The sequence below is a fragment of the Panthera pardus genome, unplaced genomic scaffold, assembly GCF_024362965.1.
Source record: "Panthera pardus isolate Hobbes unplaced genomic scaffold, ASM2436296v1 HiC_scaffold_2, whole genome shotgun sequence".
Taxonomy (NCBI): Eukaryota; Metazoa; Chordata; class Mammalia; order Carnivora; family Felidae; genus Panthera; species Panthera pardus.
The window spans coordinates 53,736,843-53,881,021 of record NW_026526765.1 but is presented as its reverse complement, the minus strand read 5'-3'; the positions used below and the strand labels follow the sequence as shown (position 1 = coordinate 53,881,021).

Sequence of the window (144,179 nt, the reverse complement as noted above, 5' to 3'; positions counted from 1 at the left end):
CCTGGAGTCTTCAAAGAGAGCATGGACTTGCTGATACTTTGGTTTCAGACTTGTAGACTCTAGCACTGTGAGAGAATAAATTTCGATTGTTCTAAGCCATCTGGTTTGTTTTAATTTGTTATTGCACTCCTAGGAAACTAATATAACACACAATGGGGGAATTCTGAAATTGTAAAAGGGTCAAGTGGGTGCTGGACAACTGTAGAAATCCAAAGGTTGAGGAAGGAGAGTATATGAGGAGACAGTATTCTGTTCATCTCCAAGAGGCACTCTCTTAGTGGATGAATGAACTCCCAGTTTTGTTATTGGGACAGATCCCGGATCTCTCAGGCATCAAACTATAATGGAAGAGAAATGAAATCTCTTTCTATCTTCCCTCTGGGTTGCTCTGTCTGATGAACCAAAGCATGGGGAAAGGATTTTTTTTTCTTTATCCAGTTTCATAAGCCATAGCATTGTGAGAAGTTCCTCCCAGATTTTGACAGTAATGTATCTATTCATCTTTATTCTAAGTTCTTTTTTGGTTGTTATTATGTGGGAATATACATGAGACTTTTTTTGTGTGTGAGAAGTTAGGAGGATCTACAATGAGACACCTTTTAAAATTCCCCCATTACCTTTTTTATCTTTTAAATAATAAGCTTATGTAAAAAAGTTTAGGGAATAGGGCAAAAATAACACCAAGCAAGACCTCATTCATACTGTGATATCTAAAATCTTGTGAACTTTTTGTTTTCTTTCTCCTATAATATGGGACAGTATGCCTGTTTCTAGAGACTTCTAGATTACTTAGAGTTAATCTTGTCTGGATGCTGCAGTCCTAATTAACAAATTATAGACCTGAAATTTTTCCCTTCTATAATATCTTGGCTTGAATTATGTGATATATAAATAGCATTAAGCTAATTTAAAGAACTCTAAAATTAAAATTATGCATTCAAATAATAACCAACAGAACCAGTTAAGAGTCAGAAGAGTGCAGTTGCTTTTGAATAAGAATTCAAATGATTTATTGGAGATTAACTCTTAAACCAAGTGTAAGAGAATAAAGACATAATCTTGGACTTTGAAATACTTTTGAGAGCATTTTGACCAACAAATTTTTAGCTTGAAGTTTATTTTTTTTTATTTTTATTTTTTTTAAATTTTTTTTTTCAACGTTTTTTATTTATTTTTGGGACAGAGAGAGACAGAGCATGAACGGGGGAGGGGCAGAGAGAGAGGGAGACACAGAATCGGAAACAGGCTCCAGGCTCCGAGCCATCAGCCCAGAGCCTGACGCGGGGCTCGAACTCACGGACCGCGAGATCGTGACCTGGCTGAAGTCCGACGCTTAACCGACTGCGCCACCCAGGCGCCCCTAGCTTGAAGTTTATTTTAAATGTCTGTTCCAGGAATGTAATTGAAGAAAAACTGTCTAGTCTAATTTAGAATTTTATCCTCTATTTTAAGCTTTGAACAAGTTAACAAAAATAAGAATTTTAAGACCTTAAATAAAATTTTTCAAAAATTAGAAATCTTTCTCTATTTTACTTATGTTGAGGATATGTTTTTTGTTTTTTCATTAAAAAGCAGCGAAAGCCACTGTTATCTTTAGCAAATTTCAAGGCATCTGTTCTCATAGATGTGGTATTTACAGACGAAGGCTATCCAAGACAATGTAAAAAGCAGTGAGATTTGATGAAAGGAAATAGGTATTTTATTTTTGTACTGTTACTGCTCTTAATCAACCCTGCAGAGAAAATGGAGAAGAAAGAAACATCAAAAGGACTAAGTCAGGTACCTCTAAATGCTACAGGTGGTGTCTGTGCATTGGTTTGCAAATGAAAAGATTTTTCTTCTTCCTACTCATTTTTTAAAGACTTCCCCGAACAAGGGGAAAAAAGTAATTTAGATAGAAAATTCAGAGTCAATGAAAATTGGTTTGTGGGAGCTTGTAAAATTAATTTTAGTTGCTAGGCCTTTTAATATTAGGGTGTGTCCTATGCCCTGTACCCTTTTAAATAATTCTTTTATGTTGCTCAGGGCAGATATATTTTGAAAGTGGCACCTCTATTAACCTTAGCTGTATACTTCTCAGCAAAAAAAAAAATCACAGGAGCTGTATTTTGAATGCTACCCATGCTGAACAATTGTCACAGAACATTAGTTTGGAATCTAAATGGAGTCTTGACTATTCTTTTTAGGTAGGAGAGAAACAAGACTGTGAAGAAAAACAAAGATGCCTCTCACCATGAATTTCTATTATGGTATTGATATGATTTGTCAGATGGTCTAGAGAGAGTAAGAATTAAAATAATAAATCAAAAATTTTTTAATGTTTTATTTATTTTTGAGAGAGAAGAGAGAGAGTATGAGTGGGGGAGGAACAGAGAGAGGGAGACACAGAATCCAAAGCAGGCTCCAGGCTCTGAGCTGTCAGCACAGAGCCCGACACGGGGCTTGAACCCACGAACCTGTGAGATCATGACCTGAGCTGAAGTCGGACGCTTAACTTACTGAGCCACCTAGGCACCCCCAAATAAGAAATTTTTAAAGGGAGAGAGAATTATGTACAGAAGTCACAGTGCCAGACAACTAGTTGACACTAACTCCTGTTTATTGAGTGCTTACAGGATGCCAGCACGGCCCTAAATGCATCACATGCTTTAAGCTCATATTTCCTCCTGACAGCTCTAACATTATCATCCTAATCTGACACCTTTCTAATATTATCATCCTAAATTTACATATGAAAACTGAGGCACAGAGGAGTTAAGAAACCTGGCTGAATTCTCTCCCTTAGTAAATGGTGGAACTAAGTTTTGATCTGGTAGTTTGCCTCCCTAGATCTTGCTCTTATTCTCTACTCTCCTGTCTGCCTACCTTATAATAAATACCTCTTCCATCTCAACCCATTTAGATGTGTACAGGATGTAAATTTCAGTGAATAAGTGGAATGATTATTTATAAATTTCTAGGTGTGTGATACTATTTGCAGACAAATGGTAATGGACTGTGGTGGGCTTTTATTGATTTTGTCTGCTTAGCATCTTCTCTCTCTGATGTCGCTATCAGCTGATTTTGCTGATTTTGCTTACAGAAACGTCCTTTCCTCAGCATATTTGTTTTGGTGCCCTGCCTTCCATTGGCTAAAGGGTAGATAAGGAGTGAAAGCTGGCTGGATCAGATTCTCTGTCCCTGGATTTTGAATCTTAAAAGGAAAGAGAAAGAGTTAAAATAGTTGGAGTTCTTTCATCCTGATGAGGGCTTCTGGAGGAGACTGATCTAAGTTCTTGCAGTGAATCATGATTCCTGAAGCTGTTCTCACAAGTCTGGCCCTTTAGCTTTTCCTTAATTTCTATGAGCTGTCCCATCTCCCTCCCATACATTTCTTCCTGCCTCAAGACAACCAGATACTGTTTATTTTACTTGCAATGAAAGACAACCACTGATCACTGATCACTGACGACTGTTCCTTTTTCATCAGGTTGACATAGCAGTGTTTTGGGGAGCCTCTATCAGTCACATTGGAATGCCTTGACCAGGGTTTGTATAATAAAGAAAGGGTGTAAGGGAGATTTAGGTCTGTTGTTTTCTTTTTGTCTAAATTGATAGAAACTCTGTTCTTCCTTGCAAACAGCCGTTTGCCATTTTGTGTCAGAAAAATTAAAATTGTTTTGGTAGAAATGAATTTTTGGTAGAAATGGATTCTAGTTTCACTCGGGAGCTCTAGTAGGAAAGGATTGTAGGCAAAAGACGATTACATTCTGGTATCAACTTGCTGTTATAAAAACTCTATTATATTAAATTCTTACCTAATTTAATTTATATTTTAAATGAGGAAAAATAGTCTTGGTTTACAGATGTGAAATAGTTTAAAAACGATCAACATTATTTTGTAGAGCAAGTAGACCTACGGCACCCCTTTCTTCCTTGCCTCTTCTGCTTCCCTCTTGATAACCAACACTACTCATTGCCTCACAGTTTCTTGAATTGACCAGACTGTTTTTCAAGTATCCCAAGTGATTTCTCTTGCTTGGGATGCCCTTCTCAAATTTGTCCGTACAATAAACATCTATTGATCCTCCAAGACCTAACTCCAACATCTTCTCTGTGACACAGACTTCCCTCACTTTCCAAGCTTGGTTAATTTGTCTTTAGATGCTAATCTATGGCATCTTATCTTATTAGAATATGGATTAAACACTATTTCAATTGTTTAACTACATGTTTGTTTTCATCATTTGTGAACTTCCATAGGGCAGCCCCTTGTAGTTTTGCGTATGTGGTATACATTGTGACATCAAAAATGCTTAAATATGGAGCACACCTCGACAAAGTTCCCAAGAAAAATTGTCACTTAAAGGAAGTCTGTCACTGATGCTCTGTACATCTGAAAGCTCTTGGAAAATGCCAAAATCAACCCACAAGTGGTGTGTTTTATAAATAGGTTTTTTTCTTCATTATTATTATTTTTAAATTTTTTTAATGTTTATTTTTGGGGGTGAGAGAGAGAGAAAGAGAGAGAGAGAGGCAGAGAGAGAGAGAGGGAGACACAGAATCCAAAGCAGGCTTCAGGCTCTGAGCTGTCAGCACAGAGCCTGATGTGACACTCAAACTCACGAACCACGAGATCATGACCTGAGCCAAAGTTGGACACAACCCACTGAGCCACCCAGGCGCCCCTTTTCTTCATTATGAATACAGTTTTGGATTATGTTACTAACAGTCATAATCCATTTAGGCTGCTATAACAAAAATACCATAGACTGGGTGGGTGGCTTGTAAACAAAAGAAATTTATTTCTCACAGTTCTGGAGGCTGGAACTCCAAGACGAGGGTGCCACCATGTTGAGCTGCGCTGAGGACCCACTTCTGGGTTGCAAACTGTCATCTTCCCATTGTATCCTCAGATGGCAGAGAGCAGAGAGGGGAAGCCAGCTCCCTTGGGACTCCTATAAGGGCACAAAGGCCATTCATTCACTGGGGCTCCTCTCATGACCTCATCTAATCCTAATCACCTCCTAAAGGCCCTACTTCCTAATATCATCACAATGAGGATTCAACTTGGGAGTTTTTCAGGGATGCACACATTCAGTCTGCAACACTAAGTTTTAAAAATTGCAGCTCAGTCATGGGAAATCACGTCTGCTACCTGCGCAGCTCTTATCTGGAGGACTTGATGACTGTCATTTTTTTCTGTAGGCCTTTCTGTATTTCCTACCTCTAAATCCCCAGAAATGTCATTAGCCATGTGTTTGAAATAGACAATGTCATACCAAGTTAGAGCAGCAAGGGAGAAAAAGAAATTCTCAGCACATTTTGTACAAAGCATCCAAAAAATGGACTAGGAGGTTGCTGGGGGCTATGCATCTATTAAAGATGTGATTGACAACGGAAACTGTATTATTAAAGCAGTTGGAATTTCTAACTTCATATCAAACTAGCTTTATTTCATTTTTAGGGAGGACAGTCAGCCCCTACAGTCCTCCTTATGGACTAACTTGTCTTGATTTTAGGAGACACAGAAATATCTCAGGTAGCAGAATTGAAGGCAGTAATGAGAGTGCTCTACCAGACAGGTTTTACATTTGCATGTGGTTATAGACCTACTAGTATGTATCTCCTCTTGGGATAGATTTTCTCTTTTATCTACTCCCTGTCTCCCACTGCATACACAAGTATTTTCCAAAGGGTATTTTGGGGAATATTACTTTCTTTAAGTATTAACTGGTGTTAAGGGAAGGAGAAAAAAAAATTTTGAGGTTAAACAGTTTGGAAAACACTGTATTAAACAGGTGGAACCAGTTTCTTCATTGTCACACATGTTAACTGCAGAGGAAGATGAGGCATTCAGCCCAAACCTACATGGTCATCCTCACACAGAGAATGTTCCATTGCTTACACATAGACAAACACTCCTGGGATAAAATGGCCTGATTCTTTCTGTTAAAAGAACAAATTTAGGCTCATGGTTGTTAAGTATTTTGTAGCATTGTTAGCACTTATTCACTTATTTTCAGCCCCCAGAGAGTCTTATAATTAATTTGCGGTTTTCTGCTCTTTTGTGATGAATAGGTTTTGTGGAGTTTCTTGCTTGATTTCCTTTTCTAGGTACTTAGGATACTATGCCTTTATGTCTTTTATGTTTTATTTAATGGCTTACATTAATGCCACAGTATTTTCCTTTACAGAATCAACCAAAATCAGACAAAGAAACAAAAATCTAAATGCCAATAATTCTTCCTTAATTAGATAGGATAGATCTATAGATCTGCCATAGATAATTAGCCAAATTTGGGATAAGTTCCATAGTTACAACTCAGACTTGGTGAGTGCTAAATGTCATACTGGTGTAAATTTGCTGATTGGACAGATCTCACTGTCTATAAAATGAACATGAGGCTGATAGGCCTTATGAGCAAGTTTATTTTTCATGAATTCAACACATTGGTTAATTAACCCATATTTATTAAGCATGTTCTATTGGTCCTAGGGGCATTGTAAACTAGATGTGATTCTTTGTGTCTACCTGATAGGTAGAGAAAAGAAAAGAGACAACTACAATATAGGCGGGTAGAGGCAGTGATAAGTAAGGTTTTGAGGAAATACACAGAAAGGCCGTCTATTTATCTGAAAGATAGGTTATTCACAAAGAAAGAAGTGGGAGGGGGACAATATTCCAGGCATGGGAAAAATTTATGAATACAGTTTTTACTGAACATTTAATTTGTGTCCCACTGTTCTGGACACTGGAGATAATACAGTCCCAGTTTACATGGGAACCTACATAAATAAGTGGGTATTTACAGTCAACTTTGTGAAATGTTAAAAGAGGTTTAGGAGCATGTTTCCATGGGAGCACAAAAGAGGGAAGGATTTTGTGGCCAGAAAATTATGAGGTCGACTGACACATGGTGGCTGAGAATTATTTAGTTGTCAGGTGCTGCCTTAAAATGTCCCTAAAATGGGTAGAGATGTATTTACAAAATAGGAACTCTCTGGGACGTAATTATTTTCCCAATATTGCTGTCCGTGTACAGCTCAATTTTGTGCAAGAAACCTGTTTTTCCTGTTCTGTCTAAAGATTCTGTACTCCCTTTTTCACTGGGCCATTGAAAAATTCAGAGACTTGGGAGTGGTTTCTTATTATGCTCCTTCTATGGTTCCATTTCGACCCCTTTGCTATTTATATGTTTAACAGTGACCCTCTTTCCCTTGAGTGTCTTACTTTGGCCTGCCATGCTGTCTCCTGGTCCTCAGATGTGCCCAATCTTTCCCCCTCTGGCCTTCGCACACATAGTTCTTTCCTTTTGAGATGCTTTCTGCTATTTTGGCTTGAATAACTCATTCTACTTATAGTTTAGGTCTCAGCTTGAAGCAACTTTTCCTAGGATTTTCTCTGACCTCCTCTTTGCCTAGAATAGGTTACACTCCCCTCCACTTCTTTGTGCACTTATTACCATAGCATTCACAGCTATGAATTAAGGAGGGCACTGTGTCTGGATCTCTCTGTTGCTCCTTGCTGCATCTCCAGTGCCTCCCACAGAGGCTGACATCTTAGTAGACATCCAGCAAAATACTTTTTGAATGAATGAATGAATGAAGAATAATTCAGATTATTTTTTTACTTAGTTCCACAGAGGATCAAAACTGGCAAAATAGCAGGTTGGAATGAAAGCCAACCTGGAATTCCAGTCAAGCCTGGAATTCAGATAATAATAATAACTGTAATTTTTGAGCAAAGGTGATGTGACAATGAGTCAGGTTTTTAAAACTATTGTAAATCCAGGTGGTGACTCTACAAGGATACAACTGGAGTAGACCCAGATCTGTCTGACTCTAAAATTTCCTTCTACTGTATCATGCTGCATTTCATTGATGGGTGTTGTGAGCCAAGAATACTGGAAGTGGGTTGTAGAGAGGTAACTAATGGCTGAGGGGATGAGGCTGGCACAGTAAATCTGAATAAGTAAGGATAATGTCCAGAGACCAGAAAAGTCTGCAGAGGCAAAGAGAAATATACACTGTGTCCCAAATCCACAGAGATGAAATGTGGAGTCCAAGGTGTTGGGTGAATGAAAACCAATGGACTAAGGAATCAAATAGATGTGTTTTCTTCAGAGAGATCCAGAGGGGGTAGGACTCTCTGGATCATGATCTCGTCAAGGGGCCTGAAGCAGAGGCATCCATAAGAATGTGTGCCTCAGGCCTACCTGACATATATTGTGCCTTGCAAACCACCCTCCCCATCTCCAACTCAGAGACCTATTCTCAGGAGAGAAGCTATGATCCTTCACATGAGCACACATTTATTGTCACTTGTGTGGTTAGATTCTGTTTTTCATCAGGCCTCTCCTCTCTCTTTTTCCACAGAGCTCCAGGATTTTGAATTTGAAATTCCTGGACTCAGTTACTTTATTTTTTACTTTCCATTTGATATGTGCATGTAGGGCCCATCTTTCTTTTCAATCTTAAATTGGCTAAATTTCTTTTCCTGCCAGAGAAATGGCAAGCCCAGTTTTAAACGTCTCACATTGTTTTAATAAGACATATGAGTAATGTGCTTAGTCTTGCTTCTATTTTACAGAGGGTCTTCTTAGAATACTTACATATATATATGTAAGTATATATTAGAGTTCTTAGAAAAAAAAATATATATATATACACATATACAGGCCAGCATCCTATATAAAAACAATTTATATATGTTATATATATTTATAAGTTATACATTATTAAATAAACAATTTTTATTGTATACACTTATAGTATATAAACAATTGATATATTAAACATAAGTAAATATATATTATGTACATATAAATTATTTTTTACATTGGATGTTAGTTGTCTTAAATTGATCTCCATGGAGTCCTTCCAGATGCAAAAGTTTGATTTACTTCAATTTGCCTTTCTACTTCAATTTGCCTTTCTACATTTTTATGTTTTTTAAAAAATAGCTTTCGAATTTTATTGACATTTATCTGAAAATAAAAATCAGTGCAACCTGATTTGTTTGTTTGTTTTTCTCTTTTAGGTCTATTGGTTGCCCTTGGGATATAGCCTTTAGGTTTGTTTTCTGCCATGAAGTATTCAGAACATTACTGCTTGTTTTCCCAGACTTTCCTGCTCTGTTTTTAACTAGGCTCACACTGATAGTGAAGGCTTCCTAAATCATCCGTTACACTTCCCTTCCTTTTCTAGGACTATCAAACTGATAGTCTAAAATAAAGTCTTATTTGATTTGCTCCCAAAGCAGAAGCATTCTAGGATGATGCTTTACAGTGAGAGCGAACCACAAAGTAAGACAAAACAACAATAACAATGAACACCATCCCAAATGAGAAATCATAAAAGAAAACAATTTAGAAAAATTTGTGTTTGCAATGTTCTTTTTGTGAAAGGACAGTTTTATGTCTTGGTTAATTTTTTTCTCAATTAAAAATGGAAATTGGATGATGTTTTAAATTCTGTCAGCACCTTTCTGAGGGATGAAAAAGAAGCAAAATATTATTTTTTTTCATAAATTTGAGAAATATTTTATATTTTGGAAGCCCTATGTGTAAATCTTTGAGGTCAGTTCTTCATCAGCTTTTTTTTCTCTATAGAGAGTGTTTATAGTTAGGCATTATGGCCTTAATATGTCATCATCTTCATCATCATCATCATCATCATCATCATCAATTTTGTACTTTTAACCAAAGGCAGCCTTAGTCTGTCAAAGATTATCATCCCTAAATTTTATATTTAATTTCTTTTTGAAAGAAAAGTAAAATCCCAGTCTTTAACTTAGTTTAAATTTGCAGGAAGCTTCAAAAATAAATTTATAACTCCACAGAGATTGACTCTCAAAAACTGACCATATAATACAGCAAAAAGTACAAAAGACTAATAATTCAGAGACACAGAATATGATCCAATCTCTCACCCTAACTATCTTTTGGTTACTTTGGGTAAATAAATCCTTCCTTCCCTCCTTTCCTCCCTTCTCTCTTTTCCTTCCTTCCTTCCTTCCTTCCTTCCTTCCTTCCTTCCTTCCTTCCTTCTTTCCTTCCTTCCTTCCATCTCTTTCTTGAGTGAGAGTGATAGCTTGACAGACAAAATGGTATTCCCTTCAAGAACAAGACCACTGAGAAAGCCTTCCACCTCTCTGCATTTATCACCCACAACACAAATATTATTGAGCCTCTGTAATATGCCCAGCACTGTGTTAGTAAAAAGGATATATTAAAAGAGCAGTGAGAAGGGAAGTGACTCCACAAGGGTCTTAACATCTACTTGGAGAGAAAGTATATCAACATGAATAAAACTAAATGAATACATCAGCTCATGGTTAACATGCTCCATCACAAAATAAAGCAGTTTCAAAACAACTGCAAAAGATGATCTTAGATGTTTATTGGGTAGGTCTGGTGTTCTGTGCAAAAGGAATTAGGGATTGCTGTGGCTGGAGTCATCAGGGAAGCCTTATGATTTTTCCCTATCTTTCCTATCATCTTTCCTTCATACATTTATCTCTCAAAGCACCAGAGACATCATATATTTATTCAGTGTTTATTGAGCACTTAATGGGTACCAGGAGCTGTAGTAGATGACAGGAATAAAAGGATGGGTGTCTATGACAAATAAATTGTTTTACCAAAACTTTAGCACTTTCTTCTCATTTATTTCTGGAAAACTTTACATTCCTACTTTTCTGAATGTCATTAATGTATTTTACATTAGCTTTAGCCTATGCCCTAGGAAAAAGACCTATGAGAGGGCAATAAACAAGGAACAGCAGTCTTCTAAGAAATAACTTTCCTATCATTGCTGGGCAGTGAAAGTAGCAGAGCTTTATTTAGGAGCATCTTAGGGGAAGTAAGCAGGTTGCAGGAGAGTAGGGAGTTAACAATTGACCTTAAAACTAGGTTTGTGTGGCCAGCATACTAATTTTATCTAGATTCTGTATTTGACTTGGTTTCAGGAAAGAGGGAGAGAAGATGGGGAATAATGGGGAAAACTTAACATATCCCCAGGTCACCCCTTGGTGCTGGTATTGTTGGTAAGACTGTGGTGTTCTACTGTTTCTATAGCTGAGTGTCTTATAAGCTGAGAGAGCCACTTTTCAAACTTAAGGAAAAGCAGTTTCTATAGCAACACTCAAACCAATTGAAGTATGACTAGATAATCTTTTCTTATAACCAAGGAAGCAGAGATGGAAATTTATTAAAGGTATATTTCACATACTCTGAATAATACATATTCAGGGTACGTATATTCCTTTCATGTCCTGTCATGCATCCAGTTTAAATTGTAGAATATTAAGTACAAATGTATCTCAATGGCTTAATTAGTTTTTGAAGACATATTTAGACTGCTAGGATCATTAGCATCATGATTAAAGACATGTATGTGGAGCCTTTCTGCCTAGATTTATATCCTGGCTTGCACACTTATTATTCTCTGAATCCTAGTTTATTGACCTGTTCCACAGTTTCTTATCTTTAAAATGGAAGTTAACATAATATCTATCCATAGGGATTTTGTAAACCTTACATAAATGAATATGTGTAAGTGGCTTAGAACAGTGCCTGGTAATAACAGTTCAATAAATATCAACTATTAAAATTAGCTAGTTTTCCAGAGACCAAGCTGCTTTCTCTTTTCACAGATATAATTGGAATTCATAATACATATAAATAAGTACAGGTAAATTCAATTAATGTTTCTGACCACCTACTTTACACAAAGCATCATACTTGACACTGTAAAGAAAAACAAATACTATATCATTTCTGCCCTTAAGTTGTTTATTATCCAGTGGGCAAAGGGGAAGGAGACATACATTCAACCATTTATAACCTAGATTCCAATGACAGATGGGCTTAATAGAGGATCTTATTCTCACTCTCTTTCCTCGTCTCCATATAATCTAGCCTACTTTTGGTTTCTGGAATATACCAAGCTTATTCCTGCCCCCTAGTTCTTTTGCTGGATTGTTCTTAGTTCTTAGAAGGGCTCGTTCCTTCTGGTTATTCAGGTCTCAGCTCATGTTGCCTCCTCAGAGAAGCCTTCCTTTGAAACCCTTTGAAAAGTTGGTTCCTCCTGGTCATTTTCTTTTCTTCTTTTCTTTTTATTTTTTAGTTTATTTATTTTGAGAAAGAGAGAAAGAGAGAGAGAGAGAGAGAGAGAGAGAGAGAGAGAGAGAGAGAATCCCAATCAGGTTCTGCACTATCAGCACAGAGCCTGATGTGGGGCTCGAACTCACAAACCGTGAGATCATGACCTGAGCAGAAATCAAGAGTTGGATGCTCAACCAACTGAGCCACCCAGGCACCCCTCCTGGTCATTTTCTATCAGAGCATTCTGCTTTTTCCCATTCCTCTCATTTTAACAGTTAAGGTTATTGATTTTAATGAACTTGTTTGATTTACTGTCTCATTGACCAGACCAAAGTTTCATGAAGGAAAGGACTATTTCTGTTTTACTCAGAGGTTTGTCCCCAGTGCCTTTCACAGCATTTGGTGTCCAGCAGGCACTTGAATGAATGAATGAATGAATGAGTGAATGAATATAGTGAATGGGAACGTAGAAGAGGTGTTAGTAGTTTTGACTAGAACTCCACCAAGTTTTTAAGAGAAAGATGGAAAATGTAGGATAGACACTGCAGGGTTCAAGAGCATCATGAGCAAAGACATAGAGGATTTTTATGTCCCGATGTGCTTTTTATGGAGAATCCATCTTCTGACCTTTAATACATAATTGCAAAGGTCAGGTTTCAAGTTTTCTCTGTATCCTCAGAAGCTGCACCTTCTCACCCATCTCCTGATATCGTGTTACTTTTCCCTTCACAGCCTTGTCTTTCCAATCTTGTTACCCATCCACTTAAAGAAACACACAGAAGCAGGAGATTTTGCTAAAACATTCACACCCACGCTCAAATTATGCATTCACCAGGGACTGCATAGATAGTGCAATCATGTTTATGCAGCTGAGAGCAAGAAAAGATCAGGTGACTGGTGAAGATCACTTAGCTAAGAGCTATGGGCTTCCATTAACTGTGATAACCACAGACTAATTTCACTGCTGAACGAGGGCTGTAAAATAATTAGGAAAAATGTGTGCCAGAATGCCAGTGCATATTTCTCCTAAATTAATACAGCCTTGTCAAATAGGTTATATTAAAAACAGACACTGTATGATACAAGATCATTGATTGGCTTAATTAATAAGAATCAACAGGCAGAGTCAGGGCTTGCATTAACCTTGGCAGCAGTTGGGGATTTGGGGAAGGTAACTGAGCAAGAATTATTTGAGGGGGAATAAATCTATGCTTACCAAATAGCTTCTGAAATGGGGTCTGGCTGTGCACCGACGCAGCTGCTGTGATCTCTACATGGGCCTTTCTCCCAAAGGATTTGCCACTAGGGTGGCATTCCAGAACAAGGTAGGGAGCCTGCCCATGGAGAGACAGATGTATGATTCAAAGCCACAAGGATTGACTGGTGGAGATGAATCATAAAATACTAAACTTCAAGATTTTATCATTTCACTAGCAGTAAGGACTCCAGAAATCAAAGCACAGGAATACAGCGATAATGTGCAAAAAGGTGAAGACTTAGAAGTGACATTGTCCAAACTGTTAAGCAATACAGGAATCTGTTTGTAGAATTCCTGATAGGGTGACTTATCTAGCCCTAGTTTAAACTTCTCTAGTGCGCGTTAGCCGGAAAGTTCCGTATTCCATCTGTGGCGGTTTTAGAGACTCTTACTTCCTAGATCAGGGAGAAACTTGCTCTGGTTTGAGTGATATTCTAGGAAATTTTGAGTTATTTCAATTGCATTCATTTTGGGATTGCCAGATTTAGCAAATAAAAATAGGAGATGTTCAATTAAATTTGAATTTTAGAGAAACATGCAGTATTTGGGACAAACTTATTCCTAAGAAATGTTTTTTTTCTAAAATCCAAATTTAACTGGGTGTTCTGCATTTTACCTGGCAACCATCCATTGTTTTAATTCACTTTATTTTTAAGTGGAATATCTTCTGCATTTGCAGTGAGGAAGGAGACCAAAATATGTTAAGAAAAAAAATCAGCATGCCTGTTCTTAGTATCTTTTGGGTTAACTGTACCTGTTACCTAGCATCTTTTGTGACAACTGGTGGGAATATAAAAATGAAGAAGATTCATTTCCTGTCCTTAAAGGGTTCAGTGTATACTGTGAGAGACAGAATCAAAAGAATATAATCCTGTAAATTGTTTCATATGTGCTATGCTGGGAGTACATTTAAGATAAAGTGAGGTCACAAAGGAAGGAGTGACCAAAATAGTTGAGTATTACTGTCCTAGCTAAGGATAAGAACATCCCAGATTAAGATAGGCCCTGTGCTCTTCTCTTACCACCAGTTTGTCTTCACAAAGGTTAGTTCTTTTTTTTTTTTTTAATGTTTGTTTATTTTTGAGAGAGAGAGAGAGAGAGCATGCAAGTGGAGATTAGTTTTTAGAATAATATAGGAGTGGGGCACCAACTGAACCAGGTGAGCTTCTGACTTTGGATCAGGTCATGATCTCAGGGTTTGTGTGTTCCAGCCCCACATTGGGCTCCCTGCTGTCAGCACAGAGCCCGCTTAGGATCCTCTGTCCCCCTCTCTCTGCCCCTCTTCGGCTTGTGCTCTCTCAAAAATAAATAAACCATTAAAAAAGATAAAGAATATAGGAAAATTGGTTAACTTGTTGGGAATCAACTTTTAGGTAATAATAACAATCTATTTTCAATGATCTATAGAACATTTTATTTTTACTATTATTCAAGAAATTTTTTTTATTGTTTATTTATTTTTGAAAAAGAGAGACAGAGCGTGAGTGGGGTAGGGGCCAAGAGAAAGGGAAACACAGAATCCGAAACAGGATCCAGGCTCTGAGCTGTCAGCACAGAGCCTGAAGCGGGGCTTGAACCCAAGGACTGCGAGATCATGACCTAGCCGAAGTAGGACGCTTAACCTACTGAGACACCTAGGTGCCCCTTCTATAGAACATTTTAGAAAGCAATCTGAAAATTTATAAAATTTGGTTGTTTGGCAGAAATGACTAAGTAATTGCAGCCAATTAGATAATTGTAGCACTGATCCAAGATTGAGGCCACTTAATATAGTATATGGATCACCACTGAGAAAATGGGTGGCTCTGACATGAACTGGTTTTGAAGCTGCTAAAAGATATTTCATGTTATTTAAGAAGAAGAATATGCAAGAAAGTGAATCAACATGTTTTTTGTATTCTTGATGTTCAATTATTTGACTCTAGGCTCTTAAAGAATTTTTTGGAGCCTTTACCGTGTACCATCAGTGACCTCTTGAGACCAACTTTAATTGTCCCATAGAAGCCGAAGTGTGCACATTTTAAAATGTTGTCATTCAAGATTGACTAACTGTTGTTGATGATATTTAGAATTGACAAGGCTAGAGACTGCAGTACCTCCACATATGGGCAGTACCTAGTTTATATTAACTACTCAGTAAATGTTTGTTGACTGAATATTGGTTGAATGAATATCTCTTACATAGCAATTTTATTTTTAGGAATATAAGTGAAGAAAACAATGATGTGACAAAGATTTGGCAATAAGGATAAGTGTGGAATCTTTATAATAGTTAAAAAAGAGGGAGAAAACTAAGTAAAAATGGTAAATTATGGCTACATTATCCAATGAGCTATTAATTAGCCATTGAAAATTATTATGCAAATGTACATTTACTGAAATATACTAACACTCATAAAGCATTAAAGGAAAAAAATTTTACTAGGAGCAGTTACTCTAGTACCCTGTGTCTGTGTGTGTCTGTGTGTCTGTGTGTGTGTTTATGTGTATGGAAAAAAGCCTAGAAGAATCTACATCAAATATTAAAATGGATCATCTCTGGTTGAGGATTCTTGGTGATATTTTCTACACCAATTTCTTCTTTCCTTTCTTTCTGGAACTCCAGTACTCCAATAACATGCTAGATCTTTTGATATCGTCCTACAGGTTGGAGGCTCTGTTTATTTATGTTTTCAGTCTTTTTCTTTTTGTGTAGATTGTATACTTTTTATTGCTCTATCTTTAGTTTCTCTGGCTCTTTTCCTCTTTCATCTCCATTCTGTTATTGAACCCATCCAATGACTTCTAATTTAAGTTATTGTATCTCTCAGTTCTAAAATTTCCATTGAGTTCTTTTTTTTTATAGCTTTAATTTGCTTCTGAGAATTTTTATCTTTCCATTAATTTCAGTAATGTTCACCTTTACCTCGTGGAGGATTGTTATAATAGCTTCTTCAAAATCTCTTGTAATTCTAACACCTGGGTATCTCAGGCTTGTTATCTGTTGCTTATTCTCTTGGGTATTGGTTGGATATTTTTGATTCTTTGTGTGTTGAATAATTTTGGATTGTATCCTGGATGTTTTGAATATTATGTTGGTAAACTCTGGGTCCTGTGAAATCCTCTGCAGAATGTTATTTGTTTGTTTAAGCGGGCAATCAACCTTGTTACGTTCAGACCACAAGTGCTGATTCTCTTTCTGAGGGTGAATGTCAGTTCAGTTTTCAAACCTTTTCTATGCTTTTTGGTTCAGTCTGGCACATGAGCCTCTTGGGGGTTAGTTTTGAACCTGGGCAGTGGTTTATATGGTAGTTCACTTCTTGAAGCCTTTGTTATTTTCTTTGAGTCTGTTCTGTGTGTGTGTGTGTGTGTGTGTGTGTGTGTGTGTGTGTGTGTGCGTGTGTGGCTTAGAGGCAGGTCAGGACTTATGTCACTTCATACACAGAGTTAGAGGAATCCCTTTCTCCAGCTCTATCCTCTCTGAGATTTCTTCCATGTTCTCTGAATTACAGGGTCTTTTTTCCCAGTAACTCTGGTCCCAAAGATTTATTTCCCTCAGATTTTAGGTTTTTATGCTGTTACAAAGTTCTTCATGACTGGAGCCTCCCACTTTGCAGACCATGATTTAAATTCTGATTTTAGTCCTCAATCCACCTGCTGTCTATGTCTATATCTGAGTCTATCTATAGATACATAGATACAGATATCGTTTTTTTAAATAAATGTTTTTTTTTAATTTTTTCCTTTTCAGATTCCTCAAGTCATGCATTTTTCATTCTTTTCAGAATTTTTGGTTGTAATCCCTTGGAGAGAGAATCTGTATCTTCTTCTCTCCACCTTAGCTCACACCAGATGTTTTGTTTTTCCTTAACTGTTTATTTATTTTCTAAGTTTTCTACCAGAATATATATTATTTTTAAGGGTGAATTTGTTTTCTTAAAAAAAAAATTAAAGGAATAATTATTGTAGGGAATACCATGATGTTTTGGTAAATATTGTAATGATATAATTGTTTTCAGTGATCACATCATTTAATTAAATGTGAGAATGATTGATAAAAACCAGTTTGGGTGCATGTGTGGGACAATAGGCAATCTCCTAACATGACAATGGTATGCCTATTAGTACATTCTTTTTCATAGTCAATGTGGCTATCTTGATAAATTTAAAACATGCATTTTCTTTGATCTAGACATTCAAATTTCAGGAGTTTATTCTGTAGAAACACACAAATACATCATGCAAGGACATGTGTGTTCTTTGTAGCATCATTGTTTAACTCAAAACTGGAGAGAACTTAAACTCTCATCAATATGATGGCAGTTTAATATATTATAGTAACTCCATACAATAAACTCCTATGTAGCTCCTAAAAAGAACATGACATTTGTGTATATTTATAGAAAAAGGTATCTATAGTTAATGTTTGAGTGAACAAGCAGATTATAGAAGATTACCCATATAGAAATCTCCATTTGCGTTTATATATGTGTTAAGAAAGAAAACACAGAATCATTATGTAAGAATACACATGAAACTTGCAAGAGTAATTTTCTCTGAAGATTGGGCTATTAAGGAACAAGTATGCTATTCATCGTCTCTATTGCTTGAGGTTTTTGGAAATTAATAAATATTAATATATATTTTTTTAAATAAAAAAATTAAAAATGATCTTGGAAAGGGATTTCAGGCCTTTTGAGAAGTTTAAATTTTTCTTTTGTCTACAACTGATAATTAAACAATCTGCTAACCCTGGACAGGTAGTGTGATAGTAGAGATAAGACTTTGCTTTAGGTTGCTGTCCTGGGAATTACATAGTGTTGCTCTGAGCAGTAATGAAGAATACCTCTGGACAAGCAGTTAGACAGAGATGGCATTTCTCAGTAAGGAAGGGTACACTGACTTTGAGACAGTGAACACAGATACATATGTAAAAGCTTGCCTTCTGGCATATTTGAAGATTCAGTTACAGGGCAAGAAAGACTAGAGTGACCAGTCCTGGCTACCCTATGAAAATCAGGAGTAGGGTTTATGTGCAACTGATTCCCACTTGTTGAGTTGACATGTCAGCAGAGTAGCTGTTTCTTATCAAGTACTATGTCTTTGAATCAGGACTTCTGCAGAGTCATGAAGTGATGGGGTTCATAGGTCAAAGTTCAAGGCTAAAGTGAGCCTTTGGGAGAGTATCTCTGAATTCTAGTATACTAAGTGTCCAAACTCACATTGGCACTTAGTCACCTACTCTCTTAAAGGATTTGCAAAATTGTTTCATGCATGTGACACTCATTTCTAAACTGTTTTTTAAGGAGTGACTCCTGACTGTGCTTTATTTTTCTTAAGGACTTAAATTACTTAATGGTTTTCCATGGCACTTTAATTTTATTTTGTTGTTTATCATGTTTCTTCCATTACAATGTTTGCTGTATGACAGATTTGTATGACAAATATTTCTCTTGTTCTGTGCTATAGGCCCAGTATTGAAATGGTGCCTGACCCAGAGTGAGAACTTAATAAATATTACTGATTAAAGAATAATACCTGAAGGTGAGACACAGGGCTCCTACTTTATTTCTCTCTTCCCACCTCACCTTCCTCTATTTCAGTTCCTAGAGTAGTGTTAAGACTTCAACATCAATCAAATGGAGGATGTGAAAATCAAGAGAGTATTTAAAAGTGCCCTTTGTATCCATCTTTGAAGCACTCTGGGCTTGGCTAAGATTCTTCACTGTTGGCAACATGTGTAGAGTGGGTTTTAAAATAGGAATACCATTATATTCATCTTCCTACTTGAAACCTTATGGCAAGTTCTTCCCAAACAGGGATGAAAATTAATATATTTCACCTTACCCTGTTCCAAACTCAGTGATTCCCTTATATTACTATTTTCACTGCATCTCAAGTGAGCATTTTAGTTCACATTTTAATATATTTGAAAAATGAATGTCTCTTACTATCGTTGGCATCTTAGCAATGTGTCATAGTTAATTTGTTTGATATGTCATACAAATGATAGATCTTAGATTCTGTGGAATATGGTATTTGGGTTTCTCATGCTTCCATTCTAGCATTTTTGAGAATTAATGAAATTAGTATTGTAGAAAGAAGATTTATGAACAAAAGAATTGAATTCATTTCTGCTAATTATGTGTGTGAAAATGGGCTGGAACTTTTCCCTTCTGGGTCTCTCTCTGAAGAATGGCATTGGAAGAAAGCATGGGTCTAATATTTTAGAGAGGTTATTTGTTGCTGTAAACAAACATAACTTAAGGGTTAAAGAAATTACCAGAAAGAATCATGAGTAGGCATGGAAATTAAGGGCAGAAAGTGGAGTTTGGCCTCATGAATTTCTAATAACCTGGAACTGGAAAATGGTCAAGATCTGAAGAAGGTATTTTTTTCCACTCTTTTCCCATCCCTTTCTCATTACACATGTGCTCTCTTCTTAAATTTGCTATTTTCTTTTTCTCCAATACCATGAACTCCCGCCTCTGGATTGGTATGCACATGATCAAAGATGGCTAATCTAGCTTCTAGTTCAACTCCAGAGACTAATTAGCATGTTTGAGGCTAAAGTCTAATATGATTTCCCACCTTGGTTCAAGAATATGTACTTTATTAGGGAAGAATCATTTATTACAAACATGACTGAAAGGTCTACTCCAGTGTTTGGTGGGAATAAATTCTCAGAAGAGGGAACAAAAGCTGGGCAGGTTCTATAGTATCTAGGCTCTATGGTAGCTATACAGTCTCTTTTGTGTCTTCTGGCTCTAAAATTGGATGAACTACAGTGTCGGGAGGAATTGCTTTTTTAACATAACCCAGAACTTTTCTGCTAAAGAATGGTCTTGGTGAGGGATTTCAGGAAGGAAAAGCCTTTCCTTAATATTGTCTCAGTAATGAAAATCTTACTGGTAACTCCTGGATTTTTTTCTTATTTAGTAAAAGGTCTTATGTAGGTGTGGCTGTCTTTCAAATTTGACACGAAGCCAAAGAGGAAAGGGCTTTAAAAAAGGCATTATAACTTCTAATTTTTTCAATTGAAATAATTAGCCAAATGAGAATTATTTATCATTGTTAGATATTATTCTATCATCAGAAAAAAAAATAACACTTGAATCAAGCATCTTTCTGTAGAGTTTGTATTTATTGTCTTATTTTTATTGAGTGAAACACTTTAATCTTATTAATGGTTCCACTTACAGGTGGGACACTGTGTGTGTGTGTGTGTGTGTGTGTGTGTGTGTGTGTGTGTGTGTGTATGTGTGTATGTTATAGAGACAGAGAGAGAAAAAAGGAGTGGGGGCAGGAGGTGGAGGAGGGAGAGAAGAAGGAGGAGAAGGGGGAAGAGGAGAGTAGCTAGAGCAAGGGAGGTTAGGCATTTATTGTGTTTCCACATTATTTCTATTAGATACTTGGGAAAAACCATTGTCCATGCTCATTCTTCTAGGATGGTAAATTTCTCATGTTTGGGGCAAGCAGAAAAACCAAGGTCACTAAATGTTGAGATAACTTGGGACAATTTCTCACTGTCCCAAGAGATCCTGGAATGAAAACTAATACTACTTGCTTTTATGCACTACTAGATTCTTTTTATATAGTAGTTTTAACACTCTTAGCAGCTTGGCCAACTATTATTATTCCCCAACTCATTTATAGAGAAAACCACAGCATAGAAATGGATAACTTGAGCTAGTTTACATAGCTAGCATGCAGTGATGCCAGGATTTGAACATGCACATGTCTGATTCCAGAAGATGAGTTCTAGTTTCAGTGCATGAATTGTACTTTCAACACTTGTGAATTGGCTCTGAGATCTTAGGCAAGTCCTTTATCATTTCTGTGCTTCATTTTCATCAGGCATGTCTGTCAAATATAAATGGGTCAAAAATATCTGTTGAATTGAATTGCACACTCATTTACATACAAGGTTATTATGAGTATTGCTGGGAATAATATGTGTATAGAGCAGAGGGATTAAGAGTGGGCTTCTGGTCCATCTACATCACTCTGGATTTGTTTAATTTCTTTAAGGCTTGGTTTTCTCAATGACAGAAGGAAGGATAATTAGAAAACTGAGTCTTTAGATCATTACAATGATTAGAAAACATTTTAAGAATATTTATCAGGAAGGTGTGCACATATCAGTTGCTGTACAAATTTCAACTATTACTATTACAAATGAAATTTTAAGTGGGCAAGGACTTGGACACTTTGAGTTTTGACAAAAGTGACGTTTGGAGTTGGTATCAGTCCTTGCTCTGGTGGGCGGTGGTGGGATTATCCCATTTCAGGGTCTTTAAGACACACAAAACTCACATTTCCCTGTAGCAACTACTGCTTCTAGGCTTGTAAACAGTCTGAAGGCAAAAAGACAAGAATTCCAGCCATCATTAGGAGGCGTGTAGTAGAAACTTTCTAGGATAGCAAATACATTTAATTTTCTGGTTGTCCTTACCTAAACACAATTAAATAACCCTAAATGTCTATGACTTCCTTTCAATGAGACTCAGAAATCTGGAATTTGGTTGATCTGGGAAGAAGAAAATAGGGAGAAAATTAGAAACAAATATACTCTCATAATCGGATTTTGAAAGATTCAGTGTTCAAGTATGTATTTGCTTAAAATTGACATCTACTGATATCTTTTAATGTAGAAAAGTGACTAATTCCCTCCTTTATGCTACAATTTGCAAAGAATTGGACATTTTCTTACTTTTCTTTAATATATTACCACAAAATATGTGATGGAAGAAAGATTTGTCCACTCTTTAGGTAGTTATATATACTGCTTTAGAATTCTACTTAGATTTGGGAGTTTCATCCTATGGAATTATCTTTTGGTCATTTGCTTTTTTTTTTTTTTTATAAACTAATATTCCTTACCACTACTTGTTGGTAGACATAAGTCTTGAAGGCCCAACTAATTCCCCTTCATAGAATTTTATTTTGAAATTCCCTTCCCAAAACTGGCATGTATTTAGGGGGATATTAAAAAATTGCTGGTAATTTATGAATCGCCCTGCTTGGCAGGCGAGAATTAACCTTTTCCTCAATTATAAGACTATAAATCTAATGGAGTGAAAAACAGGAGAATTTGTTGAAAGAGCTTATCAGACTCTGCTGTAACTATAAAGAATATGACATCAAGACATGCATCCTGAAGAATTTAAATAAAACATAATACATTTTTTATCTTGTCTATTTAATATCAGTATAGCTCACCTTGAGACTCTTACTGTTCATTTCGCCTATGGACAGTGGGTAAATATTCTGGACTGCAGTACTTAACAGTGAAAGATTGTGTGGTTTAAATTTTATGAGAAGAGATTATATTTCAGATGTGCTTTCTGAGGACTCAGACAGAAGCAGTTTTGCAAAAGTCCTCTTCGGTCTGAGAGCTGAAGGTGGAGCCGTTGTGCTATGTCCAAGAGGCATTCTCAGCGTTAACTCTTACAAACTTGTCTATGCAATTCTAGAAAGGACATAGTCTAGCAAAAGAAAAAAATTTTTTTTTTCTTTAACTCCTGGACTGCCACCTTGGATGGTTTATGGAGGAGACTGGATTATTGGGATTTCATAGGACATGCAACAACCAGCCAAAAGCTTGTTCAAGTTTGGGCTTTGAAGTTTTTGCAGTGACTGTGGTTTGATGATTTCTGGAGGGTGGGAGGAAACTGTCATCCTTCATCCACATCTTTGTGGGATTCCTCTGGAATTGTTCCTAAGGGCTTCAGTTTTACCATTTGTAAATCGAATGGGTTCTCTTAGCTATTTTCTCTGCTTCTTTTCCCTTAGAACATTGTGGGAGTCTAAGGTGTTTTTAAAGTGCTTTCTTCCCATCCAGATCAGCTTGCCCTCTGAAGAAATGTAGCTGCCCTACGTGTGAGGGCAAGCAAAGGAGAGAGTAAAAAAGGTATTACCTGTCAAATTCCTACTGTGTACTCAGAGCTTCACAGGCTTGTCTCATTTTCTTTCTAACAAGAACCCTGTGAAGTAGATATTACTAGTGCTTTTTCACAGATGGAGGAGCTCAAGCTCAGTAATATTAAGTACAATTATATATTGAAAAAATGGCAGGCAGCGTTTTGGACGCAGCCCACTTTGATTCCAAGTTTGAAGGTATTTTCAATGTAACCAAAGCTTTGTATCCACCTGCAATAGAAAATAAGGAAAGTAGTCTTTTTTTCTTGAAATGAATACAGAGGGTTTAAATTAAAAACACATAGCATGAGCTTAAATTATGTGGAAATATTATTTTTCATCTATCAGAGTGGCAAAGATAATTAGCACATTATTTTGACAAAGGAGTTACAGAAGAGGAACTCATACTATGTCTGGACTTTCCCTATATTTCACACATTTGGGAGATATTTAGACATTATTTATAATACTAGCTGTAAGCATCTTTGCTTAGTTGGTCTTTTATCAAGCTTTTCTTTTAGATGTGTCATTGTTTGACATATCTTCCCCAATTTGACATTCTGGAAGTTTTTGAAGATAGTTTCTTCTAACACTTTTATGTTTCATAAAATCCTTCATTTTTTTTTTTTTAAATTGTTTAAGGGATAAGATGGATCCAGCTTTCCAAATGGCTATCTAGTTGTCATTGCATAAGCCATCTTCTCTTACTGATTTGAGATGCTCTTTAACATATATGAAATTTTTGTATGTATTTGGGTCCATTTTGGTACTTTCTATTCTACTGCATTGATTATATCTTCAGTGTGCTGCTACCACACTACTTTAATTGTAGTGTCTTTATAATGTTTTAATGTCTTTTAATATAATGATTTTTTTTCTCAGATATTTTTTCCCTGGGTATTCTTGCTTGTCTGTTGCTCCATAAAAATTTGGGAATTAATATTGCCCTACATTTATAGATTAATTTAAGGAGAAGTAACATTTCTATGATGTTTAATCTCCCTATCTAAGAACATGGTATGCTTTTATTTGTTCATCTTTTTGGATTTCTCAAGAGCATTTAAAATTTTTCTCTATTTATATCTTGTGAGTTTCTCATAATATTTATTCTTATTTTATATTTTATTGCTATTGATTTTACAGTATTTACTCCATTATTGTAAGTGGTTATTGTTTGCAAATGTGAAAGGCAATGGTTTTGTATATTAAGTTTATTCCAGCCTACTTATTTGTATTTTCTTTATTGTGTACAGTTATTCAGTAGAAATCATTTTTTTCTCTGATATACCATCATATCATCTTCAAATATTAAACAACCTCACATTTTATTTGCACTGAGTAGAATATGAGAACAATAGTAAATAATTGAAGTGAGAGAGAACATCCATCTGTTTTGTCTTAGAATATAAGTAATTTTCTGATGTTCAACCGGCTCTGTATTTCTGGATCCATCCCAATTGGTTATTATTTGAAGTTATTTTAATATATTGCTGAATTCATTTTGCTAATTATTTTTTATCCTCACAGTGAAACTGGTTTATAATTTTCTTTTTTTATTACTCTCTTACTTGGTTTCATATCAAAATGATTATTGCTTCATAAAATGAACTGTGAAATTTTTAATTTTTTTCAGTGCTCTGAAACACTTTTTAACAAAGGAATTGTCTGTTCCTTGAAGGCTTGGGAAAATGTCCCTAAAACATAGATATTTCATTAACAACCTTTTCAATTTCTTGTATTGTAATTAGTCTTACTGATTCAAGACACAATTTCCACAATATATATTCCAAGAGTACGGTCTATTTTATTTAGTGTTGTTGATATATTGGTACGAGGATACACAGAATATTCCCTGACAATTTTTTGATGATGTAATATCACCATTTTCACCCCTAATGAATTCATTGATGTAGGCAATGATTATCAATGGCTGTTATGTCACAAAAACAGAGAATCAGATCTTGACAGAAGTACATGATGTCACCTATGAACTAAGTTGTCTTATCACATAATGGAATCTGACTCTTACGAAACTCTGGATCTGACTGCCAATTTTCAGCAAAATGAAGACTACAGAGGAACATATTAAATTGAGGCTGTAGGATGTTATCAACAAAATCCAGAGTTTGGGCAAACCACAGGACAAAAGACACCATTTCAACAAAAAATTATAGGGAAGAAGGGGGAGATAAAGAGAGAAGGGAAACTATTCATTAAAAGAAACTGAAAGACATTTCAACCAATAACAATGTATGGTTCTTATATGGATTCAAACAAGCTAAAAAAATATAAGATCACTGGGAAATACAAAAACAAATATGAATACTGAAAAGTATGATGATGATATAGTGACCATCTTTAAAAATAGACGCTCTCTTTTAGTGATACATACTATTTACAGATGAAATAATTTGATGTCTGAGCTTTGCTTCAAAATCATCTAGACTTGGGGGAGTGGATGGAGGATAGAGATGAAACAAAATTAGCCATGAGTTAGTAATTACCGAAGCTGGTTGATGGGTACATTCAGATTCATTATTCTATTTTTTCTACTTTTGTACATATTTGAAATTTTCCAAAATAAAAACTAAAAATATCTTTGTATTCTAGTTATGTCCCCATTTCATGACTAATACTGGTTATTTGAAATTTTTTCTTCAAAATTGTGCAATTTTTTGCTTTGGTGCCTTTGTTAAGTATCAGCCATGTAAGCTATGCCAGTACCACCCTTAGCTTTGTAGAAAATTTTGAAAATAGGTAGTGAAAGTCCTCTAACTTTGTTTTCTTTATTTTAAAATTGCTTTGGTTATTCTAGGTTATTGCATTTCTATATAAATTATATTGCCTTGTCAATTATAAAAAAGGAAAAGAAGGAAAAGAAAAAGTATTGAAATTTTGACAATACTTGCATTATACTTATAGCCAGTTTGGGGAAATATGACATTTCAACCATATTGAATCTTCCAATTAATAAGATATATTTACATCTGGCTGTTTTTTGTGTTTAAAAAATTCAGCAATACTTTACAGGTTTTAGCCTACAGATTTTGATGTTCTTTTACTAAAATTATTCCTAATGCTTTTCTAATTACTAATTCTAAATTTATTTTCATTTTTTAATTTAAATTTTAGTTAGCATATAGTGTAATATGGGCTTCAGGAGCTGAATTTAGTGATTCATCACTTACATTTAACACCCAGTGCTCAACATTTGATGCTATTATAAATGGAATAAAAAAAAATTTAAATCATTGAGTGCCAGATATATAAAAATACAAAATATTTTTGTATATTATCCTTGAATTCTGCAGATATTCCAAATTTACTTTTTGGTTTAGAAGGTGTTTTATAGATTCCTTAGAATTTTCTATATAAATAGTAATGTCATTTATGAACACAGGCACTTTTACTTCTTCCTTTATAATCACTATACTTTTTATTTCTTTTGCTTACTTTTTTGCAATAGCTAGGATCACCACTTGAAGAGAAGTAGTGAGAATTGACATTTTGTCTTATTTATTTTTTTAAATATATGAAATTTATTGTCAAATTGGTTTCCATACAACACCCAGTGCTCATCCCAAAAGATGCCATCTTCAATGCCCATCACCTACCCTCCCCTCCCTCCCACCCCCCATCAACCCTCAGTTTGTTCTCAGTTTTTAAGAGTCTCTTATGCTTTGGCTCTCTCCCACTCTAACCTCTTTTTTTTTTTTTTTCCTTCCCCTCCCCCATGGGTTTCTGTTAGTGACGCTAAGTGAAATAAGCCATACAGAGAAAGACAGATACCATATGTTTTCACTCTTATGTGGATTCTTATTCTTTATTTAGTGAGAAAGTACTCAATATTTTACAGTTAAGTATGTCAGTACTGGGTTTTTTTTGTTTTTTGTTTTTGTTTTTGTTTTTGTTTTTTACAGATTCCCTATATCAGATGAAGGAAGATCTTTTCTGTTCTTAGCTGACTGAGGGTTTTAATCATGCATCGGTGTTCTATTGTTCAAATGCTTATTCTTCATCTATTATCATATGAACTTTGATTTTTAGTGTGAATATGGTAAATTATATATGTAGATTTTCAAATGTTAAACCAACCTTGCATACCCTGATAACCTTGTTTACTAATGATGTATTGTTTTTATGTATTGCTGAAAGCAATTTGACATTTAAAAAAGGTTATATTTGTATATATGTTTGTGAGGGATGTTTTTCTTTTTTTTTGTCATATCTTTGTCCAGTTTTGCTATGAATATTATGTTGGCTTCATACAACAACTTGAGAAGTGCTTTTACCTTTTTAATTTTATGGTAGAGTGTGAGATTTATGTCATTTTTTCCTTAAATGTGTGACAAACTGTATCAGTGAAATTATCTGGGCCTATAGTTTGGGAATGATCTTAAATAATTCATTTATTTAAATAGGGGTATTCATATTTTCTGTTTCATCTTGTTTCAGTCATGGAAAGTTGTCATTTTCAGGAACTTTATTCTTTTCTTCTCAGTTGTTAAATTTTTTGGCATAAAATTGCTTATATTGTTCTTTATCTTTTTAATTTCAGGTTTTTATTTTTTTAAATTAAGCTCTACACCCAATGGGGGGCTTGAATTCAAACCTTGAGATCAAGGGTCACATATTCTACTGAATGAGCCAGCCAGGTACCCCCTTATTTCAGTTTTAGTGATAATTTTTACCCAGGATTAAAAAATTCGAACAGGACAAATTTTTTCTGTACTTTTAAACTTATTTTTTGTTTAAATAAGCCTTTAATTTTAGGGTGGTTTTAGATTTACAGAAAAGATACAAAGATATTACAGGGTTTCCATATACCTCTCACTGTTTTTTCCTATTATTTATATCTTATATTCCATGGTATATTTGTCACCACTAAGGAGTGAACACCAGTACATTACTAACTAATCTCTATACTTTATTCAAATTTCAGTAGTTTTTCCATACTATTCCTTTTCTGTTCCAGTATCCCATCTGGGATACCACCATGTCTCTTTAGCTTTCCCTGATTTATGATAATTTCTTCGTCTTTCTTTCTTTCTTTCTTCCTCTTTCATGAGCTTAATAATTTTGAGATCAAAGTTGTTTTTTTTATAGAATGTCTCTCAATTTGGATTTGTTTGAAGTTTTTTCCCTTGACTAACATATAGTTGTGGAAGGAAAATCACAGAGGTGAAATGCCATTCTTATTTTATCATACCAAGAAAATATACTATCAGCATAATTTATGACTCATGATATTAACCTTGGTTATCTGGTCGAGGTAGTATTTATCAGGATCTCCACTGTAAAATTACTTTTTCCCTCCTTCCATACTTCTAGTCTTTGGTAGCAAGTCACAAAGCACAGTTCACATTAATTGGTGGGGAGTGAAGCCCCACCTCCATGAGGGGTAAGTATTTACATAAATTATTTAGAATTCTGAATGGGAGATCAATCTCTTATGGGATTATATTGGTATTATATTGTCATCAAGTAATGTGGCCAAGTGGTCACTACTTCTTGTTTTCTTTCTCTCCCTTTCTCTTTAATAAAGATTAGAAGTTCAGTTATACCAGTGACCAAACTTTCTCTAATTGGTTTTGCTGGCTGATATAAACATTGTGGAATTTCTGAGAACTTGTGCCATTTTGTTTCCTTCTTCACACGAGGCTATAATTACTAAAATAATGGACAATTGATAAGCCTGTGTCTCTGGAGGGACATCAATAGTTCTGAATTCCAATATGAAAGTTATAAGGCTGCATAGTGGACAGAATCATGATGCCTCTTACTCATTCTGAAATGGTGATATTGAGTGTTCATGATGTTTCAAACATTTATTGAGTTTGCATAGTGTTGTGATCATACTGTTTTTGGTGTGGGTGGAAGAGAGTAATTCTACTTTTGAATCATAGCATAACAATGAAGGTTTTTAAAGGGAAGGAATGAGAATAGTAGGTGCTATTTTGGTTCTTAACAAAAATATACAGTGAACTCTGCTACCATTACAAAGGCACATGGTGAGAGCACCTGCTGCTTATCTTTTCTATCATTAAAGAATTTGATGTCAGGAAATAAAACTTTTCCAGTGACACATTCTGAAGAGAAAGGGTACAAAATCTTAAGTTCTTGGGAACTTACATAAATTTTGAGGTGATGACTTATTTCAATTGTGTTCCACCTCAGGATGATAATGGTGTAGATATTTTTAATGACATTGGTTATGAAGTATACTTTTTATTTCTAAAGAATAGCAGGGAGTTCCTATGAAAAAATTCTATTATTTTGGCTGATACTTTTTCAAAATATTTTCCTTACCTACATACAATTACATGTATACTTATACAATGCTGCAGTCATACTAAACATATTCTTTTAGGACATGTAAATATCATGAACATTTCTTTATATTTTTAAATATTCTTCTCCAACATCATCCCTGATGTTTATAGTGTTCCAATGAACAAGTAATGATCTCATATTATTAAATTGTAACAAACAAACAATGCTGTGATGAACACATCTAGATAGTCATCTATGACATATCACTGATTATTTCCTCAGAGCAAAGTTCCTCAAACCTGACACTATCGACATTTTGGGAAAGATAATTATATTTGTTATAGGGGACAATTCTTTGGATTTTAGGATGTTTATGAGAACCCCTGATCCCTACCCACCAGATGCCAGTCACAACTCCCAGTTGTGATAACCAAAACTGTCCCCACACTTTGCCAAATGTCCCCTGCAGCCAAATTTCTCTTCCTTTGAGAACCACTGCCACAGAATACATTCTTTGAAGAAGAATTTGTCACAGATACTGTATGCACAATTTAAGTTTTGAAAAAATGTATGTGGGGTTTTGTTTTCAATTTGAAGGAAGTAATATAAGGATATAAAGAGACAACTTAAATGTGTGAAAAAAATTCTCAAAAATCTTTCCTACTAAGTTGTTAGAGTTTAACATGCCTGGTGATAAATACAATGGGGTCCTATTTCATCTCCAGCTACAGGAAAAACTTTCTGTGTAGCAATAGAGTGCTGGAGGTCAGAGACAATAGGAAGAGAATACCCAACTCTCAAACTGCTTCTCATCTTTTTTACTATATAATATTTCATGATTTCACATTCTGTATATATTTTATACATATATATATAAATTATATATATATATTTATATATATATATAATTTTTATATATATATATATAAATATATATATATTTCACATGTATATATTTTTGACTCCTGATGTTTTCCTTTTCTAAGCAGTAAGGACTGATTAAGGGTTTAGACTTTGGAATCAGCTGAACTAGATTCTGATACTATATCTCATATTTATTATTACTAATTATTATTATTTACTATTTATATTTTAGTTAGTTAATATACATTGCATTATTGGTTTCAGAAGTAGAATTCAGTGATTCATCTCTTATATACAACACCCAGTGCTCATCACAAGCACCCCTTTTTTAAAAAATTAATTAATTAATTATTTTTAAATGTACGTCCAAGTTAGTTAGCATATAGTGCAACAATGATTTCAGGAGTAGATTCCTTAATGCCCCTTTCCCATTTAGCCTATCCCCCCTCCCACAACCCCTCCTGAAACCTTCTGTTCTCTATTTTTAAGAGTCTCTTCTGTTTTGTCCCCCTCCCTGTTTTTATATTATTTTTGTTTCCCTTCCCTTATGTTCAACTGTTTTGTATCTTAAAATCCTCATATGAGTGAACTCACATGATATTTGTCTTTCTCTGACTGACTAATTTCGCATAGCATAATACTCTCCAGTTCCATCCATGTAGTTGTAAATGGCAAGATTTCATTCTTTTTGATTGCCGAGTAATACTCCATTGTATACCACATCTTCTTTATCCATTCATCTATCGATGGACATTTGGTCTTTTTCCATAGTTTACTTTGGCTATTGTTGAGGGTGCTGCTATAAACGTTGGGGTGCGTATGTCCCTTCGAAACAGCACACCTGTATCCCTTGGGTAAATACCTAGTAGTGCAATTCGTGGGTCATAGGGTACTTCTATTTTTAATTTTTTGAGGAACCTCCATACTGTTTTCCAGAGTGGCTTCACCAGTTTGCGTTCCCACCAGCAGTGCAAAAGGGATCCTCTTTCTCTGCATCCTCGCCAACATCTGTTGTTGCCTGAGTTGTTAATGTTAGCCATTCTGACAGGTATGAAGTGATATATCATCATGGTTTTGATTTAATAATGAGTGATGTGGGGCATCTTTTCACGTGTCTGTTAGCCATCTTGATGCTTTTTTGGAAAAGTGTCTCTTCACGTCTTCTGCCCATTTCTTAACTGGGTTGTTGTTTGGGTGTTGAGTTTGATAAGTTCTTTATAGATTTTGGATACTAACCCTTTATCAGATATGTCATTTGCAAATATCCTGTCCTATTCCATTGGCTGCCTTTTAGTTTTGTTGATTGTTTCTTTCACAGAAGCTTTTTATTTTGATGAAGCCCCAATAGTTCATGTTTGCTTTCATTTCCCTTGCCTTCAGTTACTTGTCTAGTAAGAAGTCGCTCCATTTTAATCCTCAGTTCTATCTGTATAAAATGGGAATGATAAGACCTACCAGAGAGAGTTGTGGGGAACATTAAATATGTTTTAGGGCTGTTAGCAATGCTTGGTATGTAGAAGGCACTCATTCAATATTATCTTTCCCCCAATTTAAAGAAGAATAATATATTTTCTCAATTTAATTCTATACATTTTGGCCATCTAAGGAAGCATTTTAGGAACAAGAGTTTTACTGAAACCTTTTCATTGGCATAATAACTCAAGTTATGATATTTTAGGGATGTAAATTTTATAATTGTGAATGAGACACCATCATCGTTATTATTTGATATTTTGGAATGATATCTCATTGGGTGAATGTGGAAAGAGAATCCTAGGAGCTTGATTTTCTATATATTTAAATTTAATCCACTGTAATTTCATTTTTTTTTTAATTTGCTAGTGTTTATATTAGTATAATGGTGTGATGTATATGATTTATAAATAGATGATGATATATGGAGGATGCCTGGTCAAAATTTCTTTACTACTGGGGTGTGAGATCATCTATTTCAAAGACCATTCACCTGAAAGATAGTTTTTTATAGTTTCTGTGATTTGGGATGGAGGAAAGGAATCATAAATCTCACTGCCTGTCAGAACCCACAATTCACTGAATATTATTTCAACATCATTATGCACAAAGTTTCATCATTCTTGTGATTTTCAATAACAGTGTTGGTATATTTAAATGTTCCCACCCCAGTCTTTCTTTTAAGATTGATTGAAATAGGGAGCAAGGTGAAACATTTCCATATTTCACTGATAGTACCTGGGAAGAGTTTTTGTTCCACTGTTTTGGAAATGGAAAATAAAATACAAGATCCTGAATTTTTCTTTTGAAAAACCTAGGCTAAGTAAGATGGTTTCAGAATTCAGAAGGTGCTGAAAGGGAGTGGTGGTGGTGGTGGTGGTGTGTGTGTATGTACGTACTTGCACGCTTACGTTTGAATGGGAGAACCCACATTCATGGGTTCCTGGTGTCTGACAGGGTCTTTACAGTAAACATTTTAGCACCCATTTTTACCCTCATACAAGCAAGATAATGGAGAAGAAAATTTCTTGCCCCTCTCATGGTAAAAAGTTTTGACAAGAAGATAAAGGGGAATTTTAAGGTCCTTTGATCCTTCCCACATTTCATAGACTATCTGTATTTTGTGAGTTCTTCCAGACATTTCTATCCATATGAGGAAAAAAATGTATGTATATAGTCTTTTCACAGGCCAGAATCATAATGTGCAAATAGGAATCATATTAAGGATATTGTTATCCGAAATGCTTTTCCTTACTTTGTAATATAATAGGGATATTTTCCATATCAATGTGTATAGATTTACCTCATTCTTTCTACAGGCATCATGGCATTCTATTGCATGAATTTACTGTAATAAATATAGCTACTTCCTTATTCAACACTGTAATATCTTCTGTATGTATCTTTGAACACTTTTCTAGAGATACATTTATAGAAATGGAATTACTGGTTGAAAATGTATGAATGTTTAAAATTTAGAACCAACAAGAGTGCATCAATTTATTCTCCCACAAGTGAGAAATTTTCCTTTTTTTTAAAATTCAAATTGTTTAAATTTTATGGACAAAAAGGCATTTAATTTTCCTCTTCATTGTGATAGTGAGCATCTCCAAGGGGTCATTTTATAAACAATTACTGAAGTTAGGGCTCTTTACATTATATTGGTTTCATCCTAAACTGTTTCTATACTCAGGGTTGCCAAGGAAGCCAGAGTGGAGGCTGTTGGAAGGATGGGTTTGAATGAACTTTGGCTGCTCCACAAGCAGGCTGATTACTGAGGAAACATCAAAAGCTTCACCCGAATGACTCATCACCCAGATCCAACAGAGGTAATAGAATAACTTACATTGCACAGCCTTTTGGCTATTTAGTCTGCTGTGTGAGATCAATGGTGCCCACGTTCTCTGCTGGATTTTGCTCTGGGAAAGAGATTTATTGGTTAGAGCTTACATTACAATGCAGTCAGGGGCTTTGGGACTGATTGCCAATACTCAGTAGCATAGAGAAAAATTATTTAACATCTTGGCCTCAGGTAACAATATCTGCTTCATGGAGTTGGATCAGGCATCAAATTCTATGGGGATATCCTACTGTCCACTGCATTAACTATCCTTCGTGTTGTTTCATTATTTTCAGAGGCTTTCCTTTGTTTTGGATGGTGAAAAGCTTGTGGCTAGAGATAAACAAAAGTGGCAATTTTAAGACGCATGTGAAATAAAAATGTGACTGATCATGCATGTGGATTATTAGATGTAAAGTGTACAATATAGTTTTATACAGGTAGTGTTACCTGGATTATGCTCAGTGCTATAATTATGATTTTAAAATTTATTACTGTCTTTTCATGAAGTTCAGATGGTCTAATTTATATTCTCTAAACATTTCTTGTTTTACTCTTTCATCAGATTCAGCTCTTAAAATTCACTGCATGGTCTCTACAGACAAGAAGCAAAGGTTCTGCACGGCTACAGCATTTCAGTTAAAAGCCAAGGAATCCACATTTTCTTTTATTTTGCTCTTAGATAGCCAGAATGTTTTATAGTCTCCCACATACTTTTCTCCTCTCAAACACATTTTCAAGTATAATAATATATTTTTTAAAAGTCAGATAATTTTCAGGTAATACAATTTTGGAATCCTTAGACTTTAAAAGAAATGTGAAGAATTAAAAAAAATCTCACATACAAAGCCAATTGCCCTCTCTGAAAATTATAGCTACCCATTTGCTAGTTGCATTATTACAGAATTGCTAATATTTCCTGCTTTTCAAAAGCATTACAATAAACTTGTTTGGAAGTCATGTTATTTACTAAAAATAGGACAGAATAAGGCATATATTTCTTTATGTTGGTTTAAAATTGAAGTATATTTTATGGAAAAGGGAACATTTAAAGGTTAATCTTAACAGGGAAGTATTTTCCTACATAAATATATTATAACTTCAAAGTATGTAATTTTGGAGTTTTTCCTGATGATATATGGTTTTTAGAACTATGGGTCTTAGTTAAAATGTACTGACTTAAAGATTTTTTTTTAGCTTTTACTATGTGGGTACATGAACCAAAAAAATCATGTCTCCTAGTATTCTTTGTACTGCATCTACTCTGGTCAAATGGAATCATCTATTTCAAAAGTTACTGTGAGAGAAAAATTCAAAAAGGATAAATTGCATGTAATTGTGGTAAAGAATAAGCTTTTACTGATCAGTTAGAAAATACCAAAGACACCGTGCCTGTGTAATCAATGGTGGTTTAGTAATATTATTTTGTATAAGAAAGAACATTATTAAAATGTATTAAATTGTTCTGTACTGAAGGGTATAAGAGCATTGTGTAATCTCTAATTCCTGCCAGAGAGAGACTTTTTCACTGGGTAGAACCATTTTTATAGTCTATTCATGTATTCAGCCAGCATTTATTGCAGCTATGGTTTTCTTATGTACCCTACCAGGAACAGAATTTGGGGGTGGTAAAAAAAAATCAATAAAACATACTGCCCAAAGCATTTTCAAGCTTGAGGATGGGAGAGTGTAAAGGAGCAATCGTGTAAACAATAAATGACGATATAAAGAAGAATGAGAAGTAATGATCAAAAGGTAAACAGGGCATAATAATAAGTGCTAATATCAGTATGGTGTTACTAATTGCCCAGTGTTAGCTAAGGACTTGACTCCCCACAGTGGGTGTTAGGTCATCTCCCCAGCATCCATTCTCCTCTCCTCCCCTATGCTCTTACTTACTGCGCAGTTTATGAGTAGAAAGATAGGTTTGCTATAGTGATTGATCTATTTGGGCATATTTGTTCATCTGAACCAATTTAGGAATTCCTCTCCTCTGGGCAATGTTAAAGAATGGGCTTGCTATTCATATCTGGACAATGGGACAGGAGAGGTTTTTTGAAGGTATCTGAAAAAGTTCTTCACTCTTATGGGAGAGCTATTTGAAGTGATCATTTTGTTTACTCCTTTGTTTTGGATGAAGAAGTCCTCCAAATGTTATCATTATCTAAAGGTTATCCAAAGGTTGTCATTATCATAACCTAATGATAGCCTCTTATAACTGTGGGGAAGAACAAGGCTTAGGCTGAATCTGACACTTTAGAATGAAGAGCAGAGGGAGAGAGAAAGAAATTAGATCCTTGATTCTGTGGTTAAACCACTGAATCAAATCAAGCCTGAAGCCTATATTTCTTCTGGACTTTGAGATAAGTGAGCTAATAAAAACACTTTTGCTTTTTATGCCAGGCTGAGTTGGGTTTTCTCTTACCTTCAACCAGTCTAAATTATAGCCAAGAGTTATCTTTTTCAATCTTCATAACAACCCTATGAAATAGATGATACTATTTCCATCATTTTACGGATGAGGAAACTAAGGCCTAGAATGGTTAAATATCTTGCTCTGAATCACAGAAACAGTGCATGGTGAAGCCAGGGCTTTACCTATGTAGTTTCATCCAGAAACCACATTCCTAAGCACTGCATCCTACTGCTCCCATGCTTTGGCGATGCAGAGAGAATGTCAAGTCAATTTGTAGGAAAATTATCACAATGCCAGAAGCATTGGATCTGGGCCTGTAAGTGGAGTTTAAATCAACAAAAGATGGAACTGAAGCAACAGTTTTGGAGTACAGGAGATAAAGTAGCTGTGGCTGGGGTCTAGTTCATGTGTAATCTCTCAGGGGGATAAGAGAAGACAGGGCCAACCAGGAAAGCTGGGGGGTGCCCCCCAGAGATAAGAAGATAAAGGGTGAGATCAGGAGGATGGCCTGACTAGACAGGGGAAGTTAAAAGTAGGGAGGAGTCCTTGAGAGGAAATAATGAAACAATAGAGAAAGCAGAAATATTGAGAATGTGTGACCTACTTTTAGTTCCAAGACATTGGGATGATGAGACTAGGAGTGGGTTAGCAGGGAGAAAAAAGATGACATCACCAGGATCTCTGTACTCTACTATCATGATCAGGGGAAAGCTAGGTTTTGGTTTAGAAAAGAACTTAGAGGAAGTGTTGCTAAAAGGTTTGAGTGAGAATGTGTGTCTAAGGAATGTGTTGACAGAAGAGTAACTAGAGGAATTGAGGGGAGTTGGAGAGGATAACTGAGCTGGAGAGAAAACAAGTGTGAAGGACTAGTGGGCTGGAAGCAGGTGCGTTTCGGTCAATGTATCAAAACGAACAAGGTGGGGAATTGTGGGAAGGGAAGAGGCTGTTTCCAGATTGAACTGCTTCCCAGGTTGTATTTATATAAGTGGGCTCCTTCATAATTCTGACTCCCAGTGCGTCACATCCTGTGGGCAGAAGGGAACCGAGGTGGCCATGGAAACCTGACAAACCTCAGACAATATTAATATTCACAAACATATGGAGCCTGCAGTTCTTTAAAAACAACAATAACATCAGCAGTGGCAGTGGCAATGACAACCACCGTAGTAATTTGTAACTCTCCCCTCTGGAGAACCACAGAGCTGCATATATTATTTTTTAATAATTAGTGACAAATTAACTAATTGCTACAATCCTTAAACCTGTTTTTCCCTTTAGCTTGTCATTATCTGCAGATGTCAAAACAAGTAAAATAAATGGACTGGGTTTCCTTCAGAAGTTTGTTGATAATAACTGTTCTCCTAAAAAAAATAAAAAATGTATGAGGCTGACAAACAAAAGCTCCTTCCTGGGTTGTTACTTTGGAATGTCTTTTTTATCTTTGAATTTCTGGTAGAGATTTTTAGACTCTGCCTTTTTCCTTTTCTGAATCATCAAATCCAATGGTTCACCTGGAGAACTAGTTAAAATTCGCTGTGGGAACACAATTCAAAATGCACTTTGCTTGTCCCTCTCTTAGAGATATGGGTTCATTAGAGGTGGAGTAGGCCCCAGGAATCTGAATTGTAAATGATCTCTGGAGGTGATCCTGATGCAGGGCTACCAAGTAAGGCTGTGAGAAACAGTTCAAGTCTTCTTGGTGGGCTGGGGCCTGGAGCTTAAGATAGGGAGTCGTGTGACTTGCTCTGAAAGTTGCTTTAGTTCCTTTTTTCTAACCCTCATTACTTTCCTCTTCACCAAAAACCTTTGGTCTTTGAGATACAGTGTTATGAAAAACACTCAGGCACTGGAATAAGGTCTGGATTAAGGTGAACTCTTGAAAGAGGCACGTAAATTCATTGTCTCAGTTATTCCATCTGTGAGATTTTTTTTTTCAGAATTCTATAGTTGACATTCAGAGAGTACCTTATTTGACATCTAGTACATAATAAGTCCTTAAACATTACTGTTATTATGAACTTGATTTCTATTTTGCACTAACCTATTGCACCTGCCTGTGGGGTTGCCTGCTATGTTAGCTTATGGAGGATCACATGGGATTGTGCACACACTAGGATGAATTTTCTGTTCTTTTACTACTGTTCTTTTGGCTCTGAATTAAGGCCCTTCAGTGATTTGCTGATCCCAGACACAGGTGAAGAAACAGGAGTGCTACCAGACTGACAACAGAGCAAAGACCAAGCACGCAGGGAGATTCTCAGATACTCTCATCTTATGTGGGGTGCTAAATAGAAAAAGCACAGGGCAGGTTAAAGCTATTGTGTCCGTCTACATTTGTGTTTTCTGGTGGGGCAATAAGAAATTAGACCCAATTATCTGTTTCATAACTACTTTTCCTTCTTGAAAGTTGACAAGGTAGAGTTGGATGGAGACAGAGGTTAGGAAAGGATTTTCTTGTTAGCATTGCCCTGCTGTGTCCCCTCTGTATACTATAGACAGAAAGACTTGAAGAAATGATGGAGTGAAGGCATGCTCTAAGTTCTGTGTGTATTCTGCTGTATATGCCACAAAACCTGTTACCCATCCACTGTCTTGGCACGACAGAGCTTTCTAGTTCCACAATTATCATCGGACAGGGATCTATGGATAGAAGTAGAATTTTTAATTATTTTCTTGTGTTGTAGGAGATCATTAAGAGGATGTAACCTCTAGTTGACCTGAGGGCTGGATCTGGGCAATAGGAACCTCTTCAGCCCCTCCCCTTAGAATGTATGTCCTTCCCACCATTTCCTACAGCTGGAGCTGTTGTCAAGGATGCAACTTTGAAAGAGCAACCTGTTGTTGAGGCCATTGATGGTACATGTGACTGAACTAGGTAAGGCCCTTATATAAACTTTTAAGATTATGGCAGGCCAGTGCAGAGATCGGCTTATCTTGCAACACCCAAGGCAAACCTCATATGTAAGTTCGCTTGCTTATTGAAACAGCCACCTACCAATCTTGAGTGGTTTGTTTCTTTCTTTGCTCTCTCCTTGCCCTTAATGTATAGGGTCCAGTTTGCAAATGAACAGCTTGGATCGTAGATCCCCAAAAAAGAATTTCTTGAAAATTCTTAATGTGTTTCTTTTTTTTTTAATTTAAAACATTTTTACTTTATTAATTTACATCTAAGTTAGTTAGCTTATAGTGCAATAATGATTTCAGGAGGAGAATCCAGTGATTTATCCCCTACATATAACACCCAGTGCTCATCCTAACAAGGGTTGTCCTTAATGCCCCTTGCCCATTTAGCCCATCCCTCCAGCCACAATCCCTCCAGCAACCCTCGGTTTGTTCTCTATATTTAAGAGTCTCTTATGTTTTGTCCCCCTCTCTGTTTTTGTATTATTTTTGTTTCTCTCACTTCTGTGGGAGAAATATATATTTTTTATAAATGTATATATATATTTACTATATTTTAAAATATATTTTTAAAAAATTTATTTTGATGGAGAGAGAATGTGAGTGGGGCAGGGGCAGAGAGAAAAGACAGAATCAAAAGTGGGCTCCAGGTTCTGAGCTGTCAGCACAGAGCCTGAAGTGGGGCTTGAACTCAAGGATCATGAGATAATTACTTGAGTGGGAGTCAGATGGTTAACTGACTCAACCACCCAGGCAGCTCTTAATGTATTTCTTAATGCAGCGATGCCAAGGGGCTTTAATTGTTTTGCTACAAATTGCAAACTGGCTGCTGTGCACAAACCATTTTAATAGGTGTGCTTCTATGTAAAAAAATCAATCAATTAAGAATTTTTTTGACATATGTGTTTGCTTTTGTTTTTGTTTTTAATTTAATTTATTTTTTAAATTTACATCCAAGTTAATTAACATACAGTGCAACAGTGATTTCAGGAGTAGATTCCTTAATCCCCCTTACCCATTTAGCCCATCACCCCTCCCACAACCGCGCCAGTAACCCTTTGTTTGTTCTCTGTGTTTAAGAGTCTCTTATGTTTTGTCCCCCTCCATGTTACAAAACAGATGAACATAAGGGAAGAGAAGCAAAAATAATGTTTGTTTTTGTTTTTACGACATTGACTTTTGAAGAATCCAAGAAAGTTATCTGGTATAACAGTCCACATTCAGGAGCTTTTGAAAGCATTTTAAAGGACACTTATATTGGGCCCTTTTATTTCCCAGACTTTGGTGGGCAGTCACTTGTTAATCTGTAGTTATTAGCTCCAGGTGAAAATGAATATAAGGTCTGAGGCATTTGCCCATGGCATGATACTGGGGATTTGTCTCGTGAATATGTATTTTGGGAAAATCAGTTTTAAATCCTTTTTTGTTCTGATCCTATAGGAAAGTTCAAACTTCATCCAGCTTTAGACTTTAATATAGAAGTAGAATAACTTGACTAGCATGCCACCTTTGCTTGAATTGTATTTTTACATGGTAACCCTTAAGCTAAAATAACAGCAATTAATTTATGAAGCAAAGTGGTTATTGTCTTAAGACTTTTCTTTCCAAAGAAAAAAATAAAAAAGAAAGATATTTAAAAGGGCTGGAGCTTCATTTGCTTAATCCCTTACATTTTGGGTCCTGACTGAGGGGAAAAAAGTGGACTTTAAGATGTTTGACTGGATGAGCATGCCTTCCTACTGACTAGTGCATCCAGTAAGGACGACCATCTATGTGGCATGCATGCACTTTAGAAATATTGCCTCATGTTGTAAGCTATTTCGGATTATACCTCTTCCCATTTTACAAAGGTACTTGGAGTTATAAAAGACATACCTATCAGAAAACTCAGAAACCTCAAACATGAATAAGATCTCCATTTGGTCATTTTTTTGCTCTTTTTTAAAGTTATTAATTGCATAGTTAAAATGAATCCTTGAAGCAAATCAACAGATATTTAGGATTTGATATTTAAAACCTGTTTTTCCAGTCTCTTTAAGCTGCTTAGCATAAAATTTACCCTAGTTTTATTGTAGACTGATGAGCAAGAAATAAGAAACAGCTTTTTTTGCTTATTGGTATGGAATTTTTTTAAATAAGCCAGTGATCTTCATGGATAAGTCACACAGATAACCTTGAAAATTGAAAACTGTCATTCTTTTTGGCATACAAATGTTTACAGCAAAGACTTAAACTAAAATAATGATCATATAATAGTAAGAATAACCCTTTCTATTGTAGGATGAGTCAATTTTTTAGAAGGGCAATAGGTCATCTTATTCTATAGCTAGAATGGATATCAGATATTATGATAATAGAATAGCAAACAATGATTGAGTGCTTTCCTATGTATCAGGAACTACTTTGCATGCCTTATTTCATTTCGTTCTCTCAGCAGCCCTTGCCCTATGTGCTATTATATCCCCCATTTTAATGAGAAATCTAAAAACTGTACAGGTTAAAGAACTTGATCAAGGTCTTATAACTCACTTAACACTCTCATCTTAGAAGTATGGGTTGATTAGGTATCTTTCAAGGTCATGTGTAAGTAGCAATTTATTAGAAATTATTTTTGGACGTTGGATTTAAAAAGCTAAGAATTTCTTGTTGCATAACCTTGTTGCATAAATTGTTGATTTTCAGACTTTTCATGATTCAATCTACCTGCTGAGAAATCCTTTTTCCTGTTACAAATGTTCATAATATGTGCAGATTTCAGAGCCTGGCTTAACTGCCCTGTAAAATGCTTATTGACTGAACCATAGAAAATTCTGTGTTACTAAAGTAAAATTAAATAAGGTCTTATGTGAATATGTCTCATGTTAGTTGCTGAGGTAGGTGCTGATGCTTGTTAGTAGTTTTTAGCTCTTTGTTTAGGTTATGTCTATGTTTGTTCTGGCAGCAGGGAAGAAAAGGGATAATAAGAGAATCTATGGGCAGGACAAATAATTTGTCAAACAACTTCCTCTAAGCATAACAAAGTAATTAATTAAAGTAAATTATATCAAGTGTCCTGAATGTAATATAAGAACTTCATTAAAGGTAATAATTCGTTGATTAGCTTCCCTTCTAAAGAGAATGTTTTGTAGACAAAATTCAGGATGTTTCCTGGCCTTAGTTCATATTGCTTTTAGAGCTTGTTAATAGGTATTAATTCATTCTCTTTAATATAAAAATCCCATAGGCTATGCGGGTTGTTAGGACTAGCACCCATTGATATGCTCAAGATTGAAGAAGCTTCCAAAAATAGCACTATCACAAAAGGATTTTTGGTAAGAGAGTAAAAATAATAATAATTAATGGTAACAGTTTTCTGTGGTTCACTTTGGGCGGTTACTGCAATCCTATAATAGCTGCATTGGTTATAGAGCAAATGATGATGCTCACTTGACAGGAGAGGAACATGAACATTAGAGAGATAACTTGGTAGGTAATTCTGCCACTCTGTGCAGAGACTATCTTTAAACCCCAGATCTGCCTAGCCTTCCAGTCCCCTTGTACGAATAAATATGCCATCTTGTGCCTTAAATAAAACACAAATGATATATTGATTTAAATATTTCTCCTTTTTAAACAATAATTTGTTCTAATTTTATAAGTCATAATTAATCTGTCATGTATATAGGAATTACAAGTTTGTGAGAAATCATAGGTACAAACAAATGAGAATTAAAGGTACATATTTTGCATTAGTAAGGATCTCAGAAGAACAGAGATGGCAAACTCATAGTAGGTAATTTGGGAATTTAATAAAGGGATTCTTATAAGGGTATAGGCTAGTGTGTTTGCCCAGGTTGCCAAAACAGAGTAGCATAGACTGGGTGGTTTAGACAACAGAAATTTTTATTTCTCACAGTTTTGGAGGCTGGAAGTCTGAGGTCAGGTTGTCAGCATGCTTGAGTTGTGTGGTAGGGGCTCTCTTCCTGGCTTGCAGAGGGCTACCTTCTCATTGTGTCCTCACATATGAATCTGAGGGGACACAATTCAGTCTGTGGCAATTAGGGAAACCACAGTGGGTAGTGTAGTTCCCTGGGACTAGAAACATCAGGGAATTACCACTCTTAGGCCCGAAGGAACTGGGGAGGGTGTGGCCACTACTATGGGCAGAGAGGGAATACATCTGACAGGAGTTGTAACCATAGCTGGGGATTACACCCAGCAAGCAGCATCTCCACCATAAAAGGAGGGAAGACTTCATTCTTCTGCCTCTCCCCGATTTCACCCTTCTGCTTCTTAGTGGTGGAAACTAACTGGAAGCCAGAAGGAAAGGAAGCCCATTGATGGAGTCCATACATGTGTAGGGGAATAAAAATATTTTTTTTCCACCCTTTTGAGATCTTAGTTGAGATTTCTATAATAAAAGACAGATTAACAGGAGAAAAACAAACAAGTTTATTAACACATATATTTCATGTATACCCAAGGAAAAAATGAGTGAGTCCCTGAGGTGACTTAGAATTCAGACTTAAACACTATTTTAATTGGGGAAGGGAAGGTGGGGGATGTAGGCCTCTTAAGGGAGAGTACATGATTTTTAGGACAGATGAATGGGCCCTTAGAAGATTAGTGGGGAGGTATGCTATTGTGTGGTAAAGTTGTTCAAGTTTCCTCTCCTGTGATGAGTCAGTCTTCTTTCAGTTTGAGTATGAATGCAGGATAGAACCTATGTCCTAGCTCAAGGCAGTTAGGAAGGAGGAGTTCCCTCTTACTTGCAAAAGGGGCAGGCTTTTTATTCTATTTAGGCCTTCAACTGATTTTATGGGACCCACTTAGACTGTTTTACTCAGTCTACAAATTCTGAGTCTGATTCAAATTCTAATCTTATCCAGAAATATTGTCACAGACATACCAAGAGTAATGTTTGACCAAATGTCTGCGTATTCTGTGATCTGGTCAGTTTGACACATAAAATTACCATCTTATCAGTCTACTCTCTGCCTGAAACTAGTCAGATGAGGTTTCCTGTCTGAGAATCTATTTCTTCTCTAGCAAACTGAAGCTAGCAAGATGTTTACCTGAGGTTACCACTCTGTGTAATTCATGAGGGCAAGCCCTTATCCTAGCACAGATCTACTAAATAGCTTACCCTTCAGGAGGACCCTTCTTTGCATCCTTCTACTCAGACTCTACTCTACCCAGACTCACATCTCTCTTTCCTTCCTTCCTTCCTTCTTCCAGCTGCTAAGAGGGAGGGATCTTCTAGGAAGATCCCTAGAAGTAGGGATCTACTTCTAGATCCCTAACTTCTGACCCTGTGTGCCTTGAATTAGGGACCAATTCTCTGTCAAGGATCCAATAACTCAATTACAAGTTAATCCTAAACATTTGTATTTAAAACTTGGTCTTCATTATTGTATCCCAAAGATACTTTTATCCCAGAACTTTTCAATTCACATAACAGTTATCCCTGTGTCCCCACAACAATGGACTTGTTTTGGGCCCTCCTTTCCAAAATTGGTAGTTCAACAACACCAAAGAAAGAGTCAATCTTCCCCATTTGATACAACTCCTAGAGAGGAGATTTATGACAATTGAGCTCCTTTTGGAGAATCTGTCTTTAGGCAGATAAGGGGAGTTCAGAGATGCCCGTCTCTTCATTTGCTATTTTTTAAGTGACTACAGTTCAAACTAACAGTATATACCAAAGTGGCATATTTTTCTGTCTTTCACATGTCAACCTCTCAAAGCACAGAGTGGAAAAGGAATAAGAGTGGACCTGCGAGGTCAAGGGTAAGATATCAAATGTATCTACTCTTTTGTTTTTGTTTTTGTAACTGACCACATTATCTGAAATGGGCCTTCTTATTCATCTGTTTCCTCTCACATTACTTTCTACCACATCATTGATTATCTCTTCCATGTCAGTTACTACAATAGAGAGTTATCTTCATTTATGTATATATTTTGTACATGTATGATTTCCTTCACTAGTTTCTAAGTTTCTAAGGACAGACCTTTGCTGTTGTTTTTAAAGATTGTACTTCCCCATTGCTGCCAACAAATGCATTCTATGTAGAAGGTAGTTTCAACCAGAAAATAAGTTTTCCTATAATAGTATCCTCTTGCAATATCCAGAATATATTTAGCTGTTCTATGATAAAAAAAAAAAAAGATTGCACTTCCCTTCCCCATTATGGTTGGATGCAGTCATATGGTTTGTTTCAGCCAATAATTTGTAAGAGATGTGAGGGATACTTCTAGGCAGGAACAGTTAATAACTTGTGCAATACAGTCTAGATCTATTTTTTCCCATTGTCAGAGTGGCCAACAGCCTGTGAGATGGTTGTTGCTCTGTCACTCGGCACCAGGGGTAAAAAGACCTGACATGGTAGTTATGTGGTATGAGGGAGAAATAGACTTTTTAAAAAATAAATCAGTGATATTTTAGGCTTGTTATCAGAATATAACATAGCCCTATTCTGACAAATCCTTAGTTGTGGAAAGAATGAACAAACTTGTCTCTTCTAATATGAGCTGATTTGTACAGCCTGTGATTATCCAAGTAGCTAATTTACATAGTTTTGAAACTTTAGCTTGTCAATACGTCCTTGTTGTGACCTTAAAATTCACAAGTTTAATATTATATTCTATCTCCCAGTAGAAGGAATTCTAAATATAACTCTCATTAATGCCAATGCTCCTTTGCATATTGAAATGACACTCTAGCCCTTGAAAGTGTAAGTTTGAGCGAGAACGACACATGAAAGACAGATCAGAATCATGCAGGCTGTCTCTCCTGGGAGGACAGGAACTAATTTGAGTTTTGAATTTATCCTTTTGATGTTCTAATATTCCCAACAATAGTAAGTCATTTTAAAATGGGGAATTGAAGCTGCCTAAGCCTGTTCTATTCTCTTATGTCTAGTCCACTCTTGTTATTCAAATATGACTCTCATTCGTTACTTTTATTTCTTGACAAATAGGTCTGTAGACATGTACACGCTTTGTTCTGAATGTTGAACAGGAAGAAGAAAAGGTTTCCAGCACAGAAAATTTACAAAAAGTGTGAAAATTTTGAAGTCGAGTGCATCTTAAGCCAATACCATGCTTTAATTGACTATTTTACTTTATCTTCCTTTGGGTAAGAATGTTTTTAATATTATAGATTTAAAGTGAGACCTAAGTAATAAAAATATTAGGTAACCACTACTGTTGACCAATGTTTTTTGGAGAGGATATTCTTTTGGGGACATAGTAAAGGTATAACCTTCATTTGTCTGTTTCATTGAAAAACTTGTTAAGTCCACTGCTTATCCCAGAGTAGGAAAAAATGAGATCAGACATGAACGTGGACTGATAATTTCTCTATTTGGTCCAGTGTATCCAAACACCACCATTTAGATACTCAGTTCAAGAATCATATGTGCAAGTGGCCAGAGATTTTCAGAATAAGCTCTAGGATACATGAAATACAAAAAGACTTCTGAGGAAAGTTATTACTGAAAATAATGAATATATGTTTCCAAAAATTTCGGTGTAATTAGAGTCATATGAATTCCTGGAAATAAGTTATTTAAATGAAATTGGGATGGAAGAGTTGTTAACTGTGTAGGGAGAAATCTGGGTGCTGTGTAAAAGCTGGGTTCATGGTCTAATAAAGAGAAAGACTTCATATTTTTTTGTTTGGTGGAGTTAGGGGAAAAGGTCTTTGAAAGATGTTATTCTTGAGGGCTTCATATAAAGGAAACTGAGTCAAATAGATTCCTGTGAATTAACTTCCATTACTTTCAAACCTGACTGATTAGACTTCATATATCCCTATCCCTGGTTCATAGAAATTCACACCAACTGTTTACTCTTCTACTTCAATCCCAGCCATATGTACAGAATGCTCTGTTAGGGAGATGGAGCCAGTTGCTAAATTAACAGAGATGATTGGGCCAGGCTCTAAGAATAAGAATGTAAATGGGATGAACATGAAAGGAATCTGTCACTTCCCAGGTAGCTCTGGATTGAAAGTGAGTAGACAGGTGGGGGGTTTAATACAACATTTAATATTGAAATATCATCAATCAAATCCTCACTTTTGGGAAGTATAAATGCTGGGAAAAGAAATATAACTTAGGTTTTTCAGTTAAAATTTGTCCCATCTTTCAGGACCAAACAACTATTATTGCTAAAGCCTACCAGATGTTCTGTAGCTAGGACCAAAGCACAATGGCTATACTATTACAACTAATTTCATCTGCTTTACGATATTGTGAATATTTGTGACAAGCTTTTGTTATTCTAGGTTAACATATAGGTGTTTCTCTTGCTGACCCTGAAATACTTGATTGATTGGACTTATACATGTTCTTTATCAATATGTATGGCATCCATTTAATGGAGGACTCTAAATTATTTTCCATCTCCTGTTTAGAAGATGAAAAATACACAAATCTACTATGATATGCATAAGACAGACTAATGTTGAACCATCTGCATTTATAGTATAATAGTATTATTTCTGATCAAAGTCTCCTTAAAGCCTTGTAAGATTCTGAGGCACCAAGAAAGATTAACTTAGATATATGTATTTAACTACACAGCCATAGATAGATATAGTGTGTGTGTGTGTATGTGTGTGTGTGTGTGTGTGTGTGTGTGTTTTCAGAAATTGTTGAATTAAGAGATCCTCTACCTTAACATTTAGTTAATCAGGCAATTTAATTAACCATGGTCTCTCAATGCTTGAGCTTTCTGTATAATGCCAAATGTTTAGATTAGCTGATAAAGTAGCTAATTAAAGTACAAAATGAAATTCAAGACTATAGTACAAAAAGTGTTTATCTAACCAGTTATTTATCATTAAAATTATGTTTAAAAATGGTTGTTAAAACATACTTTTGTGACCAATTTTAATTCTTGTATAATAATGCAACTAATGTAGGCATTCCTTTAATGTGCTGAAGAGAGCCTTGAAATATTGAATCTTGAATCTCTTGAATGTGGTAATGTAATAGACTGAATGTATCCTCCCCAAAATTATATGTTGAAGCTCTAACCCCCAATGTGATGACATTTGAAGGTGGGGCTTTTGGGAGGTAGTTAGGTTTAGATGAGTTCATGAAGGTGGGGCCACCGTCATGGGAATAGTGTCCATATAAGAAGAGGAAGAGAGACCAAAGCTCCCTCTCTGCCATGTGGGAACAAAGCAAGAAAGTAGTATCTGAAAACCAGGAAGAAGGTCCTTAAAAGGAACTGAATATGGTGATACCCTTGATCTTGGACTTCTTCACCTCCAGAACTGTGAGAGGTAAATTTTTTTGCTTAAGATCCTTAGCCTATGGTATTTTGTTATGGCATCTTGAGTAGACTCATGCAGTTATGTCATTACCCTAGTGTTAGTAACCTGAACATCAGGATTCTGTAGTGATCTTTTTGGAATGTAAAAGCAGGTGTTATTTCATTTCTGAAGCTCTTTAAAAAGTTGGTGGTTCTATGATATGAATTTCATGGCATGTACTTTGTCAAAGCTTACTCTGGAGGGGTAGTTAGAACCTGTGATTGTGACTTTGTTAGGCACTGTCTGGAGAATGTATAGGATTAGTTCTTGGTGAGTTGTATTTGAAATAGAATTTAAAATAAAACTATTTTTAGGCAGGTAAATGAAACTGTCTGATACATTTGGTTTTTGAGCAGTTCTTTGCTTTTGGATAGATCTGTTACGGATATGGATATGGATATGTTTTGGATAGAGCTATTAACTCTAACAGAGAAGTGCTTCCTTATGAGAGTACTTGAGTTAAATGGAGGTAGAAAGAAATTGTGATCTGGAATTATTTACTTCACATAATGATTATTTGGAAAAAATTCAGACAGACATGTTTTCTCTACATATTAAAAAAATGACTTTGACAGAATTATTATTGGATTGAGTAGACCAATTCTCCCATATGGGTCCAGTGAGAATGAAATAGAAGCATTGAGCTCATGTTGACAATTGAGAGAAATTAGCATTTGGAAAATGGTTTTGTTTGATTTGAAAATGAGTATCAGCTAGATTCTTTGTTTCCTTAACCTTTTCCCTTTTCTCTCTGATGGACTGATATGTCCATCTATCTACCTGATGTAAAAACAAAGCAAAACAAAACAAAACACTATGCATCTATAATAAGTGCATAACCATTTGACAACTATTTAATATAGGGGATCTCTTCTGTCATATTCTTTTGGGAAAAGATGCCAAAAATTTCTACTGAGGTGTATGCTCATTATCATCTTCCCATCCCCCAAGAAAGTGAGGCAGCAGTGGTACTTTGTTGTTGTTGTTATGTAGCTCATGAATCTCTAAGAATAGGAACAGAATTACTTTTTTTTCCTCTTTTCACTTTATATTGCTTTGTGGTAGATCTGTGTTATGCTACCTATATTCCTCACCTGCCCACTTATTTCTTCCCAGCATCTTCTACCATTAGAAGGCATACAATTCACTCACCTCTTGTTTTAGAAGTTAAGGTTTATAGTACACATAGTTGATTTGTCCCAGTCTATCTTACTGACAGCTCACAGCTGAGTGTGTACCTTACTTTAAGCAAAGGAGAGTCTTTTGCTCAAGATTATGTCCCATCTTCAGGAACAGCCCATATGCAAAGATTGGTCAATGTTGGGCATAAGAGCTTGGTCCTCTTGCTTGCTTGAAGTTGGGACATACAACTTCAGATTTCTCTATGGGATCAGCTGAGACCTCTTGGAACTACATCACGTTTTATCTTAAAAATGTTTTCTAATAAGCTAGTTGAATGCAAATAATCTATCTTAGAGTCTGTTTCCTGGTGATACTGACCTAAGATAGTTAGAACCAGAAGACTAAATGAGAAGTAGACTCTAAAATGAGATTTTGGAATTGATTACTTCCTGGTCAGCTGGCAATGAGAACCCCAATCCTAATAGTAGGTGGAGTGTAGATAGCCTGTGACATGATGTGTCAGTAAAATTATTCAAATGTCTAATAGTGTTGAACCAAGATCAGATGTTGGTAGAAGGAAATACACTAGAAGAGTCAATAGCTCAGGTATGAAAGGTTTAGGGGAACTAATAATCATAATATCTGTGAAACTGGTTATCTTTGAGTGCCATGGATGCAATGCAGAAAGATAATGAAAGGCTGTGGGTTATTTGTCACTTATTTAAGTGTGCAAGTCAAAGGATTTCAACAGTAAGATATAAAGAAACCCACATATCTCAAAACCAGGAAATGGGAACACTGGCTATCAGGATCAGAATCAGGTTCCCTAAGAGCAGAGAATTTGAATTCCCAAAGCCATCAATTCTGCTATGAAAATTAAAGATCCTGGTTGGGAGGAAGTGGAATGCTGAATCTTGGGATGGGGATATTTAAGTTAAAATACCTGAGAAACTAATAACTTATTTTCTTGCTGAATCCTCTGGGCCTGCAGAAATGACCCATTATATCCTATCAAAAGTTAGTACAGTCTGTTTACTTGAAGATGATGCCAAAATTAATATACTCAACACAGCTTTCTTTTGATTAGTGTTATCAAAATATATCTTTTTTTCCATCCATTTAATTTTAACCCATTTGTGTCTCTATTTACAATTTATCTTCTTATAAGCAGCAAATAGTTGGGTCTTGGGGTTTTTTCCCCCTCCAGTCTGCCTTATTTGCATGTTTAGACCATTTACATTTAATGTGATTATTGATATGGTTAAGTTTAAGTCTGTCCTCTTGCTATTCATCTTCTATATGCCCATCTGTTTTTTCGTTTTCTTTTCCTCTTTTTATGTCTTCATTTGGATTAATTGTGGCATTTTTTTGCCCAATTTTATCTTTTCTATTAGCTTATTGGCTGTAATTTTTTGTTATTTTAGTTGTTGATTTAGGGTTTAAAGTACACGTGTTTAATGCATCACAATCTACATTCAAGTAGTATACCCCTTCATCTATAATGTTAAACATGTAAGAACCTTATGATAGTAACCTTCCATTTTTCTTCTTCCAACATTATGCTATCATTTCACACTTTTACGTGTTACAAATCCTGGAGTACACTGATAGTCTTTTTGTTTAATCATTTGTTTTAGTTATATTTAAATAATAAGAAAAAAAATCACAAATATTTACCCATGTAGTTACCATTTCTGCTATTCTTAACTACTTTGTGTAGATCCCTGTTTCCATTCAGTATCATTTTATTACTGCCTCAAGGACTCCCTTTTCCACTTTTTTTATAGTGCAGGTCTTCTGTTTGTGAATTCTTTCAGTTTTCATATGTTTGAAAGAGACTTTATTTCATCTTCAGCTTTAAAAGATATTGTTACTGGGTATACAATTTTGATTGACAGTTTCTTTCTTTCTATACTTTAAATATGGACTCTTAGCTGCATCTCCTTAACCCATAGGATCAATGTCATTTGTTGCCTACTCTCTAGAGTGTTGAAACTGTGGTTTCATATATTTTATCACTTTTTATAATTGCTTCAGGTGGGAGTATAAATTTAGTTTCTAATTTCATCTTATCTGAAAGCTTTTATATTATATATTAATGTTTACCAGAGAACATTCATAGAGAAGTGACACTGAACAACTAAGTGAACAATAATGATTTGTCCAGGATATGTCAACCAGTTTCTGTCATTACCAACTCAATTCTGGGAGTAGCCATGGTGGCAAGGATGGAGGCTATCTACGAGTGTTGGGCATTAACTCACCCAGCTTAGTCTCACTCTGTTGCTGTTTAATCTCTAAACTGCCAGTAACAGAGCCAATACTGAGCCCTTGAAATGGCACCATTCCTTGAGAAGACCAACTAGCCATTTGGTAATCATTATTATAAGTTGATTTTATTGAATTCCTTCTACCTTGGAATGAAAAGAAACTAATGTTGACCGGAACTAGAATATGTTTTGGGTATGTTTTTGACTTTCCTGCCCATAAGGATTTAGCTAGCTCTATTATCCAAAAGGTTGGTAGTGTTTGATCCATGGATATAGGATTCCACATAACACTGCATCATACCAAGGGGCCACTTGATAACGTGTGAACACATGGCAATATTACTTATTGCTCTATCCTCTACCACACCACTGAGAAAATGTGGACTGCCAGAGTAATGAAGTGATGAATGAACAGCTTTTTAAGGGCATAGAATACCACATACACTCTTAATCATAATCATTATGTGATGCTGTGTCCGTAGTAAGTAGACTATATAGGTCTGGGAAGCAATAAATGGTAGTAGAGTTGACCTGCTTCCTATTACTCCCAATGAGCCTCTTATGGAATTTGTATTTCTAATTCCTACAACTCTGGGTTCTGTGGGTGTAGAGAATAATGATTCTCAGAGAAAGAATCCTTCTACTAGGGAACACAGCAAGAGTCTCATTAAAATCTAATCTATAGTTAAGAGTCCAGTCACTTTGGTATCCTTGTGCCAAGAAACCATAAGACAGGGAAAGAAGGCACCATTCTGGCATGGATAATTGATCATTATGATCAAGAGAAGATAGGGTTGCTGTTATACAATGAACACACCCAGATGATCCACTGGGTGTCTTTTGGTACAATCCTGCCTGATTTTGAACACAAATTGACAAATGCAGTAACCAGTCTGAGAAAGGTATACTTAACAGGGGCTTAAGCCTTGGGGCTTAGAATGGCAGAGGTGCCAGTTGAGGGTGAGAGGAATCTAGGATTGGTAGCAGAGGAAGGAGGTGATAAATATCTTTTGAGGTGTTGAGAACAGCTGTAGTGGTGGAAGGGCTATAGTTTATCCCACTAACTTTGCACTTGCAAGTCTTTCCAGGAAAAGAGGCCAACCAGAATCTTGGAGAAAGTGTTTCAAATGAAGCCAACTAATTTACTCCCAATGTATCTGGGTAGCACAAGGGGTAAACCCATGAATTTTGTGGTGTGCCCTCTAGATCACCCACCTCAGTATCACACCTCATCTTCGGCTTTTGGTAGAGTTATCTGCTGGCACAGCTGAGTCCCAGCAACTGCCCTCAGTGGAAGGCCAGTTTGCCCCAAGGTTATGTACCCTCCTCAGGAACAGCCTACATCCAATTTATGGACAATGTGGGGGGGAAAAAGTCCTGGTAATCTTCTTTCAATTCAGTATAACTCTGAAGACCAGACTAGCTTAAGAGTTCCATGTGGGATTGGATGAGACCACTTATTGCTTTTTTGCAGTTTAACTTTTTCCAGTGCTCAGTACTGCTTCCTTTACCCACATGGGTGTTGATGAGTACATATCCCAATGAACTTCCTGCATGCAATCTTCCTTTCAGAGTCTGCTTCCCGGGGAACCTGATCTATATAGCACCTTTCCTTGTTCTTATGTAGCTTTATGCTATGAAACCAACTCTCAGTCTTCATTTAATATAAAATTGGGCTTAGGGTTTAATATAAGACCTGTATGGAACTGTCATGAATGACTACTGTTTCTGCCATTCAGAATCCGTTAAGCTTTCTTCTGGCAACTGTATATGAATTTTCCTGTGAGGCTACATGTTGTTTTCCTTCTCATTTTGTGTGCTTTGCCTAACATTGACTCTCTTCCAGTTTAAGGAAATTACTTGAGATTTATACCTAACCATTTGAATTATCACTTTTCTCTGGCCAAAGTTCAGATATAAATATGTTATTCAATAAGAACCAATGAAGCAAAACAAAACTTATTTGAGCTGCTAAGGAAAAGGTAAATGTGCTTTTCCTACTGTATTTCAACCTGGAAGCCTGTGGTCTGGAACTACTGGCAATTATTTTGCTGCCTGAAATTGAAGCCAGCATTGAGGAAAGCAGAACCAGTAGAAGAAAAGTGTTTGGGTCCTTACATCATTATTTGAGCCCCTGGATCAAGACATACCTGAAGAAAACATATTCTTGGAACTTACATTATGTGATTCTAATACTTTTCCTTTTTACAATAAACTCTTTTGTGGGTGCCTGGGTTGCTCAGTTGGTTGGGCATCCGACTTCAGCTCAGGTCATGATCTCACAGTCTGTGGGTTCAAGCCCTGCGTTGGGCTCTGTGCTGTCAGTCAGAGCCTGGAGCCTGCTTTGGATTCTGTGTGTGTGTGTCTCTCTTTCTGCCCCTCCCCCATTCATGCTCTGTCTGTCTCTCAAAAAAATGATAAACGTTAAAAAAAGTGTTAAATAAAAAATAGTAAACTCTTTTGTGTTAAATTTCCTGGAAGTCTCATGGCTGATGTAGTAACTTACTGAACCATGTGGAAATGGAAAATTAAATTACTGAAAGCTCTTCATATGGAGGAAACAATTGCATGGAGGGAACTTAGATCTGAAAAGAATAAGGTGCCGCTTTGAGCATTTCAAATGCTCAAAGTTCTAAGTTGCTAGGAGTTCTAAGGAAGATTTAGCTTGATATTTTCTCCCTTTTTTAGTATATTCTATTCTTGTTACCATGATGATTACTATAATCACATCAGCATGGTATAAAAAAGGTCCTTCCATTAATTATGGAGAAAACAGGAACACTTTGTTATATTTTCTCAAATTATTAAATTTTGTACTGCAAATCCAAAGTCTTCCTCCAGATGAAGAAAAATGCTGCATTTTATGCAGAATGTCGTCTAGGGACAGTCTATTGTAATCTCACTAAACCTCCATTCTCTAATCTATGCAATGGGAAAAATTTCTCCCATCTAACAGAAAAATTGTAAGAATGAAATAAAATGCTATACAGATAGGTGCTTTGTAAACTACAAATGAATGAATAATTGCCCATAGCTTTTATTGATGGGAACTACTCAGCAATAAATACATAAATAAATAAATGATGTAATGCCAAATCTTTAATTTGTTTATAGTAAGCTAAAATATATAACATGATGTTGACATGGAGATTTACTTTTCTACTTTTTTAAGTTTATTTATTCTGAGAGGAGGTGGGGAGGAGCAGAAAGAGAGAGGGAGAGAAAGAATCCCAAGCAGGCTCTGCACTTTAGTGAAGATTTGGACGCAGGGCTCCAACCCATGAACCAAGAGATCATGACCTGAGCCAAAGTAGGGTGCTTAACCAACTGAGCCACCCAAGTGCCCCTGCTTTTACACTTCCTTTTTAACAATTTAAATCGAAATTAGTTAACATATAGTGTAATAATGATTTTAGGAATAGAATATAGTTATTCCTTACGTGTAACACCCAGTGCTCATCCCAACAAGTGCCCTCCTTAATGCCCATCACTCACTTAGCCCATCCCCCCTCCCAACATCCCTCCAGCAATCCTGTTTGTTCTCTGTATTTAAATTTCTTATAGTTTGTTTTCCTCTCTGTTTTTATCTTATTTTTGCTTCCCTTGCCCTATGTTCATCTGTTTTGTTTCTTAAATTCCACATATGAGTGAAATCATACGGTATTTTACTTTCTCTGACTTATTTCACTTAGCAGAATACACTCTATTCCATCCATATTATTGCAAATGGCAAGATTTTATTACTTTTGATCACCAAGTAATATTCCATTGTGTGTATGTGTGTATGTGTGTGTGTGTGTGTGTGTGTGTGTGTGTATGTGTGTGTGCGCGCGCGTGTGTTGTACCACATCTTATTTATTCATTCATCAGTTGATGGATATTTGGGCTCTTTCCATAATTTGGCTATTGTTGATAGAGCTGCTATAAATATAGGGATGAATGTGCCTCTTCGAATCAGCATTTTTATGTCCTTTGGGTAAATGCACAGTAGTGCAATTCCTGATTCATAGATTAACTCTGTTTTTAAGTTTTTGTATACTGTTTTCCAGAGTGGCTGCACCAGTTTGCATTCCCACCAGCACTGCAAAAGGGTTCCCCTTTCTCTGCATCCTTGCCAACATCTGTTATTTCCTGAGTTAATTTTAGCCATTCTGACAGATGGTATTTCATTGTGGTTTTGATTTGTATTTCCATTCTGAGGTGGTATCTCATTGTGGTTTTGATTTGTATTTCCCTGATGATGAGTGATGTTGAGCATCTTTTCATGTGTCTGTTAGCCATCAATGGAACAGTGTCTATTCATGTGTTCTTTGGAAAAGTGTCTATTCATGTCTTTTGCCCATTTCTTCACTGGATTATTTGTTTTTTGGATATTCTTTATAGATTTTGGATACTAACCCTCTATCAGATATGTCATTTGCAAATATATTCTCCCATTCTTTTGGTTACCTTTTAGCTTTTCCAATTGTTTCCTTTCCTGTGCAGAAGCTTTTTTATATTGATGAGGTCCCAACAGCTCATTTTTGCTTTTGTTTCCCTTGCCTCTGGAGACATGTCAAATAAGAAGTTGCTGTGGCTGAGGTCAAAGAGTTTGTTGCCTGTTTTCTCCTCTAGGATTTTGATGGCTTCCTGTCTTACATTTAGGTCTTTACATTCATCCTCTCTGAGTTTATTTTTGTGTATGGTGTGAAAAAGTGGTCCAGTTTCATTCTTCTGCATGTCACTGTCCAGTTTTCCTAACACCATTTGCTGCAGAGACTGTCTTTTTTTCCACTGGGTACTCTTTCCTGCTTTGTTGAAGATTAGTTGGCCATATATTTGTGGGTCCATTTCTGGGTTCTCTATTCTGTTCCATTGATCTATGTTTCTGTTTTTGTGCCAGTACCATACTGTCTTGATGATTACAGCTTTGTAATACAGTGTGAAGTTCAGAATTGTGATGCCTCCAGCTTTGATTTTCTTTTTCAACCTTGCTTTGTCTGTTCAGGATCTTTTCTGGTTCCATATAAGTTTTAGTATTGTTTATTCTAGCTTGTGAAGAATACTGGTGTTATTTTGATAGGGATTGCATTGAATATGTAGATTGCTTTGGGTAGTATCAACACTTTAACAATATTTGTTCTTCCAATCCATGAGCATGGAATGTTTTTCCATTTCTTTGGGTCTTCCTCAATTCTGTAACATAAACTTTCTATAGTTTTCAGTGTATAGATCTTTTACCTCTTTGTTTAGGTTTATTCCTAGATATTTTATGGTTTTCGGTGCAATTGTAAATGGGATCAATTCCTTGATTTCTCTTTCTGCTGTTTCATTATTGGTGTATAGGAATGCAACTGATTTCTGTGCATTGATTTTATATCCTATGGCTTTGCTGAATTAATGTATCAGTTTTACCATCTTCTCGGTGGAGTCTTTTGGGTTTTCTATATAGGGTATCATGTTATCTGCAAAGAGTGAAAGTTTGCTTCCTCCTTGCTGATTTTGATGACGTTGATTTGTTTTTGTTGTCTGATTGTTGAGGCTAGGGCTTCCAACATTATGTTGAATAACAGTGGTGAGAGTGGGCATCTCTGTCATGTTCCTGACCTTAAGGGGAAAACTCTCAGTTTTTTTGCATTCAGGATGATATTAGTGGTGGATCTTTCATAGATAACCTTTATGATCTTGAGGCATGTTCCTTCTATCCCTACTTTCTTGAGGGTTTTTATCCAGAAAGGATGCTGTATTTTGTCAGATCCTTTTTCTACATCTCTTGAGAAGACCATGTGGTTCTTATCCTTTATTTTATTAATGTGATGTATCACATTGATTGATTTGCAGATATTGAACCAGCCCTGCATCCCAGGAATAAATCCCACTTGGTCGTGGTGAATAATTCTTTTAATGTATTGTTGGATCCAGTTTGGCTAGTATCTTGTAGAGAATTTTTGCATCTATGTTCATCAGGGAAATTGGTTTGTAGTTTTCTCTTTTAGTGGAGTGTTTATCCAGTTTTGGAATCAATGCTGGCCTTGTAGAATGAGTTGGAAGTTTTATTTCAATTTCTGTTTTTTGGAACAACTTCAAAAGAATAGGTGTTTGCTCTTATTTAAATGTTTGGTAGAATTCCCCTGAAAAGCCATCTGGCCCTGGATTCTTGTTTGTTGGGAGTGCTTTTTGACTTCTTAAGTAAAATAATGTATTAAATAGTTGTTAAGGCCTCCATGGCCTATTCAGTATTTTTTTTTAATTGAGCTTATTTGTAGTCAAATGGATGAGTCTCTGTTCCTAGAGATTAATACCTTGGAGTCTAGGAGCAGACATCATGCAGACTTCCTTTCTGGTACTCCTCTTCACTGTTGTTATAGCTTCTTATTTTTTCCTTTTAATTTTGTTTGTTTATTTATTTATTTTGAGAGAGAGAGAGAGAGAGAGACAGAGAGACAGAGAGACAGAGAGGAACCAATCAGGGGAGGAACGGAAAGAGAAGGAGAGAGAGAATACCAAGCAGGCTCTGCACTGTCAGTGCAGAGTCCAATGCAGGGCTTGAACTCATGAACCATGAGATCATGACCTGAGCTGAAATCAAGAGTCTGTGGCTCAACCGACTGAGCTACCCAGGAGCTCCTGTTGTTATGTCTCTTGATGCTTCAATTACTGTATTTATCTCAGGATACTGAAGCAATCGATATGTCAAGTGCTTCTTCTAAACTGAGAACTCCTTGAGACCAGGGCTTATATCTCTTTTAGCAATCTATCAGTGCCAAGCAACTCACAGTGATTGACAGATTGCTAGTACTAGATCAATGTTTGTTGAATTTAAATTGAGACTATCCATTGCTTGATCCTTATGTTTCTTCCAACAGATTTATTGTTCTTTCCTTTAGTTTTGGAAAATTAGCAGTAATTTTTCTACCTAATTTATATTGATGGAAGAAGTCTTGGTTATTAGATCCAGCTTCTAGGGCTTTATCTGGACCAAATCAGAAAGATAGATATCAGATAGAGCTATTGATAATGATTCAAAATACTTTTATTCAAAAAAGTAATGTATGCGTGATTGAAATGTTCTTTTAATTTTTTTTTAATTTTTTTTAACGTTTATTTATTATTGAGAGACAGAGAGAGACAGAGTATGAGCAGGGGAGAGGCAGAAAGAGGAGGAGACACAGAATCCGAAGCAGGCTCCAGGCTCTGAGCTGTTAGCACATAGCCTGACGTGGGGCTCGAACTCACAAACCGTGAGATCATGACCCAAGCTGAAGTCGGACACTCAACCAACTGAGCCACCCAGGTGCCCCTAAAATTTTTCAATGTTTATTTATTTTAGAGAGAGAGAGAGAGAGAGAGAGAGAGAGAGAGAGAGAGAGAGAGACCAAGGGTGAGCAGGGGAGGGACAGAGAGAGAGAAACCCACAGAATCTGAGGCAGGCTCCAGGCTCTGAGATGTCAGCACAGAGCCCTACACAGGGCTCAAACTCACCAACCATGAGATCATGACCTGAGCTGAGGTCGGAGGCCCAACCAGCTGAGCCGCTCAGATGCCCCAATTGAAATTTTCAATAATTTAGAATTATTTAAAAATTTATTAGTAAGTAGAGTGTAAAAACTATTAACTTCCCTCTTATTCATCTCCCAATCTCCTCCTTTTCCCAGTGAGAACACCTATCATGTTTGGTACATGTCTTTCCATATATTTTTCTTTGCATTTGGAATCACATGTGTGCACATGTATGCACAAATACACCCTATCTATACGAAAAATATTTCCATAAACAAAATCATACTATGAAGATTTTCTGGAATTTCCCCTTCTTTTCAGTTAGTATACCTGGAACCACTTTGCAAATCAGCATATAGAAGTTGTTTCATGATTTAAAATGGTTGTATTGCATCACTAGCATACTATAATCTTAATTAATGTGTGCTTTTCCCTGTTGATAAAATTTGTTTTTGTTTTTAACTGTAAAAAGAAGGCAATAATAATTTTGAACATGTTTCTTTGAATATGTCAGGATTCTGTAGCATAGATTCACAGAAGTGGAATCACTGAGTGAAAAGACATGCACACCTAAAATAGATGCCAAATTACCCTCTAAAATGGTTGCACCAATTTATGCTATTAGCGTGAGAGTATTTCTTTTCATGCATTGGCAGCAATGGATATTATTTATGTTTATATATATATATATATATTTACCAGCTACGGTGTGCAAAATGTTATCCCCTTGTTATTTTATTTACATTTACCTAATTACCAGTGAAATTTTCTTGAAGAATGAAATCTCTTCTAATGTTCTCAACAAAGTTTACATTCTGTGGTATTTCTGTTAACATTTGAATCATTATTTTAAAAATCAAGACATTATAAAAAAGAAGAATGACATCTTGCCACTTGCAATGATCTGGATGGAGCTAGAGAATATTTTGCTAAGTGAAATAAGTCAGTCAGAGAAAGACAAATACCATATGATTTCACTCATATGTGGAATTTAAGAAACAAAACAGATGAACATAGTGGGAGCAAAAAAGAGGCAAACCAGGAAACAGACTCTTAACTATAGAGAACAAACTGCAGGCTGTTGGAGGAGCAGTGATCAGGGGGATGGGCTAAATAGATGATGGGGATTAAGGAGGGCACTTGTGATGAACACTGGGTGTTGTATGTAAGTGATGAATCACTAAATTCTACACCTGAAACTAATATTACACTGTGTGTTAACTAACTGGAATTTAAATAAAAACTTGAAGAAAAAAAATCCAGGCCTTGCGAAATTGCATATTTTTCTAGTAGGGGATGTATGAATAGTGACTCTTTAGTTGTTTTAACTGTTGAATTATTTGACTGTAACTCACTTGAAAAGCTAAAAAAGTGGCGCCTGGATGGTTCAGTTGATAAAGTGGCTGACTTCAGTTCAGGTCATGATTTCATGGTCTGTGGGTTCGAGCCCCATGTCGGGCTCTGTGCTGATGGCTTAGAGCCTGGAGCTTGTTTTGGATTCTGTGTCTCCCTCTCTCTCTGCCCCTCTCTTGCTCACATTCTGTCTCTCTCTCAAAAATAAATAAACATTAAAAAAACGAGAGAAGCTAAAAGATATTCCCAAGCACTTTCTCCATTTTCAAGCCAATTTTCCATCTTCTGGACATTCTGTCCACTCAGACTCTGCCCATTCTGCTCACTGGTTGTCCATTATGGTATGGTGCATTTAAAGCAAGGTGGTTCTTTTGCTAGAAAAGAACTGTTTTGAGGTTCTTCTTTTTTTTTTTTTAATAATTTTTTTTAAATTTTTTTTTAACGTTTATTTATTTTTGAGACAGAGAGAGACACAGCATGAACGGGGGAGGGGCAGAGACAGAGGGAGACACAGAATTGGAAGCAAGCTCCAGGCTCCGAGCCATCAGCCCAGAGCCCGACGCGGGGCTCGAACCCACGGACTGTGAGATCGTGACCTGAGCTGAAGTCGGACGCTCAACCGACTGAGCCACCCAGGCGCCCCAAGGTTCTTAATTCTTAATTGTTAATTCTTTAAGCATGGTTCTTTTAGTATTTTGAACATATTTATAATAGCAGTTTGGTAGTCTTTCTCTGCCAAAGCCACTATCTGGAAACCCTCAGAAACAGTTCCAATTGTCTGATTTTTTTCTTCCTCCAGTAGGAATAAAACTTTCCTTTTTTTTTCTTTTTTTTAATGTTTATTTATTTATGAGAGAGAGAGAGAGAGATAAGGGGAGGGGCAGAGAGGGAAAGAGAGAATCCTAAGCAGGACCCACACTCAGCATGAAGTCTGACGTGCAACTGTGAGATCATGAGCTAAAATCAAGAGTCGGACGCTTAGCCCACTGAACCGCCCAGGCACCCCTCCTATTTCTCTTTATATCTAACTTTTTTGTTGTTAAAAACTGGACATTTTTGATGTATTGTAAAAATTCTGGATTCTGATTTATTCCTTTCTGGGTTTTGTTGCCTCTATGTTATTTCCTTGTTTAGTAAGTTGCCTGGACTAATTCTGTGAAGTCTATCTCTCCTTTGATGTGTAGCCACTGATGTCTCTTCAGTGTTTTTGTTGTTTTTTCTTAATTCTTGCTTTTATTTAAAAATCTGGTTTCTTAGAGGTCATCCTTGAGTCAACATGGCTTGGTTTTCAGCCAATGATTGGTCAGAGGTTGTGTTTATAGGGGAGGAAGAAACATTTTTCCTCCATTCATCTTAGGTTCTTGGCTGAGGTTCTGTAATAAAAAATTAGCAAGACAAAATCAAGCAGAAGCTTGTTAACATGTGTGTATATGAGGAACTCAAGGAAGAGTAACTCAAAGAGGTGGCTTAGAATTCAGGTTTATATAGCATATTCAACAAAGAACAATATATTCTTCGTAAAGAAATGACAGGACAAAGGAAAGCCATTTTAGGCCTCTGAGAGCAGCAAACCATTGGAAGGTAAAATACATGAAAAACTACCGGTAGATAAAGGCTACCAGGCTGATAAGATCTAGAGTTGTGTCCAGTGATTAACTTTTGTCCTTCTTGATGGAAAGGACAGGAGAGACACCTTCAAAACTTTATGTCCTGCTTTTAGCCAAATAAGGAGAAGGCAGGGAGCTTTTCTTATATCTGCTTCTCAAATGCCTTCAGCTCAAAATAATCCTTGTGTTAAAGTAGCATATTTTGGTGTGACATATTTTGATTTACTTCATGTTCAAACATCACAAACCAGTAACATTTCCACTCTTTGTCAAAGGATATATGTGTGGTTTGGGGAATTCATTCAATGTTCCATCAATTTACAAGTCTTTCCTGACTTGCTACTTTGCCCTCTTGTTTCATCTCTACCTGTGTATATGGCCTCATGATCAGCCAGGGGTGTGTGAATTACTACCTAGTCTCACCATGTACTAATGTGCAGCTTCTCAGACTACGGGGGATATGTAACCTCTTCAAGGCCTAATATGTATATCTCATTCTCTGGATCTCCTTGTTAAATTTCTAGCTAGTCTGCCAGTTTGTTACTAGATCCAACCATCATCACCTTAGGCCATTTACGACCTTGGTCTTCTCCATTCTTTTAACATCAAGATGGCTACTCTTTCTGACAGTGCCCAGGAGCATGGGCTTTTTCTGACCTTTCCTCCAAGTCAAGACATTCCTCTCACGTAATAAAATTGCTGTTTTTCACAGCTCACCCCACCTCAGTAGAGCTGGAAACTGATGGTGCTGGTTGGGGGTTGGTAATAGCTCCAGGCCAAAACACCACAGACTCCTCCTATTATTACCAAAAACTCAGGATTTTTTTTTTTTTCTTGAATAGACATTTCACGGTTTGTTGTATGCCTTTGGTCCATTTACAATGAAATTGTACCTTTGGCCCATTTCAAAATTCTGAGATGTTAGCTTTTGATAATTTCATTCAGTTTTATCATTGCTTTATGAGAAGATCTGCTGAGCACCTTACTCTAGCATTCCAAACATCTTGTTCAAGACACTTAGCAGTTGTTCTCAGGGCCATAAAGATAAGGTTGCAGAGGCTGTTTATTTCTATTTTTTGAAAATTTGTGTAATTAAATACAACTGGTTTGGTGATTTATCTGGGCACTTGGCACTTATTGCCTACTAATAATCATCTCTTTGTTTAGAATTTTCTTGTAATTACTCAAAACAGTTGCAGGGTATGATGACATTTTATTTATTTAACATTTTCCTTATCAACTGCTAATTGAGTAACCTTACACTGGTTAATAAAGTGAATGTTTTCATTAAATTCTAGTATTTATTTAGTTCTCTTTCTGACTTGCACCTCCCTGATTCTTCACTTCATAGATAGCAATGTGCTGCTTTTGTGGCACATGGAGATTAAGTGACAATTCTCTGAGACTCTCTTTCCCTTTCTGCTCTTCCATTCATCCCTGTGGTTAATGGCTTTGCAAAGTCTCCCTTCTCAAGGACATTTTTTCAACCAGTTTCAGGACCCCGTTTAGATCATTTGTGTTCAGTCTTGCCTCTTACATTTTTCTTTTTTTTTTCTTATTTATAGTTTTCTCCCTTTGTAGTTGAGAGACATACTACTGCCTTAAACAGTAACTTTTAAACCTTTAAAAATCTCTAAGTTAAGTGGAATGGTAGAATAGAAGTTCAGGCCCAGAAAATATAAATTTGGTTCTGATTCTCTTCATCTGTGAAATTAAGAAGTTAGGCTAGTTCAGTTCTAAGATTACCTCTGGCTCCATAGCGCTGTGATTCTGTGGATTTGAATTCCCATCTTAACTCTGAAATATGCCTATTTAATAGATTTGGTCTTACACATTAAAACCCAGTTAACATATATGTGCAACAAATAAGAAAAATAGGTATGTGTTAATTAATTGCTCATTTAATAAATTTGTCCTGGGAGGGTGAGATAAAATTTAAAGATTGAAATAAACCTTCTTCCTTTTCATGACATGTTCTCAAACACAAACTGTCTTCTGGAGGTGATTTGGGCCCAGCAGCTCCCTCTTTCATAGACGAGGAAAGCATTGAAAAGTTAATAGACTGGCAGGCAAGGTCACAGAGGAGGTTAGTGTGAGAGCCAGAAATGTGATTTCTAACTCTAAATAGCCTTCCACTCCCTGCTCATCCATAAGCCTTTGCTGCTGCCTTCTCCTTCTTCTGTTTTTAGAAACACATTTAGACCATTTTGAGTTGTGCTAATTATTCAGTGTGTATTAAATATCCATGTGAATTTGGAGACTGAAACAATTTGCCATGTATTTATTGCATCTACACACTCTGAGCACATGCTTGGCTTGTAAATGAGTCACTATATTACTTCACCATATAACAATACATTGATACTTATATTAAATAGTTGTTATTTTACAAGTTTATGTTAATTTTTATTTGAAATATTTCAAAGCAAATATGGCCATTTATTTACTCCCTGTTAGAGAAAGTGCACTTTATTTTTATTATTTCTTTTCAACTCTCTATTTCCTTTTGGTTGAGATTAGAATTAATCTTGGCTCCTTTGCCTCCCCCAAATAATAAAAAATGTCTTTTACTGAATGTCTACTATCTAAATGGCCCTATGCTAAATACTTTACAAAGAGGGATCTAATTCTTGAAATAATCCTGCAAACTAGGACTTGCTTTGCAGGTGGGAAGACTGGCTTAGAGAGATGAGTAATGTAGGGACCTACTGCTAGTAGGTGGTATGAATGGTTTTCAAAGACAGAACTCTGACTCTAAAACTTGCATCCTTTTCATTACCTGACATATATCTTCCCTGTCTACCACTCCTTTGGGCTCCTTTAAGGCATATTTGTGGATGTTGGTTATTTTATTTTATTTATTTTTTGTCTGTTCTGTATCTAGTTTTTATTTTGTTTTTGGAACTGTCTTTTTTTGCCATGGCATGCAATTCTGAAAGTGTTCTTAATTATTTGGCCCTGATTTCCCTGACAAAAGCTTGGGCATATAATCCAAATAGGGATTGCACAATCGAAAGGCTGACATAGACATTCGGGGTACTCTTTTTGCTGAATTTGTAGGCTCTGAGGACCATATACATTATCTCTGCCTTTATACAGTGAGGGTTATCTGGGAGAGCAGCGATTAGGGAAAGAGTGAGAGACATGATAACACTGTTTGAACCCCTTCAACCTTCTGTGCCTGAGACCAGTCCACCCCTCTGTAACTTCCAGATTAAGCATAACAATATATTCCTGCTGTTGCATAAACCAGCTTCAGTTAGATTTCTGCTACTTGCAAACAAACAGTCCTAATTGAGAATTCCTAACACGTATGTACTTTTATAGGACTTGAACAGCATTGTGAAGCTTGTCAGTGATAACTTCATCCCATGTAATGCTGACTATTTGGTGGTTACATGGCTGTTCCAGGTGATCAACCCAAGCTCCTCAACCTGGAGTCCCAGTGAAGGCAACTATTTGCCTGAGTGAAGACTCAGGTATGTAAAATTCATGATGACTGGGTAGAGATGCCCACTCATCTTCCACAATTGGGAAGGGAAGTCTGGGGGGAAGAGATGCAAAGGACTTAAGAATGATAAGCTCTTCTTAAGGTTGCATTTAATTTGATGTGCTGAAGCTTCTGTTCTTGGTGCTGAATATTCATGTTTTGTGAGGAATCCCAGAGGCTTCACAACAGTGTCATTTTCTACAATTCTAGAGTGAAGAGAAATGTGCCTTTTGCTGATAATGTACCTGAAGGGTGATGAAGGTGAGCTGTGGAGTTGTTTTTAACCATTTGCATTCTGACAAGTCATGTTATAAAAAGCTCACAATTCAGAAGATATTAACACTATGGGAGTTCTTGCTTAATTCCTGGTAAACTTGTTTTTAAAGGAGGATATGTGGAGGGCAAAAAGGCATAAGTAACCCATCTTTTAATAAACCCTGGTTAAACTCAGTGTGAGATGCATGCATTATTTCAAAGTAATTAACTTCTTGACTCAGTTTAAATTGCCATAAATTACATCTGCACCAATGACTTAGCCACCCTCTCCCCCTAGTAGTGCAAAATGTCATGGGTTGATAACAGGGTTAGAAGTAAATTGAAGCCAAAATGAAATCTTAATTCATGCAGGTTGACAGGATTCCTTATCACTACTCCCTGTTCAAATGCAAAGACTTGCTATCTTTTTACTTGCCAGCACTTTCCATCATGCTATAGGAAGATTTCTTAATAAATACTATTCTGAGGCATTTGCCTTTGGGGAAGCACAGTAACAGGAGAAAGTGAAATGTGGTTAGATTAGAAAAACAGAAACAGACTTCTTACATGAAGCAATTGGGAACAATGGGTGGTAGGTTAATTGAAAAAGTCATTTTGAGGGGGAATCATAAAAAATAAAACATACACACTTAAATGTTTTATTTTAATGTAAAAAATTTAAATATATATTCATTTGCCAACTTCATTAACATAATCTGAGGCCTTTTTTTGAGCAGATCTCCACCACTTGGAGTTCTGTATCTTTTTTCTTGACAAAACTGAATCCATGAATCTATGTCTCTCATATCCTATTTCCAGGTTCCATTTCTTTAGAAAGGGTCAGATTTAAAAATATGTATGAGGCTGCCTATTTCCAGATTCCATCTAAATTTTTTGGATTCCCCCATTTTATTCACATGAATTTCCGTAGCAATTTTTGATAGTGGTCCTATTTAGAACATCTTTTCACAACATTCACCTTGGTTTTCATAGTAAAACACCTTCCATTGTTTTTTGAACTCATATTTCAGTGGCTAACACAATAGTTCATTAAATATTTTAATTGCCTTGATAACTTCACCTGGTATAAACAAAGTAGGAACAAACACAATTGACTCTTCATAAAAGTACAGCCTGACTAGTGGGCCCATAATTGGGTAGAAGGCTAGGAAGATGCCTGTAAGTTTGTCATGCTATGGATATTAATTTGGTGAGCTTATCAGAAGGAATGGCACAGATCTGTTAATCTAATGAATAGTTTAAATGAAGGTTAATTAGGACTTGCTACAGCATAATGTTTTTAGAGAAGGAACTGGACTGAACCTTGTACTCAACAGACATTTTTTTTTTCTTTTTCAATCACTGATCTTTGCCTCAATGAGCAAGGAGAAGAAACCCGCAAGAAACTCAGACATCATTAAAAGTAGACTGTGTGTGTGTGCGTGTGTGTGTGTGTGTGTGTGTGTGTGTGTGTGTGTATGTTTTCAGAGTGAATAAGCCAATTAGAAGTGAACTCTGGTATCCATTGTAGCCACCGGGAGTGGGATGGAGAGGTGATAGGTGCATGCCTGCTGTGTTTGAAACAAGTGCAGGTAAGACTATAACCAGACTGGGACTGCTGGGGTACACACTTGTTTAAATTCTGCTTTGAGACCTGACTCAATCCCAAAGACAATCTCCAGTGAACTTGTTATCTCACAAATGTCACTGCCTTATTCCCTGTGGCTTTACAGGGAGGAATGTCAAAGTGATAAACTGGAAAGTGCATGCTGCCCTTGCCCGGCTGCTGTAAACATGTATCCAGCCTTCTCTCTATCAAAATCCCATAGCACTTGTTTGCAATCAGGTTCCATCCCCATACCATAGCAAGGGAACCAGAACTATGACAGGATGGCAGTTATAAATGTTTGGTAGCTTGGGGTAGGCTATAGATTGTTGAACGTAAATGCCATCTTTTTCCAACTAAACTGTGTTGCCATTACAATTTATAAGAACCAGTTTTTAATGCATTACTGATTAATGGGACAATACAATTATACCTATTAATGAAAAATAATTCTTGGTGTGCTTGGGGCTACAGAATTATTGAATTTGTCATCTATTGAGTATCTACAGGCTATAAACTTATTGGAGCATAGAGTAGAAGGCAAGAGGAAAAGGAATTGTGTTCACATTTTGGTAGATGCTAAGCAGGATCTTGCTTCTGCCTTGTGTGGGCAATCACCAGGTCTTATTGCAATGGATGTTACAAGCCTCTGTAAACATTCACACCACAAATGGACATGCAGAAGCCTTTCAGTTTATCCTGCTTTCTGAATGTTCCCTTGATAGGAACATGATTCATAGGTAATGAAATCTAAGCCATGTGGTTCTCAAGGGTTGTGGGACTGAGCTCCTCCTAATGGGAAAGGCTGATTCCAGATAAGCAGGCCTTGTTCTGATGTGTGATCAATGCTGAGAATTCTGTGCCTTCCTCCCACTCCCCAGTCAGAAACAGGACAGGAGGAGTGAAGAAAGAGGGTCTGGACTCAAAAGAATTGTTTGTAGAATTTGTGAAAGGCTTTTTACTTATGCTATTAACTTTGCATGTATAGTATCAGATGACATTATGGGGACAGAACTGTTTTCTATTAATATGAATAAGAAAATTAGGTATTTTTTTTAGCCTTTTTTCAAAGACTTCCTGACTCATTTCCCTCCTTGCTTTCTTTTGAGTTCTAGCTCTGACTCACCCATGAAGTTTCTAGTTAGGAAAAAAGTGAGAAAAGCTAGATTTGGTCCCATAGGTAGATAACTATGATTAGAAACACTTATGTGTTTATGTTACTATATTTTACATGTGGAATTACATGTCAGGTAATTATAGTGGGCATAATTATCTTTCTGCTGCAGTTCCTTATAACATAGGTATTAAAAAATGCTGAAGTGTTCTTTTCTGATATCTATGGACAATTGGATAGTGTCACGATTGGTTTTTAGTATCAGAATGTGGTTGTGGGCACTTGTATAAAACAAGACATATTCTTATTTAGGTAAATGGAAATGTTACTTACTGTAGCCACTGAAAAGATTATTATAAATCTTCTCATGATGCATTCATTAAAAAATAAAAATTGTGTCCTAAATAATTGAAGATATATTAATGATTCATACATGTGGGATTACTTGAAAAGCTCAACTTGTCCTTTAAGACACCATCTCTGCTGATTGTCAGGTGCTTTCATTTCTTGCAAATATTTCCTGTGCTTTTCCAATGACATATACTTTGTGCAGATTTGTGTATTTATTAATGACTCATCAAGTAATGTAAAAAAGGTGACAATATTGTATATTACATAATGACATTTCTTCTTTCTAGAGCTAAGTATTTTATATTAGCAGTTAGCCATGGTGCAGGATAGATAGCTATATGATGGGTAAAGTTTAGATTCAATTAATAAGACCTTTTAATATTTGGAAATTAAACAACTTAATTTTGTACTGCCAAAAAAAAAGAAAAACTGGTCTGATTTTAGGGTGACTCTGGGTCTGCTAATTAGGAAAGAGGCAGAAGCAATATAACACATCAGAAGCAGAAGAGTGACTGACTCCCAACAACTAGTGGAAATAAAGTAATTGTAGCTCAGCCATAATTTTGGATCAAATGTGAAGAGTGTTTGGTTCTATATGTAAATATCAGATATTCTCAAATAGAGAAAAGATGTTTTTGTGTTTAGAGGTGCTATTCTTAAGCTATCAAATATTGAAAATATGCTGCAGTCTATGGAAAAATCAGCTTAAAGTTTAAGACTATGTAGTTTCTTTATTCTACTTTTTTGTTAGCTCATCAGAATGAGAAATGTAAGCCTCAATTGTTCTCAAGGGCTTAACGGGCAATCTTGTTCAACTTTTCCCATATCATTGATTTATTCTGGACGTTGATCAAGTCTGACCCTGATCCAAGAACTGATGTGTGGGAAACAGAACACCACAATGACCATAGCACATATTCATTCAGGCTCCAAGATCTCTGAGAAAACTCGAGATCGTAAGGTTAAAAATAACCTGAAAGGACCTGAGTGAATTGCCCTTGGGAAATGTCTGTTTTTTAGTACACAGATAGGGGTGTTTTGCTTAAAGGAAGCCAGCTGTATATAGTACAGTGCATTCACTCCCTTCTTTGTCTTTGCTTCTATTGTAAAAATTCTTATCAGAACATATATATCTGCAAGATTGCTCTCGTTCGCAAGATACATACGATAGCTGAATCAGATGTACATTGTTGACATGCTTTGCTAAACTTCTGTTGTTAATCATTTCTGATCTGTTTTTCCTGAAAACGTGTATAAGAAGATGTACAATAAACCTTGGTACCTCCGGCTGTTGGCTCGGGGTCCCCTGTGGCTCCCTATACTGTCGTCTCTTTTTCTCAGTTCTTTCGCTGCCCCAGGTACACGGCCCATTGAGGTCAACATTGATGCTTCAGCATTGCAGGGACTTTGGCCTGAAGTGGGGTAGCAGGCAAAGCTAATCACCGTTTGGATCTCATCCAGATATGAACCATTTCAGTGTATTATCTGTTTCTATAGGCTTTTAAAATATCATTTCAATACCAAATTTGCCATGACCCAGGGACTCCTCAGTCAAATTCTACGAGAAAGTTGAAAGAAATATGTCATCATTGATTAAGTCAGCCCACAATTGATTGCCTCATCCTATGACTAGGACCAAGTATTGTCAGAAGGATATGATACATTAATGAGTTATGTTATTATCAGCCATATGGGTAACATGAAAAATACTAAGAGTAGTATACTCAAGTGGAAGAAAGCTTTTAAACTTTGCTCCTTTCTTCATTAATTATTGGGAAACATTTGGAGGCAAGATAGTTTTGATTGACTACATATCTGAATATTGCTTTGGGGGGGGTAGTTTCTTTCTGGCTAATTGAGTTAGAATACCTCTATAAAACTACATTCATTCAGAATGTGAGATCAGTTAAAATTCTCTAAGAGTGGCTATTGGTAGAAAATAGAAAAATGACATATATTTCCTTATTGCCAAATGAAAAGTGGATTTGTAGGATTTTTGAGGTCTGTTATGGGTACCATTCAATCATACCACAGGTATCAGCCCATATGTGCTGGTATCCACTTATACTGCCTTCCTTTCTGTTACTATGGAAAAACTGTTTTCCTACTTATGACCAACACTTCCCTGGTCCCCATTTTCCTGTGCTTTTTAAAGAATTATGGCAATTTCTCTTTTCCTCTATAATCAATTGTCCCCGCTCTGATTTTTCATCAGTATAATGACATAGAATATCATCCACTAAAAAAGAATCTCTTGCATTTACTTCCCTCTCTAGCTCCCATCCCCTTCCTTAGCTTCTCCATAACAAAACTTCCAGAAAAACAATCAATTATCACCTGTGGCCAGTTTCTCTCCTCCCTTATTTCTTGGCAATTCTCTCCTCATGCCGTCAAAGTTTTCTTGTCAAAGTCATCAGTGACTTTCCTTTTGCTCATCAAATGACCAATCCCTGGTTCTTATCTTACTTAACTAAGTTAACTCCCTTAACTTACTTATCTGACACAGGTGCTTATTCCCTAATTTTCAGTGTAGCTTTGGGAACACCATTCTTCCTTGATTCTTCTTTTACCTCACTGGGTACTTTTTCTATCTTTAACAGTTTCTTCTCATCTCCCTAAATAGTTCTTCTCATCTTTGGGTGTCTTGAGGCTATATCCTTAGACAATGCCTTTTCTTTACCCAACAGTCCCTCACTTTGTGATTTCATTAGATCTCATGGCTTTAATACCTTCTAAATATTAACAACTCCAAAATTTCTGTCTCCAAACTTGACCTTCTTCCCTGAACTCCAAACTTACAGATTCAAATGCCTACTTGTCATTTGCATTTATTTCATTGTATTGCAAACCTCCTAAAGTTAATATTGTATGTCTCCAACTGTGCTCCAATTTCTGCCCTTTGCTCCCCAACATTGCTGTTTTACTAAAGGGAAACTCCTTACTTCCATTTGCTCAGGCAAAAGTTAAAAAAAAAAAAGGAAAAAATAAGTAAAACTAAAGAACAAAATCAAAGATCATGGAGTTGTCCTTCACTCTATTTTTTCCCAAACCCCACTTCTAATTTTTCAGGAAATCCTGTTGGCTCTACAGTCAAAATACATACAGAATTGATCCATTTGTCATGTCTTTCATTATGATCACCTCTGTTCAACCTGCCAAATATTTTGTCCATGTTACTACTTTGGTCATCTAGCTGGTCCCCCTGCTTCCACACTAGCTCCTCCTGTGGTCTACACTCAACACAATAAGCAGAGTATCTTTTTACAGCTTGAGTTAGATCATGCTCTTCTCTTCACTATCACCAATTGGCATCCCATTTCAGTCAGAATAAATACCATAGACTTTTCCATGGCCTAACAAGCTTTTAAGATCAGCCCCTCCACTACTTTTCTAACTTCATTTCCTCATTTTCTCTTCCTTTGGCTCAACTTCCCAGTCTAGTGTCCTTGCTGTTCCTTAAACATTCCATTTAAGCTTCTGCTCCAGAGCCTTCCCTGATCCCTCTTCTTGGGACACTCTTTCCCCAAATATCCCATGAGTCACATGCTTCCTTTCTTCAGATCCTGCTCAAATGCCACCTTATTAGTGGGACTTTCCTCGTTACTGGATATAAAAATAACACTACCTGCCCTAAATTTCTATCACCTGCCCTATTGCTATTTATTTGTTAATTTGTTTGTTGTCTACCTTCTCCCACATGGAAAATATATGTTCCCTGAGGGCAGCATTGCTGAACACATGACAAAATATACATGTAACACAGGACAGTGCTTCTTAAACCTGAAGGATCATTACAGTCATCTGAATAGCATGTTAAAAATGAAAAATCTCGGATTTTTTTGCATAGTCACTGCAACATTCAAATAGATGGTAGAGCAATGTTTACTGGATAGCAAAGGGTCAGTAATTATTTGTTGAATGAATGAAGGACTGCATGTGTGTATAACCAGTGATTCACTCCCCACTCTTCAGGGGAGTGAATTATTATTTCCCTTTTTACTAAGTGCATATCTTAACTGAGTGCAACACTTGTTGAAAGGCACCGAAACAAGTAGAAATATAGATTATCTCTCAATTTATTTTGTTTGTTTTTAGCTAATTAAAGGGATTACTGTCATGGTTAATAAAATTAAGCCTAATCACCATAATCTCACAGAACAATCTTTCCTCAATCTTGGAATGAGATTGTCAGGTATTGAAAAGTCTATTTGAATAAATTTGAATAATATAGGTCAGGTTCAGGTAGACAAACATAGGTTGGAGTGGGGAAAAGCAAATTTTTGGAAGAGTATAATTAGATGTATAATAGTTATAGAGCTCTACCCTCTAAGTAACAATACACAACTAAAATCATCTGAAACTATGAGGATATTTAACAAGAATTCTGGATGTGTGGTAGATTTTAGGATTAGCTAATTTAGTACCTCAATGATGACACTTGTCTAGCCATTGATGAACCACCATTTTTGGTGGTTTGACTTTTCATGGTTATGATTACTGCATCGTGGTGGCTATATGGTTACTGTAGCTCTAGACTTTATGTCCTCCTACAATTACATCCATGAAATATATGTATGTATAAGAGGAAATGTGGGGGAATTTCTCCTTACATATCTATCTTTAAAATTTTTTTAACGTTTATTTATTTTTGAGAAAGAGAGACAGAGCATGTGTAGGGGAGGGGCAGAGAGAGAGGGAGACACAGAATCCGAAGCAGGCTCCAGGCTCTGAGCTGTCAGCACAGCCCGACATGGAGCTTAAACTCACGAACCATGAGATCATGACCTGAGCGGAAGTCACTGACGCTTAACTAACTGAACAACCCAGGTGCCCCTCTCCTTACATATCTTTTGACTAGGAAGGAAAACTATTCCCAAAGTCTCCTAGCAGAAGTTCCCAGATTGTGCCCCATGTCCAAGTCTGAAATTCAAAGTGTCTGATAAGCTGAGTGTTGGATGTTTTGGGTTTTTATAATGCAAGGCAGACTGCCAGGAAATAGGCACTTCTGGAAACAGGAGTGCCAGAACAAACATGGTGAATACCTAGTATAAAAGTAGAGGAATGCACATTTTTAATTTAAATTTGTGAACAATTTTCTCCCTTTCAATCTTCTTTCCAAGACAAAGGCTTTCTCTGGATCTCAGGAGGATGGTGGAACATTTTTGTGAGTAAAAGAATGAAGAAGGGCACCTGGGTGTCTCAGTCAGTTAAGCGTTCAACTTCAGCTCAGGTCATGATCTGACTCACTTTCCTGAGTTTGAGCCTTGTGTCAGTCTCTGTGCTGATAGTTCAGAGCCTGGAGCCTGTGTCTCCCCCTCTCTCTGCCCCTCCCCTGCTTGTGCTCTGTCTCTGTCTCTGTCTCTCTCTCAAAAATAAATAAACATTAAAAACAAAGAATGAAGATAAGAATGTATTTTAAGGAGTAATTGCTTTGGTATCCCTAAACCTAAATGGGTTTTACTAATCTTTTTGTTTTATACCTATTTGTAATCGTTGTAGAATTAGGGTTTTTGATGATATATGTAGCATCTTGTTCATGAGTGGTTACTGAAAATAGTTAATTATTTTTTGAAATAAGCTTTTAACCTTAGAGTAGTTTCTGGTTTACAGAAAATGTGTAAAAACAGTATAGAGTCCTGTGATACCCTATACTCAATTTTCTGTTTTTCATATTTAAATATCATACATTTGTCACAATTCTTGGATCAATATTGATTCATTAGTATTAACTAAAGTCCATACTTTATTCAGATTTTCTTTGTTTTAACCTAATGTCTTTTTGTTGTCGTTCTTCCAGAATGCCATCCAGCACACCACATTAATGGTTATGTCTCCTCAGCTACTTTTGGCCATTAAAGTTTCTCAGACCTTCCTTGTTTGTAGTGTTTTTGACAGTTTTAAGGAGTACTGGTCAGGTACTTTGTAGAAATCCCTCCATTGGGATTTGTCTGATGTTTTGCTCATGATTGGCCTTGAGGAATGTGCTCTTGGGAGAAAGAACACAGAGGTAAAGTTTGATTCTCATCACATCATATCAAGGGAACACACTATCAACATGAGTTATCACTGTTGATATTTACCTTGATCACCTGGCAGAGGCAGTGTTTGTCAGGTTTCTCTACTGGAAAGTTATCCTTTTTCCCTCTTGTTATACTCTGCTGTTTGGCAAACAGCTGCTACGAATCGCTTAAAGACAGGGCAGTTATCATTTATCTTATTCTTTTTTTAAAAATATAATTTATTGTCAAATTGGCTTCCATACAACACCCAGTGCTCATCTCAACAAGTGCCCTCCTCAATGCCCATCACCCACGTTCCCCTCTCCCCCACCCCCATCAACCCTCATTTTGTTCTCTGTATTTAAGAGTCTCTTATGGTTTGCCTTTCTCCCTTTCTGTTTGTAACTTTTTCTCCCCATCCCTTCCCCCATGGTCTACTGTTAAGTTTCTATCATTTATCTTCTTGAGGGAGGAATATCCATATAAACTGTGTGGAATTCTAAACAGATTTCTCTCTTCTTTCCCATTTCTTTATTTAATTGCTTATTAATATCAGTATGAACTGGTGAATATGTATTTTATTCTTTGGGTTATAATCCAATATTACTTTAGTTTGCTCAAATTGTTCCAGCTTTGGCCACTGGGAGCTCTTTTAATTAGTCCTGTTCCCTTTGACATACTTCCATTACTGCATGTGTGTATGGGTGTGTGTGTGTGTGTGTGTGTGTGTGTGTAGCACTACAAGGTGCTTCAAGCTCATCTTGTATATTTCTTGCCATATTCCTACAGTCATGCCATTTCTCCAAAGAGCCCTGTTTCCTTTCATTGAGAATGGTGTTAGAAGCCAAGATCTGCATGCTAGATACCATGGCCTCCAGGTATCTCAGCCAACAGACCAAGGAAATATATATGTGTATATACATATCTATAAACATTTCTATTGTAACCATCTGTCATTACCCTAAACATGAGTTCATGTGGTATCTTCAACTCTAATTTATTACTGCTTGCATCTTGCTAGTCTCTCCTCTTGCTTGTCTTTAACATTGCATTCCAACAATGAGAAATCTGGTTCCTACTATCCATCATCCATTTACTTAATTTTTCAATTACAGTGTACTTTCAAAATTGTTGGCTCGCACCCCCACGGGAATACAAATGCAGTACAGTGCTTGCTTGCAGTTCCCTTTACTTTTTGTATTTCAAATTCCACTCATTTTTAAAGTTGTAAAGTTAGTAGTTGTCCCCCAATCCTTTTCAGTGAAGATGTTTCATACCTTTGTAATATTGTTGGATTCCTTTGTCACATACTACTTCCCATCCTGTGATCCCTGGCCTCCTAAATGATTTTTCTTGAGGTTTGCATACATTAAGGTTCACACTTGGTGCTGCACAGTTCTTTGGGTTTTCACCAGTGTATTGAGTCATCTATCTGCCATTACTGTATTGTGAGGAATAGTTCTGCTGTCCTAAAAATCCCTTGTGTTCCATCTGTTAATCTCTCCTTCCCTCCCTACCCCCCAGACCTCTGGCAACCACTGATCTTTTTTTTTTTTTTTAACTGCTGATATTTTTAAATTATATCTATCGTTGCTTTTATCAGAATGTCATATAGTTAGCATCAGATAGTCTTTAGCCTTTTCAGACTGGCTTCTTTCACTTAGAAATATGCATATTTTCCTTTCAAAGATGCATATTTTCTCTTTGTTTCTGCTTTTCTGTGGCTTGAAGATGACATACTTAAGTATGGATATTTTATTTTATTTTTGTACATTTATTTATTTGGATATTGGGGGGGTAGGGATATTTATCCTGCTTATTGTTTTATGACTTTACTGAATATGTGGTTTGGTATCTCTCATTAATTTTTGAAAGTTCTGTCATTAATTTTGGAAATTATTTCAAATATTTCTTCTGTTCAGTTATCTCTTTCTTCTCTTCTGGTAGTCCAATAATATATATGTTATAGCTTTTGTAGTTGTCCCTCAGTTCTTGGATGAGCTATTGCTTTTTCTTCTTCTTTTTTTCTCTTTGTAATATATGTTAACTTGTGTTCAAGGTCACTGATTCTTTTCTTGGCTTTGTTGAGTCAATGGATAAGACATCAAAGGCATTCTTCATTTCTGTTATTGTGTTTTTGATTTCTAGCATTTCTTTTAGATTCATTCTTAGAGTTTTCATCTCTCTGTATATGTTACACACCTTTTCTTGTATGTATTGTATTTTCCATGAAATTTTAATGTATTAATTGTAATTATTTTAAATTCTCTGTCTGATAATTCCAGCATCTGTGGCATATATGAATCTGGCTCAGATGATTGCTTTGTCTCTTCAGTCTGTGTTTTTTTCTAGCTTTAAGCATGCTTGTAATATTTTATTGAAAGCCATTATATCAAGCAATAGAAACTGAGGTAAATAGGTCTTTGGCATGAAGAGTTATAGTAATCTTCCTAGGACTTGGGCTGTATTTAATTGCTATAGCTACAGATGCCAGAGACTTAAAACTCCTCTGGGTCTTTGCTTTTGTATCTTCTCTTGGTTGTGAGCTTCCCTTAGTACTCCTTCTCAGAGACAATCTGTCTTGTAGCTCTTTCAGCTCTAATCCATGGTTATCACACTGGAGCCTTTTTGTGTGGTGGTAAGATTTGGGGAGGAAGAGCATTCTATAATGTTCTAATTAAATTTCGGTCTTTTAGTGGCCTTGTGTACTGGGATCATGACATTCACAATTATTTTTCCCTTCCCTTTTTCAGTTTGGCCATGTCTTCAGCTTCTTTCTTTCTTTCTTTCTTTCTTTCTTTCTTTCTTTCTTTGGATGGGAATGATAATTTCCAAACTATGCATGTCAGAGCTAAACGTGAAGATCTCTCTATTAAGTTACTTTTGATCCATGCTCTTTCCCACCAACTCTTGTTTGGCATTTCTTTCTACCTTTGGGTAAATATTCTATGGAAGATGTGAGTTTATTTACTGTAATGCCTCTATCATCAGATACTCTCTTACCCTCTAAGATTCTGACAATATTATAGTTATACTTTGTTCTAGATTGGAATATCAGCTACTCCATGAAATCTCAGGTTTCTTCTCGCTTGGTTAGAATGAGTCTTTCACTATGAAGCAATTTGAACATTTCTTGATCATAGTGTTCATCAAATTATATTACAGATATTTCTTTATTCAAAAATAAGTCCACTTGCATTTTCATATTTGATGCTCTTCATTGTAATTGAACAATTTTTAAATTTGTTGTTTAATGTTTGTTTTTCACTTTAGAATAATACTTCCATAAGTGAAAGAGGTATGTTCTTATTGTTCAACACTGTATCTCCATTCATTTATTGAACAAGTATTTTTGAATGTTTACTAGGTGCTAGGCTATTAGACAAGGAATTGGGGATATTAGTAACAAGAAAAATGTATTTTCAGGTCTCTTATAGCCTAGCAATAGAGGGAAATACACACACACACACACACACACACACACACACACACAGATTATATAATAGTAATAAGTACCACAAAGGAAATAAAGGACATTGGGAATTAAGACTAACTATGTGTTAGGGGCCCATCAGAATAGATCTCTTCAGAGATGACATTTAGGCTGAGATATTAAGGGTACAAAGGAGTAAGACACCAGAGGATAGTAGAATTGTGTCTAGCTTTCCAATCTGAGTATTCATATTGTATGACACTAAGGTAGAAAGGATTTTAATTTTTTTGCACTGAGTACTTCTGAGTCAACAATTATGCACCATATATTTGTGTTCATACTATATATAGTAGCACATCGTAGGAAAGGTTGCCTCCAAGGAAGAAAGAAGGGTTTATGAGTAGGTTTACATTTGTAGTTGCCAAACACTGAGATCGGATCACATGTTATTTAATTTAATTCTACTACAACCTTGAAAGCCATTATTGTTTTTTACATACAAGACTAATCGGAACCTCAGAAGACCCACGTTTCTAATCCAAGTCCATAGAACTAGTAAGTGGGAAAAGTAAGATACAAATCCAGGAGTTTATGATGCCAAATTTCTTGTCCTATTGACCATATCATGTTACTTCCTAACAACAAATACTGTTGAGTAAATAAATAAGTTAAGGCTGGAAAATCTGCTAAATATGGACATTTAAGTCATGGTTATACTATAGTATAGAATACATACTATAGTATATAAAATTTAGAATTTTAAGTATTTTTGATTGGGTATTTTAAGTTATCTAAATTTTATGTGGATGAATTGTTCTATCTCAGTTTTGCAATACTGTGCTTATTTCTATGACAAGCATTCGTAATAAACTAATGTTTACCAGGCTGAAGGTGGCCGGAAGCTCAGGTTTTCAATCTGGATGTTTATATCTTAGAAACAGAGGTGAAAATATAAACCATTAAGCAGTGGGGTTTGTCACCTAACCCAATATAGGAATGTATAGCATTCAAAAGATCAAAACAAAATGTGTTTTGGAAACAGTTTGGAGACGTTTTATATTCAATGGATTCTAAAATGTTAGCCCCTTTCACCTATAGCCTCTGCAGCTGATAGCCTTCTGTTCACCAGAATGGGAAAATATGTTTCATATTAAGTGATGGCATAAGCATCTGTTTCTGTCATTTTGACTGCTCATCAGCTTCATTTCACATATGCAAATGATATAAGCTCTTTAAAAAAGAGCCCCATGGTGTAATTGACATTGTATTAAGGATTGTAAAATTTGTTATTCTCCTGGACCTTGATTTAACCCTTGGGTAAACTTTGAGTGCAATTCATGGCTAGACATTTAGAATATCTGATCACTTTAGGGAAGACCAAATCCAGATTACAGGTGTGTAGAAAGGTGGGAAGTATAATTTTAATGTCAAATGAAGGAGATGGTTAAGTGGACTAAGCCCTGGGACAGGTTGAGAAAATCTCTCGATTGTTTTGATTTACTCAGGAGGGCAAAGTCTGAGTTTGCTGTTAGTGTGTCTTTATGTCCACTCTAATCTCCTTTTTTTTTTTTTTTTTTTTTAGCAGAAGGAGGCCCAAGCTCCATCTTTGATAGAATAGTAGCTAACTGAAATGCCATAATACTATTTTGTTTTCAATATATACATTTTTCAGATTACCTTCTATTTGTGGCAAATACTACTGTGAATTGGTTACTTGTATTTTTTTTCACTTGAAATACAGCCACATAAGTAATAAAGACATTCAATTTAGAGAAAACAATGTGAGAAAAGCAACAGTAAAAGTGGCATATAAACATAGTAATATCGTTCATTCATTCAACAAGTATTGAGCATGTATTAATGCCAATCTTTATTCTAGACATTGGAGGAAATAATAATAAATAAGATAGATATGATCCCCTTTAGCAGCTATACAACTTAGAGGGGAAAGCAAATAAGAAAAATAAATAAGTGAATGAATATAAAATGTATTATATTGTGATAAGTTCTAAAAACAGAGGTTAAGGGGATAGAGAGTAAAGGAGTGTGTGTGTGTGTGTGTGTGTGTGTGTGTGTGTGTGTGTGTGTGTATGTCCATGGGCATGTGTTCACTATTGTAAATAGAGGATACTCTGGGGAAAGTTTTTTAAGGATGACTGGAATAAATTGAAGTAGTTATCTATGTAAGTATCTTGGACAAGGTAATTAAATGTAGAAGGAACAGCAACTATGAAGTCCTGAGGCAGAATAAACTTGGTGTGTTAGGAAAATAGCAAGAAAGCCATGTGGCTTGGCATGAGTGAATATGGCAGATAGTATAGAAAGATGAAGTAAAGGAGGAAGAAGTGTGATATCATGCAAGCCCTGTTCACCATGGCAAGGAGTTTGCACTGCATTCTGAATGTGATGGAAAGTTGTTGGAGATCTTTAAGTCAGGTTGTGCCAAGATCTGCTTTGTTAAAAAAATGTATCTTCCTGGTGATATTTACAGATGATAAAGAAGACTTTATGCAAGAGGAGACTTCTGCATTAAGTTTTAATGGGGGTTTTACAGTAAGGGAGACAGATTGGGTTCAATTCTCAATACAAAACAACTAGGGATTTATATCCAAGGGGTAGGATGGGGTCAGTGGCTAGACAATTACTAGGAAGAAACATCAGGGGTCAAGGAGATTTCAGCTAGACAGACTTGACAGTATTCTTGCTGAAGGCTGGCCAGAGTGATAAGATATCAAGGGTGGTCAGTTACCAAAATGTGAGATATAAGGAATTTGGTTAGATATTGAGGGTAGGGGATTCTCACTAAACTGATCCAGCAGGATTCTTGCTGAAACTGGATTCAGCAGGCCAAGGACAGAGCTCAAGGTTGGAGCCTGCTAGAGAAGACAGAGAAGCCTGACTCAAGTTTGATCAAGGAGAGAGCCCTTGTCAATTTTACATTTGGAAATGTCGCTTTGGAAATTTTGTGGAGAACCAAATGTACTGGGTCACAAGTTGAAGTAAAGAGGTGAATAGGAAGGGATTGCAGTGCTCTAGGTGAGGGACAATGGTGAATTGGCTGCTAAGTACAATTGTACAAACTGAGGATCAAATAGGAGCTGAAATACAGCTAGAGCTTTGCTCCTCAACCTTTGTGTCCTGGCATAGGGTTGTTTTTACATAGAGGAGGAAAGTCCCTTTTCTAATCTTTGCAAAGTCATCTGTTAAGCCATGTGCTCACAGAAGGGGCATATTTTTCTAAATCTCACAGATGCTTCATTTTCTCATCCAGCTATATGCCTGCCCAAAGTGTGTACCTTTCAAAATGTTACACAATGACAGTTTTTTTTTCTTTTTTTTTTCAGTTTGTCTTTTCACTTTTTTTATTTAATTTTTTTTTAATTTACATCCAAATTAGTTAGCATATAGTGCAACAATGATTTCAGGAGTAGGTTCCTTAGTGCCTCTTACCCATGTAGCCCATCCCCCCTCCCACACCCACTGCAGTAACCCTCTGTTTGTTCTCCATATTTATGAGTCTCTTAACACAATGACAATTTTAGTCCAGTAGCATCCTTGCTTCTACTATGGTTGTGATGATGGAAGTAGAGAGATGATAAGTTTCAAGAGCTTAATCAGTAGGATTTGCCAATATATTACATATATTAGTTGAATAAAAGAGAGAGGTCAAGAATGTCTCCAAGGCTTTTGACCTGAATGACTGGGTGAGAGGTATTGCTACTTAGTGAGATGGGGAAGCATAAGGAAAGAGGTAAGTTTTAAAGAGGGCAAATTTTCTTAAAAGGATTTTTTTTGGACATGTTAAAAGTGAGATGCCTATGAGACATTTAAGTGGTGATGTTTAATACTAAGTAGTGTGCATAAATCTGAAGTACAAATGAAAGGTTACAAAGGGGTACATATTTGAGAGTATCTGTACAGATAATATTTAAAGTTGAATGTGTGACTAGTGAATGAATGTAAGTTGAAAGAGAAGTGGGCTGAGGATTGAGGCCTGGAGCACTCTGACTTTTAGAGATCAGAAAGAGCAGAAACTAGCAAGAAGACTGAAAAGGAGCAGCCAGTGAAGTAAGAGAAAAGCTCAGGATAGTGTGATATCAGAGAAGCCAGATTAAGCATGTGTTTGAAGAACGGTAGAGTGATCAACTATGCTAAATGCAGCTAATAGGTTCAATCCAATGAGAACTGAGGACTGATCATTGGATTTGGCAAAATGGAGATAAATTATTACCCTGATAAACATGGTTTGCTAGTGTGCAAGAAACAAAATGTCTGATTAGAATGGATTGAAGAAAAGCATGGGGATAAAGAAATAGACCCAAAAGGTATGGAAAAAATTAATTTTAAAAAGTTTTTATTTTAACTCAAGTTAGTTAACATGCAGTGTTATATTAGTTTCAGGTGTACAATATGGTGATTCAACACTTCCATACATTACCCGGTGCTCATCATGACAGGTGTATTCCTTAATCCCCATCACCTGTTTAACCCATCCTAACTACCCCCCCTCATCCCTCCCCTCTGGTAACCATCAGTTTGTTCTTTATAATTAAGGGTCTGTTTCTTGATCTCTCAGTCTCTCTCTCTCTCTCAGAAAAAAAAATTAGCAGCCTTGCCATAAAGGGAATAAGAAAAATGGAGTGGTAAGTGGAAGGTGATGTGGGGTTTGGGTGATGGTGGTATCAATACTTATTTATATAATGATGGGAATGATTCAGTAGGCAGATGATGAAGATGGGAAGTAAGTGAGTTTTGAGAGATTCCTTTCCTATTTTAATATTCCTATATTTGTAGATAGGATCTTGCAATTCAGGAAGTTAAATGAATTGTCCAAAATCACACCATTAGCTAGTAGCCTAGCGTTTCAGATTCCTAGCTCAGAACCACCCTTACCACTTACATTGTTTGAATGTGTCTAATCTCTGGGCTAAGGTACTTGGGAAAGCATATAGAATTTGACCTTATCTGTTTTCATATTGTCTTCAAGGAGCTCAAGGATGAGAAAAGTCTCAGGAAACAATATACCATACCAAAAGAATACCTGAATTTTTGGAATAGGCATTAATTTTTGTAGGCATACAAGGAAAGAGTGGTGATGAATGAGTCATTGCTGTAAAGTATTTTGGGTTAAAAGAAATACATAAAAGGAGACATTCAAGAATGATTCTAGTATCTTCACAAGGCAATAAAGTGCACAAATTGATTAGAACCAGGACAACGGGTGGGTAGCAACCGCAGTGAGTTCAGTAGATAAAATGATTCCAACCTGTTAAAGGATGTGAAGGGCCTGGGAGAAGTTTCGGCTAACTGTGGCAGGAAATGGAAAGCTATTGGTTTCCTGAGGTGGAGGATTCGGGTGACATCATGTTAATTTTATTTGTCAAAGGGATGGGCGAATCTTTAAAAATCTGAAAAGTTTTTAAGTCAGGGTAGGCGACAGGTAATAGTAACAGAAATTAGTGAAAGCAAAAAAAGGTTGCAGGAGATGTTCAGTTCAGTTTGAATTATGGGCAAATATACAACAAGAATTGGTGAAGACACATTTGGCATCAAAAACTTGGAGCTTGGATAAATAGGAGGAATTAAAGGTAGAATATTATGAGGCCATTATATAAAGTTGAATGTTGAATCTATGATGATGTGGTACAAAAGCAATTTGGGGTAATGGAGGAACAGGGGCTCAAGACAGAGTTTTTGCAGATACTCACACTCTAATTTCTTTGAGCTTCCATTTCTCCTACTCTGAACTGTGGTTAATATTATATACCACATACCATATTCACAGCGGTTGTGAGACTTTCATGAAGTGAGAGATGTGAACATTCTTTGAAAATACGTGGTGTTATTTCAGATGCAGGGTGAAATTGTAATGACAAATGACATAAACATGATCAAATAGGACGGCATTTCGGGTTATTTAAAAAATAATGAGGTTATGAAAAGGTAAAATTATGTATCAAAAAGAGTGGCTTTAATAGGTTTTGTCAGGACTGGCTGTTGGATCTTCCTGCACATATGAGTTCCAAACTTTCAATTCAAACTGGAGTTTGAAAATGTAAAACAACTGCAACAGAAGAACATTTTAAAAATTCAAGTTGAGAAAACCGAAGTTGTGTAACTGTTGCTTTAAAGAAGCAGCTGGTAGCATATGTCAGGACAATTTGCAGCTATTATCACCTCTTTAAGATACTGAGAAAATTGAATTGCTGACTAATGTAGTTGGGGGTGAAGGTCACCTTTCAAGAACCCAGTGACTGCAGTATGATCCTATTTTAAAAATCCATCTTTGCAAAGTTGCATTTAGAAAAGAGCTTTCCTCTTACAACAAGTTATATTTTATTTTAAGATACATCAAGTTTGACTATATATATATATATATATATATATATACACATATACAGTGAGCGTAGTATATATTTGTATCACTGGAAGAAAAGCCCATCTTCCTTACCTTTTTCTGTTCCCCTTCTGCCTGTAGACACCAGTTGTGGGGAAGTGGGATTAGGAGGAATTTGGATGACGGTAAAAGGAAAAACAAGACAAATTAACAATTCAAAGGTATATTTTTTATGTAATTTTTTTACAGAGGTGTGGTGATGTGGGACAGATGTTTATGTTGCCGTGCATGCGCTGTTATCTGTTAGGTTCTTAGACAAAGATAGAACCTGACTTGGTGTGAACAGGAGAGAAACTGCTCTGCATTAAAATGTAAAATGCTGTCTCCACTGTTGGCAGGAAAAGCTTTTGCAGATAAATTTACATTTGAGAAAATATTGTTTTTCCATGAGAGTGTGTTTGCATGTATGTGTGTATATGCATTGTGATCTGATAGTTGAAAGTGTGAAAGTGTAAGGTGAAGGCATATCTTCACCTTACCACTGGTGGTGACCCTTCAAAATGCATATTGCCTGGCATATAGTAGGGACATGATATTTTATGTTTGGTGTCTCATTTAGTTTGGGCTGCTGTAACAAATACCATAGACTGTGTGGCTTATCAACAACAGAAATTTGTTTCTCAGGGTTCTAGAGGCCAGAAGGCTGAGGTTAGGTTTCCAGCATGGCAAATCGCATCCTCACATGGCAGAGAAGAGAGAGAAAGCAAGTTCTTTTGTGTCTTTTTATAAGGGCACTATCTTATTCTGAAGGCTCCGCCCTCACAGCCTCGTTACCTTGCAAAGGCCACATCTCCTAATACTATCACTTTGGGGGTTAGGATTTCAATGTGAATTTTGAAGGGACACAAGCACTCAGTCCATAGCATTTGGAGAACTGACTGATGAGAAAGCCAAATATACTAAAAGCCATCAAGATCAACTAGATTTGGAGTGTCAAAACTCTCTATCAGTGTGCAGTGTTGTGCTGGAGCCCTCCATCACCTTTTTCTAGAATGAATGAACTTCAGAAAATGTACTGGAGTGCTTAGTTGTGTTTCACTGTGAGCTTTGGATAGGGGGGAAGGCAATGGGTCCTATGACAAGATTGAGAATTTCTTCCAAATGAGGATGGGGATTTGTATTTGTAGGGACTCATTTTTGAGGATTGAGAAGAGGAAGGACTTACAGGAAATAAATCTGGAGACTGTGCATCACCATTTAAGAGAGCCCCATGTAAATAGCTAACTTTTATTTTATAGTTTGTTCCCTCAGACTATGAGAAAAAATGTATTCAGTATCCCAGTCTAATTTTTTTTTTCTTTACCTTAACTTACTTTAATTGTGTCCAGAACGTCAGAAAAATCTGATAAAAACACACAGACTTGTGTTAGAGTTTTGGGGAATTTGTATGTGGTGGTGTTAGGCATATAGAGAACCTATGGATCATCTAACATGATTAGTTCTACTGGCCTTTTCTTAGCTTTTACATTTTGGAAATAAAATGCAGCCTAGGAGTTAGGAAAAGAAAATCATAACAGAGATGTCCGGCAACATGCCAGACAAATTGGCTTTGCTGAAACCTTTGGTGTGTTAGGATTTTGGCTTTGACATTAATAGTTTGGAGACATAAGGGCCTTTAATATCCAATAAGAAGGCAAACTGATTTAGACCATTTTAGCCAATGCAGTGGTTAATTTTTTTGTGCCAACCTGATTGGGCCACAGGGTGCCCAGTATTTGGTCAAACATTACCCTGAGGGTTTCTGTGAGGGTGTTTATGGATGAGATTAACATTTAAATCTGTAGACTGAATAAAGCGGATTGCCCCTCCATGATGTGAATGGGACTCATCTAATCAGCAGAAGACCTGAATAGAACTAAAAGGCCCTTCCCTGAGAGATAATTCTTGCCTGAGGGCCTTTGAATTAGGGCATTGGTATTTCTGCTTCTTAGACCTCCCGACTTGGACTGGAACTAAACCATCAGCTCTCCTGGATCTCCAGCTTGCCAGTTACTTTGCGTATCATAAGACTTACCAACCTCCATAATCATATGAGCCATTTCCTTACAATAAATCTCCATCTTCTTCTCTCTCTCCCTCTCTCCATCTCTTATTGGTTTTGTTTCTCTGGAGGACCCTGACTCATAGAGCTGCTGTCTTTAGTTGATCTTTTAATATACTTGCTTCCTTCATTAGTAAGTTCTCCAAAGGTACTATATTTACTATTTCCCTACTGCATGCCAGGCACTGTGCCAGCTGCTGAACATTCAGTACACAACACTACAGATATTGCCCCTTCTGTTTAAGCTCACAGACTAATTAGCGATTGACAATACACAAAAAAAATGTATAGAGAATCTTGTACTTATAGCATAGAAAAAGGAGAGAGCACAAAGCCTGTTCCAGGACATGGAGAAGGCTTCCCAGAGACAGTGGCATTTAAGTTAGGTCTTGAGCAATGAATAGGAAATAACCCTGTGAAGGTGTTTGAGAGTCAGGGTGGAAAAAGAGTATTTACAAAGGCTCTACACTCAGATAGGACTTTGCAGGTCTAAGGTATTGATGTGTCTGGAATGTAAGGAGGGAGTAAAAAAATGTTAATTGAAAGGGATCAGATTACGCTGGACCATTAAGCTACATTAAGAATTTGAGATTAGATTCTAAGAGCAAAGGTAAACCATGTAAAACCTTTACTCAGAATGTGACACCATCAAGCCCTGTTCCTTGAAAGAAAAATGAAATCACTCTGAATGAATGCCAGCAGGACAAAGGTGTCTGTGGAAGACCATTTGGGGTGACAGATAGTTATCCAGATGAAATAGGACAATTGCTTTGATTTGGGTGTTGTCAGGGAAAATAGAAGGAAGTAGATAGATGCATCATTTACTAAGTGAAGGAAAATTGGAGTCAAGCAGACTTTGTGGGATGATCAAGAGTTCTGCATTAGAGTGATACAGTTAGGTGGCTGAGATACCCATTCTGAAATGTTAAATAGGGAGGTGGAGCTTAGAATATAAAAACGTTGGAGTCTTAAATTAATTCAAGTCATGTGCCTGGAAAAGGTGGCTAAGGGCAGTGGTGGGGGCTATAGAAGGGAAAGAAAAGAAGACCCAAGACTAAACCCGAGGCATGCCCAACATTGTCAGGTTAAGAATGCTGGAACAGGGGTATTTGCTTTATCAAGAGGAGCAGCTTTTCTACATTTGTAACTTGGAATGATTTGCAGTGATTTTGCACTTTACCCAAAGTGACCACTGATGACCTTTCTTGTAGTCTTTACCCTTTACCTAGAAATTCCTTCTCTTCCTCCCTTCTCTTCCTCAGTACAGCAAAGTCATTTCTCTTCCTCAGTACAGCAAAGTCATTTTATTACCCTCTTTTCTGTCCCTGGATCAGAATAAACATTTATTCCTTACTCTCCAGGTGGTGTTAGGTTATCTGACTTTAGTCAACCTCTCCCCACTCTGTAATTTAGCACCCAACTTCAATGTTTGCTGAATTTTATCTAGGACAGCTAAGCCCCTGAGGCATCTTCAGAAACAAGTAGGAGGTACTCAAAGCTCCTAACTAGGATTCGATTTAGTTTGCTGATTATTGGCCCCAGAGTTGGCTCAGGATTCTAAAGGAAAAGAAATGCTAACCCTTTCAGGATCTGCAAGTTTTTGCAGTCAATATCCATGGACGTAACTTTAAAAGTAGTTCAGTGTATTCTCCCACCCTGGAAAAGTACATTTTCAAGGGGAAGAGAATTAAGGCTGTTTCTTACCATAATCAGAGTCCTATTATCAAGGTAAAGCCAATTTTAAAATGTAAGGATTTTTAGATGTAGTAACCCTTAGAAATTTTTTATTTCAAACCTTTCTGTTCTTTATCCTTCTGGCTTTGAAGATAACCTTCAGAATGTAAATTGATGCAGCAAGGGTTGAAGCCCAGAACCAAAAATTCTGATGCAATATCTCAAAGAATGTTGTAGACTCTTTCTTCTGTACTGACTGCTAAGAACACTGTCAGTACTCAAAATGGAATAGCAGTAAGATTTTTTAGACATTAACTCAGTCCTTGCCTTGAGAGTTTGAGCTCCTTTTACTAGTTAAAAAGCACTGTGTAGCCTATTTACCATGAACAGCTGCCTCTTTCATTCTGGCATCTGACTGAAGGTTTCAGATGGCAATCTATTTTATGTATTCAATTTCATAAAGCAGAATAAAGAGCTACATAGTTCTGCATCCTGGAATGAATAATGAGGTAGTGGGAGGTTCCACTTTAGGTTCCATTTACTAGCAATTTTGTACGACCTAATATGTATCAAGATCTGGATTAATTATGAAAATATAAGACAAAATCACTAGGACAGATATAGAAAAATAATTACCATATGTATTATAAAAGCAGTTTAAGTTCAGAAGTAGGAATGGCCCTGTGTTTACTATTATTATTTCTTAAATAATGGATTATTTCCAACAATGGCTACTATTGGCTATTTATTTTGTGTTGGTACTGTCTTAAGTGCTTTATACACTTTATCTGAGTTAATCTACACAACAACTCCTGAGGTCCATAGCCATTTTACAGTTGAGGAAATAAGAGGAATGTAATTTGTCCCAAATCTCATAACATAACCAGTAAGTGGAGAAGGGGGAATTCAACCCTTACACCATTTGATTTTAAGCTCCTTACCACAACTAGTTTGCAAAATTGTTTCCTCAGAAAGGTGAATGTTAAAATGGGACCTGGGAGATGTAAATTCCAGAAAGATAATCCCAGAAATCTCAGAGAATTGGAGATGATGCATTTTCTAGGCGATTCTTAGGAACTTTATTTTTCTTCATGGACTGGAGATTTCACAGCAGAAGGGTGATGATGACCATAGTTAATGACCCTAAACTGACAAAGTTAAGGAAATATTTAAAGTGATGTATTATTTCCTTGTAGTCTACTGATAGGAACCACCCCATGTAAGAATATAAACTTCTATATACATGGTCATAAAAACAAACAAAACATTTGGTAGATTTTCTACTGCTAGATGGTCAAAATGTTGCTGTACAATGAATTAAATCAGTTTTGTTGTTCCTTTTTCTTGGAAGGTACTATCGTAAATAGCATTTGACTTTTTTGGGGGTAATTTTAAATGGAATATTGTAAAGGAGTATATACCAGAATCACACATTTCTGTGTGGTTGATTCAATTTACTTAAATATAATGGAAAAGTGTGTTCATTTCCATTTAAAAAAATATCAACAGATTCAGAGCAAAAGAAAAATATAGCTAAAGCAATAAAACAAAAAAACCTACTTTTGCTGTTCGTGAATCTTTAGAAGCTGAGAGTGTAATATATATTGTACCGCTATTTTTGAAATAACATTATTTAGATAGATATTCTCCACTAGTTTGGTATTAACATTAATATAAATTTCAAAGATATATAAATATTAATATATTTTAATGTCAGAAATTTTACATCCTGTAGGAGTTAAAAGTTAGTTACTTTTATTATCCCTTGAAATTTCGAATTGTACTAATTATAACCATTACTTATCTAATACAAAAGTAAAGCATTTTAGTAAATTGCTTTAAAATGGATGAATGAAATTCATATTTTATGCATAGATCATTTTATTCTTTACCATTTTCCTTATGGAAATTTGGTTTTTGCCTGACAAAAAGAATGCAATTTCCATTATTAGATTCTTATTTTCTTATTTATTTCTTCTTGTGCTACTCTTTTGCAGTTGGGATAAAATGCAGAATTAGATTTTGTGTCAAATTGCCTTAAAGATGTCAGTAATTTCCCCTTTGCCTCCCCGAAGAGGTCATTTTCCAGGCACTTGCCCTCCCTCTAGGTCCAGCTTGAGATGTCCTTTCAGCTCTACGATTTTCATCCTCAACCTTTCCATTTCTATTCAACTTTCAGACAATTCATCTAGGGAGCCAGGAGTGAGTTCCTGACCTCCCTTGGCCCATCAGGTCTTGTTTAGAGAAATGACACTTTTGTGGTTAGCTGAGCTAGAAGTTCCTGTGCATTCTGGTGTCAAGTTCTCTATTTCTGGATGACCTAGATGAGGGAGGCCATATGTAAACCATAGAATAAATGACTTAAGTGAGAAGTGGTTTAGAGTGAGAGACACACAAATGCATAAGAACACAGAATATAAGGGACATACCCTCTCTTCTCCCCTGTAGCTTCCACCCCAACATCCCATACCCCCCACCCCTGCATACCTAGCTGCCTGACAACTTTTTGGTTTTCAAGAGACTTTGCTGTCATTCTTATAGTGAGACTGATTGAGAGTGAAGTAAAACCAATTTTTCCTTGAAGTATATTGAGTGGGTAGTTGTGCCTTGCAATCAAATGTGTATTGTCTAACACAGGCAAAAAAGATTCTTTATCTGCAGTCTTGAATGAGAAAGGATGCTGTATCAACCAAGGTATGTTTGATATATACTTGAAGCTAATAATTCTGTTTAGTGGATATATGTTTCCTCCTGTCCAGCATCCATTTTCTTTTGATAATTGCCATTCTTTTAATAATTATGCTTGGATTTTCCTTTGGGCAAATACCCCTTCTTACTTTTTAACTCATATAATTTGTACAAAGTTCATCCCTATGTCCAAACGTATTCAGAGATATGTGTTACTCAAGTTAGGTACATAGTACTCAATTCCAGGAATGTGTAAATGTACCACTGAGAAAGAGAAGTCAAGGGCAGTGTAAGTCTGGAGGTGCTGAAAGCAACCACATGGAAAAAACCCACCAAATGGTAAAGCCAACACAGAGAAAGCCATGCAACCTATGGCAGGACTGACCCTGGCATCATTGTTTGAACCCTGGGATCCAGCTGTATCAGAAGGAAGAATTATCCCTGAACTGTTTAGTTTTTGAAGACAATGACTCCCTTCTTCCTTTTTTTCCCCCAAGGCAGTTTGAGTTGTTTCTGTCACATGCAGCTCATAATATTGACCTAAATACCCTGTGAAAATGACATGGGAAGCAGAAGACCTAAAACCTGCCCATAAATAATTTCCTATAAGTAAGATAAAGCAGATTAACAGGCATGTAGTCATTAGAAAACAGTACAAAATGTATTATTAAATGTCAGACTTTGAAATAATCTAAATATTGTCCCATGAGATGCTGATACTTTAGCATCTCTATTCATTATGTAGAATCTCTAATTTTGAATTACATTTGAAAGTGCTGCCCCATCTTCATAGTCAACAGTTATGAAGACAAAGTACTTGGAATGGTGACAGGTAAGCACCTGTATTTTGCATCAGATCATAAAGAAATCTGAAGAAAAATCATAAGAAAAGCATTTGCAGTTCACATTAGACAAAATAAATACACTAAGATATCATGAGAAAAATAAGCAAGCAAACATTTTCACCAACAGCAAAAAATAAAGCAAAAACTAAACCAACCAAACAAAACCAAGAGAGGAAATTTTGTTTTTGTTTTTGTTCTTAAAAATTGTTTGTTTGTTTATTTATTTCAAGATTTTATTTAAATTCAAGTTAGTTGACATGTAGTGTAATATTGGTTTCGGGAATAGAATTTAGTGATTCATCACTTATGTACGACACCCGGTGCTCATCATAACTAGTGCCCTCCTGAGTACCCATTACCTATCTAGCGCATCCTCCACCCACCTTCCTCCATCAACCCTAATTTTGTTCTCTATAGTTAAAAGTCTCTTATGGTTTGCCTCCCTCTCTGTTTTTATCTTATTTTATTTTTCCTTTTGTTCCCCTGTGTTCATTTGTTTTGTTTCTTAAATTCCACATGTGAGCAAACTCATCTGGCATTTGTCTTTCTCTGACTGACTTATTTCACTTAGCATAATACACTCTAGTTCTATCCATGTTGTTGCAAATGACAAAATTTCATTCTTTTTGATGGCTGAGTAATATTCTGTTATATATATTTGTATGTGTATATATTGATGGCTGAGTAATATTCCATTATATATATTAGTACGTATGTGTGTGTGTGTGTGTGTATACACACACACACACACACACACACACACACACACAGACAAATCTTTATCCATTCATCAGTTGATGATCATTTGGGCTGTTTTCATAATTTGGCTATAATTGATAGTGCTGCCATAAACATTGGGGTGCATGTGTCCCTTTGAATCAGTATTTTTGAATCCTTTGGGCAAATACCTGATAGTGCAATTACTGGGTCATCGGGTAATTCTATTTTTAAGTTTTGGAGGAACTTCCATACTGTTCTCCAGAATGGCTGCACCGGTGTGCATTCCCACCAACAGTGCAAAGGGTTCCCCTTTCTCTGCATGTTCACCAACATCAGTTGTTTCCAGTTTTGTTAATTTTAGTCATTCTGACAGGTGTGAGGTGGTATTGTGATTTTGATTTGTATTTCCCTGATGATGTTGAGCATTTTTTCATGTATATGTTAGTCCTTTGTATGTCTTCTTTGGAAAAATGACTGACTGTTCATGTCTTCTGCCCATTTCTTAACTGGATTGTTTATTTTTTGAGTGTTGAGTTTGATAAGTTTTTTATAGATTTTGGGTACTAGTCCTTTATTCTATATGTCATTTGCAAATATCTTCTCCCATTTCATCGGATGCCTTTTAGTTCTGTTGATTGTTTCCCTCACTGTGCAGAACTTTTTATCTTGATGAGGTTTCAATAGTTCATGTTTCCTTTTGTCTCCCTTCCCTCCAGAGACATGTCTAGTAAGATGTTGCTGCAGCCAAGGTCAAAGAGGTTGCTGCCTGTGTTCTCCTCTAGGATTTTGATAACTTCCTGTCTCCCATATAGTTCATATAGTTTGAATTTATTTTTGTGTATGGTATAGTATTCCATTGGATATTCTTTCCTGCTTTATCAAAGATTGGTTGACCATATAGTTGTGGGTCCATTTCTAGGTTCTCTATTCTGTTCCATTGATCTGTGTGTCTGTTTTTGTGCCAATACCATACTGTCTGGATGATTACAGCTTTGTAGTATTGCTTGAAGTCTGGAATTGTGATACCTCCTGCTTTGCTTTTCTTTTTCAACATGACTTTGGCTATTCGGGGTCTTTTGTAGTTCCATACAAACTTCAGAATTGTTTGTTCTAGCTCTGTGAAAAATGCTGGTGGTTTTGATAGGGACTGTGTTGAATGTAAAGATTGCTTTGGTAGTGTACACATTTTAGCAATATTTGCTCATTCAATCCATGAGCATAGAATGTTTTTCCGTTTCTTTGTGTCTTCTTCAGTTTTTTTTTTTGTTTCTTTCATAATGTTCTATAATTTTCAGTGTACAAATATTTTACCTCTTTGGTTAGGTTTATTCCTGGGTATCTTATGGTCTTTCGTGCAACTGTAAATGGGATCAATTCCTTGATTTCTCTTTCTGCTGCCTCATTATTGGTGTATAGAAATGCAACCAATTTCTGTATGCTGATTTTATATCCTGCAACCTTGCTGAATTTGTGTATCAGTTATAGCAATTTTTTGGTAGAGACTTTTGGGTTTTCTACATAGAGTATCATGCTGTCTGCAAAGAGTGCAAGTTTGACTTCCTCCTTGCTGATTTGGATGCCTTTTATTTCTTTCTGTTGTTTGATTGCTGAGGCTAGGACTTCCAGCACTATGTTGAACACTGGTGAGAGTGGACATCTCTGTCATGTTCATGACCTTAGGGGAAAAGCAAGAGAGAAGATATTTTAAAATTGGTTATGTTAAGGTATTTTTTTAAATTCTTAATTGCCACTTAGAATTATCTCATCCATTTTATTGTGTACCATTGCCAACCAGGATACTAAATATATTTCATTTGTCATGAATGCCAATTTACTTTATGCATTTTTATATACACAGGTAAGCTGGTATAGCAGATGTGGATAACAGAACAGAGCAAACCTCACTGTGCTCAGGGATTTCTAAGATGCCCATGTTTGGGCTTCAGGGACATCTGTGCTTCTCTGGAAATTGTCAAAATTTGTATAAATGTGCATTTTTTTTTTTGCTTTAAGAGAAACTGTAATTTTCATCAGTTTCTTAAAGGGATCTATAATCCTAGAAAACATTATAATGTCCTGTCAACTTTGGGTCATTTAAAAGAAACTATTTATCATAGCTACATATTAATATATGCTATCATATTAAGATATTTTTAGCATTTTGAAGTAAACTATAGACAATGCTAAAGTCCTAAATAAATTTTAGAATTAAATACATTTTTCCTACGTAAGATGTATGCATACAGTCGAGTAATAACTCTTTCAGATATTTAGCTTAAAATATATAGTAGCAATTATTATCTGTATCAAAATTGTATTTTGACTAATTTGCATTTATTAACTATCTCTGTTGCTTTCTGGATGTTAGCTTTCTTCTGTTTGAGTGACTTTCTCCATTTTCAAGACACAGCTCTTCACATAGCCCCTGACCTTTATAATCCTCCACTTTTCCAATAGTAAAGGTCTATCTCTTTTTAACATTTCCAGTTTGAAAAAACTTAGGGAAAATATTTGGTCTGTCTCACATACTCATTCCCATTTCCCTGAGGCAGAGAGGACGGGTACTATGGTTAGCACATTGTATTAAAACATGTTTGGAGTGAGGAGCAGGGATAAAAGGACGTACCCCACCCCATCCCAGGAGCCTATTATTCCTAGGAGTTAAGAAGGATGATGGGAAAATAAAATGATAAATCTTGGCTAGAGGGAATGTATTTCAGGAAGTAATGTGAAATATGGCACAAATATTTGAATTTGCATGGAAATTTGCAGGCAACTAGAGCAGTAGCATCCTCTCTGGGTTGTAAGAAGTATACACTATAGAAATAGACAAGGGCCAGATTGGGAAGACTGTGTATGCTATGATAAGGGATTGAAATTTTATCCCACATACCAGGGTGTTGTAAATATTGCATTAGCGTCATAGGAGGAAGAGGGATTTGTTAAAATGCAGATTCACCAACTCAACACTAGACACAAAGAATCCAAGTCACTGGGGGCCGGAAAGCCTGCATTTTAAAAAAAGCACCTCAGGTGATGCTTATGTGCACTAAATACTGAAAATCTCTGCTAAGAAGAATAGAGAAATAGGAAGAAACAAAATGGCACAAACTAAAACATCTGTTAATGTGGCTACAGGCCCCAGATTAAGTCGATTTTGTTCCACATGGCAATGTGTGAGCTTGAAGCACATGAGGGCATGTCCTGGGCATATATGTCTCAGAGTGATTGTGTTCTAGCTAAACATTTCAAGGAAAACACCATGCAGTGGCATAGACTTTCAAGAATGAAAATGATGGTGAAATATCCCCACTTTAACTTATTCAAGAGAAGCTTTAAAATCCTAGAAAACTTGGGATCCCTCTAAGCATGAAAAGTTCTGTCTTTTAAAGAAGATGCAGAGGTTCTGAAAGACATGTTAGTGAAGGAGGCTGTAACCTGAGATCACTAGCCAGAGAGATGCTGGTAATCAGCGTATTGTCCTTAATCAGGAGAATTCAAGTGTTAAATAAATATCCAGTTTGCTGGTAGGTTTTCCTGACTACCTTTATTAGTCAATTTTACTTATCAGCATCTATTAGGAAAAGGTTTCTGCTACAGTGGATTGTCCTTTGCTATGCTGCCTTCTGCCCTTTGTAAACAGTGTTTGGGCTAAACAACAAGTGTCCCAAAGATTTTGCTCATGAGTTCCCAGTGTTTGACCAGGGATTTAGGCTGCATAGACTTAAGAGGATTACATGAAAATAATTGTAGCTTTTTTCTTCTTTGAAAACAAAGAAGTCTAAAAATTGCGTTCAGTTTCAGCTCAGAATATTCAGGTTCTTGCCTCAACCGGCTGTTGAATAGTTTTGTGTTCTTGAGAAACTATTTAATCTTTTTAGTTTTTCTGTAAAACGGGGATAATAATGCCATCTTGCTCATCCCCACAAGACAATGAGTGGCAAATAAAACGATATAATGGAAAAACTCTATTGAAATACATACTCTTTTATAAAAGCAATGAGTTATTCTATTAAAGAAAGTGCAGCCAGTTATACAAAATTTATTGTAAAATATATCATTGCCCCTAGGAGTTTAAAATCTAAGACAATACATATGCAGGAAGAAAAAGCTCCATGCAAATGCTATTATAACTGGGAAAAGTTGTGAAATCTGGACATAAAAACGCGTCAAGAGTTTGGAAATGTGCCCATTTACGGCAGAGTTCTTGACATCAAGTAGAATAATGATTCCATTTAAAATTCTGACAACTGCTGTTACCTGTTTTTGTTTTGTTTTGTGTGAAAAGTATTACTTCCTGCCTTTTCTGCTCTTCTGTGCTAGGCTGATAGCAAGATTTGAAAGTTGGTGTGTACCTGTGTGAGTCCATAAATGAAAAGAAGCCTTCCAAAAGATTTGCTCTTTCAAAACCTTTCTTTGGGTTTTTCTGATGTGACCTGATCTTAATGTTAAGTTTAATCCCAACAAGCTGCCTTTGGTTTACTGGCCTCTGCAGCATAGCCCTCACTCTGCTCTTTGATCAGTTATCATGTTGCTTCGTGCTGCCATTACATCCATCTTGCTTGGCAGCTTCATTATTCTTACTCTTGAGTCTCACTGCTCCTTTGCGTACAAGAATATCTGTGTAGAATTATTGCTACTTTGGTGCAGTTATTTGGCCTGCTTTTTCTCAAACCCAGTGAAAAGTAAGCAAGTGAAAGAGTGTCTGTGGTTTAAGGATTTCTTTTCGGAAGATTATGAACAATTTAATTTATAGCATTGGTAAAGATGGACAGCTTGTGAGTGTGTTGATTGCTGTTTGTCATAATAGGATCTTGTATATCCAGGTGCCCAACATTTGAACTCCTTTAAAATAGCCTAAATATTTGTCAGGGAGGAAAAGTCCATTTTCTTAAAACCTCCTAGACATATAGGACTGTTGTCAGTTTGATGGTGTGTGTGCGTGTGTGTGTGTGTGTGTGTGTGTGTGTGTGTGTAGCCATGCAGGAGCACCCCTTAACAGAAGAACTAATGTGGGACACCCACGAATCTCTCCTCTCCAGTATGTACATTTAGGCCTAGATCCTCTGATACAGCTGAAATTGGCAGCAGACCATTAGCAGGATTGAGCAAAGCTTGGTAAAACTCCTGATAATTTTTAAGTCTTTACTTTCCCTCCAAAACAGCTTTGGAATCAGACAAGTTTTGTGTTCAAAAGTAGGTGCCATTTGTCACTGTGCTATCTTGTATATGTTACATTAGCTTTCCGGAAAATGGGGACAGTAAACTTCTCATAGGTTTGTTGTAAGGCTTAAATGTGTAATATATAAAAGGCCCCAAATAGTACCTGACATATAGAAGGTACTCAGTAAATAGAGATCTATCCCGTCACCAATTATGTTTTCCACCTTGTGTTTATTTATTGTGATGGCATGAGACATATCTGTTCATATTTTCTGTTGGCCAATATTTTACTTTAGAGGATTTGTAACCTCAGTTCCTCAAAAGCCTGACATTTTTATGCATCTTAGGTATGCATCTTGGAGAGTCTCAAAACAGTTCTGATTAGCAAACTTAATAAAAACATAGCTAAATTAAACCAACCAAACTCCTTGTTCTTTAATAAATCTCTTTCAATAAGACTTCCTGGATTATAGTAAGAATTACCTGAAGATAAAATATTAATTTGTTTTTAATTCAGTGCAGTGCAATGAAGTATGCTGATATTATTAAACTCAACTTTTCTCTGACTCGGGGTCGAAACTAAATCACCATCAAGTAGTAAGGCCACATACCACAGCAACACACAGGCTGAAGGGCTTTGCAAACACTGCAACTTTAGGAGAAAGTTTAATCAACCGGAGCAAAGCTATATATTTAATGTACATTAAAACATCATAGATGAGGGATATTAAGTTCATTGTTTACTTTGATTTAAATTATTGAAAGGCATTCAGCAAGATAAAATGGTTTATCTTCTATGGCTTTCTTTGGATGGTCTCTATGATTTAAAAATCTTTTTATAAAAGGAGAGAAAAAGGGGAGTTTGGTAGTAAGAGAGCTGAATCTCAGAGGGCCATTTACATATTATTGAAATTGCATAGACAACACTGAGAGACTTAAGCTATTAAAAGGCTGTCTGGCAGTAGTAAAGGTTGTGTGGTCTCTCTTCTTCCTTTGCTCACAGGGTTGAACATATAACTAACATGCTGTTATCAGTCTCCTATGAAAATACTGTTGCTATTTTTTCATCACTGAGTGCTGGAGTAAAATACTCATCTGCCTTCCCAGGTCTGGCAGGAAATAAAATAAGTGAAATGCGCTGGGCAGGGTCCATGGCCAGCTGGATCTCACATGCTAATGGTCTCTGAACCTCACCTCCATAATTATTGCCACATCTAAGTTTTCAAGAAAAAAACAAAAATTAGATTTTTATGTAAAAGTGTCCCTTTATATAGTCTATAGGAAATTAAACATGTGTCCTTCTTTAGAAAGCAAATTTGAGCTACATGGGCCCATAATTTGACCCTGCACTCAAGCACAAAAAGCCACACCCAATCTGGATTTAACTTTCTTTTTGTCTTATTGCTTTACTCACACCTACCACTACCACCCCCCACTCTCACCTTTTACATACATACATACATACATACATACCCAGAGTACTTGCCCTCCCGTTAGGTCAAATTGTTTATCCTTTCTGGAACACATCAGTTACTTTCCTACCTCCCTGCTCTTCCATTAGCATGCATGCTCTCTTCCTGGGCCCCTTTCCACACACCAGCTCATGAAATCTCTACATCTTATTCAAGTACTAGCACATGACAAGTCTTCTGAGTTTTCTGTGAGCATCTGATCCCAGGACTAAGATGAATTCATGGCTCACTTATTGCACTTCTATACTTCCTTGCATTATGATTCCTCATTTGCATGTCTATTTTACTATTACTCTTTAAACTCTATTCACTCCAGTGTTGCTGGGAAGAAAAGCACAATGGCCATAGACAAAGTGCACCCAGTCCGGTTTGGCAACCAGAAAGACTTCCTGATTTGTTATCAGGTCACAATTCCTACCATTACTTCTTGAGATAAGGCCACCTCATGGGCACAGGAGCCAGGCTTGCAGGCTGTCTGCTTGGACTGCTTTGCAGAATGGATATTTAGAATTTCTGAGTCAAGCTCGATAGGGCAGATGACCCACAGTTCTTGGTTTAATAAGGCTGATTTCACAATCTTAGTTCAGTCCAAGCCTGGAGTAGTTCAGTCCAATCTTGTCTGCCTCATTCCAGTCTCTCCTAGCCTTGACACTCATGAAAGAAAGCTTTATCAGGAAGGGGGAGGCCCTTTGTGATACAACTTTGGCAAGTAGTTTGAGCGATAGAGCATTTATTTTCCATGATCTCTACAAACAATTCATTCTTAACCCCTATTCCTGCTCATCATATTGCTCCCGAAGTCAGATTTTAAAGCTTTCTTATTCTAACTGGACTGGGAGCTTTCTATGGGGGTAGAGCTATATCTTGTTAACTTTGGTATCTTCAGTGCCTAACAAACAAAAGGAGCTCAAATACTTGTTAAGGGAACAGTCTGGAGGGAAGGATGACTATAAACAGGGTGTAAGATCTTGCTTTTCATTTATAACTAACATTTTGTGACCTAGGCTGCCAAATATACCGTGGGCTCCTTGACCAGTCTCACGTTTACTAAACAAATACAGTGTAGGCTAATAGGACACCACACTGGCACCTTCTTCACATTTTAGGCAGATGGAGCAAACATAATTTGCTATGGTTTTATTTTATTTTGTCTCAGCCCTTATTGAACTTGGAGCTTACTCAGTATTTGCTCAGCCCAGTCAGGGACCTTGTCAAGATCAATGGCGGTTCTCACCACAATTTCCTCGCCTTATAGTTAAAATGATATGTTTTCAAAGAAGATTTAATTTTAAGATGAATTTAAGATTAAATTTAATCATTTTGACTAAGAATGAAGCTATCTGAACATATTGTGGTATGTTTTCTAGTTTTGTCTAAAGGCACTTGGAAAAGAAGATAATATCAAAATGATAATCAAGTTAGTAAAAATAGCAGTCATTTATTGAACATTTTATATGTGCCATGGTCTGTACCAAGTGCTTCAGAGAACTGATGGATTTACTCTGCAACTTTCTTCTGAGTTACAGATGAGATCCTACAACTCAAAGTTGTTAAGTAAACCACCCAGATGTGTAAGCTAATAAATGTTCATCTGCACTTAAAGCCTGAACTCTTTCCGTGATACCAAACTCCGAGAATGCAGTTTTACTTCCATTGTCTTCACAATCCAAAATCCAAGTTAGTCATTTTAGTAGTTCCCCAGTTCTCTAAATTAGGAGCAATTTGAGGATGACAGCACCCTTGGACAGAAGAGGGTGAATGCAGGGCCTGCTCCCAGGAAGTATGTTCTCTGAAAGTCCCCCATTTTATACTTTAATGTCAGTCTTGATCTCTGTTCCTTAACAGCTGTCTTATAGCCAAGTGAAAAGTAAACCTTTTGGTAATTACATCTACTAACTCTGCTTCTCTTGGTGCTCATTATATTAAAATCAACAACCAAGTGATCACAGTTTACAACCAGTACCTCACATGCACTGGGAACCTAGGATAAGACTGATGTTGGAAAGTTCAGGAGAGATTACCAATACAATGTTTACTTCAACATTGAATACAGGGAGAGAGGCACTATTTGTCTTGCTGAAGAAGATTTAATAAGAAGATTTGGGATTTAATAACAAACAGAAATATAAAGCACCTTCCCAGGCATAAGGGCTCTGGTGATATGTGTGAATAGTAGGTGAATACATAACAAGAGTGCCTTCTGGATTGGTTATTTTACATGGAAGTTTCTTTATTTAAATATTTACATTTTTAGGGGCACCTGGGTGGCTCAGTCGGTAAAGTGTCTGACTTTGACTCAGATCATGATCTCACAGTTGGTGAGTTCAAGCCCTGCATTGGGGCTCTATGCTGACAGATCAGAGCCTGGAGTCTGTTTCAGATTCTGTGTGTCCCTCTCTCTTCTCTGCCCCTCCCTCACTCACACTCTGTCTGTCTCTCAAAAATAAACAAATATTAAAAAATGTAAATATTTACATTTTCAATCTATACTTTTAATAGTATAAGATATTTACTTAAAGCTATTTTTCAGTTATGGTATCATGGCTTCTATTGGTTTCCTGGTAAGTATGAATATTTCTTTGCACATAATCTACAAACTCGAAAAAAGTAGCATAGGATTTGAAATTTTTATCAAGAATATTTAAAAGCTTAAATGGTAAAACACTTGACTAACAGTGACTTTAATAAATAGAGGTTTATTTTCTTTTTTATGACAAGGAATCTGGAGGTAGATGGCTCCTGGAATTGGTTTAGTGATTCAGTATTATCAGAGATGGTATCTCTGTAATCTTCTCATTTATTTCCATATGGTGACAACATAGCTGCTACAGCTCTGGGCATCAAATCCACATTCATAGCAGGAAGAATGGAAAAGGAATCATTAATTAGGAATCTCTTTTAATCAGGAAAGCAAAAGCTTTCCTAGAAATTCCCAACTTCTGCTTATATATCATTGTCCAGAATTTTGTTTCATGGCCATCTCTTTCTTTCATGGCCATTTCTTACATGGAAAGCTGGAAAAATGAGTATTTTACTTTTCTAGCCACTATAGTGGAAGTTGGTATGGAATAAGGGAGAGAGAAATGATTCTTGGATCTGCCAACTAGTTGTATTTTTTGTTGAAGCATTAAATAAGATACCTGGAAGGCACTTAGCAGTGAGTCTGACTTAGAGTAAGCAGACATATAGGGGTGATTGTCATTACCAATAGCAAGGAAATAAAAAGTGCTCCCTTGGCAATCTCCTCTCTCCTTGTTAACATTGATGAACTTTGTTTACATGCTATAAACCCACTAAAAATAAGGGATCCTACTTTTATTTTAAAACTTTAGAACTTTTCACTTTCTTACATTAATTTCCATACGTGTCTATTTGGGTTGATGAATTTAAGATAAAAACAAATCATTTCTGTTTTCTGATTTATAGCATTCTCTACTCCCACAGAAATTGGGAGGAAAGAATAGTTATTTGAGGACAGAGTGTCATATCACCCAAACCTTTCTCTCTCCAACATCATTTGATCTGTGATAAAAAGGGAAAAAAAGATTCTGAGAGGTTGAGCAAATAGCAAATAACTTCACCTCTCTAATGCCCCGTATTTCTTTTCTATATTAGAAAAATATATTGAAGATTTCCAATCTCTGAATGGAAAGACATATGATAAGCATATTATACTAATGTTGATACACTACTGTCCTTGGGAAAGTATGGAAATCTTGGCAAGAAGTGGAGTGTCGTTTTAAAATTATCTTTTACTGATAACAATAAGAAATAAATAGGTTGATTCTAGATGTCATCAAGCTGACTTTTATTGAAAACTGAAAGAGGAAAATGTAGCCCCAAGGGATTACATATACTCTAAGCAAACTGTTACTTGATATCCTGGAATTTCTTTTTTAAAAAATTTATTTCCCCAAAGTTTACAGGATATTTTAGTTCTCAGATTAAGTCACATCTGTTTTAGAAGTATCCCTTCAGGTCTTAAGACTAACTTTGCTGAAAAGTATATTGGATAACTATAAAGACTTGACCTGGAAATTGATAGTAATGTTAGTTAACTGGTGTGTCACACCTGAATGCAAGTAACAGCAGAAATATTTAAATCTGTAATGAAACATTTAATTTCAATGTATTGCAGGCAAAAGAGACAAATGGGGAAAAGTATGCTCAGCAAGTCAACATATTCAGGTAAAAAAAGTGTGTTAAGTTTTTAGAAAGATTTTTCAGATGATAATAAGGTATGTAAATGATCTCTTGACATAATAATGCTATGGAACAAATCACCCCAGAACAAAGAGATTTAAAACACACACATTTATTATTTTTCATGAGCATATGGGCTGGCTGGTTGGTTACACCAATATAGTCTGGGTTGGTATGAGCTGGCCTAGATCATATATCTGTGGTTGTATGGCAGGTTAACAAAAAGCTGTTTTCACTATGATGGTTTTAGCTTGGACAGGTTGTCTTTTAGACCATAAATCTCTCACATGCCTTCATTGGACAAGCCTTGGTATATTCATTTAATGGTGGAAAAGGTCCAAGAATAAGCCAGCCCAGTCATGCAAGAGGGTAAACAGAAACATACATGTCCTTTTCAAGCCTTTGCTTGAAGCACATTAGCTAGGGTCCCATTGCCTAAAATAAGTCAGATGATAGATTCAGTGTGGGAGAGAACACAGTTAAGGATCAGGGTTTAGGAACCATTAATGAAACCAAGCTACGACACCAGGCTTATTTTTGTTTTTGTTTGGAGAGTGTACCAAGAACAAGCCCTGTTCTCTGAATACTTTGGGTAACTTTGGTTGTATTGTTACTAATTTGTTGCAGAATTTTCAAACTAGTTTCTATGAAAACTAGTTTGCTTTTGCTTTTTCCAGATGGTAATTATGGTATTCTCAGACTTGATACCAATTTTCTTTTTATTTTTTTTTTTGAGAAGTTTTATGAATATTGCAACTAATTGGCTATATCACCACAAAGCCTTTATGTTTCTTCTCAATAGATAGAGGCTTGTACTTCTCTCATAGAGCAGTTATTATCCTTGATTAAAGGGAAGCCCTATCCATGAGAGAAAAAAAACCAAGTATTTCTAGAAATAAGTTAGACTAGGCAAGAAGATAGACTGGGATAAATTCCATATTGGTGTAATGTGCTACATCAAACTATGACACTTGCATAAAGATTCTTATATGTAGGATGGTGTGGATGTTGCCTACAGCCATTGGAAAACTTTGCCCTATAAACACCTCAGAGATGTGACTTTATCATAATTGCTTAGTTATCTGTTTGCAGTTATAAAATGTCACTGTCACTATTAGAAAAATTTACGTTATTGCCTTAAAATTTTTATAACTTTTTGAAACATTGCCTCATATAACCAGATCATTCTCTGGCAAACAGAGCATCTCACATTTTGCTTAGGCAACTTGAGTTTCCAAGGCATATGTTGAAACTTAACATACATCTCTGACCCACACCTAATTATTCCTAACTTAATCTAACCTTGCCACTATAAAGTGGAAATGTCCAGACTAAAATTTCAATGTAAAAGTTTCCACTTAAATGCATAAGGGAATAAAAGTGAAGAAACACAGCAATTATTTTCCAAGATGGAAAGAAAATGCAAATGAGCACTGCTTGTGAGCTTATGAAAGATATATGAAACAGGATAAAGCGGCCATCTGCTAAAATAATTCAAAAGCAAAAATTTGGTTAGTTATTGACTGGTCTTAATAAGCTCAAATGTTGTTAGTTCACCCACAAAGAATTTCAATCTAAAGTCAACTCTTCATTATTTTTGAATCAGCGTTCCATGATCTGTGTCAGATCACCATGGCTCACGCATAGCAGCAGGTGGACCAGATGCTGAACATTAAATTAGCAAAATAACAAGGCAAAATTCTCCTTGCAAGCTCTGATTCTCTCCTTGCCTTCCTCCCACACACAGAAATTGGAGACAAAAAAAAATGGAGAGAGATATTAGGACAGACTGCAATTATATGGCACTGGGTCCTTGTTTTTGTATTTAACCTTGTTTTGTTTATGTATTAGTTTCCATTAAAGCATGCTATGTGGTAAATAGCTGATAGTAGATGCCTATGTTACTTCTCTAAAGGTTATTTATACTTTCTCAAGTCTAGATCACTTGACAAATAAACTCAAATCCTAACTCAGATGCTGGTACTTCTATTTAAAAGGGATTTTTTTCTGGGTTCTCTTTTTTCTATTTTGCCTTCTCCACAATGTACATATATCCATATGTTTCTTTTCAAAATGGCTGTTGGCCTAGACACAGACATGGTCAGGAAAGAAAGTTATTAATCTTTTATGGATGGCAAATAGCTTATGTGCACAGGTATTGAGATACTGGATTTTACTCCACTTCAGCCATCCTACCCTTAGAAGCTGATCAATCGGATTCTTATGCTAAATGCTTGAAGTTTCCTACTGTTATTGAGTATGCCATAGAAAATAACAAAAAAGAGGGCAGACATATGTATCTTATGGTCCTCAGAGCGGCCACAGTTTGTCTGTATGTACACCGTGGAAATAATAAATAGCCTCTTCTAAAGAAAATAAGTTTTCTACATCCTATATCACTTAGCAGCACAGAGATATTGAGTCAGGTAAAATTATATCTTGACTTTTGACAGATCTCACTAAAATAACAGGAATAAGAGCAAACCTTTTCCAAGAAAAATAGTTGTGCATTTATATATTACATTATATTATTTATGATTTATTACAAATTATAAGGAAATAAAACATCATAATTGTATTAGTGATTGCAGTTGACAAATTTTATTGCTACCTTTTGAAACACAAAAGCAATTAAATATTTAAAAGAATAACACAATTAAATATATGTTTTCATTGTTACATTAAGTGCTAAACAGATGATTTATGGCATTGTTACTAAGAATACATGTCACTATTTTGACTAAAATAAATTTGATTAGTATCTTACAAATGCAATAGACATTGCTGTTCTCGCTGGTCATGGAGACTGAGGAAGACTGAGTTTATAGCACTCAAAAAAAATGCTAGAGTTTCTTATAATGTTGATGGTAACATAGCAGTAAAAATTCTAGAAAATGCAACTTTCTAAAATATAGAATATGAGACTACTTAAGAGGACAGTAAAATACTCAATCCCATGGAGATTTTTGAACAGCCTAGGTGAAGACATAATCTGAAGACATTTGTATTGGTGCTTGCAATAGATGTGCTAGGTTCCCTAGCACAGAGGCTCTGCAGGTTGTATGAGGCCCCTGAACACTGGTGCTAGAAGGAAATGCTTAGCTGTGGGCTTGTATGGAAAGTGGCTGGATGTAGTTTCATGATTATAATGGAAAACTTTTTGCTACAGAAAAAAGAATATGAATGTAATTGGAAGGAGGGCTATTATGAGAAATCTGCTTTTACAAACAAAATTCTGAAAACCTTACTGAATGAATTTCTTGGAAGCTAGATTCACCAAGACTTTATGAGCTCCAAGTGTTCTGTGATGATGTTTTCATTCTCTAGAGCAGGGAAGAGCAAACTGTAACCCACAGACAAAATCTGGCTCATTGCCCGTTTTTGTTTTGTTTTGTTTTAGAGCAATTTTAGGTTTACAGAAAAATTGAACAGAGTTCCCATATACTCTCACCCCCTCCAAAGTTTCCTCTGCTGTTAACGTCTTGCACTGGTATGGTACATCTATTAAAATTCATTAGCCAATATTGATACATTAGTATTAACTAAAGTCTGTAGTTTGGATTGGTGTTCACGATTTGTGTTGTAAATTCTAGGAGTTTTGACAAATGCTTAATGTCATTTATCTGCCAATATATATCAAGTGGAATAGTTAGAGTCACTGCCCTAAAAACCCCCCTGTGTTCCACTCATTCATCATCCTCCTCCCCATGCTTGGCAACTACTGATCTCTTTATTGTTTCCATAGTTTTTTCCCTTTTCCAGGATGCCATGTAGTTGGAATCATACAGTATGTAACCTTTTCAGATAGACTTCCTTCACTTAGCAGTATGCATCTAAAGTTTTTCCTCATCTTGTCGTAACTTGAAAGCTCATTTTATTTTATTTTTGAGAGACAGCGAGAAGAGAATGTGTGCACGTGCTTATGAGCTGGGTGGGTGGAGGGGTAGAGAACCTTAAGCAGGCTCCAAGCCCAGCATGGAGCCCAACTAAGGACTCCATCTCATGACTGTGAGATCATGACCTGTGCTGAAATTAAGAGTCAAATGCTCAACTGACTAAGCCACCTAGGCACCGCTTGATAGCTCATTTTTAGAATTACTCAATAATATTTCATTTAATGGATATCCCACAGTTTGTTTAGTGATTCACCTAATGAAGGACATCTTGGCTGCTTTGAGGTTGTGGCAGTTTTGAATAAGCTACTGCAAGTATCTACATGCAGGTTTTTGTGAGAGTATGTGTACTTTTGTTAAGAAACCACCAAACTGTCTTCTAAAGTAGCTGTACCACTCTGCATTCTCACCAGCAATGGATGAGAGTTCCTGTTACCCCACATCCTCACCAGTTGTTGGTGTTGCCTGAATTTTGGATTTTGGCCATTCTAATATCTGTTGTTAATTGCCTATTTTTGTAAATAAAATTTTATTGGAACACAGATAGGCTCATTCATTTACATATCGTCTGTGGCTGCTTTCATGCTACAATGGCAGAGTTGAGTAGCTGTGACAAACACCATATGGCCCACAAAGCCTAAACTATTTACTGTCAGGCTTTTTATGGAAACTTGTCTTAGAATATTTTTTTTCTAGCACATCCCCTGATGAATTATACAAAATTTGTATGATATATTTGTGTTTTGTTCATGAGAATTATCACGAACCCACTCACGTCTTTCACTAGAGTAGTGGAGTAATCCATCACTAATGCAATAACTGAACAGGTCCATCCTATAAAGAACTTGGAAAAATAAGACTTCTGTGTTCCTTTCTTTAAAGGACATGAAAGAAATGGAGGTTTCTCAAAGCCAACAGGATATCATCACAAACTGTAAAACTACAAATAGAATAATCTTAAAATCATACATGAACTTTGTAGCATGCAGATATGGGTGGTTATGTATATATGTACATATATGTGTAAATATCTAACAGTTAACAATAAGCTTTATCTTCTGTACTGCAAAGGAAACAGTCAACAAAACTAAAAGGCAACCAACGGAATGGGAAAAGATATTTGCAAATGACTTAATCAGATAAAGGGTTAGTATCCAAAATCTATAAAGAACTTACCAAACTCAACACCTGAAAAACAAATAATCCAGTGAAGAAATGGGCAGAAGACATGAATAGACACTTTTCCAAAGAAGACATCCAGATGGCCAACAGATACGTGAAAAGATGCTCAACATCACTCATCATCAGGGAAATACAAATCAAAACCACACTGAGATGCCACCTCACGCTGGTCAGAATGGCTAAAACGAGCAACTCAGGAAACAACAGATGCTGGCGAGGATGTGGAGAAATGGGAATCCTCTTGCACTGTTCGTGGGGATGCAAACTGGTGCAGCTGCTCTGGAAAACAGTGTGGAGGTTCCTCAAAAAATTAAAAATAGAACTACCCTACCACCCAGAAATAGCACTACTAGGAATTTATCCAAAGAATACAGGAGTGCTGATTCATAGGGGCACATGTACCCCAGTGTTATAGCGGTGCTTTCAACAATAGCCAAATTATTGAAAGAGCCTAAATGTCCATCAGCTGACAAATGGATACAAAAGATGTGGTTTATATGTACAATGGAATACTACTTGGCAATGAGAAAGAATGAAATCATGCCATTTGCAGCAACGTGGATGGAACTGGAGGGTATTATGCTGAGTGAAATAAGTTAGTCAGAGAAAGACGTATATCATGTTTTCACTTACGTGTGTATCTTGAGAAACTGAACAACAGACCATGGGGGAGGGAAGGGGAAAAAATAGTTACAAACACAGAGGGAGGGAGGCAAACCATTAGAGACTCTTAAATACAGAGAACAAACTGAGAGCTGGTGGGTGTTGGGGGGCATGGGAGAGTGGGTGATGGGCATTGAGGAGGGCACTTGTTGGGATGAGCACTGGGTATTGTATGAAATCGATGAAAGATGGAAATCTATTCCCAAAACAAGAGCACACTTTACACACTATATGTTAGCCAATTTGACAGTAAATTATATTTAAAAAGAAAAGAAGAAGCTTTATGATGGAAAAATCCTTGTGATCAGGATTACTTTCTCCTCAATTGTTAAAAATTATACCCAGCAACAAAAAGCAAACACACTACTGATATATACAATAACATGGATCATCTTAAAAGATGCCAGACAGAAAGGAATATGTGGGATTTTTTTTAATTGAAAAAGAAAAAAGGGAAAAGAATATGTGCTTTTCATAAGTGTTTGGTTTCAACATTAATATAATTATCTTAAAATACAGAATTTGGTTGTTGTGAGAGAATGTGGCTTGGAATATAATCAAACATGTAAGTTATTATGGCATGTAAAGATAAAGACAAATTTATTCTCACGGACTCAATGTGAACTATCTATTGGTCACAATATCCCATGAAACCGTGTTTTCCAAATCTGGCTGCCAAGATTTCCAAGGCTAGCTGCAGTATACCTGGTTTATAATCTGAATTATGGATCACCCATGGTAATTCTGATACTGTTGTCCCAAAGACCATCATCATTAGATATGTGCCACATATCTAAGAAATTCTTTGGAAGTGGAGAACCAATGTTCACCATGCCAGTAATGCTAGGGAACTTAATCTATTTTGATTTGTAATTTATCCATTATCATTAAATGAAATTTCTTTTGATGATGTGTGGATGTCCAATTTCTTTCAGAAATATTTTTTCTTTGAAATAGGAATGTGGAGTTAGAAGATCACTCTATCCTCAATCTTGCTAATGAAGTAACCAAAATTTTGATTCACCTCTCATCCCATGCAGTCACCTGACATTCTGTCTTAGTTTTCTGATTATGTAGCCACAGACTGGGCATGGAGACAATCAATGCCCCAGTCACTAACAATGTCAACAACTGTGTGAGATTGTGGTACTGAGTCACTGCCTCCATTTTTGTTCAGTGGAGCACTGAGCACTTCAGCTTGTACTGCTTTTGTCTTTCAAGTTGTGATATCCAGGTCATCCTAAACCATTTTCATGCTTTGGTTCCTGACTAAGAACGTACACGAGAATGAGTTCATGTCCTGTGAAGAGAGAAAAGATCTGTCCACTGAGACAGTAGAATTGTTTTATGGCCCTGATTCTTTTACTACCTAGCAGTAAATTTTAAAGCAGGAGGCCATTACTGAGGTGGTTTTAATGCCTCGGTAAGGCAAACCAAAATCTAAGCCTGTGAATGCCTCAAGGTTCCAAAATCAAAATGCTAAGGACAACCAATCACAAACAGCCTACCGGGCTTTAAGCTATAGCCAATCAAATAATTTCCTTTCTTTGCAACCATACTTTATAGGTGTTTACCATAGTTCTTGTCTGCTAAGTGCTCTTAACTACTGATGGTTTAGCGCTGCCTGGTTACAACAGATTTTTCTCAAAAACCTCTTAAAATTTTGAATGTGCCTCAGTTTATCTTTCAACATAGGATATAGTTATAAAAAAGCCACAGATTTTCTCCCTTGCTTCTTCCTCTTTAAAATGTGAATAACAACTCTTCTTTTATTGTCACATTACTATGTATCAGTTATGATCATGTCAGTAAAAGAGCTAAGTGGAGAGACGCATTCATCTCTGTTCAACCCTCTGTTTTACCTCCCTGGTTTGGTTTGCCATCACTAGCCTTGGGCGTTACCAGAGGTTCCTTACTACTCTCCCAGTCTGCAGCAAAGCCTCTCGGCAGTTCACCATGGACTGCTTCTTGTGACTCTTCCTAAACCATGCATGTGAGAGTATTTGTTCTCTACTTTTAAAACTTCCTATTCCAGCGAGGCAATGTTTACTATCCTTTATTTAACATTTAAAGCTCCTTACAACTGGGTCTAATATGAACCTTCTTTCACTGATCTCAATTTATGGCTGCTGCTCTGTGCAGAGTAATTTTTGCTCTATGCCTCAATGTGTGCTATTTCATCTGCCGGGAATGCATTTCTTACCCTCCATTTCCATTTGCCTGGGATGCATTTTTTACCCACCATTTCCATTATAAACTTTCTAGTACTTTTTTTCAAGATCAGCTGAAATGTTAACATCATCTGTATTTTGCTAACCCCTCTGACCCAGTACTAATACCTTTTTCCCTTGTGCTCCTCTAATACCTACTTATTTCAAAAACTATCTTTGACACTTACGCTTCCTCTTAGTGTAGAGATTTATATACCTGATTTTATATATTAAGGTATTCATTTCTTGCAAACTTTAATGTGCAAACCTCTGAAATTGAGGTTTATCTTAAAAGTTCTATGTATATTTAATGATTTTCTTTTTTCCATAGAGTTATTACTTTGTTTTAAATTAAATGGATGGTGTCTTATGTTGAATGGATATAGTCTGTGCCCTGTGTCCCTTTGATGCAATGTAAGTTTCTTGGGTGGTGAGGACCATGTCTTACACAATTTTCTATTTCCACAGCCCCTTGCACATAATAGATAATCAATAAATGCTCTTAAAACAAATGGAATACATAAAATGATATAAAAAGGAAAGATATGACATACTATTCCTTGGGCTGTGTGTGAAATGAGATCCTGCACTTTGAAGGTTCTCTGGGAGTTCAAATCATAAATCCTCCAGTGGTCTTATCATTCATGCCTATTGTACACCTGTCACAGTTTACTGGGAGAGATATGAGATACATTGTCTCTCATGAGGTTTTGAGATGATCTGTTTATTTTTTTTCTCTCATATCCAGCTACTGCATTAATTTTTATGCCAGACTGCTTAAGTAGGCAATAACACATTTTGCCTTGCTTTATTTTATTTCAGTAATCTTGCTCAGCCAGCAGGGAGGCCTATTAGTAGCTTTCTTGGAATCTATTTACAACATATTCTTTCTATTTACCAAGTATCATACTTTACCGAAAGTCATCCAAACAGTTTTGGATCCTTCTTCCTGGCCCTAAATTGGAAGAAGAATCAATTTGAAATAGCTTAAAATCGATTTCCAATTATTTCTGTGCTTAAAGCATTGAGAGATTTACCTGGAAATTTTAATATTCTTCTGTTTTGTACCCTAAATTTTTTCCTCCATTTTTTTTAAAAGCACTTAAATGTTCTAGAAATTATCTTCACTTGATCTTTGAACCAAAGTATCTCTTTATCATTTCTCTTTCCCTCCTTGGATTATTATTCTTATTTTTGAAGAACAGAGACAAAATAAAAAAATAAAAGGCATACCCATGCAATGACTTTCTATTTTGATCATGCTTTTCTAATCTCTGTCTAGTTAATGAAAATAATTATGGAAGATAATATTTTATTTTTCACCTTTGTCATGTAATGTGGGAAACATTTTATGTCAATTATTTTATTTAATCTTTACAGTAAACCTACGAGCAAGAATTATTATTATCCCTGTTAAATGTAAGCCCGATAATGCCATTTCTCGAAATCCTCTAATAACTTATTATCTTGAAGATCCTTGCTATGAACTAAAAGGCTTTCCCGGCCTGTTCTCCAACTGTGATCTCATTACTGTCCTGACCTCATCTCTTAACACTCTACTTTTAAAAAAAATTTTTTTTTAACGTTTATTTATTTTTGAGACAGAGAGAGACAAAGCATGAATGGGGGAGGGTCAGAGAGAGGGAGACACAGAATCTGAAACAGGATCCAGGCTCTGAGCTGTCAGCACAGAGCCCGACACGGGGCTCGAACTCACGGACTGCGAGATCATGACCTGAGCCGAAGTTGGCCGCTTAACGGACTGAGCCACCCAGGCACCCCTTAAAACTCTACTTTTAATCTGTCTGCTCTAGCTGTCCTCATGTCTTGTCAGGCATAGTCTTGCCTCAGGGCTTTTGCACTTGCCACTCATGGAGCACTCTTTCCTTCCATGAACATCGACATGACGTGTTTTCTCACTTCCTTCATGTTATCACCAAGGTCATCTTGGCGACATCTTACCCGGCTCTATCTAAAATATTTACCTAACACATACCTCAGACCTCTCTAATAGTTCATATCCCATTCTCTTCTTTTTAAAAATGTTTCTTTCTACATTTATCATGTTCTAATATGTTATCTATTTGTCCTTTTTGTTGCTTCCTTCGCTTAAAAGTATGAAGGCAGGGCCTGTAGCCTCTCCTGTTGACTTCTACATTCTCCAAACCTACAATGGTGTCTGACACATAGCAGGCAAATGTTAAGTATCTGTTGAGTGAATAAATGTATGAATCAGAGATATTAAGTAATTGAACATCTTTTAACTAGTAATTTGTGGAGCTAAGATTTAACACAGACCATTTTATTTTTTCACATTTAACTTTTGAATATATTTCAGGAATTGGTTACAAAAAACAATGGAAGGTTGCCTGTAGCATCTCCATAAGTAATTCATCTACATTATATTGTTTGACAAAGTAAACCAAGACTCTCTGTTCAGACTTGATATGGTAGACTCCTAAATGTCTTTCAGAAGCATTGTTAGATACATAATGCATATGAGTTGTCTTCTCTGAAATTATTTTTTAATTGAAATGTGTTCATAATCTTGTCATTTCTGAACTTCCAAATTATACTGCAGTCTGTTGATCAAGATTGATTCTGAGCATGTGGGACACATTTTAAACAAGAAAGAATCTTGTTTGTTGTTTGTAATGTGATGGCTAATGCACTGGAAACAGATTGCATGGACGTTAAACTTCTGTCCACACATCTATGTTCAAAAACCAAATAGTAAATATTTGCCTTAATGATTGATTTTGCTGTGGGGTGCAAACTGTCATGGTTCCAATTTTTTGGTAGTGTTGTTCTTGTTCTTTTCTTTCTTTCTTTCTTTCTTTCTTTCTTTCTTTCTTTCTTTCTTTCTTCCTTCTTTTTAATAACTTTGACCTGAATATAAACACTGGCAAAGAAATTATATTCTTTTACTACACATTTTGGGAGACTGGTATGGTGATAAGTTTCTGGAACAGAATATCGAGTATAATCAGTCTGCTAATAGGAACAGGAAGTCATTTCTTAAAATGATCCTACAGCCACCTTGCTAATGTCGAGGATGATTTGAGCTGACTGATTTGATTGCTGCTTTCTTCCTACAAGAGGTCTCAATGCATGAAATAACTTACATGTGTAATTTAGGTTTCCATGATTTCCAGCAACCTAATGATGCACAGAAAGCTGAAATAAAATTCCCACTTTTTCCCAGATAGAATATACACATCTAAACATCTGTCTTATAGAGACAGAAGGATATTATAGTTGATGGGAAGATGATAGCTTAATGCCTGTTTGGTGGTTTGATTTTCTAATAGATTATTTGAAAACTGTCCAGCTAGTGCTGTGGGGACCCATTTACATCTTTGTAAATAGCTTCAGGATAGAAAAGGGTAGGAGAGTAGGAGAGGCAGCTTAGTTTAGTATTGCAGACAATACTTCCTATACTATACTATACTATACTATACTATACTATACTATACTATATTATACCATACTGATACTTTACTATAATATAATTTTATACTTACAGACAAGTATCTGAATGTCTTATATTTGAATCACAGCTCTGTAATTCAACAACACTATAAAATACCCTTTCTTATCTTAATTTATCAAATTTTCACATATCATACTAGTCCCTGATTCTTTTTGATTCTCTCCCTTTACTTTCTGTCTTATGAAGCCCCAGACCATGTGGTTTTTGAAGCATACCCTTTCCTCCATTCAGAATTACTTTATCTATTCTCCAAATTTAGAATGATAAAATCTTGGGGACTGGGCTTACCAAGAAAATTCCCTTTGAAAGAGATCAGAAAAAAAGGAAGGGAAAAAGGATTCGTAAAAAAGACTGAATTCATTTTTTAAAAGCTTATTTATTTATTTTGAGAGAGAGAGAGAGAGAGAGAGAGAGAGAGAGAGAATGCTGAAAGGGCAGAGAGACAGAGAGAGAGAGTCACAAGCAGGCTCCACACCATCAGCACGGAGCCCGATGTGGGACTCAAACTCATGAACTGTGAGATCATGACCTGGGCCTAAGTCGAGAGTTGGTCGATTAACCAGCTGAGCCACCCAGATGCCCCAAAACTCAATTTGTTATAAGCAGAGGTGAAATAAGAAGTCTACAATCAGTCAAACGTTTAATTTCTGTTATCCCCATCAGAATGATTTTAACCTAGGGTCAGGCCTATTAATATTAGTGGCTCCATAATAGTCAAGCCAGATAAAAGCAGCATGCCTGTAACCCATAGTGTGTTCATGAGTGATTCAGAGATATGAAAATAGACATTTGGGAAGGTAGAGTTTTGACTTTTGCACATGAGAGCCAAGATATTACAATAGTAATTGATTCTTCAGTCATTCTGAGGTAAAATTTAAAGTTTGCCTTGTGTGTGGTCTTTATACTGAAAACAAAGTTGGGATGATGGAACTTTCTTTCTCTCTTTGGAGCATGTCCACTCTTCTTTCAATTGCTATTGCCAAGCTCCTGAAGGACAGTACATGTGGAGTTTTTGAACAAGTGAACTTTTTTCCTAACTTGGTGAGCTGAGCTGGATGATTTAGAAGAAACATTGAAGTTTCTTTTTACCTTTCTTCCTAGAGTCTTGAGCTAATTATAAAAGGTTAACTTCTTCTTTATTAGTCTCTAAAGGTCTCCAAAGCCTGCCTGATCCATCTTGGTTCTCACTGTATGTGTACAGATAACATACTGAGCTCCTTAACATAACAGCATTATGTTAACGTTATATCCATGATATGTCTATGCCAGGATTTTGCTTTTAGACTCAGAACCAGTGTTCAGCAGAATGTACCCTTAACTCACACCAACCCTGATAAAATATGCTTGTCTAAGTCTTTATCTTCAAAATTCTCCTAAAAGCAGGGAAATGGTAACTAAAGGGATAATCCCTTTTCCCTCCACCCCTTCAGCTTATAATACCTTCATTTGTGAAAAAGTTTCTGTTAATGATTTTTGTTTCTAGGTTAGATGTTAAATTTCACCTCCACATTTATTTTTCTTTTGTGAGTGTGTATTGCTTTTTTTCACTGCACATGCAAGATTCCTGCCAAGTTTCCCCCCACTCCCCACCCCCTAATTTTGGGCAAAGAGCATGAGTGTGTGTTTAAGGGGAGTGGTGGAGTGGTGGTATATATACCTTATATAAAGATTTACTTGCACAGTGAGATCAATGTGTTTCTGGTAGTCTTAGTTTGGATAATCTCAGAAACAGATCCTAAGACAAAGACTCAAGTGCAAATAAACATGAGTAGGGAAGTAGGGAAGAGATATGGAGAGAGTGAGGTAGCCAGCATAGGAAGCACCATCAAGGCAGCCACTGCTACTGGTGGCCAGATCTTAACACCTCGGGAAATTCTGAAAAATGGTGTAAAACACGTATTTTGCCTGCAGGGTGAGCAAGCTGTGCATTTATATAGCAATTCCATTCAGTAATTGGTTTAGGCTGCTCTCTGGGGTACAGGCATTAGTTCCCTGTCCCTTAGGCCTGCTGGATATAGGCATGGCAGCCTTTCAAGGCATCAGAGACTCTTGGGCCAAGAGGTACAAATACTGGTGGTTGATATTTGTGCAGGACCAAACTGAAGTAACGAGACCCAGGGGATGTGGGCTGGGAACCAACAGCATCTGTTAAAGAGTGATAGTCCATGGTTTTTATTTTCATGATTCCCAGTTATTTGGCACATGGAAAACATTTAGCCCCTATTCTTGGCTTATTTTAAAGACTCAAAACTTTACTTCTTATTCTCTTTCTGTAAATAAAATTTCAGCATCACAAAATAACTTCTGACATGATTAGTCTTCATATCTAAACACCTAATTTATCATCAATGACAGGATTATTTCAAAACTAGTCTTATCAAGTAATACTTCAGGGTGTTGTATATTTGATCAAAACTATTTTAGTTAGGTCTATTATAAACTGGCTATTTGCAATTGAGATTTCATTATATGTTTTTAATGGTTAGGCTAGACATATATTAACCAGCCTATAGAATTATAAAATGTTAGAGCTAAAAATGACCCTATAGATTATGTAATCAGGCCCCTTGCCACCCAGTACCTACTTAGCAGATGAGGAAACTAAGGTTTAGTGAGAACCACTTTGCTTACAGTTGTGGAAATAGTCTTTTCTTTTTATAACCCTAAATAAAACTAGAGAGAACTCTGGGTCCATGGTAAAATGTTCTGTTATTCTGGGACTGAGGATTAGGTTATAAACTTTGAGAACTAACACAGAGTCCCCTACACCTGGAGTCATTGGCTAGTATCTTGGAAGTTAAGCTACTTGTTTCTGGGGTTCCTTTTCTCCTTGAGGCAGAAGTACCACAATGATATGGTTTTTTTATCCTGATGTCTCATGCATATTGTTCAGATGGTACACTTACTGTTTTTTTTTTTTCAACATAGCTTTACTTTTATCATCTGCATCCTACTTGCAACCAGTCTTCTGGTCCCATTTTACACTGAACACTCTGCTTTGATGCTTGGGTTTTGATTATTTTACTTCCAGAAAAGTCCCTGGATTGACTTCAATTATAAAGATTTATTATTAAAACTGAGAGGAAAAAAGTATAAAAGCAAGTGAGAATACTTTAAATTCTACCCATCTGATTTCTACTAAACATTTAAAATTCAAAATAAAGCAACATAGATTGAATACCTAGATATTCAAATATGGATTTATTTTATTTTTCTTATTGCTCCATGCTTCTCAGCATTGAGGCCATTGAGCCTATGAAATTTTTTCTTGGAATTCTTAAAGTTCTACAAGAATTGTTAATTCAAAATTTTCCTTAGATGCTTATGAATTTTTAACTGTTAGGACAAAATCTCTTTTTTTTTTTTCTGGTAGAGATGACTAAATTAAAAGGTATTCTCAAATAACTACTGTAATCCAAAAATTGAAAGATGAACAAAAAGAATCTTGACAGCATAGAAAATAGAAACCCGTTTCCAGATTATTCTTAAATCAAAGAGAAGGTAACAAACATTGCAACTTTTTACAAAGCAATGATATGAGGCACATCGTACCTAAGCCTACAGGTTTTAGTAAAAGCTGCTATAACCAGAGTCCTAATGCCTATAGACAAGGTTAAAATGAAGAAGTTAGAAGTTAGAAAAGCAAAAGTTAGAAAGTTAGAAAAACAAAAAAACCAAAATAACCAAGAAAGAAGGAAGGGGAAAATAGAGATTTAAGATGTTACTTATGAATAAGAAAATAGAAATTAAAAAAAATACTACAGAAGATAGATAAATACTAATCTGACATTTGGAACTGTGCATTACCATTAAAGCTGGTAAATCTTTTAGATTTTATTAAGAAAAATGGTAGACTAAAATATTGAAAATGACCAAAGAGTAGCACATACATATTTGTTGAATCATGAATTGATAGAAAGGGAACTATGTGCTGGGCATTGTACTGAGCACCTTATTTTATTTAATCTTCACTAAACCCTTTGAGATGGGTGTTACTTTTATCCTCATTTTATATGTGGAGAATCTGAGGCTTAGAGAGATTAGAAGGAGTAAGTAATATGTGCAAGACTACACAGCTGGAATCAAACCCAGGCATTTTAACTCTAACATCTTTCCTAACCAGTAGTTGGAGATGGTGGTTCATATTTTCTTTGTTGTAGTTCTAATAGGAAACCCCAGTGTGGGTTCTATAAATCTCCTTTCTAAGAATTCTGTGTAGTCTAAAGTACTTTTTAGGTAAAGAATTTTTCCAGGAAAATTTCTACTGGATGACATCAAAATTTTAAGAAGTTTGTTGTTGCAAACGTATAGAAGAATTTTCTGGGTAATCATCTGGAAGCATGGGGAAACAAATACCTGATGATGGTGAACTTGAACTTTTTCAGCCTCAATGGTCTGTGGTTCCTCTGGTTAACAGGAGGAATTTGGTAGAGAGGACTCTAAATTAAAAGGCATTCTCAGATAACTATAGTAATCTGAAAATCAATAGATGACGAAAGAATCTTGACTATATGCAAAATCTGGTTATGGCCTGGAGGGATATTAACAACTGGTGGGGATTTCAGTAACATGCATTCTTCAACATTGGATTTTTTCCTCTACTAAGTAGTCTTTTAGGACTACAGAACAGACTAAGATTTAGTGAGAGAAAAAATAATCCTATGGCCATGGATGAGAGTTTCAACTAGAAAGACTTTTTCCTAAAACCATATTATTTTTCTCTTCACACTTAATCTGCTCATTGCCTTGAACATGGACAGTTTCCAAGTCTATTCAGCTGTCTGCTTTTTTTTCTTGTTAATGCAGACCATGAAAATGATATCTAAATCTGAATTCTATTAACACCACAAATAAAAGTGATAAACTCTATCAGCACCAGCATATAAATCCTTTCAGGGGAAGGTATTGTATTTTAAATTATGCAGACACAAATTCCTAATATTTAAATAAGAATATTCTCCTTGGTTCCAGCATTTCAGAACACTTTTTGATAAAAGAAATGGTGTTACAATATAGAAGTAAAGTAAAATAATTTTGGAAGGTATATAGGATCTATTCCTTGGTCAGCTGTCAGTGACCAACTAGCCTCAATGAAGGGAAGGATCCCAAGGAACACTGTGGAGTGCAGTGAAACACTTAGAGCAAATAGTAAAAGGAATTAATCAGTTACTAATAGGGTAGGAAATAGCATGGGTGTTAAGTCAAACATCTGATTAAGTAATTACTGAGTTAACAAAAAATATTTAAGAAACTATTTTAGAGAAATATTTTCACTGTAATTTAAGCTATTTATGTCAAATACTTGTCTTGATTTTCCTTATGCACTTGAAATGCTTGGCAAGAACTGGCACATAGTAGGTTCTCAAATATTTGCTTGAAGGAAGAAAAATATACTTACTTACACTAGTGAGATGTGTTAATGCAGAGCAAACATTTTAGAGCTAAGGCAGAAAGGATTTTCTCTATTTGTTGGTGTCTGCTGAGAACCAAAGCATATAATAAAATTAGTTGGTTTTTTTCCTCAGGACTCTTGAGTGGCTGTATGGAAAGGCACAGATATAATCGTGGGTTAGAAATTCTTTACAACAGTAATGAAACCAATAAAATTGGAAGATTAAAAGAGATTCATTTCTAAAGTATTACAGTGGACTTTGTTAACTTAATTAAATTATTTAAGCCTAATCTCTTCTAAGTTAGTGACAAAAAGCTTCTTTTTATGACATTGTCTTGGAAATCATTTAGACCACCATGACATAAAAGGCTATGGAAGTATTTTTTCAGGCCTGAGGACATTTAAATCTAGGTTCTGTTTTGTGGATTATAGATTTTTTTTTAAGGGCAAGTAAATGTTCCTCTTAATTTTCTTTCAGTATGCAAAATTCAAATCACCTGGGCATTAATCACTAGAGATTCACTTCAGTTATAACCCTAAAGTTGTGCCATGGAAAAAGAATGGGTTGATAGCGGGGGTGATTAGAGTTTTTGAAACCTAAATGTCACATTGCATTTGATTATTAATTCAAAATATTTTTAGCTGAGTTCTCCATAATCAGAGCTCATCAGACTATTGACTATATTCAAGAGCTAAGTAATTAAAAGGAAGAAGTCAACATCACAAGTTAAATTTACAGAGAAGTCATTATTATTTTGTTAATAGCTTCTGTGACTTCCTAGGATATAACTTTTGAATCACACAGTCGTGTACCTATTGACTTGCTAGAACTTTTCAAGTAAATGTATTTTCTAACAAACTTTGGATATAGATAGGATCAGTTTCAGGTGATATTATTGGAATATTTTGTCCTTGAAAGGAAATCTTAGCCAAAAAAACAATAATTCAACATCTGATTTATTTGACCTTAAAAATGTTACTTCAATGAATGATTTTAAGGTTTTAAATAGGAAACATTGTTTTTACACATTTACAATTTATAATTTAAAGCACATTGGAAAGGATTGGGATAAAGTACCAGTGGACAAAATTCACATTTAATAAATTGCTTGAAGTTTTACTATGTATGTTGGCATCTACATAATTTGCTTTCAGGGACTATAATCTTTTCAGAGGGTCCAATGGATAGGTTTTAACTTTAACTTTAATGAAGATAGTTTGGAGAAAATAATCCAGAGGAATTGTGCTTTTTAGCCCCTTCAAGCAAAATCCAAGAATCTTTGCTCTGACCCATCTACCTATTTAAAGAGTTTGCTTAATGAAAGGTTATGTCAAGACCATCACGAGCTAAGTCTGAAGGCCAATTAAGGCTTGGTGAAAGGAAAATCTTTTTACCAAAATTGATGTCCGATTAGCATGGGTCTGTTTGATATAGGTCAGGTAAAAATCTAGGTTCATTGTTTTTTCTTTAATTTATTATTTAAATGTTTTTTTTTTGAAATTAGGAAAGTTATATATGCTCACTGTTACCAGTGAAAAATGAAAGAGATGAATGGAGACAGAGGTTATTTTTTCCCCCTACTCTTTTCCCTTGTTAATCAATGTTAATGGCAGCAGGTGTATCATTCTACAAGTTCTGCTTTCTTGTATGGAAGTATGAGTACACGTCAAAAATGTGTGTTTTATTAATGTTTGTTTCTATAAAAATGCATCACATTAAATATACTACTCTGAAATTTAATTTTTCATGTAACAATATGAATAGATCTCTCAAGACAGTCGATATAGATGTAACCACATATCAGAATCACACATCAGAACTGGATGACTTGTTAGGACACATTACCAGGCCCCATCCTCAGACATTCCCATAGGTCTGGAGTGGGGTCAAATATGCATTTCTAACAAGTTCCTAGGTGATGCTGAGACTACTGGGCCAAGGGCCAGACTTTACGAGCCACTGGTTTAGCCTATTCTTCTGGATAGAAGTGGATTCCTGCATAGAGTAGAAGTGTTGTGATTTATCCAACCATTTCCCCTGTTGGTGGCCCTTTATTTTTTCTTACTTTGCCATAATAAAATATTGCTGCAATGGACATTTTGTTCATATAACACAAAGATTTTTATGTCTATAGTATAGATTCCCAAATTGAAATTAGTGGGTCAAAGGTGGTGTTTACAATTTTAACAGCTTTTGCCTGATTAATTCCCAAAAGCGGTTATTACATATTACTAATTGCTACATAAAGATTATATATCCCTGTTTCCTCATCAGCACTGTATTGTTACTGTATTATTATTTCTTTATGAGATGAGTGAAAAAATGGCATCTCATTGTTGTTTTAACTTACATTCCCCTAAGCCCCAAGAGGTTAAGAGAATTCTTGTATGTTTAGTAACCACTAGGATTCCCTCTTTGTCCATTGTCCCTTTAGTTACTTTTCTTTTTCCTAATTATTTCTAGAGATTTTTTTTAATATAAGGAATATTAACCCTTAATATGGCAAGCGTTGAAAATATTTCTCTCAGTCTCTCCCTTCACTTTTAACTCTGTTTATAATATGACTGGCATGAAAAATCTGTAATTTTTATGTAATGAAATATTACATAGGTAGTGCCTTTAGGTCTTCTATCTTATTTAAGAGACTCTTGTATAATGCAAGGTTATACAAATATTCTTCTAAAGTTTCTTGTAATGTTTTAACTATTTTATATTTTGCATTTAAATGATTATTGTATATGGAATTAATTTTAAAATATCATGTGAAGTTGGGCTACAGTGGCAGCCCTCCCCCCTTTTCAGGGACTGGGGGCATTTTTCTCTCCTATGTAATTCCTTCTAGGCTTTCCACATCACTAGGCCCACGTGCAACAAGTAAGCAGGCATAGTCTTTCTGGAAGAGGAGCACGGGCACCTGCTTGCTAATTTCCCTCACTACCAAGAAACCTGAATCATCACCAGAGACCCCAAACATAGGTAAGACCTAGCCCCTGGGTCTAGCCCCTTAGCTTAGGACAGACACAAAAGAGAATGGTTTCTAATTGATTCTTGGTCCCTAAAGACGCGTTAGAGGTGTTCTATGTCCTGCATTCCATGCCTCCCGTCCAAATACAGTATTACTTAGAAAGGATGTTTGGAGCAAATTAAGGAGTCTGTGTTCAAGCTGTCCTATCTCAGAATACAAACATTACACAATTAATGCAAGTTTATACTCACTGGGGACAAATTAGTAAATAGAGATTAGCAAGAAGAAAGCAGGAAAAATCACCCACATTTCAACCACCCAGAGACAAACACTTTGAGCCTCTGGGTGTATATCTGTTCAGATTATATAACTAACTAAATAAATAACAGACAAGTAAGTAGATAAATGTAAAAATATTACTTTCCATGCTGTTTTTAATTTCCTCCCCTACCTTTTGGACATTTGGATTGCTGCCAATTCTTTGATGTCCTACATACTTTGAGATAAACATCACTTTTGTTACACTTTTGTGAAGATTTACTATTATTTCTTTGATACAAATTCCTAGAATGGTAGTTGCCTGATCAAGGTATACGTTCATATTTAAAATGTTTCCAAATTGCCCTCCAGGAAAATTTTAAAGTTTATACTCCTACCAGCCACGCATGAGAATGCCCATCAGTTCATAACTTTGCAGAAAAAAGTTTGCATGACTAAACACAAACCCCATTTCTTTTTAAAAAACACTACTTGGTATATATTTCATTATTTGGATGCTCAGGTTTGATTTTTCTTTTTGGTAAAAAGGTATTGCAGTTTCCTGCTCTTAGGAGTATGTTTCACATTGGAGTGAACTACTTCCCCCTTCTCCAGGACTGGACTCATGTGAACACATCAATATATATTATATTCTCATCCTCTAAGACTAAGCAAGTGACCCAAGCTGCATTGTATCAACTTTGGGAAGTTACTACAATGAGAGAAAAGAAGTTCTCTCTTTCAATCCTCACTGGCTCTTCATCTATCTTTCCCTAGGATTTTGAAAACAACAAAGTAGATGAGAGCAGAGAAAAGGAGGGACAGATGCACAATGGGAGAGAAAGAAAGAACAAAAGGGACAGGAGGGGGAAGATACATCTGGCTGTGCCTGAAGCAAGAACTACTGTTGGATTTTTTACTAACATGAGCCAATCACTTCTGTTGGTGAGTGTACCTTCCTTTTACTCCTTTTAAAAGGCACTGACATGGCTATTTGTTTTATATTCTATAATCATTATTTGATCATCTAGAATGTATTTTTAAGCTTTACCAGTAAAAAGTCTTTGTTAGTTATTACAAATAATTCGAAAGCAAATAAACATGTATTTGTGGTTTTCTCAGCCTTTACTATTATCAAATATTTACTGTTCCAAACAGGTACACACCTGTAGGTAGGTCATTTGTCTCCTTGATAGAGTACACAACAGAGATAAGAGAATACTTTTGTTCCCATTCCTTCCCCACCTTTGAGCTTTGGCTATTGTACTAGCAATCTAATGGTGACGAGTGATTTGGGTTCCCTGGTCACCTCATTAATCACATTAATGATGTCAGACACCAAAAAGAAAGTAGAGAAATCACTTGCCTTATCATCTAATGTCTTTTCATTAGAGATCCGGTCAAGGGATTTTAAAGACATTGACATTGACAACTAATAGGCAGTTGATATTAATTCTGCTGAAAGCAATAATGAAGCAGCCAGATTCCAAACAAGCTAGCAGTAACCTGGTGGGACCTCAGATGAGAAGGTGTTGGAATCTTTTAAAATTCACTTTACTTTTTGCTTGGATGGACTTGCTTTAATTCAAGGGTAGTGAGAGTGGGCAGAGTTTGGGGAGGAGACATATTAGGTTTCAATCCTTTATCAATGTTTTAATTATCTTTCAGGAGAGCTCCCTAGCAGGTTGGAGGACAAGATTATTGTTTGAAAAGATAACCATTAACTCTGGAATAATATTTATTTGCACGGCTCATTCCTAGGCTTGATGGGACCTCCAAATTTATTATTAGAGCTAATATGGAAAGAGGGTCATAGCTATTGCAGAAATGACCAAGGGTCACATCCCCAGATAAGATTAATAGCTTAATGATAAAGAGAAGTTGACAACCATGCTGAAGTATAGAACATCTTCTCTGATGGATTCCAACAAGACATGGAAACTTTGAGTGAGGCATGAGGCAGATAAGGTATAGACTTGGTTGCATTTGATTAGAGACAGATGAGTACAGAACTGCTAAAGCATGTCTCAGTGTAACACTAATAAAGTGCTGGGAGCCAGTTGTCAACAACGGTATACAGCCCCCACTGAAATGTGTAAAAATGTACTACACATGCCTTTAATTTTTTTCACCCATGGGGATAGCAAGCAATAACACAGTAAGACACTGGGGTTATTTTAACCATTTTCTAATTACATTTGACCCTTAAACAACAGGGATCCACTTACATGTGGATTTTTTAAATATAAATACAGCACAGTACAATAAATGTATTTTCTCCTCCTCATGATTTTCTTAATATTTTCTTTTTTTAGCTTACTTTATTATAAGAATACAGTATGTAATACAGATAGCATGCAAACTATGTGTTAATTGATTGTTTATGTTACTGGTAAAGCTTCCAGTCAACAATAGGCTATTAGTTAAGTTTTGGGGTGTCAAAACTTACATGCAGATTTTCAACTATAGAGGAGAGGGGGGCATTGGCAGCTCTAACTCCAGTGTTGTTCAAGTGTCACCTGTATATTGATCAGCATTTGGTTAAATTGTATTTTGTATCCTATTCTAACAAAGTGTTCATGATATGTCAAGTACTGTATTAGGCATATAACCAGTACTGAAGAAATAAGATCTTTAATTTTTCTTCCTTGGAAAACCACTGTACTCTTAATTCACTCATTTCTTAACAAATACTCTAGTCATTCTTATAGAAAATAAGAATCTAACAATAAACATGATATATAAGTTTCCTGTCTCCATAGAATGTATATTCTTCTAGGGATAAAAAGACAATAAACAAATAAGCTAGATTTTCAGATAGGAATAAGAAATGTGAAAAACAGAGAGAGTTACCTAGGGTATGGGGTTAGTTTAGATTGTTCAGTTAAAAACATCATTCTGAAAAGTTTAACATCTGAGCTGAAATAAGAAAGTAACTCTGTAAGAAGGAGTAACCCTGTGAAATCTGGGTGAAGGAAGCACATTTCACGTAGAGGAAAGTGAGTGTAAAGTCAGAAGAGTTGAAGTTTTGAATGCATGGTTGTAGGATAGGAACCTCAAGAGACAGGTGTGTCCAGTTTATTCAGTCTATGGCAAGGAGATTACACTCAATTCTTAGCATAATTTATCTACTTCATGGTAGTCCTTTCCTTTCTTTAAAATAGAGATAACATTATGAAAAATAATCCAATATTTTTCTTATAAGGGTTCTGTCAGATTATATTTTCAGCTGAGAAATGTAGGTCTATTTGGATGAATCTAATTATATCCTATATCACATCACAGAGGTAAAATGTCATGATAGTATTGGTAACACAACTTAATCACCAGTTAACAGGCATTAGTTGTTCACATTGACTTTTTTTTTTTTAATCTCTTTCAGACTTTAACCATCTATACAAAATCACAGAAGACTGGCATATGGAGGTTAACTCAAGGGATTTGGGGAGAACTTTCTCCTCCATTAAAATTTTGAGAAAGATATTTTGGTTTCTGGAAATTTCTGGAAAAGTCCTCAAAGTTATTATTTCCATACTATACCTCAGGGTCCTTTCCTAACTTTTTAAGATGGATTGAGAACTAAGAGACAGAATCCTTTCCTAAGAATCTGAAGAAAAGCCACCTCAGACAGTCTTTCTGAATGCCATGTTTTCCAACATTGAGTTCCAGCACAGATCTCTTGGACATCCAGTAAGAGTAAATAAGTTCTAATATCTTGTCATCCCTTTAAAGGATAGAATACTCCTTAACAGCCAATAAACACACTTTGTAGTGCTTCCTTAGGTGCTTAGTTTGGGAGGTCAAGACCTGATCATTGTCAAATGTTCTTTTGAAGTGATTTTAGATACTATATATAGACACTATATATATGTATATGTATATTATAGATACTATATATATGTATCTAGTCAGGGTTTGAATAATCAAGGGTAACAAATTTTGTTTCTTTTGTTCTCTTTGTTTGAAGAAATGCAAAAAATGAGTTGGTGTTAGCTGTGCAGCTTGAACTATCCACCCCCTAGGAAGAATTTACATGTTTAAGTATTGGATTGGTTGGTAGTGCTTTTAAAATATGTGTGTTTGGCTCTGCCACTATCTCAAGGAATAGCAGCTGCCTTTAAATGAAAGGCCTAATGCTTTTTTGACTAATACCGTAACACCCCATGGAAATCCCCATTAGTCCCTTTGATGGAGCCTTTCGTGCCATTCAGTGTATTCTCTTGCCCTATTTCCCAGAATGGAAATTTGACCTATCCTGCATCCAGGAGCCTAAGACTGCCACAGAGAGGTTTTCAAATGTTCTTCAAGCACTATGCAGATAACCAGAGGATAGGTGGAGCTATGTGATACAACATTTTTACTTACCTGAGTGGATAGGACTTAGAGGTAGAAGGTGCTGACAATAGACAATGTACTTAAATATCCATAACTCCCCATGGACTATGACTGAATAGTCCTGGCATAGAGTAGAACCGAAAGGATTAACACAGAGAACTGTGTCTTGATAATTCCTTTTTTTAGGGGAACCTTAGTGTATGGGAAACCTTGCTACAGCTTTTGTCCAAGAAGTGATGCCAGGCTGATAGGAAAGCTAGTTTTACTAAACTAGTACTAGTTTACTAATAGAGCTTTGTAGTTTCCCTGTAGCCTAACCTAGTAGCTTGGGCAAGCTATGTTTAAGCCATTGACATTCGTAAGCTCTGTAAGTAATATCTGCATAATTTTATTTATGGTTAGAAGTGGAGAGACCGAAAAGGTAACAGCTCACCTTTCCCCAGCCCTCCATTTTGAACATACTGTCTCCAGGTATGTGGCTAGTGATGTAAGGATAAATTCCTCTATTGGAATATCTGAGTTATTATTCCAGGGAAAATCAAGAAGCAGAGTTGTGTCTAGATAAATAATGGAAATATGTGTTTTCTTAATTTTCTTTTGTGTATCTTTGTTTTGCAATTTTTCCAAGATGAGTGTGGATTACGTTTCAGATAAAAAAAAGTTGTATTTAAAATTAAGCTCAACGTTTTCTAGCAACAATTTCAGCTCCTGTCTCTTACTCTGCTTCTTTCCTCAAAGGATTGCAAATGCAAGGATTTCAATATCTTATCTACTAGTTTAAAAACATTCTTGAGATCCATTGCAAGTAGCGGCTGTTATAAGAACTTTCTACTCCCTTAAACACCTAATCCTCTGTGACACATTCCATTTATCCTCCTTTTGTGGTGACTACAGCTTTAGCTGCCCCATGTGGGGAGACTTGCTGGTTTTATTTCGTTGCTCTGGATTGCTGCTCTTAGATTGCTGAAAAATGAACTTATTCTATAGCACTCAGTTTGTCGTGTTGCTCCTTTCGGAAGTTACTGTTCTGAATTATTCCCTGTGTCCAGGGTAACTCTTGGTCTACTCAGTATATTTCTTCTCTTTTACTTTGTACCTACCGACCATTTTATATTGGCAATTTGTGCAGGTCTATGCTAAAAATCTTCTTTGAATAGCAAATCTTCCATGCTTTGAACTCCTCTAATCAAAACTTGCTGTTTAAAATTCTGCCAGTGATTTTGCTTCTGCTTAACTGTGGACACCTTTGGCATAGTTATCTTTATTCTTTCTAGCTAATGAAAATTTGGGTTAAAGAAGGGATCTTTTTATTTCCCATTAAAAATGCACTTGTCAAAATTATTAGTTTTGGAATATCAGATTTCAAAGGGAGCTCAGAGACCATCTGCTCAAATCATCTCATTTGTCAGATTGAGAAAAACGAGCCTCAGACCTCAGACATATGGGGACCAAACTAGAATCCAGATCTCTGGTTGTCTTCTTACCATATCTGGTCTACTCTACTCTCAATGGAAAATGTAATTTTCATATCCCAATGTTTAAAACAAAGAAATAAATGTAAGGGATGAAATTCTTGATTCATCAGAGGGACTTTGGTTGCAAACAACAAAAACTGATTCTGGCCAATGTGGGCAAAAGGGAATTTGCTGCAAGATCATGAGAGGCTCACTTAATTCCTTAGCACAGGTTTTCAAAATCAGAAGTGATTAGGAGACCTCAGAAGGAGAAACAGCATGTTCATCCATCAAGATGCCTTCAGTGTTCCCCTCAGCTTGATGAAATATCAAACAGGTTTTTTCCTGACTATGGGCCCCTAAGATCCCTTTTCTTAGAGTATTTACTTTAGAAAATTTGCAACTATAAATTCTTTCTTTGCTCCATTGAGATATAAATCTTCTCTCAGACTTCTCCTGGTTTTACAACCCAAAAGTGTCTTTCATAAGGACCTGGGAGCCATCCCTTGGAAATGCAGTCATCAAAAAAGATAGGGCCCTTGTCTCATTTCTGTGGGAGGGTAGGAGCCTAATTTCAATAAATGCCAATTAGCAAACACAGATGCCCTTCAAGATTTGTTCAGTGTCTGAGTAATGTCAAGAATCCAAGCACTTTCTTTTTTTTCTTCCAAAATTTTATTTAAATTCAAGTTATTTAACATACAGTGTAGTAATGGTTACAGTAGTGATTCATCACTTACATAAGACACCCAGTGCTCTTCATGAGCGCCCTTAATGCCCATCACCCACTTAGCTCATCTCCCTACACACCTCCCCTCTAGTAACCCTCAGTTTGTTCTCCGTTTTTAAGAGTCTCTTATGGTGTGCCTCCCTCTCTGTTTTTATCTTATTTTATATTTCCTTCCCTTCCCCTACGTTCATTTGTTTTATTTCTTAAATTCCACATGAGTGAAATCATTTGGTATTTGTCTTTCTCTGACTTATTTCACTTAGCATAATACACTCTAGCTTCATCCATGTTGTTGCAAATGGCAACATTTCATTCTTTTTGAAATATATATCTATATCTATGTCTATGTCTATATATATATCTATGTCATCTATATCTATATTTATATCTATATCTATATCTATATCTATATCTATATCTATACCTAATCTATATCTATCTATCTTCTTTATCCATTCATCAGTCACTGGACATTTGGGCTCTTTCCATAAGTTGAAGCCAGGCACTTTCTTTTGCTTTACCTTTCTTGACCTGTTTGCTTAGCATCTAAAACTCACTAATAGCTACACAATGGCTATACAATGGCTGCTAAATGTCCATGTATCACATTTCTGCTCAAAAGCAGGAGGCAGGGCAGTGGCTATAACAGCCAAGAGAACTACCTCTTTTCTTTTATCTGTGAAGGGTAGATTGCTATTCCAGAAGCCCCTAGCATATTTCCTCTAATGTTTTATTCACTAGGCATGGTTCACATGCCTGTTTAGTGGCAAAGACAGGGGAATTAGAAAAAAATAATGATTTTAATTCCCTAGCAATGGATTAGAAAAATAAATATTCATTCCTCTCCCCCAGGCTTAGAAGAGAAGCCTACTTTCCTCAAGTACATTGTTGGCCATCTGATACCTAAACAGAAGCGTATCACTGTTGGCCAGGGAGAAGGGTGAGAAAGGCAGTTATGTAGATAATCAACAGTATATGCTACAACATACCTTTGAGTATGTAGAGCCACTCTGTGGGTTTAGATCTGGATGATGAAGAAGAGAAGGCTGAAACAAGGACACTCCTAAGAGGAACAGACAAATAGAAACTGCAATGGACACAAGAAACCTTATGAAAGTAGTGATAGAGAGGGCTGGAGAGGTCTCAAAAAAGCCCTAGAAGGCTCCAAAATATTTTGCTGAACACTGTTGACTGTTAAGTTTGTGGAGGGAGATATGACAATGTATGTTAAATGTATTAAATTTTTATATACAATTTTGTATTGGTTCAGAAATTTTACTTTATTTTTTATTTTATCTTATTTATTTTGAGAGAGAGAGAGAGAGAGAGAGAGAGAGAGAGAGAGAGAGAGAGAGAGAATGCAAGTGGGGATTGGGTGGAGAGAGAAAATCCCAGGCAGGCTCTGTGCTGGCTGTGCAGAGCCCAAAGTGGGGCTCAGTCCCATGAACCATGAGATCATGACCTGAGCTGAAATCAAGAGTTGGACGCTTAACCAACTGAGCCACTCAGGTGCCTCCAGATATTTTACTTTTAAGAGATTTTTTTTTTTTTGTATTTTACACTAGGGAAACAACCAGCTATTCATGTAAAGATTTACATACTGGCATGTTTGTCACAGCATTATTTATAATTATGTAAGCCTGGAAATAGGCAAAATGTGCAATGGCAGGGAGTTTTATGAATAAATCAAAAGTTTCTGTCTTTGAAGGATATTTAATGATTTGAAGGATATTAAAGAAGGCTATAAAGAAGGATATTTCTCCTGTGTAAGAAAGCAGGTTTCCAAAAGGATATTTGCATGGTAAAAACATAGCATCTATGAGGGGTCATCCTTTTGACATACTGGAATTGCTGTAAATTTTTCATGTTCTTTATACTTTTTGGGTCTTTTCTAAAATGTATACAATATTTATGAAGTAAATTCTATGAAAGATATCTCTTCAGTTTTGCCTAGGGTAGAACTGGAACCCAATGTTGATTTCAGATACAGACTCTGTGGTCAGCCCTCCAAGTTTGTCTAACTTTCAATATAGTATTTAAGTTATTTGTAAGAACAGCTCACTTACAGGTCAGTCTGTAGATGAGGAAACTGGGGCCAGATAGGCTAAGGAACTTGTTTACCATGCTGGAAAGGGGTACCATCACCTCTCCCTTGGAAGACAATTACTAGGCTAGGCCTCCATGTTTATCCTGCCCCACTGATTATTAGTTCCCTATCTAGCAGTTACATGGAACTCTTAAACACCTAAGTCAGATGATGACATGTACACTTACACAAACTTTTTAGAAGCTTCTCAGAATACTCAGTAACACCCATGTCCCTTACCATGTACCTATTTCTTGCTATCCTGCCTACTTCATCATTAGCCTGCATGCCTAATCCAGTCTATTCACAATGGCTTCCTCCTGTTCCTGAGACCTGCCAAGCCTGTGGCTCTTTAGGACATTTGTGTTTGCTGCTCTCTCTTCTGAGAATATTCTTGTGTTAAATCTTCAAGTGGCTTACTTCCTCATTTTCACTCATCTGTTCAAATGCTTTCTCCTTAAAGAGGCCTTCCCTGACCACTTTGTAATGTGGTCCCATCTCTCTCTATCACCCCTCACATTTTTATCATGGATCTACATCATTTTTCTTTATAACAAGGAATGCCCTACTCTGTGTCCATTTGTTTATCTGTCTTCCTTAGTAGAATGTAAGCCTTGTAAGGGTAAAGACTTTGCTTTACTTTCTGCTGTATGCCTAGTACCAAGAAGAATGATTGGTACATATTATCAGCTCAATAAAATCCAGCAAATAAATATATCAATGACAGAACCCATGTTTTCTCACCCTAAATCATATATTTTTTTATTCCCTTATCAGAATATTTGTATGGTTGTAGATTATTTTAGACATGTGTCAATTGGTTCGTGATTAGAACATGTTTTTCATAATTATTCACTAAAGGTAGAACATCAAACTTAGTATTTTAAAAACAGCTCTGAATCTGGAAAGATTCATCTACATATATCTTCTAATAAGTCTATTTTCTGAATTTACTTTAAGAGGAGAGAACATTTCTGAATTTCATCAGAAATTCAGTTTAACTTGTCTATGAAGATTTATCACAATTTATTTTGCCTACTGCCCAAGCACTGCTATGAATTAAAATATGTAATTAGGTAATAAACTATTTATAATGTATTATAGCTATTAGTAAGCTATAAGTATTCAAAGCATCATTAGTATCAAAGTGCATAGAGATGGAAAAGTTTAGGGTGGCATTTATAGTAAATTATGCAACCCTTTAAAGCAAAACAAATATGTCTGTAATATGTTAATGATTTCTGGGTATAATGTCAAGTGACTGGTGTGATGGTAGGTGGGCAATGAGAATGAGTTTGAAGCTGATGAGTTCTTAATGACATTATCTCTTTATCTTTTGCCCTTCTCTTGCTCTTCATATTCAAAATTCAATTTGAGTCGCCTCCTCTGATACCTGATAAACTTCATCTCATTTATCAGTGATACACATTCATTTTCATAATTTTAAGCTTTAATTCCTACACTTAGTAATAATAAAACAATGATACCTACTGTTTAGACAACATTTATAATGTGCCAGATATTATGCTAAGTTCTTTGCTCCATTATCATATATAATCCTCTCAGCAAGCTTTTTTTTTCTTTCTGTTTTTCCTTTAGACTTTTTATTTTGAAATAGTTTAGACTCATTAGAAGTTTTAAAATAGTATAGAGAGTTTCTGTGTACTCATCACTCAACTTTCTCAATATATAACATAGACCATTGTCGAAACTGGGAAACTGACTTTAGCAAGACATTAACTTGAATTCAGACTATATTCAGAGTCTATCAGTTTTACATTTATTTCTCTTTTGGTGTATATCATCTATGAAATTTTTCCACATGCATCTATTCATGCAACCATCATCACATGCAAGACACAGAAATGTTCCATCATCACAAAGAAATCTCTTCCTGTTGCCCTTTAGTAGGCACACATCCCAGCCTTACAACATGATACCCATAAATCTCTTTTCAATAGCTATAATAGTATTATTCTGAGCATGTGATAAAAATGGAATCATGAGCAACTTGTTGAAGGAGGTACTATTATCTTCTCCATTTTAACTTAGGACACTGAGACGTGAAGACTTTGAGAGAATGCCTTAGTGAAGGTCAGCCAGCCAGTAAGAGAGGGGTTGGGATTGGAACACAGGGCTTGACTCCAACACTCATGCTCTTGCTATTCTCCTTTTTCCCCCCCTGTTTTATAGACAATAAATGCCTAGGTCCTAATGATATTAAAATCACTATTTCCAGGACCTACACAAATTTCCCTTTGAAAAATTCTAATATTTCCAAGTGACATGGTCTTTAGTGAGTTATTTTAGAAATTTCTATTTCAGTAGAACAGGACATTATACAATGTATGGCAGTAAATGAATCACTTCAAGGAAATAAAACTTATCTTGGAGGGCATTATCTACACTAGTCCCATTATCTGGCCCTTTCTTGTTATATGTATGCAAAGAAAATTTTGACTATTCTGATTTTAATTTGTGCCTTCTAGTTAAAAGACTGGCCAAAATAGAAGATTCACGGAGGACCATAAGGAAAAGTAAATCAAAGATAGTCACAAATGTAACAATATTAAGACAAGAACCTAAATACATAATTTTGAAAAACAGAACAGAAAAATATCTATACTAAGCAGTTTAAATCAAATCGCAAACTTTGAATGAATGAATTATGTAATGAATCTGGCCTACAGGTATTTTTATTTGGTCTGTGCAGTGTCTGAAACTGCAAATTAGTTGCAAATATCTAAAAATGGGGAGTTTTAATACAAATTCCAAGTTTCTGGCTTCTTTTGGAAAGTAAAATAATCTGGAACATTGGTTCTACATTACAGCTGAGGCTGAATCATTGCTTTCTCCTTTATGTTGTATATATGCTTTCCAGAGTGGCATAGTCCCCATCTAGCCCAACAGAACCATCTATTTAGAAAAAAATTTTTTTTTACATTTGTTTATTTTTTAGAGACAGACTCAGCACAGCAGAGAGAGAATGAGACACAGAATCTGAAGCAGGCTACAGGCTCTGAGCTGTCAGCACAGAGCCTGACACGGGGCTTGAACTCACAAACTGTGTGATCATGACCTGAGCCGAAGTCAGACACTTAACCAACTGAGCCACTCAGGTGCCCCCTTAGAACCATTTATTTTATCTGGGAGATGTGGTGGGCATTTGAGTTTGTGACATCTGGTCAAGAGACTTAGTGAGATGATTCTACAATTTAAAAATTCTTGAATTAGAATTTGATAATTTTTTAGAAAATTATTTTCTATACTCTATCATGTAGAACAAAGTTCTACAAAATGATAACAGATGATAAAGACTTCATAGCCAAATAAAATTGGAAATTCAAAGTACTTTATCCTACTTTAGAAATTCATAATCATATCCACATATTAGAAAAGGCTCTGATATCAACAATAATGAGGCCTATTTAACCTTGTTTAATTCAATATTTCCTATATATAATTGACTACATTAACACCTTGTGCATATGTATACATATATGTATGTATTTATATATGTATATAGGTATGTATGCATGTCTTTTTGTACAACATTACTTCTTGGAACAACTGTTTTTTTCTTAGAAAAATGTTTTGGGAAATGCTGATTGAGAAAGATTAGAAATGTTTGAGCCTTCAGTTTCTCAACACATTCAAAATAATTGGCTTTCTGGAAATAAAAGTCTTAAATTTTCATTTCACTCCTCTGAAATCAACATGGCATACCCATTGATGCTGACCGAAACAAACACTGATTTTAAAATGGGAACAAGGTTAAAAATAAAAGCCAAGATCTAAGAAGAATTGTGAAATTGAAGACATCAGTGGAACATTCTATGGTTAGCATATTTCAAAGGAGAGAGAAAAGTCATCCTTTTGCTGCAAAAACTGCCAGATTGTGGTTTTGGTTTTTGCTTTCTAAGTCATGCTGGTTTCTGAATTCAGTGGATTATCAATGTTGGTTTGCAATCTAGCCCCTGTACATGGAGGGCAAGGAGAGGCCAAAGAAAGGGGCAGTCCCCTCCAGATTGGTAGGTGGCAGTTTTAATAAGCAAGGGAACTTACATATGAGGCTTGTCTTGGGTGCTACAAGGTAAGAAGTTCTCTGCACCTGCCTGCCAGAATTGAAAAGTTTATATACACGACTTAATTGGGTTCAATTGTGTGTGCCATCCAGATGATCTCTAAAACATATTGCTTTCCCAGGGTTGTGTCCTTAAAAATGACTTTGGTGGGGCACCTGGCTTGGTGTTGTGGGTTTGAGCCCCATGTTGTATGCAGAGATTACTTAAAAATAAAATATTAAAAAAAAAAAGAAAATGACTTTGGCTGTGGAATTGGTAGGCAGAAAGTATACTCCCAAGGGTAGGGTAGGGTGTGAGGAACCTCTGACTACCAGGCTTTAGCTCGAGGGTCAAACAGAGGTCATATCCTCTGCGTGATTGCTTCCAACAATCAGCCAGGCTGACCTTTGAAGATGCATGCCATGATTCTGCAAGCAGCAGCATTTATCATTTCATTGTATCATACATTCATTCAGCAAATATATACTTAGTACTTACAATGTTCCAGGTGCTGGGTATAAATTAGTGGATAAAACAAAGCCCAGCCCTCATAGAGCTCACAATCTTGTAGGAAAAACAAGAAATAAGCAAGTAAACAAGCCAATCAACATCTAATTACCTGTTGCTGTGCTATGAGGAAAGCAAAGGCCAGGATGGCGGGTGGAGAATAAGAGTGTGGAGAGGGGATGTTTGTCTTCAAATTGGGTGACTCTGGAAGGACTTTTCGAGATGACATTTATGCTGGATCCAGAAATAGTCAAAGGAACAATCAAAGATATGCAGAAAGAAGAAAATTCAAGCAAAAGGGACAGCACCTGCAGAAATCCTAAAGTGGGAAAGTCTTCAGTGCACCTGACCAGCTTTTGAGTTGGCCCTGTAGCTGGATGGCCGTGACTACAGTGGTGAGTGGAGGCAGGGGAAGATAGGTGAAGTAGGCAGAGCTTAGTTGTGCAGGACTTCACCTTCGACCATGAAAAAGGGCTTGTGTTGTTTTTATTTTATTTTTTTCTTGTAGTTCATCTGGGTGTTGGTGAAGCTTTTTAAGCAAGGAAATGACATGATCTGGTTAATGTTTTTTCTAATATCAATTCAGCAACTATTCACTTGGTGAGGGTGTGAATTTAGAAGCCAGGAGATTGGGCAGGGGGGCTGGTGCAGTGATGCAGAAGAGGATTGATTGTGGTTTTGACTATGCTGCGGTGGCAGAGTTGGAGACCAGTGTATGGATCCCACTCACATGTTGGATTTGGTAACAATAGGGTTTGCTGATAAATGTCCTGCAGAATGTGAAGGAGTAGGATGACTGTCATGTTTCTGACCTAAGCACCCAGGTAGCTTGAACACAATTTAATGTCGTAGGGCAGATTTGGATGGGAGAGATAAAAATCCATGATAGGATTTTAGAGATTTCTGTGGGATAGAAGTCACTGTGGAGACCGTATGAGTCTGTAAGTCAGAGGAGGGCTAGAAGCTGGAGATTTTCATCTGGGGACACCTCTACATTTGACTAAATGTTTGCAAAATGCAACAAACAAAACATAATCGCATATAGGAAGTATTTCCTACTAAGTTTGGTTTTCTGAAGGCAAGACCAGTTTGTATATCTTTATTTTGTTAGTTTTTTTTAAAACATTTTCTTCATTTATGTCCAATAGTATTTCCAAAATTTAAAATTATGTAAGTCTGAGTCTCACTTCTCATTTCAAGTCCATAGTCCCAGAAGCAGGGTAAAGAGCCAGGTACATCGTATTCACAACTGGGCAAGTTGCCACCTACTAGCGGTTGAAGTCAAATCAGCTCTGAATAAATGAAGGCTGATCTCCCCTCATGAGCAGATTCACCCTCAGGTACAACTCCGTAAGCCCCTTTTTTTTCCTGTTCCAACTCAGTGATCAGAGGTGGTGATGACTCAGTCAAATTCAAATAGGAGTTTCATATTTCATTTCTCTTGCATGTTCAGAACAATGACTCTTGTGTTAATGTGCATGATAGAGCAGGGACTCCTTTAATAGAGGAACTCACAAAGAGGGAAAATGAAAAAGTGTGGTTTGGTGACAAAGGCCCTGGTCTAAGACACACTGTAATCCAAATCCCAGATCTACTGTTGATTAGCTCTTCATGATCTGGGGGATAGTACCTACCCTCATTTAGACTTCCTTTCTCTCCTGTAGTGTGAGGGTTTAAACAAAGAATCTAAACTCAAGTAAGTTATAAAGTAAGTAGAATTTCCTGAAGTTCCAATATTTTTGGCTTTATTTCCAATGCTTTAAATGTCATTTAAGTACTCTTTTTTCTGTTTTTGGCATATGATTATATGATCCCAGAGATCAAATTCTTTTCTGTATGTGTATGGTATTACTGGAGAGCAGATATAAACTATTCATTTGATGTGTGTATTGTGTTACCATTAGGGGAAAAAACACCTTTAGAAAGAGGCTTTTTTTCTTTGCCGTATCGATCTACGAGTAAGCAGTTGTTTTGTTTCTGGGATTTTATTGACAACTCTGTGTCTTCTTTCCATTTAATTTTATTTGCCATTACGGCCCACTAAGTAATTAACTCTGCATTTTGGAAAATTTAGAGGCTAAAGAGAGCTATTTGAGAACACTGTTGAATGGCTTTTTTATTTATAATATCTCAAGCTGTGTTAAGCTTTATCACAGACTTTTAAAATGTGAGATCCACTTGTGTATTTGTGTCTGGATGGAAATTATGTCTGAGAGAAAAACAAAATTATCTGTAAGAGATTGAGAAATCAAGCAATGTGAAAAACAAAACAACAAAGCAAAGAAGCAACCCCCAAAGCTACAATCTTTCCATTTTATTTATATCAAAATAACACAAATATTTACATGCATTTTCAAAGGAGAAATTCATTTGCAGTTGTACGTTAGGTTTAATTTGTGGACAATCAAGTTCCTCAAGAGACTCTTCTCAAACTGAATTCTCTTCCCAGGCAATCTCAGTTATCAAATACATGTGACTTTCCCAGAGTTAGCTGACTAGTAAGCCACTGACTATTCAAACTGCTTTCTCAGCATCTCCACTTGGAGGTCTCAAAGGCACATTCAAAGTAAAATAATCTTCCGTTATCTAAATTTCTCCTTCCTTGATATTTATCCCCAAATTTATCAAAATATAACTATATAACATATACATAAGGTATGATATATATAGGAGTATATATATAAGGTATATAACTATATAACATATAAGGATATATCTCACCCTTTCAATGGTCCAGGCATTTTATATTAGTTACTGAAGTATAGCAATAAACAAGACAAGTGTCTCCCTTTATAGGACTCCAATAAGCAAATGCCAGAAGTAGAAGTAGAAATATCTTCATGGGTACTCCTTCTCTCTTATTTAATGTCATGTTTTGCCAATTTTATATCAGTTCATCTACTTTTTTTAAAAAATTTTTTTTAACGTTTTATTTATTTTTGAGACAGGGAGAGACAGAGCATGAACAGGGGAGGGTCAGAGAGAGGGAGACACAGAATCTGAAACAGGCTCCAGGCTCTGAGCTGTCAGCACAGAGCCCGATGCGGGGCTTGAACTCACGGACCGTGAGATCATGACCTGAGCCGAAGTCGGCCGCTTAACCGACTGAGCCACCCAGGCGCCCCAATTCATCTACTTTTTAACTCTGTCTGTCTAGTCCAGGGTACCATTTTGCTCCATTATGCTACTTATGGCCTCAAGGGTACTTCTCACACATCCTCTTCACTTTTCTAGAATAATCTCTGCAAGATAGGTGTAGTAGTCTTTCCAAAACACACATCATTTTCCTGCCACACACATATCCCCTTCTTAAAATCTTTCAATGGCTTTTCATTGCTCTTATTCTAAGGATGAAAGGCTTTAACGTGGCCCTTAAAGTCTGAGTGATCTGTCCCTACTTGGCTTTTTTGCCTTTCCTCCTGCTCCTCTCTTTCTCTTTCTTCCTCCTTCTTTCTTCTTTCTTTCTTCCTTATTTCTTCTTCTCCTCACCCTACCCATATTTCCTTTTCATAAGTTACTGGGAGTATTTCTTAGTACACTCTTACTTTTGTTCCTTATTGCAAACCTCATTTTTTTCTGTGAAGCTTTCATTAATCTCTTAGACAAGACCAAATCATCATTAGATGGTTACTGCTTCCTGAACTTCATAAAACATGCTCCATATATTTGTATAATACTTTAGTTAATATTTTCCCCCCATCTACAAGTTTCATAATGACAGATTTCAGTCTGTTATTTCAACTTTGTATCTTTTACAACTAGAACAATGCCTAGTACATAGCAGATGCACAGTAGATAAATATTCACTCTCAAGTAGCATGTTGCGGACACATATCAGGATCTGTAGCAGAGTCTGTCAGTCATATCCCCTCAGCCTACTCTAGGACTACTGTACAACTTTCCATTTTATGCCTGCAGCCTTCTGTGCTTCTTTGTCCAAGGGCTTTCCCTGGCTGCAGGAGTATGGCAACCACTGGGAAGGCCATAAAGGCTAGAGAGTTAATGTTCCTGGAGTGACTTTCAACCCGTGAGGGATGGGAATCCCTATGTATGTTCCACAAAGACTCTGAGAGTCTTCAGTCAGATTAATACCCAGTTGCCTACAGCAGTAACTTGCCCATGTATGCACCCTGTATTAACATTTCCTCTCTCAATTTTCTACTCCTTTACAGTACTTCCTGGTATCACTTCCCAAATAAAGTACTTATACCCCTACGACTGTATATGGAGAAACCCAAACTGAGAGAGTGCCAGAGTCCTGCAGACCTCTAGGGGCACTATTGCAGTGGCCGATTCCCATTGTAATCTGTCTTTCAACAGGTGCCATTTACATTAGAATATATAAATGACAACTATGGAAGAAATATTTAAGGAAAGGTCTTTGATAATAATTAAGGGCCTCCTGCCTGCTATCTGCAAATGCTATTTTTGAATGGAGCAGCAAAGAATGGTGCATATTTTATGTGTTTTTTTTCTGGGTACTTCATTGTCCCATTAGACTTCACTTACCAAACACAAATTCAGAGAGAAATTATTAACATTTTGAAACAGAGATTGCAGAGAATTAAGCCAAGTGTGATGTCCTTTTAAGTGCAAGGCCCTGTACACCTGCACAGTTTACAAGCCCATGAAGTTGGCCCTGCGAGTGAGGGCGTGGAATACTCTGTCTCAATCTCAGCCACCTGCTCACCACTAGAGTTTTTAGTCATAAAACATAATGACTCAGAATAGAAAAATGGGTGATTCTTCAGAACAAGGGAAGAATGGATTTTGGGAAGACCAATGCAACTGTTATTTAATGGAAGAATAGAAGACCAGAGAGAATTGTCTATGAGGTCTTCATCCACAAAATCCCAAAGGATTGTCCAGCCCAAGGATAAGTGGGAAGTTCTCTTTTTTTTTCCTGACAAAATACCTTTTTGTTCCTTGTTTTGCTTTATGCAAAACTTCTACAAGGAAGGAAAGAATATAACCTTTTTACAGATTATTTTCAGAACCTGTGCTATCCAGTACTTGTGAATAATGTGAAGTAGGTTATCTGGTGATTATCTGTAGATGGAAATTGCTGTAGATGTAATGTGAGACTCCAAAGGAAATTATCTTCAGAATGTTCCTGGTGCTGCTGGGTGGTATGGAATATTGATCTCAGGTGCATGAGTTGTTTTACCACATGATGATGTGGATGTTTTTCTGTTATCTGTCAAGACAAGAATGCCAGAAAATGCAGTCTGCTTATTTATAGCCTTCATAATAATACAAAGAATATTGTATGAAACAATGCATGCTTATCAAATATTTGCTAATGTATATGTGCATTATTGCATGATTACTATTTCTTAAAAATTTTTTTTTAATGTTTTTATTTATTTTTGAGAGAGAGAGAGAGCACAAGTGGGAGAGGGACAGAGAAGGAGAAGGAGACACAGAATCTGAAGCAGGCTCCGGGCTCTGTGCCTGATATGGGGCTGGAACTTGTAAACCGTGAGATCATGACCTGAGCCAAAGTTGGGTGCTTTAATCGACTGAGCCACCCAAGTGCCCTGCATGACTACGATTTCTGAATCTTTACTCATAGGTGTGGTATTTTCCAGATTTCAGAGGCTGTGGGTGATATTCATTTGGACATGTTTCTTTTTTTTTTTTTTTAATTTTTTTTCAACGTTTTTTATTTATTTTTGGGACAGAGAGAGACAGAGCATGAACGGGGGAGGGGCAGAGAGAGAGGGAGACACAGAATCGGAAGCAGGCTCCAGGCTCCGAGCCATCAGCCCAGAGCCTGACGCAGGGCTCGAACTCACAGACCGCGAGATCGTGACCTGGCTGAAGTCGGACGCTTAACCGACTGCGCCACCCAGGCGCCCCTGGACATGTTTCTTTTTAAATTGCATCCTGTTATTCTGAGTATTGCCAGGTCTTTACTGTTCAGGGCTCAATTTGCAACCTTGTATCTGAGGACTTACCTAACTTTTGGAGGGACGTCATTTTGGGAAGGTCAAAATATCCCAGGACTCCCTTACTGTATCTAAGGAAAAAGAGTTCAGTCAGAAACAAGATTGGCAGCCCTGGCCTCCTTGTAGTTCCTCACCCCAGCATTTTGCCTTGTTCTTACCTCTGCTTGGAGTTCTCTTTCCCCACGTATGCACATGGCTTACAACTCACCTCTCTGAGATCTTTACTCAGATGTTACCATCTTGGTGAGGGTTTCTCTGACTCTAGTATTTGAAATTGAAATTCTCTTCCCACTGTGGCATTTCTGTGTCCCTTCACTGTTTATTTTTCTCCAAAGCACTTACCATCATCTGCACAGAATATATATTACTAATTTTTATGTGTCTGTCTCTGGACACTAGAATGTAAATCCAGGAGAACAAGGGCTTCTTCTATATTATATGCCACTGTATCTTCAGCATCTAGAATAGTCTCTGGCATATATTATGCCTAATATTTGTTAATGATCATGCCATTGAATTTGAATAAAGAATGTGGCAGCCCATGAGGGGCCATGGACCACACCAGTTTTCAGAATAACTGCCTGATAACATACCAATTTATTAGTACATTGAAAATATTTTTCTGAGGCTTCTTGTATTTGAATATTTTCCTCTTTAGATTTTGCAAGACCTTCCTGTCATTGAAGGCAATCTGATCAGTTACTCTCATGTGGGACTGCCAGTGTACATGTTGGTCTTTTCTGGGTCACAGTACATTTTTATAAAGAAATTAGGACTGAATGGGTCAGAGTCCGTTGAAAATAAAAGTAGATTAAAAGATTGAGTTGTAACAGAACAGAATATTCCTAGTCACTAAAATAATCATACTTCTCCTTTAATTCAACTTTAATTCAACTTTAGCTTTAACTTAATAAGTTCAATTCACTTTCTGATGGTTTTTATTCTTCAGCATATCTTCAAATGACGAAGGTGGTATAGGTTGAAATCAATTGAACCTTGCAGAGCTGGGTTTAGAATAATAAAGTTGCTGTAAAAGGCAGCAATGGGTTAGCTAAGGATCGTTCATGAAGTAAAGCAGCAGGTTGGAGGGGTGATTTCTACCAGTAACTAACAGATACGGAGCATTTACTCTATAGTAAATACCTTGATAAGTGTTATTCAAGTATACACATGTATTTTGTCAGTTAATCCACAGAACAATCTATGATATTGTTATTCTCATTTTACTAATGAGAAGCTGAGGTTCATGGAGGTTAAATTGCTTACAGTCAAACAGCTAGTAATTACTGGCTCTTACATTCAAAGTTCATGCTGTAACCACTATCTGTTGGACTGCCTAGGGGAATTTAAATTTCTTAGCCACCTAAAAAAATGGAATTCATTGATTTTTAA

The 144,179-nt window shown here is 36.2% G+C and overlaps 1 long non-coding RNA gene across 2 annotated transcripts; it reads left to right on the top strand.

The window, feature by feature from the left end:
- Nucleotides 1-34,826: 34,826 nt before the first annotated feature.
- On the top strand, nt 34,827-127,143 carry LOC109267443 (uncharacterized). Of its 2 annotated transcripts, none has more exons than XR_008423738.1 (5): nt 34,827-35,452; nt 38,798-38,988; nt 123,280-123,413; nt 124,438-124,605; nt 127,043-127,143. It is a non-coding gene; the product is annotated as an uncharacterized LOC109267443 (long non-coding RNA). The 2 variants fall into 2 exon arrangements; XR_002080100.2 differs by lacking the exons at nt 34,827-35,452; nt 38,798-38,988 and adding exons at nt 65,469-65,631; nt 65,853-65,903.
- Nucleotides 127,144-144,179: the final 17,036 nt, after the last annotated feature.